Raw genomic sequence first — 142,286 nt, forward strand, 5'->3', positions numbered from 1 at the left:
CTGACTAAGCGAAGGCCTCAACCAATTGAGCTTTAAACGCACTTAGAGACCACAAAGGCTTTTCTGTTCCTTCAAAGCTATTGCTTGTAAACATCAGAGTGCTTATTGATTAAAACTGAGACTGTATCCTTACATAATATGAGGCTAGGAAAGGATCAGGACTGTGGTCTAAAAAGGATTTGAGCCAGAGTCAATCACTTCCCAAATGCCTTTACAAAGACGCCTTGAATTAACCAGCCTGATTAACACTCATCACTGTACCGCGCCGTGCAAGCCAGAGCGCTTGATCATACTCCAGACGCCACGGAGATGAAAGCAAACGCTGTTTTAAGATGGAGAAGGTCAGGACAGAACAAATTAATTCCATCATCATCATCATCATCATCATCTCATTACACTGTGATGATGATTAAGACTAAGGAAATGGATTTCATTGCCTGATTCATCCAACAGAACAAATGAAAAGATACGGCTCCATAATTTGTGGGAACATTTCCATAATCAAACATCAAGTGAGAACGGCTTTGCTTTGCTCAAACTAGGTGTTTGTAATAAAACACCTGAAAACAAAATAAATTTTGAAGCCCTAATTAAAAAAGCACAGAGTAAGACCTTTGCCATGGTGGAAAAATTCTTGTAATAGCAGTTTAAAACCAATCTTTGAATTCACATGGTTTCATGCAGTAAAGCTGAAAATAAAAGAGAAGTGTTCCGCCAAGTCTCATTGGGTGTTATGATACAGCTTCCCACTATTCACAAGATAAACAAATTGTGTGCAGTTTGTGGGCTGTGCAGCAAGAGAGTAACATAAAATCACTTACCGGTGTGCTCAATGTCTCTGCTGGACTGTAACATTTTTAGGGTTAGGGTGATATAGTGAAATTCTAAAACAAAAACTGCGGCAGAAAAAAAAAAGTTTTCTGCTCTAATGAAACTAAACAATTCATTGTTAAAAGCAGATTCCACAAAGCTACCTAGAGATTTTTAACCCTTGTGCAAAGCTCCTGTCGGGCCACCGTACTAATTTTGTTTGCCTCACAGTTCTGAGGTCTCAAATTCTGTTTTTCCCAATGTACTCAGGCTTTCTCCCACATTCCATTTTTTCGGGGGGATAAATAAAAAACATAAATTAAGATACATATTTGATCAGTTTACTTTATAATAACGTAACAAGAACTTTTGTTGTGAAAAAGACTTTTCAAAATACCACTGAATATGTACATGTGTTGTTACGCGTGCGAGCATACGCGCAAGGGGCGGAGTCTGTTTTTTTTTTCTTTTTTTTTTTTTTACATCAAGTATCGACGGACAGCCTGCCTGGAACAAAGGGTCCCCAAGTAGTAGTAGTAGCAGCGGTAGATCGGTACCACCGTGCACGTATGTTAATGCATTAAAAATATTTACAATTAAAATAATTACACATGTATTTATAATTTTTACTAGTTCTCGCTTGGTGGTTAGAGTTTCCTCCCCTGGCTGGCGTCGTATGTGTTGGGGTAGTTCAAGTGCTTTCCCAAGCGACGGAGCTTGGAGCCTTCGCTGTCCAGCTTCTCCGGCTAGCATCGACGCTAGCTGGCTAGGAGCAACCCCGCCTTCCGGTGGCCTTTTCTTTGCAGGTAACCACACCTCAAAGCGCACCCGGCGGCGTTACCCTCACCGTCGACCGTCGATAGTATTTCCGTAAATATGACTGACGGACATTGCGAAGGGATCGCGCTGCTCATGGCGACGTAGTAGCTTAGCAATGGCACGCGTCGTCCGATCATGGATGCGGCCCTGCGGCTCCGTTTACACCGAGCCGCGGTGTGTATGGCTCACTGTTTGTGTGTTTATGCGCGGGCGACTTCTTGTTTATTACACTTTGTGTTATAACAAGCGTCTGGTAGGGCTACTTTTAATGTATTTATAGCGTTGTTTGGAATGTTTAATTTGATTGCGGTCACTTAGAGCATCCGTCTCTTTGGACGGAGCTCCATTGTTTGCAATAGTGGAGGGCGGATCGCTCCAAATATCGATAATAAAGATATCGACGATGGCATTGGAATGGACATTAATACGGATCATTCTCATGAGATTGCTATTTGAAAGTCTGTGTGACTAAGTGGAAAGACTGCATTCAAATGCGTCATGGGAAGAAAACCAACTCTTCTACTTTTGTCAAGTAACCAATTAAAAAGATGCACTTTGAAAATGAAAAATTGCACTGGTCTGATTTCATGTGAATTTGTACTCGGTTTAACAATCAAATTATTCTGATTGTCCATAGAAAATGGTGTATAATTGCTGTCGTACTCTACTCGCAGTGTAGAAGGGAATTAGGACTAACACCAAAAACGATGCTTTGGCTGCCCCGTCAGTGAGAAGATTAAACAAGTAGAGCCCATAGAGGCGGGCAGGCAGACATCCCAGTGTTGGTTTTAATCTGGCACTGCTGCCTTTTAAACGGCAAGGCGACAGTGACACACCGTTTGCACGTGAATTGTGACTTTTTGAATTAATGGCGTCACCTCCAGTGCTGCATGTTGATGCCCCACATAAGAACAAGCATGATCCTACAGTCTGCGGCGCCGCTATAATTAATGTCTAATGAAAGCGTGTGTGGAGAGAGTGGCTGGCTCTAATGAGGCAGACAGGCTCATGTTTCCGAGGAATGCCCCCCCCGCCTCTCCTGTTATCCCACTTTGCCGCTGTCTACTAGAGTTTAAGATATCATTAGTCGGACCACTGCCTGTGTGAGGCCTCACAGAATTCATGTCCGTGCTCCCATGAATGCTTTATCTGGCCACACAAGGGTTAACAACAGACAGGGTTGGTGGGTATTGGGGGGTATGGGTGGAGGAGGCAACAGGGTGTGTGTGTGTGTGGAGGGGGGGGGGGGGGTCTGCACACACAGTGCAGATGGTGATGGGCTCTTATTGAAGGGAGGGATCCCCATGTCAGCGTGGATGCTATAAGAAGCGACCAGCTCGTGTTTGTTTTCCTTGTCCATTTGGCAAATTGAAGATGCATTAGCTAATGAAAGCAGCCAGAAAAGGCTCGGCAGGGTTGGGGTGGGGGGGGTGGGGGGTTTGAGCGTGGGCACGGGAGAATAAAAAAAAAAAAAAAAAAAGACATTACAGACGACGCACTTTTATTGGAGCGAAAGGCACCAAAACAGCCAAGAGTTGGATTACTTGCGGATGATGTTGTGATTTGAACGCAGCTACATCGAAGCAATCTTCTCTAAATCTTTACTCTTCTACCCACACCCACCCCTGCTCTCTCGCTCTCTGTCTCGCTCTGTGTCTCTCGCTCTCTGCGCAGGCTGTTCGTCAAAGTCATTCAAGCTGTACTCTCCCAAGGAACCCCCCAACGGCGGCAGCTTTCCCCCTTTCCACCCAGGCGCTATGCTGGATCGAGATGTGGGGTAAGTCTGCTCGAGCCGCACTGACAACAAGCCCGCCTGAGGGAAAGAAATAATGCTCTCATTACATATTATTTTATTTTGAAACGTCTGCAATGTATCGTCTACCACATTAGCTACTCTTAGTGTTACTTTTTATAAACCGTGACCTAATTCAATTCTAGGGCTCAGAACGAAATATGAATCGGTTGTAACATGCATGAACCTCATAATTACAAAACAGCTTTCACCCCAGAATTGATGCTTGTGATGATTCCAATGTGTGTGTGTGTGTGTCTTCCGTCAGACCCACACCCATGTATCCCCCGTCATACATGGAACCAGGAATGGGGTGAGTTCACAGCCTTCCAAATAAAGTAGGAATTCTTGGTGGTTTGTCACTGTGGACTTAACATTTTTGCAGACAAAGACAAACATTGTAAATCTCTTGCAATCACTTGGCTTACACGTGCGGTACGGTGGTGGGATTTGATCAGTGCAGCTCGAGCTTCATAGTGAGTGTTGAATTTCCCCATTTCCTGCTCCAGGAGACCCACACCGTATGGAAACCAGACAGACTATCGCATGTATGAGCTGAACAAAAGGCTACAGAATTGGACAGAGGTGAGTGATGTCATGTCATTTATTTGGAGATTTAGAAGCTCAACAAGCACATCTGGCTCTTTTAATTTTCCAGGTGATTTTAATAACATTTCTGAGGGGGCTATGTTTATAAAATTTACCTGATGACAAGCGTGCAAAATAAATCCAGAACCCCCTCGACTTTATTTACATTCAGGCAATAAAAGGATTATGCGATCAACCATATTTAGTTAAACATGTGAATTCAAATATCTCCACGTTCAACTTCCATCATCCGGAATGAGATGGCACGCAAGAAGTAAATTCTAAATTATGTTGAAGTATTGAAAGCTGTCTGTGGTTCCTTTTTCAGGATTGTGACAATTTGTGGTGGGATGCCTTCACCACGGAGTTTTTCGAGGACGACGCAATGCTCACCATAACGTTCTGCCTTGAAGATGGACCCAAACGATACAGTAAGATTAAGCCCGCCACACACGGAGCCAAACCAGAATCGAGCAGTGTGTGGGGTTCGCCCACTAGTTTTGGAAATTGAAAGTCTTCTAGTTATGACACACCACAGAGAATGCGTCGAAAATCCTGCCAAATTTGAATGATTGCGAAATATTGCTAGATGTATAAAATGGTGCAAACTATATTTGACCGGTATTGTTATAATAAACATGCTGATGATTAATTTTCTAAAATATGTATACGTCGTATATTACTATGATTATGAAGTATTTTTGCCCACATGCCCATAAAAGGGACACTTGACATTGATGACTTATTTTTCTCTTCAGCTATAGGAAGAACGCTGATTCCCAGATATTTTCGAAGCATCTTCGAGGGGGGCGCAACAGAGCTCCTCTACAACTTGAAGCATCCGAAGGAATCCTTCCACAGTAACTTTGTCTCTCTTGACTGTGATCAGTGCACCATGGTCACCCAGAACGGCAAACCCATGTTCACGCAGGTCTGGCCGGTCTTTCTACATTTTTCCTTTTGTAGACCTTTTCTCCAATAAATATTTTTCTTTGGGGGGTGGTCTCCCGCTCAAGGTTTGCGTGGAGGGCCGTCTATACCTTGAGTTCATGTTTGATGACATGATGAGGATCAAGACGTGGCACTTCAGTATCAGACAACACAGAGAGGTCCTCCCCAGAAGCATTCTGGCCATGCACGTGAGTGCTCAAACTCAAAACCTTGCGCATTCACAGCACTCCGATTTCTTATGTTGCCCATCATGCTCTTGCAGGATCCTCAAATGCTGGATCAGCTGGCTAAAAATATCACCAGATGCGGGCTGTCCAACTCCACACTCAACTACCTCCGTGTAAGGAAATTTGCCCTTAATAATGCGCACCTTAGCTAGAGTAATACAGTGGCACCTCCATAGAACAACAACATACTGTGACTACTTACCTTTTCTCGCTTCCATTTGTAATATTAGTCACAACTCGCAGGCCAGCAAAGTTCACCCGCAAACAAACTCAAACTGAAATAAGTCACTTGTCCCGCCTTCATGATTTTTTTTTTTTTTATCGCCAAAGGGGAATGAGGAATAGCTAAGCATGCAAGTCGACAACAGGCAGAGGGACATTTTTAATTTTTAATTACTTAAGTGAGTCAGTTAAACAAATGTCTGAACCACATTACAGTGGAGACTTAGTAATCAGTCATGGATCGCACATTAGCAAGTCAAGTGTCGGGAGAGAAAATGATGCGACAGCCAAACAGTAAGCACACGCACACGTCTGAAAACTGGAAATGGCCTTCTCATCCAGCATTAGAGTGCGACCTCACAAATACAATCCGGGACAAATGCTCAGAATCTTCCATCAACATGCTTCTAAACATCATGAAAAGCCTTACGAGAGTTGAAGCTGTTAAAAGCTCTTAGAAGAAGACTGGCATCATATTAAGTCCTGTGGATTAAGGATAGGAAGTCGCTGAGTAAATACTTTTGGCGATATCGTCTAAATAAATAAATTTGAACGTCTGCTTAAAAAAAAAAAAAAAAGATGACAGATTGGTGAAAGTGTTGGAAGTCGATCAGTGTCACGGAACGGTTTGTGTTCAACTTCGGAGGTACCACTGTAATGGGCTCAGCTGTACATGTAACAAGCCATCCTTTTCTGTTGTTATTAACCAAGTCCTAAAAATGATACCTTCTTAAGCTATGTGTGATATTGGAGCCCATGCAAGAACTAATGTCAAGACACAAGACTTACAGTTTGAGCCCCCGAGACTGTCTGAAGACTTGCCTCTTCCAAAAGTGGCAGAGGATGGTAGCACCCCCAGGTAAAAAAAAAAAAAAAAAAAAAGGGCAACACTCTTTAGCTTTATTCTAAAGTGTAATAAAACTCAATAGGAGCTCACGGTCTCCTCTTTATGTGCGCTTGTAGCCGAGCCTGCCAGACAAGCACCCAACAAGCGGCGGAAAAGAAAGGTGTCGGGCGGCAGCACGGTGAGCTCCGGCGGGGGCGGCAACAACAACAGCAACAGCAAAAAGAAGAGTCCAGCCAACAACTTCACACTGTCCAACCAGGTACCCATTAGCATGGCATCTACTTCACCTATAGGTGCAGCAGCAAAGGTTCGCTGAAGGTTATGGTGAAGATGGAAGCATAGAGCCCATTTTCAGGTGGGCTTTGTTTTGCGCAGAAGGCTGGGGAGTGTTAGTAATGAGCAGTCACAGCCATTATTATGTTTTTTTTTTTTTTTTTGGGGAGCAGTATTGCTGTGGTTTGATGACTTAAGGTTCACATGAGTCATGCAACATATTCTTTGGTTGGTTGGTTGGTTGGTTGGTTGAGACCCGAGGTGGAATGAACCCTTTATTCAATTACTAACGTTTGTGTTAATACTAAAGAGCATCCAGGAAAAAAAAAACAGTTCGGCATTGAAATTGGTTGAAAAGGAGTTTTAGGTTTCGGGTTATATGGTTGAGAATGTTTGCAGCGCCACGCTAGAGGCGTAGCTAGCCGCGTCATAGTGATCCCGCAGCATGGTGGAAGATTCGAGTCCCGCAGGCAGGCGAGGCTCCTCTTAGGGTCGACGTCGGAGGAAGCGGCATGGTAAACTCCTCGAGATGATTCAGAGAAAGGTCCGCACCACGATTGTCTGACTGACAATTGCTTTCAACACAACAGCATCAAGGGCCATCCTAACTGCTCTGATGCAACCCTCAAAAGGAGAACATTTCCCTTGTTGACTTCATGGTTGGAACATCTAAATCAGTTCTGAGGTTTGGGCTTCAAATTTCAGCTGTGATAGACAAGCGAGAGAACCCATCCATTCAAATAGCCATTCTGACCCCCTCCCCTCCTCGTATAAAGGGGATAATATGTGCCGGCCCTTACTGTCCCCTTTAGGACGTGATGATGGTGGGAGAGCCCACCCTGATGGGAGGGGAGTTTGGTGACAAGGACGAGCGTCTGATCACGCGACTGGAGAACACGCAGTTGGACGGGGCCAACGGCCTGGAGGATGAGGACAGTTTCAGCAACTCGCCAGCTCTGGGGTCACACTCGCCCTGGAACGGCAAGCCCCCCTCCAGTCAGGAGAGCAAGAACGACAACTCCTAGTCGTCCCAGTAGCGACCCCCCCCCCCCAGATTATTAATGGAAGCTTGAGGGTTTAGGGAGGGCAGTTGTTTTTTTAATTCAAAGATAACTATCGTGTGGATCAAGAGCGAGTGAAGTTCCATCATGAAATAGACCAGGGTGGTCAAAATGTGGTCTGTGGGCCCGCCAGCATTTTAATCTGGGCCGCCGAGCGAGATTGTAGACTTGTAAAATGCATTTATTTTTTTATTCATCGACATCACTACATCATTTGCCTTTTTCTGCAAATAATAACAAAATTACTTGTTTAAATTATTTCCTCATCCATTTTCTGTCCTGCATCTTCTATCCTTGAGGGTTGATGGCTCGCCTGAGCCTAGCCCAAGCTCCCAACTGATTTTAAGGCAAAAAGCGGACTACACCCAGGACTGCTTAGCAGTCAGTCACAGGGCACTTAGTACTATAGCCATTCACATGTGTACTGCCGGACATGGAGATTTTTTTTTTTTAATCGCTTCAAATGAAGACATGGAGATTTTTTAAAAACATTTAAAAAAAAAAAAAAAAAATTCTTTATTGCTTCAAATGAAGATCTCTGGTCACCTGTTTACATGTGATGTGGTCAATTCTGATTTGGGGTTTACATGCTCTGCTGCATTAATAAATTCAACAGTGTGTCACTCCAAGATGGATGTAAACGTGGGATTTATCAAGATGGAGTTCATTGGTATATTTAGCACAATACCTGATTGTTCTATACATTTATTAAAGCAATATATTGATTAGAAAACATGTTACAAGTACTCAGAACTACTTTTCTCGTCGCAGAAGAGCTCTGGTAAGACGTTGCCATTTTAAAGGGAATTGAACCCACACTGAGTGCACAAGAGTCAGGAGAAAGTACCATCTCTGTGACTAATAAATCAATTTTTACTTAAAATACAAAAAGTACAACAATTTGAATAAGCTTTTCATGAGTACAATATCATCAGATGACCTTTGTTTCTAAAATCAAATGTAGTCCTTTAGCATCAATTTTGCCCACCTTTGCACTACTGTCACTTGCTCCCTCACATTGCACTTGCTCAGTGGTGCTCAAGGCCAGCCCTCGTCCGCTCAGGTGGATCCGGCCGGCTGTGTGCACGCCCGCAATGGCGTTTGAGCCGCAGATGTCCCGTAGTCCCGAGCGCTGGCCACAGGCCCCCGTGCTCCGTGGGTTCTTGTTCCAACCTCGGGTCTCTCGGACGCGCATTAACCTCGGCGCCTTTGCTTCTGTTGTGCTCATGTCACCGGAAAAAGAAATAATGTCAATTTTTTGTTTTTGTGTTGCAGGCTGCAGAAAGTGTGCCTTCTTTTAGTATCGGAATTCCTCATTCGCTTTATAAAACTCAATTATTTGTTTTTGTAGGACCTGGTTGGAACAAAAACCTGTACAGTGCCGGAGCTTGAGGACCGGAGTTGAGAACCACTACGCAATCTCTAACACCTCCAACAAACACACACACAAAATCTTTGTGTCATACTACATGCAACGTTTGGGTACAGCAGAAATGGTACGCAGCATGTCTGGACAAGATTCGACAGAAGTGTGTTTTCATTTTCATTTCTTATGTAAAAACATAAAAAAAAATACCCCAGAAATATTCTTTGCACTGTTTTCACCATTAAGTCCAATCTATTTTTCTTAACTCTGACCCCCCCCCCCTTCCCTCTTTATTGTAAGAAGTGTAAACCAGCTGAACCTTGCAGTATATTCTTGTATAAATATTTGCTGTTAGACCTTTCTTCTTGTGATGGTAATAATGTGAATCAATATTGAATCCCTCCATCTTGTGTCACACTGTCAGTCAATCAAGGCCAGTGATTTGAATGCTCTGCCAATATGATGGATGGCAGGGATGGGGACTCTTTGGCCAATGGGATGCAATTTAAAAAAAAAAACCAACCTCAGAGGGACGTTACACAATAGCAACACGGGCAAATGCTCATTATGAACATTTTTGATGGTCACGCTCGCATTTATATTTTCTTCATTTCGGTGGGTGTTTTCAGGCCCATCCAACAGGCGAAATCCCTGCAGTATGACAGCAAGGCCTGCCTTGCGTTATATGCATTATGTCATTGTCATCTTCAATTCTACCTAGCGGGTACTCTCTTATAACTGAAAATAGAAAACGTCCCAAATTTGTTACTCAAATATTTTAACACATTTTGACACCATTGTAAAATAAGAAGAGGAAAAAAATCTTTTGTATTAAGTTTCCCAGACTGTTTTTAATCCCGGTTTAAGAAAGCTGTAGACCAAGGAGCTCCATGTAAAGAATCTTTAGATATTACCTACACTGCGCTGTTTGGTTTTAATGAAGAATTATTTTGTTTGCTTTACATGCTTTTGTTTTCATGTTTGTGTCTGTGCCTGTATATTTTTGGGTAGTCTTTTCTGTAAAAGTTATTCTATGTATCTCCCTCCTAGAACTATAAGAATCTCAATTTTATGTAAAGAGATAAAAAGTCTCCTTAAGGTTTTGTTTTGAACTGTGTTTTATTTTTATTATGGTACATCACACATACAATAATTCTGGCCTCATTTTTTGCGAACTATTTATTTTCCTATGTACTGACATGCCGTTTTTAGTCCAACCCACTTGTACAGTGCTCATGCATAACCGGTTTTATTAAGGGCTGCTGGATCAGTAAATGCTGAAAGGTCTTCTCTTTTTTTTTGTCATGCAGCGCCCAAGTAAATACATTCTGATTATTCACACACAAAAATCTTTTATTTGCTGTTGTAGTTTTCCAGTCTATCTGAATCAGAATCATGTATCAGATGACAGAAATAAAATAATCAGTTAGACAAATGACGTCTTTATTTACTCTTCATCTTCTCTAATTTCATATGAACAGTGAGATTGTGTCGCCATAGTGTCTCGAGTAATGTTACAACATAAATGTATTTTAGAAAAACAAGACATTTGCCTCATTGTTTGCTCATCGAGACTTATGACTATTTCAAGACTGTATTTTGTTTTATTTTTTAAGGCGGCTGTGACGTCAATTGACGACAACTCTCATATGTCAAGATGGCGTAACATAAAAGAGATGTCACTCTAATTTCTGCAAACAAATCTGCTAACGAAAATATGTGTGACTTTCAAAGCATTTCACTCATTTTCGTTTCAGTAAAACAACATGATGAAACAAATGGACGAATCAACGGTATAAGACATACGTCATGACGACATTAATTGACTAATGCTGACGAAGTGACGTCACACGCGGAGTCTTGTTCGTTCTTGCTCACATATTGACAAATTAACACAACTTCTTGGTTGTAGTCACTTTACGCTTGCTTGACCAAAACTACCTTCGTTTACAATAGCAGTCGTTAAAGAACACGCTTCTCGAGAGGTACCCCAATAGCTGTGAGTATGATCAACTTTTCGTCAAATACTTAAAAGTCAACCAAAAAAAAAAAAGTCTTTACAAGAATATTTTCTATGCAGACACACTGATGTCATTGCGATATTTACTTGTTTCATGTTATTTCTATTTCTTAAATCATTTTTACAGACATAAATGAATACATTAGCAATGGCTGAGGTAATTTTTCTGTTTTATTTGTATACACAAAATAACCAGATATTAGAGATAAGTGATAAGCTTAAAAACATTAAAAAAATAAATTAAAAAAAAGATCCCCTTTGAAATTGTATTGCCTCCCTACACTTTTAGTGGTCATAATTATAACAATTGCTTGTCACCATGCTGTTGGTGTCTTTTTTTTCTGTCAATAATTCTTGGAGCCTTGTGAATGAACAATAATGATCCAATTGTGTCACATTCTCTTATTGTTATTATACTGTGTCTACATGTGTTGCTGCATGGGTTAGTGGCTATCAGTGGTTAATATATGCTTATAATTCAATTCCCTTTACATTTTACTCATTCAGTCGTGGTCACAACAACAACAAAGCTTTTGTTTCAATTCCTCATCATCATAGCATCATAGGTCTCTCTTTTACCCCCGGATCTGAGGAGGATCTCAGAGCAAGCTGTTTTGGTGCAGTCTCTTTAAATGCAAATGAGATACTTCACTTCTGGCTCTCTCCAGGCCACAAGATATGCATATTTTGCATGATATGTCTAATATTTTGGGGTTCATTTGTATCTGCTCTGCCCTTATCTTTTAGCACAATGCAGTTCAACTCAATTCCAGTTACTTTCTTTACACTCTTCTTGTTACTTGTGGAGCCAGGTATGAACTCCAAAGTTGACATGACACAAAAGTTGAAAAGTAAAAGTATTTAACATCAGGGCTGCACACTTAAGAAAACTAGACGTTCTCCATGGAAGAAAGCTTGACGTAACAGGACAAAACACATAAGGGAAACGGCAACTGCATTATGGAATCAGGCTAATGGCACAGCTTAGAACAAAAGGACAAAGCATAAAGGAGCAGCAACTTTATACCCACTGATACATAGAGATGATTCACCGAGCACTTCTGCTCTTCTTCCGTGACTGACTCACTCACTTTTTTTAGTGCCTCTATTCCCTTCACTCTCCTCCCAGTGGCAGAGCACACATTCAACTTACTTACCAACCAGTGGACTATATCGGCTTGGAGTGGGACCCCTGTCAGAATTGGAACTTTTTTTGTGCCTTAAGATGGGTCTTAATTCCTTTAAATGATCTTGGACGTTTTTTTTATTTTTTTTATCAACATGGTTTTAGGAAATTAAATGCATGTGCTCAATATCCACCAAAGTATTAGGAATCATATGATTCATCCTAAAGGTAGGTGGTACTACATATAATGACGTAAAAAGATCACAACTCAACTAAATTGTCTAATTTGTGGCTATAATGCAACACTACTACCAGAATATCGATAACATAAATGAGTACGTAAAATGTTTATTTCATTTTTTTCATATATACTAATGTGATATGATCATGATATGGTCATGATCTATGTCGATGTAATAATGATCAATGATGTGTGAAGAAATAAAGTGAATCAATGAATCAATCATAATTTACATGTAGCCTATGTAAAGGAAATATACAATCATTGCATCAATGGAATCATTGAACTGCTACAGAGAACACAGCCGGGATAAAATGATCGATTTATTAGCCGTCAACATGAATTAGAATGGTCTATTTCACTGTCACATTTGCAAAATAACAGAAAAATAAAGTTGGCACACCGGGGCTGTAGGTAGACACCACCATCAATTTCACCATCAATCAAGTGTGTAATTGGTTTTAATCCAGTTCACGTAAACTAGCATTCAAATATTTTCAAAAACCTGTATTGGATTTATTTATGCTTTTCGCAGCAGGGGTTGAGAATAGTCTTTACGTACTTTGCAGTGTCTTGCTGGAATCAAACCAGTTTGCTCTAGTATGCTGGTGTTTAGGGTGTGCTCACCATTTCATTGTGTTTACTCAACAAACACAGAAACTCACCTAACATCTTGTAATACTTCCTGTTATTCACCAGTATTGTTAAAAGTCAGCTATTTTTCCTTTATTTGTATAGCAAGTCTGAGTGCCTGTTTAGGTTCCTCACTGTGTGTGTGATTCCTCTATGTGAACTAATTGTGTAATGTTGATTGCAGGTGAGACTGACCCCCAAGTTGACCCATAGTCCCTTTCACCAATCCAAGGAGAAAAAGGCCAGCAAGATGTGGCGCAGTATTGCTGCACTTTTGAGGGGGGCTTTAGGATTCTGGATTGTGGCGTGTTATTCAGCAGAAGAACAAAAGTTAGAATGTAATCTAGAGTCCCTGCCTTTACCTAAGTACCATGACATCTCTGACAAGAGTGGCAGCTTCATGTCGAGGACGGTCAGTGACTTTATCAAAGTTGTCCAGCCCAAAGACTTTCCTGAAGGTTCGTATTGCTTTGCGGATACTTTAAACAGAATCAGAATTTGCTTTATTATCATTGTCAATGAAGACGTTAACAAAGTTGGATTGCGGTAAAATTATGAAACATGGAACATGACATAAGGATAAATAATGAAAATACCTAAAAACGCTAAGACTATAATGCATGCAATAAAATAAACTATGATCAAAAAATATTCACACTAAGATAAAAAATAGGTTTGTCCGAACTGTTTTCTACAGTACTGTTTTCTAAAACAATTTTCAACTGTTTTGAATGGCGACCATTTTTTTATAGCAGGGCAAAGGAGAGCAATTTGGATTTAAATCAGCTCAATAAAAGAAGTTAATTAGTATGCATTGAGAAATTCTAAAAAAAAAAAAAAATCCTTCCCAAGTTAGATTTATTTGCTTTTAGTGGGATGGAGTAGGTTTTCATGTGTGGTCATTTCGTTCATCAGATCACACCATATTTTTCTTTTTTTTCCTCCAAAAGATTGAAAAGAGTTGACAATTTGGGTGTGAAGCATTTATAAAGTAAAAAGTATGTAGAAATGACAATGACAAAGATGCATCTAACAAAGTATATTTATTTACCTTGTCATGGTTTCCTAGCGAGAAGCAAGCAAAAACAAACCCTCACATTTCTGCTGTTAAAATGGCACGGATTTCATTCTTTGGAGCAAAATAAACTTTTACTCATCCCTTTTTGAAATGTTAACATTTTGTTTAGTCTGGTATAATACCTTAAGTGCATTGATCTGTGATTAAAAAAAACGTTTAACCATTTCCCTCTGCTTGAATCCCTCGATCTAGATCTGATCAAGCATATTGCGGCAAATTGGACAAAGCTGAAAATACAAGATCTACAGCATGAGGTGAGTGCTTTCTTAATGGCCATTCAATGCTCAGCAGGCTTTGGTTTTGCATTTCTCTCTATTTACATTTAACAATACATAAATGTACAGGACTGTCTGATAAAATTAGAATATTGTGATAAAGTTCTTTATTCTCTGTGATGCAATTAAAAAAACAAAAATGAAATGAATAAAAGGCTTGCAATATTTCAGCTGATTTGTAATGAATCCAGAATGCATGACCTTTTTTTTTTTTTTTTAAATTGCATTACAGAAAATAAGAAACTTTATCACAATATTCTAATTTTATCAGACAGTCTTGTTAATGACAATGTACACAGCCCACAGTTGATAGTGGATGATGGATGCTAAGTAAGCCCAATTTATTCATGATCAGGTACTGGAGTACGAGAGGGGCTTCGTTGCGTGCACGGTCATCGGTATCCTCTACGTCATCCTGATGCCCACTGTGGGCTCTATGATGGCCTGCTGCCGCTGTGCTGGCTGGTGTGGTGGCGACATGTACCAGAAACAATCGAGCGCCATTTTCATTAGGAGGAGAAACTTATATTGGGGCACTGTCATCGTCACTATCTTTCTCTTGTAAGTCAATTCATTCAAATGACACCACGTTGGCCTCATTGCGTATGATGCATTCCATATTTTGCCCTGTGTGTTTGCAGTGCCGGGAACATGTGCATGTTCGCAAGTTACAGGGAATTCCAAGTGAAACTGAATCTGACCGAAACTAAAATCAACAACACCTTTGATAATTTGAAGGGCTATATCAACAATCTTCCCGAGGTACAAATAGTCACATCCTGTTGTGGCGCTCCTTGGCTCAGGCAGTAGATCCTAGCTCTATCAATCACGTGTCGTCGTGTCTTTGGGCCAGACACTTTACACACCTTGCTTCCAGGTTGCTATTGGAAATGAGAAAGAGTTTTCAATTGACTTCTGTGGTAAAATATTGAATAAACATGGACTGAGCTGGCTGTCCAAATCACCGAACAGCATGAACAAAGTGCTTTTCAGTACTGTATCACTGTCAGACTATGATGTCCAATGTTCTTGACAAGAGCCTCATGTTTAATACTATGTTTAAAGTGGTCTTCCTGTTTACAGCAAATCAACCGTGTGGCGGAACAGAGCAAAGAACTTGTGGACAGGCTTCCAAAAAAGATAAAGGGTAACAAGAGTTAATTCTGTATTGATGTTGAGTTGTCATGTTGAGTGATAACCGCTTCGTAATATGTTTCTTGTCAGAAAGTGACGCTGAGCTTCAGAGCCAGCTTTTTGGAGACAACTCGGCGTTTGAGGCGCATGGAGAGCTGCTGAAAGGTATGAGCAATATTCTGAACTGCTTTAAAAAGTTGGGTCCTATTTTTAGACATACTGCACATCTGGAAGTTTTTGCGTCAATTGGTGGGTAGCTAGGTAAGCAAATAGTTGACTATATTTGGGCAGATAGTTTTTCTATTTAATGTAGATAAGTGGGTAAGGTAGTTTTTGCGGAAGATTGGGACAGTAGCTCTTGAATTTTTGTTTTGATAGGTAGATTGCTTTTGTTTGGAAGGCAGATATTAAGTGAGTAGATGTGTCGGTTTTTTTTACATCGGTAATCAGTCGTTTCATTTTGGGTTTCTGTAGGTACTTTTTGTTTTGATAAGATTAGAAATGACACACATGTAGGCTTGTGTGATTGACAAACATTTAATACATAATGTCTTTACATTAACAGTGAAAGCCAATCTTTGCCCTGATAAAAATGACAACATTTTTTTCTGTAACTCGTTCCACTTTTAGAATAGTTTAACTGATAACTATTTTGTTTAAAATGATGTGAACACCTATGATTAATAGTGTACTTATCTATCCTTTGCATGCATAGTTCTGGATACAGTTATTAGTTTGAAGGAGGAGCTGGATACAGAAACGAAGAATGTGGAAATTAAATTTAATAAGGTCCAAGACCAACTTCCTGATGATCAAAAAGTAACTGGCGTGAGCTTTTCTTCTAACCAAGTAAGTAAAACCATTAGCATACAGGGCTTTTACTGAGGCACTTTGGGGATATGAGACATTTTAAAATATATTTCAATGGTGCTCAAGTGTCTCACTAAAATGTCACACTGAATGCAAAAACACTTGGCTTTGTTCAACAATGCACAGCGGTGTTGACTGTTACGATTGCTGTCAGTCTTCTTTTTAATTATAAAATGGGTATTCACTTAAGACAAAAACAAACTATACAAAAACTGCTAATACAACAATTATTTAATGGCCACATATATTTACAATATAATGTAGATTCTAACTTTTTTATAGTTCAATATTTTTATTACAATTGGTTATAGAGATACAATGACAACATTCAATGAATCAGACAATGATGCCACATGTTTTCAATCTTTAAATTCATTAAAAAAAACAACTTTGCATTTGTTAGAGGGTACTCGGCTAATATATAAAATAATTTACAGTGGTTACATCATTGAAAAAAGGTTCGAAGCCACACCCTTAGAGCATTGAACGACTGAAAGTAATAATTGTACAGTATTGCGTGAAATGAGCCTTTCCCCAACACTGAAAAAGACACAGAAATCTGAGTAATTGCAACCTGCTAAAAGGAAAAAGTTACATTTGCTCATCGACTTACTGCAGCAATTTTCAACACCCCACTTTCTTTTCCTTGTGTTATGGTTAATCTTGAGTACCTGGTGCCAATATGGTACTAGAAAGAGTTGTCGGGTCGTTTCAAACTACCATTTCTACAAAATTATTGCTTGGTCTTGACTATACTATATTGTTACGTTGATGCGTGCACAAAATATTGCAAGATGTGGTACAATTCTACAACATTGTCTTCTGTTTGCTGTTTAAGGGTGCATCTTTAATTACGACACTAAACGACGCTAAACAAAAGTTGAAGGATAATGATCCACAGGCGAAGGTCAGTCAATTCCACAATTTCCTATACTCATTATCATTATTACCCATCCATCCATCCATCCATCCATCCATCCATCCATCCATCCATCCATCCATCCATCCATCCATCCATCCATCCATCCATCCATCATCTGTACTGCTTGTCCCACGGGGGTCGCGGGCATGCTTTAGCCTATCCCAGCAGCCATCGGGCAGTAGGTGGGGGGCACCCTGAACCGGTTGCCAGCCAATCGCAGGGCACACCGAGACAAACAACCATCCGCACTTACACACCTCCGGGTCATTTGGAGCGCTCAATCGGTCTACCATGCATGTTTGTGAGATGTGGGAGGAAACCAGAGTGCCAGGAGAAAACCAACGCAGGCACGGGGAGAACATGCAAATTCCACCCAGGGAGGGCGGGAGGTGGAATCGAACCCGCAACTAAGTGTGCATTACACATTTTTAAGAAGAGTGTTTATGAGCGATAAAAGCTGCTTTTATGTGTGGTAATGCATAAAGATTTATAACAACTTGACTTGTTTTGTAGCTTGACGACTTCAAAGGCACCCTCAAGAACTTGAACTGTGAGTCACCGTGATGCTGTCGTTGCCTTTGTCGAGTATCAATTTCCATATATTTTAGATTTGATATATTCATTTTAACTTGTCCCCTTTTATCTTTAGTCGATCAATTGGATTCTGTCAAAGACCAGATCACAAAGCAGATGAACATGAAAAAGTTTTTTGATGTAGACATGATACTTACCCCTCTGGACAAGGTACGGATGAAGCTCAGTAAGTACATGCCTTGGATGGACTACGTCGACAGCCTCTGGTAAAAAGATCCCCGAGCGCCTGTCATCAATGACCCGAAGGAGAAGGAGATATTTTTTCTTTCTTTCTCGATCTTTTTAGGTGGCGTGTGTGCATATCCCTGTCCTTCGCCGTCCTAGTGGTGGTCCTGTGCAACCTCCTGGGTCTCATCCTGGGACGCTTGGGTCTGGAAGAACCTCAAGAACCCACAAAGCGGTCCTCCATCGCCAATTGTGGTGGAATTTCCTTCATGGTGTGAGTGCTGTACCAGAATTAAAAAAGATAGTAGATACCGCCCGTCCTTGCCCATGCTGCAGGCTTTACACTACGTTTAAGAGACACTAGCCAAATCCCTAAAACAGGTCTTGAACCCGCTGCTCAGGGGCTGTTTGCGGCCTGCAGAATGTATCGTGCCCTGTGACTTGAAGTTTATTGGTAGTGCTTTGCTCAGGGTGTTTTTTGGTGTGTGTTTTTAAATCACTTATGGGCTACCCTATAGCTAAGGCTTGTGGCAGTGTTTTGTTCTGAAGTGACACCAAGTGGAAGAAATGAAATACTACAGTCCCTGTCAATCTCTCTCAAAATCTGCTGTGAAGAGAAGAGGTTGGCAACAGGAACAGTCAATTTCAAGGAAAACAGTGGAGCGAATGTTTGTTTTGGTCTGCACAAGCAACCCCGCACAGAAAACGTTGTGCTGCTCGAAAAATCAGATGTCAGTACACAATTAGACATGCTGAGGAGTGCAGATAGCAGGGAGAGGATTTTTTTTTCAGGGTTAATGTAGCATAAGAGCATGATGGAAAGAGCTCAATAATTGGCAGTAGGTGAAATTTTCTACAAATAGTCAGTAGAAATTCCACAGAAAGTAATAGAAGTAGTTGAATATGTGAAATGTGATTGGCATATGAGTGGTCAATTCATACTGTTCAAATTAGTTTGAACTTGTTTTCAGTGGTGCAAGTTGGAGCTTTCTGTTCTCGTGGCTGCTCATGTTGCCTGTGACGTTGCTCTTATTGGTGGGCGGCAACGTTCATGCACTGGTCTGTCGCCCCTGGAGCAGCGGAGAAATGCTCGAGGTAAAGTGTGTGTAAAATTTCTGAAAAACATGCAGATGAGTGACATTTTTTCTCTTCATGACAGGTTATTCCGAGACTGGTACCTCAGATGGATTTGGCTAAAGTTTTAAAAGTGAATGTCAAACTCAACCCCTCTGATATATACAGGTAGGTAGACATAAACCTCCACATGTTTATTCTCCAATACTACTCAGCATAGATCGTCATGTGCAAATAATTGTCCAATAAGAAACCCTAAACCTGCACATGAGGTGCGAAGGGTGACGGCAGCGCCCGCTAACGGCGATTCATGTGCGCCATGCTTTGATATTTGTGTATGCAGGGACTGTGGGAAAAACATGTCTCTCTGGCACACGCTCCACTTGGAGGATGGTCCAGGAGCTAAGATTAATAAGTACCTCGACATCTCCGAGGTAAATATCCACTCCTCTTTGCATTTGGTAGTGATAAGGTGAATAAATACCTTAAAGTACATCTTCTCTGTGCACAGCACAACAGCAAAATCGATGATGTCATACGCGGCATCAATATCCCCACCATAAGCTTGACTTTTGATTTCGATTCGGCGAGTCTCAATAAAAAGCCTCAAAAGGTTTGCTGAAAATGTGTGTGTGTGTGTGTGTGTTTGTAATTATTCATATTTTTTATGTAGTCCTTGTACTTTTAAAGGGTACCTTTATAATAAAATTTGCTCTTTGATGAGAAAATAATATTTTGGATGTCAAATAGCTTACATTTTTGGAGGGGAGAGGGTTCTCTTTATCACTGTTTTTGACTTCATTAGATTGATACATCTGAACTTGACAAGAAGATTACAGACCTCAATAAATTGGCAAATACTCCTGTGAGTCACTTCACCAACATCAATTGTCTGGTATGATGAATGAACAATAATATACCTGACAATCTTGTCACCCTTCAGCTTAATCCCCAAGCCGAAACCTCACGAAAGGCAGCCAAGGACCTGACTGAAATTAAGAACGATGTGGAAATCAAGATCAGTCCGAAAATAGTATGTGGCATTCTCTTCACCCTCTGCTTAAACTAGCAACACAATATCTAAGTAGTTGGCTAATAAACCTGATTAGACTAACCAATCACCCAAGTCATTTAATAGCCAGTTAAACCAATAGCTGTGTTAACCATCAAACTAGCAAACAAAGCAAATAGCTAGCCGCCCAACTAAAAGTACCAGATTAATGAACAAAAAACAGCTAACCAACATACAATTAACAACCAAATTACTTCCAAATGGAAAAAAAAAAAATGAATTACTCCTTTATGAATGTAACATACTCGGGAAGTAATTATTGCAGTACTGTTTCAGAAACATTCACTTCTGTAATTTTTCTTTCTTTCTGTCAATACAAAGAAGGGCATAGACCAGTACTTCGTTTAACTCAGTATTTATTGAATAACAATGTAAAGTAAGAATGAATAAAGGTTATTCTATTTCTGAACTTCCAGACAATTGTTCACATCGGCCAGATGCACACACTGCTCACATTTCCATTTATTTATGAATAAACTCTGATGAGAGAAAAAAAGTTGATAATATGGAGTGCCTGACAATTTGTTATATATATATATATATATATATATAGTAATATAAACAGTATTGCGTCTAGCTAGCTTTGAAACGTAGACAACAAACATGCTAAACAGTTGTAAAACCATCCAACTAACACGCTAACTAATGAATAACAACTCTCACATAGTAAGCAAACTAACAAACATTATTAGCTAGGTAGTGAACAACACGCACTTCATCCTTGAATGCAAGCGAAGCGATGTACAATGTCACTTGCCTCAACATATGCTCTCTGATTTTCCTCTGCAGGACAAAATCTCTAACTCTATAGAAGTGATAAAAGTGAGCTCCTTTTCCATTCATACATGATGATATGCCTTAAATGCATTAAAATAACTGCCATCCTTCTCCTACAGAAAAAAATTGAGACGATGAAGGGCATGGCAGACCTCCTCAAGGATACTACAAAAATTAAAGATGTGAGTAGAGTCTTCAATGCCTAACTTCTGTCCTCGTCTCTCTCCATTTCGCCCTCACTCTCGCTTTCACTTGGGAACTTATTGTCTCCTTGGAATAGTTGTTTGTATTATACATGTATTTATGCCTTTTTCTTGGTAGTGTAGTTCATATCATATTCTGTTGTTTGTTAACCACTTCAGTTATTTCGTGTTGCAGTTTTATTCATTATAATTTCCCAAGACAATTTCTGTTTGGCTTACATAAATATGTGGTTCTCTGCCATTATTTATAACTTCATTACACTTATCTTAGACTAAATTATTTAGTTATAATTTCTCCAGCTTTATATAAAACATGAAATAGTTCATTATTGTTAATTATTGTAATAGTATTACTTCTAATGGTACTAATACCAATACGAATACTCGCACACTAACAACATTAACACAACTAACACTACTAACACCACTGCCAACAACAACGACGACGACGACGACAACATAATAATAATAATAGTGGTATCATATTATTTCAAAGATTTGTTTAACAAAAAGTCCAAGATTATTATTATTATAATTAATTATAATTAATTATAATTAATTATTATTAATTATAATTAATTATAATTAATTATTATTAATTATAATTAATTATAATTAATTATTATTATAATAATAATAATGATCTGGATGTTTTTGTTTTTTAAAAAGCACAGCTTCATATGCTCGACAGGAACTTTTTTGCAGTTGCATTTTCTTTTCTCGTCGCCCTGAGTTTTGAGTAAAAAAAGGTCATACTGAGCGCATTTACCTAAAATTCCACTTAACTGGCAGAATCCACACATTCTTTGCAATGGCAGGAAAGAAAGAATATTTGAGGAACGATATTCTGGATTTCATAGTATTAGCCTTGTGAATATTCTTTGTTACCCACAGGTGCTTAAAACATTCTTGGTGGACGAGATGACTCACATTTTAGGCTGCATTGGAAACCAGGTAAGGAAGGACTTAAACAATAGATGCATATTTGCTTCACTATTTTACGTGGCAAACAAGATAACAAGTGAATAAAGTCAATAAACTAGCTGTAGCAAACTCATTAAAATTATACAGGCCAGGCAACAAAACGAGTAAAAACCTAGCATCATCCAGTAACCTAGTTAAAAGGAAAGCGCCTCGGTCGCTAACAAATAAACTACAAATCAAATTACATCACTAGCTAGAAAGTAACAAACCTACTGTACAAACCTTTTTGGGGTACTGTTTTTCATCAGGTTAAAGAAGAGTTTGGCCGTTGTGGTCCTTTGTCTGAGGTCCTAGACTCTGCTCAAACCGTTCTGTGTTTGTACCTTGTGTCATCTCTGGTAAGGGAAAACCACAATGCAAGACAGAGGTTGCATTGTCAGATTCAAAGGACTTCTGATAGTGTTTTTGCTTTCTTGTAGAATGCCTTCTGGTTCAGTCTTGGCTGGTGCTTGATCTTCTTTATCCCCAGCATTATATTATCCATGAAACTAGCAAAGTATTACAGGAGAATGAAGCACTCGGAACCCAAAAGGTGAGCACATCCATCCTTAATTCATGTAAACATGTTTCTCTGGGCTTCGAAAATGACTTGAGCCTTCCTGCGTGTGGGTCGCATGATTTTGAAGTCCTCTCACCGCATTAAAAAAAGAGAGATTTAAAAATATTCCGATTTAGCATTTCTGAACCTTTTCTCATTTGAGGTTTGATGTGTCGTGAGGCTTCATAAAAAAAAAAAGTATTATTTTTTTAAATAAAAGACTATTTTCTACTTTTATTCTTTTTAAGGAACCGTCCTCGTCCTGAGGTTCTGGAGTTAAGACCAAGGAAACAAAGCCGGAATGGGAAAAAACAAAAGGTAAAGGTATTGATTTTCCAATCATCCATCCATCCATTATCCGACCCGCTTCAAGAGGGTCAAGGGAGTGCTGGAGCCAATTCCAGGAGACTTCGGGCAGTAGTAGTACACCCTGAACAGGTTGCCAGCTAGTCACGGGTCACACATAGACAAACCACTCATTCTCGCAATCGCACCTAAGGACATATTATAGAGCTCAATTCACCTCCTGTGCATGTTTTTGGATTGTGGATGGAAATCAAGTACCTGGAGGAAACCTACACAGGCACAGGGAGAACATGCAAATCCTGCACAGAAAAATCTGAATCAAACCCAGGACCTCTCCACTCTGAAGTGGATGGGGCAAGCACTTGACCACCATGCCACCTATTCATTTTCCAAAACCAAAAAAAGAGCAGGGATCATACTATATCAATATACATACAAATCAAAAAAACAAAAGTTATCGCCAGCGGACTCTGGGATACCGGATTGGAAAAAAATGGAACTGAAGGAGCAAATTGATAAGACAAAAGGAAACAACTCGACAAGACACAAATGGCTGCGAGAGCTGATTGGTAGATAAGGAACCAGAGATTGAAAACAGACCAAAAATTATAATGAGCAACCCTGGACACAAGTCACTAATCGAGACTAAAACAGAGATCATGACACAATTTAATTTCAACAACTATTTATGTCCAATCTAATTGGGTAATGGGACTGATTAATGTCCATTACATTTTACCGGGTGATGATATTGGGACTGTCCAACCCCCCGGTTTCACATTGTCAACTCTAACCAGCAAGGGGAGTTGGGTTAAAAAGTTACATCCATATTTAATGTCAAGCCAACTGAGCATATCTGACCTGCTGACGTGATTTCCAGCGACACGCGACATAATGTGATGTGATGCAACCCAAATGTTGGAAAACGTGTACAGTATGCAGAAGACTTTACAAAATCAATTGGTTGTAAAGGACCTCAATGTATCTTGTACCTGCACTGAAAAATATGTACCACTAATGCTGCTCCACCTAAGCAATCAGGCTCATCAAATGGGCTGTCATTTTTTTCATTTTTGTTGAAGTACTTTGATATTTCTTATGATATATTAATTTGTATATATTTTCTACATTTATCCCATACCGAGATGTACTAGAACAGAAAAATCCTATTGAGTATGTGATGCATAAAATCACATTACAATAAAATATCAATACACACTGTAAATACATTTGACAAATTCAAGTAAGGTATAGTAAAGCGGAAGTGAACATATATAATACATGTATGAAATAAATGAAATATGAATGATTGTTGTTGTTTATTTGACAAAAAGTGACCGTTTGTGTTTTAAAACCATTATAATGGAAGAACTACGTTTTATAAAATTCATATACAAATAAAGTTGGCTAATTGCGAAATAGCGACATAAATGATACCTTATGCAATGCAAGCGAGTAACTGCAGACTGCAGTATAATGACCAAAGCTGCCCCCAAAATATTTTAATCAAAATAGAAATAAAAACACTACATTTTCTATACCACTTGTCCCCTTAGGGGTCGCAGCCGTCCTGGAACCTATCCCAGCAGTCATCGGGCAGACGAACGACCATCCACACTCATACACCTCGCGCCAATTTGGAGTGCCTACCCACTATGTTTTGGGGCTGTGGGAAGAATCAGGAGAAGAAAAATGGATCCGAATCCTGTGAGGTGGACGTGGTAACCTATTAAAAACTATCAAATGGAAAATTATACTGAAAAATAAATTATACATTTTTTTCGTCTATTTTGGCAGTTTTGGTCCTTTATACGAGCATTGAACATTGACGTGTGAAATTACACTAGTAAAACCTATAAAGTGCCACTAGGTGGCAGTGTCGGGCTGCAAACACCACGTTCAGTCTCCAGTACAGCAGAGAAGCTGTGTACGGATGACAGTGAAAATATTACCGTTAGTTTAGGAAATGAACAAGAATGCCAGTTGTCTAGAACAGGGATTTTTTTCGCGGGCCCCAAGCTTCTTACGGAGACCCATTATGGCACTCGACCCAAATAAATGTATGAGCACCTCATACAGTAAAAGCTACAAAACAAACTGACAAATAACTCGTTTTCAAATCAGACGAGTAAAAACTGGTCAAATATTTAAAAGAAAAGATATTAAAAGTGAAGACAATTTGCAATTCTAGTAATAACACGAATTTGATGTACATTTTGTCTTCGTGGGCCACATAAAATGATGTGGAGGGCCGTATCTGCCCTCCGGGCCTTGGGTTTGACACCACTGGTCGAGAATAAGATTTGACACCTGTGGTCTAGAATAAAGATTCATGAATTATTTTGAAATGAGACAAGGCTATTTTTCTCGACCATGTTAACGACTAATCTACATCAATGGGACGTTTTATTAATTTCTATTCATCATTTCGCCCTTTTTTATTCATCCATTTTGACTAACATAAGCCTCCACAAAACTATTAGGATGACAGTCTGACTCCAACGCGTCACAGTCACACTAGCGCCTCAAGTGGCAGCTGTGCATGCGTTTTTGCTGGAGTGTGTGTGCGCGCGCGCACGTGTATGCCCCTCCTATTGCAGTGCCAGTGTGCGCGCGCGTGTGTGTATAGTCTATGAGGGCTGGACCTGCCCTCCTGGCTTTCGAACCGCTAGTCTTCACTTCCCCCATTTTACACGATTAGCATCAATCTACTGCAACAAGGAAAGACAAGATTCATTTGTAAATCGGTGGTGAGTGTTTTTCGTTTTTTTTTACTGTCATTTGGTTCATTTAACTACGTGCATGTTTATGATTGATATGCGGCTAACGGTATGCTGGGGTCTCGCTTTGTAAAAGGGGGAGTGTTTGTATAATACACCGCAGTTGCGTCTCCTTTAAAGGTCGGCATGAGTTGGCGCATTGAGGGTTGAATTGTGACGTTATATTTAAGAGCGTCTAAATAACTCTTGCTCCTCCTTGCCATGTGAACAGGTGCTCATAACATTGTGAGGCCGAACATGCCTGGCATACTAGATGCGTTTTGAATCACAATGCTGCAGATAAGAGCGGGTGGGTACCAGACAGCATTATTGGGACTTCCTGTCGAGCATTTCACAAAGGTTGAGGCCCTCCCATGACATCACTTTGCACAGAACTGCGTCAATCAGCTATTTGCCAACAACCAGGAATTGGAGGAGTTTATCATTAGCCAGAGTCACAAGAACATTATTGCAGCAGAATTGAAGAGGCTCAGCAGCAGCAGCATGAGGTGGAGCCTGGGGGCTTCACTACTAGGGTCTTTACCCTACTCTACCCAAACATTGAAGTCAGAAAAATGTTTATTTTAGCAAAATTAATGGAAATCCGACATGGTTAGTGGAGTTCGAATCTGGACCTTCCTGTCCAAACACACAAATTGTCTTTCCCCTTTTCCTCCAATCTTCCTTTAAAATAAATTGAAAAGTAGTTGAACAAACAATTGGTTTCTGATTTCAAAACTATTAACCACCAGTTAGTTATACTTAATAATATAATCCAATATATTTTTATTTATACAGCACTTTCACCACAGCTTTGGCTGTACTACCGACACCTAAAGACTTGTGGCCTTTGCAATTATGTGATAATCACAACTAAAATATGAATATCAGTGCAATAGATCATCCCATAAGGACTTTGGTATGTGTGTTATTTAACAACCAATAAATTTTGTGTGGATACGGCAGTGTACATTGAGTTTCCACATTAATGTCACAATAAGAAATTAATTATTGATACATTAATATCAGTATAATAAATTACAGAGACTATAATAAATATATAATAATAAATATAATAGTATAACAAATATATTGGAGGATAAAATCATCATATTTTGCCTTCATTTGAAATTTATTGTTTGGACCTGCCTGCTGCATTTCCTGTCGTAACCATTGCACGTATCACTCCAAAAAACATTTTACATGGATCACTCACTCCTCCGCATTAGCACCATTAGCTCACCACCACTGTATACATACTTTCCCTTGCTCGTTGGGTTTCTGATGAGTGGTTCAGAGCAGCACAAAAGATAATCTAATACGAAAGTACTGATTGGGAACCACATTTGCCAGGAGTAACTAATAGCCAGCTGCTCGGCCTGTTTGCCTTGCAGCGCCATTATGCCCTCCTTGGAGATTTGTGAACCTCTCCAACACCGAGCAGTCAAATGCATTCAAGGATAAATAAATAAATAAACAAAGAAAGCGTTCATTAACTAAAGTGCACTGTGGCTTGGTGAAGGCTGTGCCCGCATTTTCAGCAAGTCAGCGCGGTCCAAATTACACAAAGAAGGAAGGCACTTTGTCTCAAAATCATCAGTGAATGACATTTCTCTTTTTTTCCCTCTTTTTGTGCCGCTCTCCGTCTCAGCCTGTCTGCACATCAGGTATCATGTTACTAACTTCTTTATAAGGACACAGCTTTTGTTTTTCTTGTGTGGTTTGATCCAAGTAATGTTATTTTTGTTACGCATATACCTTTTTCCTATGTGCCCTAACGCTTTGATTTGTTTGCTACATTGGAACCATTAAGGTCGAATAGTAGACTGCATTCCTACACACAGGTCAATCTCTGATTTCTCAGCAGTTGAACCCTTTTGAAATATTGCAAAGAACAATTGGTTGCATAATCAATACAATAGAATCTCAGAATAAAAATGGCTAATGTTACAAGTGTAAAAAGTAGTTGACTTCTGCAAATCGTATTTTATCTCACCACTTGTACAACTGAGGGCTCGTTCGACTTTGGAGGTTCCACTGTAATTTGCAAAAGCAAAAAAAAAAAAAAAAACATTTTGTAATCCAACTTCCTTTTTGACACGCTAAAATGACTCAGCCTTTTTGAGCTGCGCCCTGACCTCTCATATTAATCATATACTTTTCTGGATTGGATAATATGGAGTCCAAGTGAATATAAGGCTTCCCATATATGGTCCGGGTAATATAGCTGGACAGACACCGAATACGAACGACGAAAAGAGCACGTCAGTGCAAGTACTTTGTATGTTTACTCTTCAAACTCTGTGCCATACCCTCTTGACAAGACTGTGTCACTCCTGATACTAATAATAGTTCAGAGCTCCACCACCCATTTCCGTATTTTTATCTCGTGCCAGTATGAATCCTGTTGGAGGGATATCTGCAACCATAAACGCCAACAGGCTGCGAGCAGAAGGCATGGGCTCCTACGAGCAGGCGGTACAATTCTCCAACCAGGACTACGAGTCACTAAAGCAGCAGTGCGTTGAGTCGGGCTGCCTTTTTGAAGACCCCTGTTTCCCTGCTGAGCCCCAATCGCTCGGCTTCAAGGAGCTCGCTCCCTACTCTGCAAAAACCAGAGATGTTGAGTGGATGAGACCTACGGTAAGATCACCCCATGACATGAATTGGACCGTCTGCAATCGTACATTACGCACGAGCTTGCTTATGTATTTTTCCGATGGGACGTGATTGTTTTGTTGAACAATGAAAGTTTCAAACAAATGGAGGGCAGACGTTCCATGCATTTCATACTCCATTGCATTTAAAGGATTCCATATCCACGTAACTTCTACATTGTTGTGATAAAGTTTATCATGGACTGCAGCCATGCTTGTTTGTGGTTATGACTGGAATGTAAACACAGCATATCAGCACATGGTGTCTTTTTACGTCTGAAAATGCAGACATAATCGGGCAAGTTGCGGCAGGGGGTTATTTGACCACTGCAGCTGTCCGCGTTCTCCCCGACATTGAGAACATTTGCTTACATGATTAGCTCCTCGTAGCCTTGATGCAAGAATAGTCTGCGGGCATGATCGTAATCCATCTAGACTGGTGTGATTTCTATTTTTATTAGGATACGGAATTAATCTCAGAATATGTCTATAAAATGGCTTAGATTTTTTTTGTTTATTCCCAATGAGGAACTGGTGAATCAGCCTCAGTTCATTGTTGGTGGTGCCACCAGGACGGACATCTGTCAAGGAGCACTGGGTGAGTACGCTTTGGTCTAATTTCCTGCTCATAGAATTTTAGCCATAACAATCCCAAAGAGTGGATTACATTGAGTCCGGTTCAGGGTGTAACTCAACTGGGATTGGCTCCAGCATACCTAAAATCCTTGTGGGGATAATGATGATAGTAAATATTACACCGTTGTGAGCAAAAGTAATCAAGTTAAATGTCATGTTATAGTGCAGAATATTACTGTGGAACCAATCCATACATCCATTATACACTCATTAGCGTTGCCAGTAAATGGAGCGCTGCTGTTTTCGAAAGAAAGGCTGATACACTCATATGATAATCTTAATATACTCATAAATGTAATGCAAGGGGGGGGGGGGGGGGGTTGAGGCCTTTTTAGTCGAACAAAGCTATTTTTTTGGTGTGTAAATGGCAACAGGGGCATTTAGCTGCTTTGCTTGTCACACACACCCTAACTCCTCACTGGATAAACATTAAAATGATATTTACTTTTTCTGGTTCAGGGGACTGCTGGCTCTTGGCAGCCATTGCTTCTCTCACTTTGAATGAGAAGTTGCTTCATCGTGTTGTCCCACATGGGCAGTCCTTCGAAGATAGCTATGCTGGAATTTTTCACTTTCAGGTACTTTGAAAGACAAGTTCTAATTTGTGCAAGAGCGTCATGCTAGTTTGACTCATTGTGTTTGTGTTTCAGTTCTGGCAGTTTGGCGAATGGGTAGATGTCGTCATTGATGACCGACTTCCTGTCAATGATGGCGAGCTGATGTTTGTGCATTCTGCTGAGGGCAATGAATTCTGGAGTGCACTGCTGGAGAAGGCTTATGCTAAGTAGGTCGTTTAGAAGGCTACTCGGTCTCTGGCTTTAAATTATTTAGCGGAGTGCATGTACTGTAAGAGCAAAGCGTAAATCTCCAACACATTAGGAAGCGCTGCAGTTTTCCCGTTAATATTTTTATTTTTCTCTGCATCGCGTCCAACAGGCTGAATGGCACCTACGAAGCTCTGTCCGGAGGAAGTACCACTGAAGGTTTTGAGGACTTCACAGGTGGCGTTTCGGAGTCTTACGAACTCAGCAAAGCTCCCAGAGATCTGTATAAGATTATCAGCAAAGCGCTGGATAGAGGCTCCCTGCTAGGCTGCTCCATTGATGTAAGTGCTCAACTCACTCGCTTAACTGATATCATAAAATTGGAAAGTTGCACATTTCTCCTGCGACTAGGAAAAGTTAAGAAGAACAAGAATTCAAACTTCTCCAAGATGCAGTAATATATGGTCACACAATTATGCCAGTGTGCAAACTTTTAAAGTCTCCGGAATACCTGCAATTGAACTTAAACTTAAAATTGTAGATTCACGATATATATTATCTCAGCATGAAGTAATTCAGTCAAATATATTTCAAAAATGCTTTGGCTACCAAAAAAATTATTATCATTATTATGAGAAATAGTTGTGCTAGATACAAATAGGTTTACTTGCATTGGGTGTAATTATATGATTGTATAATTACCCTAAGGTTTCATGGTATTCATATAGCTGCAAAGAATTATTATTTGACCAGTCGATTGATTTGTTGATTATTTTGTCTATTAATCGATGAATCTGATTAAAAACATTTTTTAATTTCCATCCCTTTAGTCAACAACAGGAAATACATTTTTCTGCACGAACAATTTTAAATAACTCTGATTGAATGGATGTTGGACAAGAGGACGAAAATGTCGATTATTGTCTTCCAAAGTAAATGCAAATGTTTTATTTTGGATTCAACACAAATGGATGATGACAGAGCAGGAGCACTCCTGTTCAATACTACATCTGAGGTTTCATCCTGAAAAGCAGCGTATCATTTTAATTCCAGATTACCAGCGCCTTCGACATGGAGGCTGTAACATTCAAGAAGCTGGTGAAGGGCCATGCCTATTCAGTCACTGGGCTGAAGCAGGTATGTGTGAATGGGATGCTGCTGGGCAGCCATTGGCATTATATTTATTATTGAACACGTTTGTGTGATGTAGCTGGATTACCGTGGCAGACTGGAGCGTTTAATCCGAATTCGTAATCCTTGGGGCCAAGTGGAGTGGACCGGTGCCTGGAGTGACAAGTGAGTCTTCAAGCATACAAAATGTCAGCCTACGGAAAAACTCTCATGGTCATGGTGTCCCATTCCGTGAATTGATAGACAAATCAAGTAGCATCGATAACACCGCAGCCTTGCTCTTTATAGTTCTTCGGAATGGGACCAAGTTGATCCGTCTGAACGGGATGAAGTGCATCTGCAGATGGAAGATGGAGAGTTCTGGTAAGTGCTGCGATGATTCTGTGGTTGTTAAATTCTGAACGTGGAACAATGAAAACTTCAAGTCTTGTCATCAAACCAAATTAAAAAATTAAATCGAGGGCGTAGGGCCTATTATACCATACTTGGTTGTGTAAATCTAAATGGCTTTAGTATCCATCCATTCAATTTCTGAAATGCTTGTCCTCATTAGGGCTGTGGGGAGCTAATGTATCTTAATTGACTTTTGAAAAGATGCAGGCTACATGCTGGACTGGTCTGGTCATTAGCCAAAGGCAGGGCACAAGCAACCACAATTCAAGAGATTCAATAGGCTCCATTTCTCTCACGAGCTGAATGTGGCTTTCTTTCCATTCAGGATGGCCTTCAGTGAGTTCCTCAGGCAGTTTTCCCGACTTGAAATCTGCAACCTGACCGCCGACGCGTTGAAAGAGGACGCGCTCAGCCACTGGAACACCATCAAGTTTCATGGCACATGGCGGAGGGGCAGCACAGCTGGAGGCTGCAGGAACAATCCCAGTGAGTCCGCTTTTAAGAGAAGACCAATTCAGGAATCAAGTCTTAAACAGAAACGCCTCAATGTCTGTAGACACGTTCTGGATCAACCCTCAGTATAAGATCACATTAATGGAGGAGGATGATGACCCAGACGATGATGAGGTAGCCTGTAGTTTCTTGGTGGCGCTGATGCAGAAGGATCGGCGCAGACATCGCCGGCACGGTCAGGATATGCACACCATCGGCTTTGCGTTGTATGAGGTGAGAGCGAGTTCTGTTCTTGATTGATGAATCTGCTTTTAACTTTACTTATTTCATGGCTGTTATTGTCTTTTGCACATTCTTGCAGATCCCAGAGGAGGTAAGCAGAGTAGGCAGGATTCAAATTGAAAAATCCACTCGTAACAACTACGTACATTGAAAAGATATTTAAATGGCCGATTGTTTTCCTACTGCCCTCAGTTTAAAGGCTGCCAGAATGTTCACCTGAAGAAGAATTTCTTTCTGACCAATCAATCGTGCGCTCGTTCTGAGACTTTCATAAATCTGCGAGAAGTGAGCACACGGCTCCGTCTACCTCCTGGAGAGTACCTCATCGTCCCCTCCACCTTTGAGTCCGGTAAAGAGGCTGACTTTGTCCTTCGCGTCTTCACTGAGAAGCAGTCAGAAACAGAGTATGTCTTTTTTTTTTTTTAATACATGGTATTGTTGAATGGTTTGTTTTTAAAGGTTGTATGTATGTTCAGAAGCCAAGAGTGATGTCATTGTTTATTGCAGAGAACTGGATGATGAAATATCGGCCGATTTAGGAGAAGAGGTATAACATGATAAAATTTTTGGAAGAAATTGGAGCATATCAATTTATCTAATGATCAATAACCTGTAATATAATTCACCTTCCCTTCAGGAAGAATTAACGGAAGATGACATTGATGATTCTTTCAAGTCCATGTTTGCTCAACTAGCAGGAGAGGTAGGTTGTGGAAAACGTTTTCTGAACTATTCAAGGAGGTACATTAAACTTAAGCATCAATTCAAAATGCCATAACGCAATGAAAGAAAATGACATCATTATTTGAAATAGAATGTCTATTCCAACCAATGCCCTGTGATGATGCGTTAAGCTTGAAAATAATGTATCTTAATTGAATTCATATAAAAAGCTTTCCTTCACTTTTTACTCAGGACATGGAGATTTCCATTCGGGAGCTGAAGACCGTTCTGAACAGAGTCGTCTCGCGCCGTGAGTTTTATTTATTTTCAATGATAAATTGCTAGCTGCTGGAATACTGACATGTTAGCGTGCCTCTGTAGTATGTATGGAATTGCAAATGGCCTCCCGTGAGCGTCTGTGTAACTCCACTTATGGTGTTCTCTCAGATCAAGATTTGAAGACGGATGGCTTCAGTTTGGAATCTTGCAGAACCATGGTCAACCTCATGGATGTATCCTCCCGTGTTTCTATACAATTTGACCACACGGTGCTATAATTGTGTCATATTTTGCTTTACCGTGGTTGCTGAGTTAAAACACCATGACACATTTTTAATCAGAAGGATGGAAGTGCTCGTCTCGGTGTGGTGGAGTTCCAGATCCTTTGGAATAAGATCCGAAAGTGGCTGGTGAGTGAGTGAAATGTCTGACGTGCATGACAAGTATATGAACCAAACTTAACACGTCTTCTCTTTGCTTAAAGCTTGTTTTTAGACAGTTTGACCTTGACAAGTCAGGGGCCATGAGTTCCTATGAGATGCGTCTTGCTGTGGAGGCAGCAGGTAGAAAAGCTCAGTTTTGTTTCACTTCAAAACATCGTGATGAGCGTAATCTAGCCTCATGTGCATATTTGTTTTGCTTTTGAAGGTTTTAAACTAAACAACAGACTGAACGAGGTTCTGGTGGCCCGGTATGCGGAGAATGAGATGATTGACTTTGATAACTTTATCTGCTGCTTGGTCAAGCTTGAGTCCATGTTTAGTGAGTAGTATTCTCAAATCTGCGGATGAACCATTACCAGCTAGTAACATGAAAACTGCCTTTTTTTCCACAGGGTCTTTCATGCAGTTTGACAAAGAGTCATCAGGAGTGGCTGAATTGACTCTCATAGAAGTGAGTTTTGTTTCTGTCATGAATTGCAAATAATTGCATCCAACTTAACTCTATTACTCCTCTACTCTTTTTGCTAGTGGCTTTACCTGACCATGTGTGGTTGAAGAGGACCATATCGAGTGAGGGATGGCAGCAGCCTGCAGACTGCCATGATTGTTTTAACGCGTAGCCTTGATAATCCAGTAACGGTTTCCCACCCGAGTGTACCCAAAGTAGCAAAACTGTATACACACACACACGGATAATAAAAGTGCATCCAGGCCAAGTGTCCTGTATTAAAAAGTTGTAAAACTATGCAAACCTCAAGTATGCAGCTATCACTCCTGCATGAGTATGTGTGTAACCACAGAATGTAAAGTTTGTTGCATGGTGATATTTCAATATTTTAGGGTGGCTGCCTTTAATGGTCCTAACTACAGTATTTTGCAACAAAAACACATTTGTTATGTTAGTGCTTTAAAATTGGGTTTTTACTAATCAGATTTACAGTTTGTTTTCCACCTTATTTTTCTTGGTATTTTTAAACTGAAAGTTCGACTTAAATTTTGCATTTAAAAAACATTTATATTGTCTTGCTAGAAATAAAGATCAGATATATGTGGGGTTTCATCCCAAGGTTTTACTTTGCACTAAGATTTTAGTTGTAGGGAACTGCTAGCAAAAATGCCTCACATTGAGAAACACTGTCGCTAACATTTACAGGGATCATGATATTGGACTGCCTTATTCATGTCATTAGCTAAATTAAAATGTGCCAGTTTTGTGTTGTGCCTTAAATAACATAACTATAAATAAATAATGCCATTAACCTCCAATTTAAAGTTTTGTCTTTGTGTTCATCATACCATTAAGATGACCTACTTTTGCTTGTTAAATAGACTGTACCATGCATTTCAGGTAAAGGTTGTATTTATTGTAAGCAAAGAGAGGACTCCTAGCAGAAACTTGAGCCCAGTCAGACAAAAGAACTAGCAATTGCCAGGACCTTCGAGTAGTCCCCCTCCATTCTTTTACGTAAATGAGTGGGTATGGGAACTTTAATCCTAGTTCCTGTTGGGTTTCCATTTTCCTCAATAAGAACGACATTATTGGAATCAAATCGTGGATCCATACGTTGTCCGGGCATTCTGTGACCAACAATTAGTGCTGCTTTCTTCTGTCCTTTAATGGCCAGTAACACTTTGTCGCCAACTTTTCCAACGCCGTTCTTGGTGTACACATGGATCACTCTCGGAGGCCGGTGGTAAGGTGTAGTCCCAAGAGAGCTGTTATCCACCACTCGCACTCTGGTCATTTTTTGAACGGCAGCTGCAGCAGCAGACACACTGGACAGACAAATTGTTATGAAGTCATTTGAACAGGTACGGACGACCTTTTCTTTAAAGAGACTAACTACAGAGCAACTCATTTGTTTCACTATGCATACACAACATGTAAATAACATACAAATAGAGGAAGAAGAATGACTCATCTGCTGCACACAATGTGCAAAATGAATTGTTGCTGGTTCAGCAACTTTTCATCATGATATCAATAAGACAATCATCGTGCTGCGTTCAGATTGCTGGACCGTGTGCTGCCAGATTACTTACCCGAACGTCCTCTGAGGAATTAAGCAGAATCCATCAGCAAAGAGCCCGGTGAAGGATCTTGCAAACAGGTGCATCGCCATAACTACAAGAAAGAATGTTTAGGATCATACAATTAAAGTCTGTGGCTAACGCTAGCGCTCGCCGATATTCGCATAGTAGAGAAAAACAGGACGTAACATTGTGAATTAATCGGAAAATGTTTACACCCATTTAAAACGTTTGCTTTAAACGGTCGACCCAATGATTTAGTTAAAAATGCGAATTCTGTTACCGTTCTGCCTCAGCCCATGCCAATGTCAAATCGTGACGTCATTAGCCAGCGCCGGAAAACATGTCACCCATTTTGTGATAGTTTTAGGGAACGTAAATGTAGGAAATAAATGATATTTTTACGATCATTTGCCATTTGAGTATACAAATAAAATATCACATAAACACTAACGTGGCGTAGATAGAGGACTATTTTTTACAATTTCTAAATAGCGTCATATACATGCGCTTCTGCTCACAGACATATACAACATAGATCCCTCCCAACCGCGAAAGCTCTGTTCAACTGTCTGTTGTGCAGCTGCTTTACATTGCTAGAAGTCATACGTCTAGGGCTGTCATACTTGAAGAATGATCGGCGTCTCCGCCTGCTGGACTGGTCTGTCTTGAGAGTTGTCCAACCGGCTGTCTTGACATGTACGGTAGTCACTGCGTTGACGAGCGCATCTATGTAAACAGGTTAATACCATACTGTTCGCTGAACTTTGATTTCTCTTATAATTTTGTCTTGTGACGCGGCAAGTTAAATTTGAAACTAAATCCATGTAGCTTTGTGAAAGCTAACTATGTTATGGTAGATCGTGCCGCTAATAGCTAGCGTCAACGCTACGGTTAACTGCTAACCCTCATTGACAAAAGTGACAAGTCCATTGACGACACCATTCTTCCAATGCATTCGCAAAGGTAAGTTTGCAAGTGTGGATGAAGTCGATCTTATTCACAGCATTTGTATTTTTAACAGGTGAAAGTGCCCGTTTGGTACTTCTGAATGATGTTGAGCCTTGACAGCACAATAAGTAAACTGAGAAAAGTGATACTCTTAGTGTTAGCACGCTAACCTGTATTCCCATAGCCGATTGTGGTCACTTCAAGTCGCTGTGTCAAAGAACACAATATACTACAATAATAATTCTATTGACTCAAGTGAATTGCGTAGGGATCCCAGCGATTATCTGCGGTCTGTCAGCTGTTGATTACATGTAACTTGGGGCACTGTAAAGATAATGAACTGTCTATTGGGTAATACCGTTGCAGCTAATAGGTTTTGTTTTTCTGAGCGTGTCTGACACAGCAATTCAGCACTGCAACCTTGAGACAAACTCCTGACTTTATTTCCACTAGCTAACCCTAACCACAAGTACGCGTTAGCGAGTGTCTTCCCAAATTGTGACTGGGAGGCGGTTCAGGATGTGCAGCGGTTGTAGATGAAGACACAGTAAGGGTGTGCTGTGTCCTCCTTGGGTTCACATCGGCCCATTTCAACCCTCTGGTCTCTATTGGTTTATTGTTGGGCTCTGGCTGCATCTTGCTGCAGTGATGTCACAAGCATTCCATGGAGCGGATAAACGACTTAGTGTTAGGGCAGATGAGCACTCAGCATTGCGAATGCTGCTAATAGTGAGTGGGTCGAAGGGCAAATATAAAGGAGCGCAACTGTGTAAACACGTGTACCAGCACACTCCGCAAGAACAGTGTTCTTTTTTTTTCTTTTTTTTTTTCCTTCCCCGTGCCCTTATCAAAACATGCAAAATATGCGATTCTCAAACGGTGGTTGGCTGCAAGCAGTCGTGGGAAGTAACTGTCAACTCGTCGCTGTAGATTTTGCAGATATCTGCACGGAAGAGTATGAAAACATTCCACTTTTACTCCCTAAATTTGAACACAGATATCCGCACTTTGTACTCCTTCTCAAAATAGCCCCCCCCCCCCCAATTTCTGCGGATGAGATGACCAAAATAAAAAAAATAGGTCAACTGCATTTCAGATCTCAATTGAGATCTTAGAGTGGAAAAACAGGTGCAGTTGCTTGGACCAGCAAGCATCGATGGACGCAATGATGCCCCGACAGATTCAGAGAAGCACAATATTTCCCATCTATGACCCTATTTAAGATAATATTTTGTTGGTGTTGGCTCCATTGAGCATTCAATGTATCATATAGCCATGTTTTTCCAGTGATAAATTTGTATGTATTTTCCTTCGAAATATTACCAATATACAAATCAGCTATTTTTGTTGTGCCAAGTTATCGGAAAGGGTATTTTATATAATTGACAGAAAACATTTTATTATGACTTTTTAGTTGAGGTACATTTGTCTGTACTTCTCATCAGTGTAAAAGTGAATCTTACATTGCCTTTTCAAGGCCTTTTGATGGCAATAGTTTTTTCCATTGTCTCCAATGGGGTAAAATGTTTCAAAATACATATAAACAAATCAGAGGTTGTTTGTGTTCCGCCCAAAACGTTTCACTGCACAAAATATTTTCACATTTATCAAATGTTACTGTGTTGTCTGCTATGATCTTATTTTTGCTGTGCATCGGCAACTCATACCGAGCGTTATGAACACTTTGGCCTTTTCTTTTGCAGATACTCAGCATGTTGCAGTGAGTGATGCAAAGGCTGCTATTAGGGATGGCCATCTGGGGGGCGCAAGCTTGCTCTGACTCACAGAGCTGTACGACTACATTGCCACCCAATGCCACCTCCAAAGAGTACTGCTACTCGGCCCGCATTCGCAGCACAGTTCTGCAGGGCCTGCCCTTTGGTGGCGTACCAACCGTTCTCGCCCTTGACTTCATGTGCTTTTTGGTGAGTTGTTATGACAAGTACACGTTGTAAACTATGTCCATTTTTTTAGGATTATTTATTATTCTGATATTTCTTGCTAATGTGGCCTTCCAGGGCTTGCTGGTCGTGTTCTCCTTCCTTCGTAAAGTAGCGTGGGACTATGGACGTCTCGCTCTCGTCACCGACGCTGACAGGTACGGTAACCTCCGTAAGGATATAAGTTTGAAGTACACTATTAGCGGTTACTTCAAAAATGCACATCAAAAAGTCACCAGGTAATTTAGCGGCATACTGCTCTTGTGGAAATACACATGACGTTTGCTAGTTTTGGGGAAGCATTTTCTGTAGATCTTAGTATGGCCGGCAGCCACTCAGGCTCTGTTTTTATGCAAAGTCAATGTCATGGATTAGGCTCAAGACGGGAAGTGTGTGTTGAACATATGTTCATCGCACCAAAGGGAACATAATGCCGAGTCAGTGTTTGTCTCAGACAAAACCCAAATCAATTGAATACACGGTACACATACACAGGAAAATTAACGTCTTAGGTTAACTGAAGCCAACCACTCGAGGCTTTCACCCAGACAGGAAGTTGGTGTCAGCAGCACATGATCTGTCTGGTTTAGCCTAATGACATAGGGTATAATTAGACCTGAAGTTGAGGTAAACAGCACTATTATGAAAAGAATTTTCTTCAAATTCCAAAACCCTTTAAAGTCATTGAATAAACCCAACCATCATGGTTGTGAAGAGGCGTACCACTGTCATGACACGCTGCTATATAACCTACATTTGCCAGCTGTGGACATTTGGATTTTACTCCTTCAGTATTTTTGCAGCTGTGTGCAAACTGATAATAGGGTTGTAGCATAGCGGGATGATGATGATGATGGGGGGGAGGGGGGGTCAGCTGCCTGACCGTAGTCCTTTGTCAAATGTTGTTTATTGAAATCAGATTATATTTCAATAGTGAAGCGCAATGTCCGAAACGTGCTACGGTGTGTCGTCATTGCTCGCGTTTTTGTGTTGAGAAGCTAATTAGTATGCTTGTGGCATGAAAAGTTTCTCCAGTGTAGCTCTTGAGCCCATCCGTGCTAGCAAGCAGAGTTACTTCTTATCGGCACAAGTCAATGTTTTGCCTGTCTTTCCACCAGGAGAATGGATCAGCGTTACAGTCGTCTGGATGATCGGGAATAGTATGTTGTTTGTATTCATCACTTGCTCCCGCCCTCTTTGTGTTTTTAACCTAGCTAGCACTTTTAGGTTTCCCCATTCTTGGTGGTTGAGTGTTTCTCCTCCAGGTGTTTCTCAGTGCCAGGGTGCTAAATGATTTTCCCTCCTCTCCTTGCCAATGTCCTTCTTGTGCCGCCGGGTGTCCTTGTCTTTAATTCGATCTGTATGTACTAATCTGTATTAACCTCTTTCTGAATCATGGCCTCCTCCTGTGTGGCCGCACAGCATGATGCACACAGATTAGGTAGAGGTAGTAATGCTACTCCTCTTATTTACCTTGAGTATTGCACACTTGAGACAACCCTCTCCAATTTCATGTTGGAATGAGGGTGACCTCGCTTTTCTTAAGTTTACTTTGAGATACAGCTCATTTCCTCTACATGTGATCAAATCGCTCCTTTGTTTGTATATAGAACAGGGGTCACCAGTATTTTTAAAACTGAAAGCGACTTCTTGGATCCTCATTAATGCAAATTAATACACACTTTTGAAATATTACATTTGGTCAAATTGAAATAAATTATTTGATTATTGATGAATGACGTTTGTCAATATGAAGACTGATCATGCTCACGATTTCTTACAATTATTCTCAACAATGATATAACAATGTAAGAAACAGTTTTCATGTTCATGTGTAACATATTTCTATAAATATCATATCTGCAAGTGTTTAAAATTTCAAATGTTCCCTTCTACAACACTTCTAGGAAATTACAATGTACCATTGCTGGTGACCCCTGAATAGAGACATCGTATTGCTAAAAGATCTGTTTCTTCTTCTTGTGTGGGAATTCTTCTGGGTTGCGTTCTCTTTGCGGCATAACAGAAGTTGTTCAACATCCCAGACTTTCCATGTCTTCTTGTTTTGACAGCAACTGTTGTTGTTGCGCTGACTCTAACAAATAATCTGAAAACGGGATTCCATCTCGCTTGTGCTTGACTGTGTATATTATGCTTTCTCATTCTACTAATATGGCAGTCCCAGTGAGTTGAGACCCAAATACGTTTGTACACCACACTAATACTTTGGGTTGTGTTTTATTCACACAGCGCGGCCGCCGCCTTGACAACAGAGACGCCGGAACGCTATGAGCGCCTCACCTCAATTTCCAGCTCGGTCGACATAGATCAGAGAGACACGGTAAGAATGTTATTGCTGTGACACAATGGAAAATTGGCCATGTTTCCTTCATATTGCGCTCTTCTCTTCTAGGGCTTCTGCTCTTGGCTTACTGCCATCTTCCGCATCAAGTAAGTTCGCACGCTCTTCATTATGGCGAGAAATACTTAAATGAAATTAAACATTCTTTTTGAGATAAATAGCTCACTTGCTTAATTCTTTTTTTTTATCTCTAGGGATGATGAAATAAGGGAGAAGTGTGGCGAGGATGCCGTACATTATTTGTCCTTCCAACGCCACATTATCGGCCTATTGGTCGTGGTGGGTGTGCTATCCGTTGGTATCGTTTTGCCTGTAAACTTCTCAGGAAACCTACTTGGTGAGTTGACTGAGGTTTCTAACCTAAGGATGAACCTGCTTGGAGTGACACAAAATTACAAAAAACCCCGATTTTTCTTTTCTTGCCTACAGAAAACAATGCTTATAATTTTGGAAGAACTACGATAGCAAATCTAGATGCAGAGTGAGTGATTCTTAGGCAATAATCGTCGCACCAGTGTGATTTTACAGTCTGTGTTGCTTAACATTGCTCTCAACTGTTTATCTTCTCTAGTAATGCGCTTTTGTGGCTGCACACCATCTTTGCTTTCCTTTACCTGTTACTGACGGTGTTCAGCATGAGAAGACACACCTCCAAGATGCATTACGCAGAGGATGACCTGGTTGGTTTCACAAAAATTCCCTCCACAACCATATTGTACTTTCCTTTAAACAGCCTTTTTTCCCCAATTTACGACAGGTCAAACGCACATTATTTGTCAACGGAATCTCCAAATATGCCGAAGAAAGAGAAATAAAGCAACATTTTGAGTAAGTGCCTTTAAATATTTTTCTGTGATTTCATATTAAGTCTCTTATGACATCTCTTAAATCGCTTCATGCGAGTATATGAGAGACATGCCTTTTCCTCTTAAAATTGATCTCGTCAACCATGTACCCAGTATGAGACAATGGTTGAAATGTTCGTAATAGAAGCCAGATGAGCAGAATTATGCAGGTCATGTGTCATTTGCTACTAGAAAGGAGGGCTGCTTGGCTCTATGTTGTCTCCACTCTTGTAATACAATTCCCGCTCTCTCTTTTGTTTAATAGGCAGGCGTATGAAAACTGTGCCGTGCTGGAAGCCCGCATCTGTTACAATGTGGCCAGACTGATGTATCTGAACTCCGAAAGGTAGCAGTTTTACTCTGAGAAATACAAGGGTTGGCTCTTCGTACAAAAAAGTTTGACTGACCTGATAACAATTAGTGATGTCATCAGTATGACAAATTTACTGTTTTGCATACAGGAAGAAGGCAGAGCGCAGCAAGAAATTCTTCTTGGATCTGCAGGCCAAAGAGCATGTAAACACCATGATAAACCCAAAGCCATGTGGACACCTTTGCTGTTGTATCATCAAAGGTTGTGAGCAGGTCAGAAGAATATTTCCTATTGATATTGACTGCTCTTATCGAACATCCTCGTCTGAGTCGCATTAATAGTGAAATTTAATTCTTTTAAATCATAAAACTTGCCTGTTGAATAGATGATTGTGAATTTCCATATCCAGTGTATGCTCTTTTCAGAAATCCATTCAAACTAACTACAAATCTCATTCATATTTGCATGTTTTTACCCCTCACAGGAAGAGGCTGTCAGTTATTATACTAAGTTGGAGGCTCAATTAAAAGATGACGCCAGGAAGGAGAGAGAGAAGGTCAACAGGAAACCGTTAGGAATGGCATTTGTCACCTTTCAAAACGAATCCATAACTGCTATGTAAGGAGGCCTTTGCGCACGCACGCACGCACGCACGCACGCACGCACGCACGCACGCACACACACACACAGACACACACACGCACACGTAGTTTAACATTCTATTTGTTTTTTCTCAGAATCTTGAAGGACTTCAATGCTTGCAAATGTCAGGGCTGCCACTGTCTAAGAGAGCCCCAGAGCTCGGCATTCAGTGACAAACTCCAAACGCACAACTGGACTGTGAGCTATGCCCCTGATCCACAAAATGTCTACTGGTGAGTGTGAAATAAAGGCACTCCATGAGCAATATTGGCTGCGCAGGCTCTCTGGCTTTTGATCTAACCGCAGCACCACTTTTTATCCCTTAGGGAGCATCTGTCATTAGGAGGTTTCTCGTGGTGGATCCGCTGCTTGATCATAAACTGTGTCCTCTTCCTTCTCCTATTCTTCCTCACCACACCAGCCATCATTATCTCAACCATGGACAAGTTCAATGTTACCAAACCAGTGGAATACCTGAACGTGAGGCACTTTGTCCAGCGCTTTTGATTGTTTTTCTAAATTTGAAATGGGAGCAAGGAGCGCAGAATCCGTTTGCATGTGCCTCGATCGTGTGGCAAAGCAGGCTGCCAAATTCCTAAACGGGAAAAAAATAATGCTCCGTGCCGAAAATTGCTTCCGAATGTTGAGCTCTGAAACTTAACAGCAGATTTGTATTTGTAAAATTGTTCTTTGACGTCCAATATCTATGGCCTTGGAGAATAATCTATGAACATTTGAAAAAAAAAATGGATTGGAAAACTGCACATACAGCAAAACAAACAAGTACCAACAGCTCTAACATTTGACTTCAGGTGCTGAATTCAGTCCTTCAGTTCTTGTCTCGACATCTCAGTGCGTGTCTGTTTTTTGTTCACAGAATCCAATTATCACTCAGTTTTTCCCCACCCTCCTCCTGTGGTCCTTCTCCGCCTTACTTCCAACCATTGTCTACTACTCTGCCTTTTTTGAAGCCCATTGGACCCGGTAAGGATTTCACTTAAAGCAAGATGTACTGATGAATGTCCCGTTTGCTTTGGTTTTCCCCGACTGATGTGTCCATATCTTTGTACAGGTCTGGCGAGAACAGAACTACTATGCATAAATGCTACACTTTCCTAATCTTCATGGTGCTTCTACTGCCCTCCCTTGGTCTAAGCAGGTAGTGTATATTTTTCTCATGGGTGACAAAAATATGTGCAGTACTCCAGGACAGTACTCTATTTTTGTAATATGTATTAAATTGTCATTTTATTGTTGGTATCAGTTTTAATCTTTGTCTTTTCTGTTTTTAGTTTGGATGTTTTCTTCCGATGGCTGTTTGACAAAAGATTCTTGGCTGATGCTAAAGTGAGATTTGAGTAAGTGGGAATATTGAGTAGTAAGTGGTGCGTAACGCCACTGCTGAGACACTGCTTTTACGTCATTCATATAACTTGCCTATATAAAATGATGATAGCTAGTTTTGTTTCACATAGTAAAAACCATGTAACTGAGGTTAATGAGCAAAAAGTGCAGGGTAAATTTCTTTCCTGAGCCTTAAGTTAGCTGGGCTCCAGTTACTTGTCAACCTAATGAGAGCAAGCAGTGTAGAATGTAAATATCGAAATGTGACGCCCACTGACCTGTCTGTGGTATCCTCATCAGGTGCGTGTTCCTTCCTGACAATGGAGCCTTCTTTGTCAACTATGTCATTGCCTCTGCATTTATTGGAAATGCCATGGACTTGCTCAGGATCCCTGGTCTGCTTATGTACATGATCCGCCTCTGCCTCGCTCGATCCGCAGCTGAGCGCAGAAACGTCAAGAGGGTTAGTTTGCGACTGCCTGATTTACGATATTTGATTTGTTATACCTTTTATGGAGCAAATACATTAGCAATTTAGCACCCACCTTTTACTTCCCCCTCCATTAAACCTGTGTCGCTCATAATGATCTATTTTATATCTGGTTTGAAGGTTAAAACTTTCATGAATGAACTCTATAAAAACGTGTTGTTTTTTCTGTAGCATCAAGCTTACGAGTTCCAATTTGGAGCAGCTTATGCCTGGATGATGTGTGTCTTCACGGTGGTTATGACCTACAGCATCACCTGCCCAATCATTGTCCCCTTTGGTTAGTTCTGCTTTTAAATTTGCAGTGGTCTGCTACTGCTATCTGATGCAATTATGGTGTTCTGTTCTTCATATGATCGCTCATCAGCCAGCCTAATAGGATTTGCTCTTACCTCATACGTCACTTTTCCGCACAGGGCTGATGTACATGCTGCTCAAGCACCTAGCAGACAGGTACAACATGTATTATGCGTACCTGCCTTCAAAATTGGACAAGAAGATCCACTCGGGAGCTGTCAACCAAGTGGTGGCTGCTCCAATTCTTTGTCTATTTTGGCTTCTTTTCTTCTCCACGATGCGCTCTGGTAAGAAAGCACTCCATCTACAAATGTCTGTAATGCACACCACCACCATTATTATTTTGTTTCCGCCCATGACAATTTGAGCAACCCGATTAACTGATGTCCTCCAAATTTTTTTTCCCAGGGTTTTCGGCTGCAATTTCCATGTTCACGTTTATTGTTTTGATCATCACAATCATTGTCTGCCTCTCACACGTCTGCTTTGGACATTTTAAATATTTGAGCGCTCACAACTACAAGGTAACAAATCCTGTCAACTTGTGCAATTTTTAAGTGTCTTTTTTAATTTTATTTTTAATTGAGTTAAGTAAATGTTTTGTGTGTCCCAGATTGACACTCAAGAATCTGATGTGACTGAGAATGGCCATACACAATGCACTACTGACTCCAACAAAGCTGCAGTAAGTAGTCAGGCACGTTTACTGTCGTATTTTTGTCTCCTAGCTGCTGCGAATTAGGTGATTTCCATAAAAATATTGAAAAGAATTAGTCCCGTAGTCCAAATATGTGTCAAGTTGGTGTGAAAAGTCATACGCTGACCAAATTCTTTATTTCTATTGTGTTGAATCGAGTGTCTTTCATCTTTAAATGGAACAAAAATGTCAGGGAAGATTGTACGAAGAGATGGTAATGAAAAAAAATAATGGCCAATTCCAATGTCTTAGCTCAGTGAACAGGAATGATTTTTTCAAATGGGTACTTGTTGACTTTATTGTGGCACGGTGGTGGGGAGGAGGAGCCTGAGTACGAGGGGCGGGGCGGGTTGCGGCCTGACCCTCCTCACCTTTTTCCACTTGCTAAGGCTTTCCAATCTAAGAATAATGACATCAGCGCTTTCTTTTCTTGTGTCGCTAACTACACATAATTACAATGACATAAATGTACGAAAGCAAAGAACACTTACCTTTGCATTGTCATGTTTTGGCCGCTTATCTGTAGTAGCGTTCCTCAGGTTTGTGTCCTGAAGCTCATCCTTCCAAAATCATACAAGTAGTTCCTCATTGAGAGCTCCGAAACATAATTCTCTATGACATCGCCTCGAAAGATTTGCAGATAAAGCTTTTTGTCACGAAGATGACAGCTAAAGATTACATGACATACACGATGTCGTCAGGCAATTGCATAATATAGACTTGTGTTTCCCAACCTGGATTATGCGAGCAGATTGCATGGTGTGCGTGGAAAGGTCTGAATATTTTTCCTGGTGTTTTTGGTCTAATATTGAAATGTTAAATTTTACAACCATTTAGAAATATACATAATTTTGATACTCGTTAATTACAACAGCGAGGCTGCCCTTGTATCACATGAAAAGATTCTGATCATGCACCAAGCACTGATATCAGCTGAAAGCTTTGTGCAAATTTGATAAAGTTGCTTTTGAGAAAGATGTTATTTTTAATATTTTATCCTCTATCTCAACAGCAAATGTACATCGCTGAGGTTCTGCAAGATCCAAACGCAGAGGAGGCTGGATCGGGCAGTGGCGAGTCACAGGACGAGGAAATAATCAATGTGGAAAATGGCCTGAATGAGGACTTCCAGTCGGGAGAAGACAGCCTCATCGATAATGAAGTGCGACACTGAGAACAACAGAAAGTTCAAACTTTGAGAAGCGTGCACTGAATAAACGAACTGGAAGTGAACCAACAAGTTCACCAAAGTATCTCAACTTGATGGAGGGACGTAAAACTAATGGATGTGTGTTGTCTACTAATGAATATGTGGATTCTAGCTCAAGGATTCTCACATAGACTGGGACTACTTGCACAAGCAATGCACAAACAGCAAAGCCCATCAGATCCACCTGCATAGCGCATGGACCCAGAAAATACGCACAGGTAGACATGACCACTATGGCCCCGTCTTGAAGGGTATGATGTTCTCCCCTTGTCCTTAACATCGTTGAGAACTCCAATTGTTTTGGCATGTCTTCAACAAGTGGAGATTTTTTCCATAACCTTCTGCTAGTATCCCAAAATGTCCCCACTTGATGCTTCATATGAATTGCGGCTTTCAAGCGAGGTGCAGAGGTTTCTTCAATGCTCATGCAATCCCATAGAAGCCTTCAAGAAAAGAGCAGGATTTTCTTTTAGCACATAACCTCCTTGGACATTGATTAGAATACTTAGATATTTTTCCTCGACATTTCCCTTCCCACTGTGGAAGACGAGCGGTGTCTTAGCACACTACATTGATTAAAGTGATGCAGCCAGTTGGTCTGCTGACCCTGCTACAAGAAGACTTTGAGTTGAATAGGACGTGTTGATGCGTTAGTCTCTTAATGATACTCAGTTGACAGCCGTTTTCTTTTTTTATCTTTTTTTTTTGCCAATAGGTTTACATATTCACGCACAGATACTGACATTTGCGTTCATTTTACGGTAAAAACTGGATTAAGACTAGTTAGTCTCTGTCTTGTCCTTGTTAAATTTTGTCGAGGCACTTAATTATGTAGCTCCTGTGAGGTGTATTATAAGTTGTTTGCAGTCATGTTACAGCCACCCATAGCTGATTTGTAAATTATTTTAATGAAATTGTATAATGTCTGTGATAAAACGTTAAACAAATCAGAAGAAAACTCAACGGCCACAATTGCGGGTAAGATGCATTCAGCATCTGAATAGTTCAAGCTCAACCAAGTCATATTTGTCAATGTGATATGTAGCACACACACCCAACTGTGGCCTTACTCTGCATCAAACTTCTCATTTTTATAAGCTTATTGAGCAGGTCTGGCTGCAAGATATAATTTATGAACCATTACAGATATCCTAAATACACAAACCACATGCTCAAATTGTATGGTAATCACTTTTTCAGTTGTTGAATTTCCTCCACCCCCCAATTATTATTCCCTTTAGGAAGGAGCCCCCTGAAAGAAAAATGGTTCCTCACAACTGATCATGTTAATTGTTCAGACCCACTCCGTTGCATTCCCATTTTTTTTTTTTAAATAAAACAGCTGCTAAGATCAAAGATAACTCCCATAAGATCTGATCACCGCACCACAAAATTGACCATGACCTGTTAGAATGTGTCAATTATTTTGGTACTAAAAAAGAATTGCAATGTACGAGTGGCATTCTCCTCTGATTGTAAGTGGACTGTTCCATACCTCTACGTGTATACCTCTAATATGTCTTGCGATTTCTCAACAGGTTCCGGAGGGATACTCTAATCACACTATCTCTTTAACCTTGAATGTAGTTTGACACCCGCAATTTTTGATCAGATGCAAATAGTGCTAGCTAATGGTGATCAGCTTTGGTTCACTGGACCACCATACATGTGCTATTTTGTATTATAACTGAACTAGCAAGTGTAGTGTCGCTGCAAGGAAAACATTTACGTGTCAGACTGTTGGCCTTAGTGATGTCTTATAATTTAAACATATTCTGTATGAACTCAGACATTGTGAATCATGTTTTCATTCATCTATGCCTCTGTACACTCACTGGAAATAAAACAATAGTTTTTGTTAACAGAAAAACACTCAGATAGGAGATGTCAACTTGTTCCAATTCTGGAATGTTTAGTAAAATGCTTCATCCCTAAATTGCAAGTTTGTATCTATCGGGAGGTAATTCTTGGTCACACAATCCATTTTCTGTAGTGGTTGATATTCCAGCATCAGTCAAGAAAGAAATATTGTAATGCAGCCTTTACAAATGAACAATAATTAATTTTATTTTATATAATTTTTCAGTTTTCCAAGTTAATAGTTAATAGTAACAAATAGTTTTAAACACGATTATTTATTTTGATTACCTCTGCAGAAAACCGTTTTCAAGGTTTTTTTTTTCTTTCTCCAATAGAATACTATAGAAGGTGATGCACATATGCTTCATATTTTCAAACACAATCACGTAACCAGCAAGAGCACACACAAAAACACAAACAAATTTTGCTTTGTCGTTGGAGGACAAATCGAGTACTATATTTTAGCTGTACCTTAACTAGTGCAAATTGTAACGTTAAATGCATTCCAAGATGCGTTCTCGAAAGGGTTAAAAAAAAAATGTTTTCATCCCGTGCTACTGCAGCCGGCTCAGCAGTAGCAGGGCGGTCACAGACGGAGTCTCGACGTGGAAGATGAAAATAGAAGAAAAACGTGTTTTATAACAAATGATGGACCCGTGAACGCACGTCGTCGTGTCAAATGATGCAAGACAAAAATCTAGGACACTGCTCGTGACAAAAATACCCCTCTTAAAATCAAGTCGACGAAATGGACGGAGGGTTGAGCATTACTTTAATATCAGTTGCAATGTTTGTCGGTTCTTTCTTACTCGGATTCATCCCTCTGTTGTTTCGACTTTCGGAGGTAAGTCACGCTACAAAAAAGACGCATTTTCCCAGTTTTTTTTTGCTAGTACGGCGACAAAACAAACGTGTGTTGACTTGTGTCCTTATATGGACATTCGGGTCAAAATTGTCCCTTTTCGTGGCTTTAAAGTTAAAAATACGCTTGTGTTTTTTTTTTGCAGAGAAGCCTGCACTTTGTCTCCATTCTGGGTGCAGGCTTCTTGTGTGGAACAGCCCTTGCAATCACTATCCCTGAAGGAGTGGGCTTAATGCAACAGTCCTGGACACACCACAATGGTTATTATCATCTAATACGGCCCATGTCTTTTCATGCATATGGCTTTATTTGGTATCTCTATCTTCTGCAGCTTCTGCTCTGAACAAAACCTCCAGAGAAAGCTCCCCCTCACCTCAGCTGTATATAGGATTGTCTTTGACGTTGGGCTTCACCTTCATGTTTGTGGTGGATCAGCTGGCGAGTTACTTTGCCATGTGTGGTAAGTTGACATTTGAATTTGGCAGAATTCAGTGGCGGCAAATATGGGGACGAACCTGACTTGATCCACCTTGCAACTGTAACGTGCATAGTACACGGCTGTTCAGAATCACTAGTGACTTTATGAATGTAATTCACCACTTTGCCTTCATCATACTCAGATTTTAGGTTTTAAATGCAGGTCACTGTGTGACTTGCATGTCATTGGCACAATCACCATATTGAATGTATTTTGTCATTTCAGGACAGACAAATCCCAACAGCGACGCCATCACAGCCACACTGGGGCTGGTTATTCATGCCGCAGGTAAAACAGCAATATTAACATTTGTTTGCCTCTGACACATCTCACATTTCAGTACACGAGGGCAAAGGGCCATCACAAAGTAATGACCTCATGCGAGTCACTACGTGTACTTTTTGTGCTCTCGTAAACCTTTGCGGTGAGTCTCAACTGGTGAGTCGCACGTTAAAAAGCGGTCGTAAAATATTACCGCGTTTCCAACAGCACCGACCGACATGTAATGTTTTGAGGGAATGTGTAGCATGCAATTGAAGTCATTTTGTACTAGAGATCGTCTGTTAAAGGCTATACTTAAGGTAAATATAGACACAAATTATGGACTGGTGGATTCTGTCTTCCATATTGATTTGTATAATGTGGACACCGCTTTTATAGTTTCACAAAGAGACAGATAGAAGTTTCACATGGTTGTTTAATTTCATGCCTCAGGTTTGATATCCAGCACAAACAGAACTAAGTAAATAAACTTAGAATAAATGTTGGCCTTGGCGGTCAGCACCCTCTGAACGTTTGCTGCTTTTTGTGTTTTCCATTACAAATAGCTGATGGATTCGCTTTGGGTGCAGTGGTAGCCACGGGCCAGGTGACAGTGCAAGTCATTGTGTTTTTAGCTGTGATTCTACACAAGGTGAGATTATCACAATGAAAATGTATGCAGCATTCAGGACTGTTGTGGAATTGTACAACAATCCCACTCGTAGCGAGCTCACAAGGTTCAATTCTTAAATCCTCGAGTGACAGTTAAACAACAGCTTTGTTTGAGGAAAGTAGTCAAACCTGATTTTACTTAATGTTTGGTTTGACCTTGTGAACCAAACGTCATGATGAGATTATATATACGAACACAAATATATACTTCTTTGCATAACTTGTAACGAATGCTTCATGGCTGAAGTTATTAAAAATAAGTTGTTAAAAATATATAAAGCCGACATAGTCCTTTGGTGCAACTTTGTGGACTGCCATTGTTCTGTGGTGTCACATAACTGCACCTTCGGGTAGTCAAGGAAGCCCATTTTGCCTCGCGCTTGTTAGAAGTTTCTTGTCAGAGACTTTACAACATCGTGGAATGCAGCCTAACAAAGACTCCATTTTCATGTACATTTCAAGTGACACTCGAAATATGAATGCATGAAATCAGCTTGCATGTGAAAAGCTCCATAAGCGTCGAGTCGACAGAGTGTAGCGAGAACACGCAAGTAAATACGTACATAACAGTGACAGACATAAAACAATATGCAATGTTTAGTGGGTCTGATATTTACTGTTGTTTGTTGGCAATTATTTTGCTAATTTAAAGTTTATGCTATAGTTTAGATTTACTGAGTTAACGCCACCATTGGTACAAACAAAGATCTAAAGTCAGGATCTATCAATTCAACATGACACGCTTACTACTTTCCTATTAGCTAGTACTTTGGTGCTATGTTGTATGATGTTATAGAAAAAGCACAAAATACATTAATAGGTATGTTTTTTTTTGTCTTCTCTTCAATAAATAGCTAACAAAAAATGCCAACATGTGAATAGTGAACTGTGAGCAGACATGGCTGTATTTCAATTACATTGACAGAAAATATTCACCCTTGTCTATTAGGCTCCTGCAGCTTTTGGTTTAGTTGCCTTTCTGATACATGCGGGACTGGAAAAGAAGTCCATCCAAGGACATTTGTTGGCCTTCTCAGCTGCAGCACCAATTGTTGCCATTGCGACATACTTCATACTGCACGCGGTAATAGAGCCCAAACCAGTTCTTCTCCCTCTGACATTCTACAACAGACTGCTACATTGATTGGAAATGTGTTTTGTTGCCAACAGACTTGCTCGTCATCTCAAAACCAGCTCAGTGCAACGGGTGTCGGTATGCTTTTCTCGGGTGGGACCTTCCTCTTTGTGGCCACGGTGCACGTTCTTCCCGACATCATCAGCGGTAACAGTCACAGTCAGCCCAAGCAGCAGAGCCACTTAGGCCTTAAGGAGAGCGTCACTCTTGTTCTCGGAGTTGGCCTTCCTGTGTTGCTGGCTGTGGGGCTTCACGATGACTGAGGAGGAAGGACTCTATAGTCGAACCTGAGCATTTGTATAGTTAGAAATGACTCAGAATGTGAATCTTGACTGAAGCTGTCACCAAACTGACATGCCAGAAATCAAAGACTGCATTTCAGGATATCACATCTATCCTGAGAATGTAAAGGGTAAGAATCTGGATGCTGGTCACATGCATGATTTTTGTCTTGGGGACAAATGGGTTAATGTACCACCAGATGGCGCTAATGACTGACAAAATGTGGATTCATTCTTAAAGTCACTGGCGGAGCTAGTTTTTTTTTTTTTTTTATTGGGTGGGGGCTGTAGCTGGCCCATGGATATCTCAGGTGGTCTGCAAAGCAAATAAAAATAAAAAAACGCTGATAAAGATTCATCATATGTTCCGCACGGGGACGTGGACATGATGAAAAAAAAATCAGAAAAGACCCAAAAGTTGATTATGTGGTGTCTGACTTCTGGGGGTCCAATCATATTTAACAGGGGTCGGGGGGCATTGCCAACCCTGCACCCCTCTAGCTCCGCCATTGCCTAAGGTACATTAATAAAAAAGTCCAAAATTTAAATAGAGCACCCCAGACATTACTGCAAAGAGATTTATGGTTACTTGCTCTGTAGCCCTGCCAATTATTTTCACTACATTATTGTAGGTGCTTTGAGGCACTGCTATGACATCAGGTTTTATCTGTCCATAACCACACTGTCTGTAAGCACAATTTATTTTTAAATTGTCCAATCAAAACCCTTTATGAACAAGTTGCACTTTTTCATCGAGTTTGAAATAACAAAAGATCTGTAGAAAAATATTTTTGATGCTTACCAGCACATTTGTGTAAATGTAACTTCAACATTGCTATCCCACGTGGCACAATGATGTAACAGTTTGTATCCAAGTATGAGTAAAGCATGAGGAAACGTTTACATTTTTGCATTTGATTTATTAAAAAAAAAAAAAAAAAAAGGCCGCATATTAGAATGTAATAATCGTACACACCACATTGCAGGAACTAGCGCGAATGACAGCAAACCAGAAAGATTTGACAATTATAGAAACAGCATTTCCTGTAATTATCCTTTCCTGTAGTAACATAACTGTCACTGACAGAAGATGGATGTGGTTAAAAATACACTACAGTGGAAAACCTAGCAAGTTGGATTTTGCTAGCGTGTGTGAAGATGTCATTTCAGAGGTTCATGCGACTGATGGAGGCGGCCAGCTGAGCTTCCTGAGCCATCTGAGCAAACGAGCGACTTTGTGTCTGCTGCCTCGTTCGCTCCCTCAACTGAAACGACGCCATGGCCTGCTTGTGCGCTTCCTGCCGTGCGTGTTCGCGCTCTCGGAGCAGCCTCTCACTCCTCCTCTCCTTGATGGCGACGCTGCTCTCCCTGACCTTTCTCACCGCTTCCTCCTCTCTCTGCAGGCTCTCTTGTAGTCGTCGGTGACGCAGCCGCCTGAGTTTGTTGTGCTGATGCGTTTGCTGAGCTCTTTTCCTTTGCTGCGCCCACGTGTGCTCAGTGGCTCTCTGCACGCGCTGCTGACTCAGCTGGACCAGGAGATGTTTGTGCGTGTGCTGCTGGATGCTGTGCAGCTTGGCCCTGAGTTGCGTCCTCAGCATCTGCTTCTCCTCCCGGGCAGCCCGTTCCTGCAGCTCCAGCAGCCGAGTCTCCACGTCACGAGCGTGTTTCACACGTAAACGCCGCATCTTCCTATCAAGTGCATCCCTCAGACGTGTCTCCTCATCCTCCATCTGTTTTTCCACTTGCTGTTTTAGGAGGATGTGGTGTCGCAGCTCCTTTCTGTTTTCCTGCTGGAGACGCTTCTTCTCCTTCTTCTCCAGCCGCAATTTTCTCCTCCTTGCTCTCTGCTCCCTCTCCATAGCGGCCTGTCTTTCCTTGTCTCGCTGCCTTTTGTCCACCTTCTCCATTTCTTTCAGCATGTTCTCCTGGCAGAATCTCCTCACCTGTGCATCCTTTTGCGCAGCTTCCATCTGTCCTCTCCGCTGTGCCTCCACCTGCTCCTTCAGCCTCTTCCATCGCTCCTCTTGCAGCATCACCTCCCTTTTGAGCTGTTTTGCTCTCTCTTCTTCCCGACGTGCTCTCAGCCTCCTGCGGGCCTCCAGCTCCTCATGCCAGCATTGCACACTCTGCATCAGCTTCTGCATCCTCCTTTTCTCTGCCTGCGCCTGCCGGACCTCCTCCTGCCTGCGGGCCTCCTCTCGCTCCTCGTCCCTCCACTGCCTATGACTGAGGCGGTCCTCCTCTTCCTGGTGTTTTATCAGCATGAGAGCTGCAATCTTGCGGTCGGTCTGCGATATTGGCACACGCATTTCCCTCCGAATGTCTTCAGTGAGCCTTTGTAGTTTTATTTGGATATCCGGATAGTGTCTGAGGTCACCTAGGCTGCAGATTGTGTTCCTGTCTGGTTCTCCTGCAGCAGAGCAGGATGTCTTACTCACACATTTGTGCCTAATACAGAGATCTGCATATGGAATAGGAGCTGTTGTCTTATCAATAATGATGTCATCCTTTAGCTTGGTGTCATGTCTCGTCTCCCGGCTTGAGATTTTCTTAGTGCTCGGCCACCTGGTAACCTGCCGGATAATCCGCTCCCTCTCATTTCGGCACATTTGCAGAAGCGTCCTTCTCTGCCTGTCATAGGATTCATGCATAACTTTGACTTCTTCTAAAGGCAAGTCACACTGCTCAGACAATAAGTCATTCAGCGATTTCATCAGAAGAGCAACAGGTTTGATGCCAAGTCGTGCACAGGACTCCAAGGAGCGAGGGCTTGTTAAAACATACCTGCTATTTTCTGCATCGACAGTGTCAAAGTTGTTCAGATCCAAGTGAAGTGGGGGTGTAGATGACCTCAGCTCCCCCATGTTGAAACAAAACCTACGCTACCTGACTGCAAAGGTGCACAGAAGAGCCTAAAAGTGTACTACGGCTCAGTCGGTTCTTTAGCGCGGCAGGGTCATGAAGGGATTAGTTAATCCATGTGACCAGTCTATCGCCTATCCTCAGAAATAAAATGAAAGAAATTCCTCTCATCACCTGGAATCAGCATTAGAAGAAAGAAAATATATTCAGTATGCAGCAATAATTTTGGCCTAAATTGTCACATTTGAGGAGAGCAATGTAGGGGTAAATTGCATTGAATGATTGAACACTTTGATACACTGAGTATTTAGAACAAAATTTATTTCAATTCAACTTCTAATATTTAATTTGAATGCCAACAGACTGTATGGACATCATGCACAAGCAATTGAAGCGATTTAAAAATGAATTGGGGGGAAAAAAATGATATCAATCTAGCGGAATTCTTATAATACAGTGATTAGCACAGAAAATACACGTATTAAAATAATATTGTACTTTTTGATATGCCCTTTACAAACAATTTTTAATGTATGAAACAAAATTAGCAAAACAAACAAAAAACTACGCACCTTTTTCAAATGCGAGCATCTGAAAGTGATTTGGGACCCTTGTGGTTGCCATGGCAAGGTAAACGTCATTACAGACGAGCGCATTTGTGGCTCTACAACTTTTATTACAGCGCCACCTACCGTCCATTTAATTTGTGGTTGACTGAGATATTTCCAAGTTTATAATGGGGCGACATGTGGAACACCTCAATGACCTGGAGGGACAGACTTTCAAAACCCTAACACTAGTTTGAATCCCTACTCTAAACTCCCAACCCAAGTTTGAAATACTGTCTGCTGCTTCTTGGAGCATTTAAAGGGACATGCACCCTTTATTCTGCTTACTCTGCCCCCCCCCCCCCCTTTAATTTGCCTCCACAGCCGTGCCACAGTGTGCCTCTCTTCATTTGATGCGAGGATTCGATGCACCCGAGGCTGAAAAGCATCACTTCCCATCTTCCGCTCATGGGAGGATTCCTTATGTAATATCGATTTATTTTTATTTTTATATACAACCATGGCTTGAAATAATGTCACAGATGCACCACAGGCAATGCAACATCGAGTCACTTCGATGCGCACGTTTTCAAAGCTCTTGCTGCCCTGGCAATGCTGAGGAGCGACGAGGATGCAGTTCTGCAGGAAGGTGCTTTGCAAGCCTTGTAGCGCCAGAGTCACTTCACCAGAAGAGGACATGGAATACAGGATGGGGGGCTGCATCGGAATTTCACCAAGACAGGTAAATTGCGGACAAAGCTGCTGTGTCAATATCTGTGAGAGAATAGATGGCAGTCATTTTAAAGTCAAAGAAAGAAGATGGTGAGTGAGGGAGATGGTGCTGCGGAGGACGATTCCATGTTTTTATGGCTTGCTTGGCAAATTGACACTCTTTTGTTAATAAAATAGATGTAATAGATAAATAGATAAAATAGATTGCCACTTTTGTGAAATTGTTCTGCATGTCATTATATGTCGCTGGCAAAGATAGAAGACGCACAGCGTGTTGTAAATAATATTCTTTTGCTGCAATTAGGTGAGATTGGATAATAATTTCCAGTGGTAAACCTTTCACCTCAGCTCCGGTTCTGTCCCCTCCCTCCCCTCGGACCCCATTACTCTCCTCCTTCGGTCCAGCATTCACCTCAGGCCACCCATCAACCCCCTTTAGCGCCTGCTCCCCACCTGCTCACCCCACGTGGGATGCAAAAATAGCATCAGAGAAACTGAGGCTCCACACAGGAGACGACAGAACTTTAGTCAGACTGTAAACAGACTTGGGAAGCTCGTGCAAGCTTGAAGGGGATTCAGGGGACATCATTTCTTCTTAACGACGGTGAGTAGCAAACTGCTGCTCTTTGGTCTCCGTGCTTTACACTTTAGGAAGTATGAGGAAGATATTAAGGTAAAATGTGGACTGATTTATCTCAGTTGTTGTCGATGCAATGGGAATTTAATTTCATTTTATTACTACCATGCATAATGTTTATTATTACGCTTATAAACAATATTGTACTTTGAGAATATTGTTATAAATAGAAGTGTTTAGAGGTACACAAGTGAAGGGCTAACATACAGGACAGTAAATGCCATGTTTGGAGTTCATCTCGAATGGTCAGTTATGACAGCGGCCATCATCCGATATATAACTGTTGTGCTTTTCGTCGTGGAAAAAAAGCTGTGAAATGCAACCACTACTTAAAGTGCGAACACAATTACGTTGCCGTGGCGGCTGAAATTACACCCCTTTTATCCAAATAGCAAGCAGGCTAGAGCGGAGAAGTGTTGCCACGCCACAGAATAAACACACTTTATAACTGTGTAATGTTCCTATTAATAATAATAATATGCACTCACTACCATCTAAAGGCCCAAATACAATATAATAAAATTTAGACAAATGCAGTATCTCAGGGAATTTGGCCAAGGTCAATGAGGCTCCTTTCTGACAGTTAACAAGAAAAATATTCAGTAATATGTCAGTGATTCTATAAAAGGAAATATTGTCGTCACTGCTATAGCATTAGCTCCCATGAGATTGTGCTTTTGTTATACTTCTAATTATGAAGCGTTCACAAAACTGGGAGGAAACAGTCATAAGGCATTGTATCTATTTATAAAATGTAGCATATCCAGGTCAATGCTTTCTAATTGTGCATGCGCACTTTTAAGTACTAGTATCAGCCGTGCGCAAATAAGCCTCCCTGCGGGGCTACAGAGTTGCAATACAGAATACTGACCAAGCCAATATTCTTGCACACATACACATACTCACTTAGTCAAGGCATTTTATTTTTAATGCAGTGCAGAAGAACTCTCCTCAATGTATGTTTTTGTATAATTGCACATGTTCCTCTGGCTTCCAGATTGTACTGAGGGTTGTTAAGGTTGCACTTTGCCCTGAGCTAGTAGTCGGCTCCATCCCAATTTTCTAATCTCTAAAACTACATGTGCATTCATTCACACATTCCATTCTCTGTCTACTGCTCTAATCCTGTGGAAAAGGCGTTCACTGAGGGACCTCAGCTCGTCTGCACGTTTTGTCTCGCTGTGTTGAGCCTGAGAAGGCCCGGAGGGTCCTTGTGTCGCTCGGCCTGATGAGACATGGGGAACGAGAGCAGCACGACTGAGGCTTTGGTAAGACACACGCAAGAGATGCGTTTGCTGTCATGCTTAGCACTACTCCCTCTAATACTACCAATACAAATACTACGAGTCCTACGAGTAATACCAATAATTCTACTACCACTACCCCCACTTCAGAAAACTTTAACTTGAGCCTACTTCTACGACTAATAATAGTAATAATGATGCAAATTCCATTATATCTTCTACTATTAAGTTACTCTTTAATACTCCAACATTAATACTATTGCAAATGAAAGCAAAAGATTTTGTGCCTTTGTGAAGTATCAATTTGTTAAATGTCGGTAGATATTTCAAGACTAAATTTACTGTCGTACTCCTATGTGTTTTGTCACGCTGCTTTGGAAGGATGCATAATTGTAGCTAAAGAAACGTACCCACATGTGACTCAAACCCTGCAATTGGAATTCTGGATTATCCTGATGAGATTAATGCAAACGGGCCTCTTAAACACTCGAGGGCCCCACACAATTGTATTTTACATGGTGTGCTAGGGAAAACAAGAATGCATACTTTTACTAATAAACTTGACTTGACTAATAATGTCAGCAGAGCTTCCTCTCCTCCCAAAAATCTTGAACCACACTAATTTTGTACTTTCAGCCAGAAGAGGGCACTCCTGAACATGTTGTTCTGTTTCCACCCCAAGAAAATCACAGCGAACCCTTGCAGGTACTAAAATAAAAAGCATGGGGGTTTTGTGTTGAGTGAAGATACTTCATCAGCTTTGCTTGCAGAGGTACAAAATAAAAGTTCCCAAAAGTACTCTCTCAAAAATAATGCTGTTTCATGCTTCAGAAATTTCGGCCTGCGTCAAGTAAAATATGTCAAACGTTAAATAATCTGCGATTTGCTCCTTCAGTAATATTTTTTTTTTCATGCTGTCACAATGATAAAAATGATAATAGTTGAATAGTATAAATGTATTTAATTAATTTACCTGAGAATCCCCAATGACGCGTTTTAGTGTATTGATTAGGGAAATGGTGTTGTCGTGATGTCACGTTCAAACAAAGCCAATTAGGACATGAGATAATGGACCTAAATTATCGTGTGTGTGTGAGTGTGTGTACTAAAAGCATCTTGCAGTGCAACTTGATCCTCTCCTGGGGGGGCTGGGGGCGGGCACCACAGGTTTGCCCCTTGGCCTAATTCCCAATATTCACCTGCAGAACCTCTCATAGTTTGTCAGACAGTGCATGACAAACTGCAGCAAGGGAGGATGGGGGGGAGGAGAAACAGAAGTGGGAGAAGGAGGGAGGAGGAAGAGTGCTCAGTTGGAAGGGGGAGGAGAGTTCCCGGCCCTCCCCTGTTGTCAGCCAAGTGATTCAGCAGCAGGGTTGAGGAGGCGCACTGGAAATTTAGAAGGGAGGAGGCGGGCAGAAAATAAGAGAAGGAGGAGCTGGTGTTTTCCAAAAGACCGAGTCAAGGAGAGAAAAAGGAGAGCGGCTGCATGTGTTGCAGTATGTTTGTGTCTTCCAAAACAGAAGCGGCATGAGTACAGTGTGTACATTATAGAGACAGAGCGGAATCCTGCAAATTATTGAGTAAGTACATCATCAAACTTTTCACTTTAATGGGTTCTATTTTCAAGGATCTGTTTGCGTCTAGTGCGCAAATAAAGGCCTGTTTTTACTAAGGTCACATGTGAAACATGACATTTGTTTACACAGTGCCAATGACATATTGCGTTGTTATTTGCTTTCAGTTTGGTTCAAATGAAATGTTTTGTTGTTTGTGTGTTTAGGATTATCTCAACAAGCAATTAAATAGTTTCATCCAGTACTGTAGATGGAATTAAAGGGCTGTTTGTGTTGCAGTCACCTTGTCTGTGCCTTTCATAGTGCTGAGTGGACAGTTACAACTTGTGACATTAGCTGCTCTTCTGTAAGACTGATGAGACTTTAAGTCGCATCAGCAACGCAAACTCACCGGACGTGTTATTGGGTGCCATATTTAGAAATCTACCTTAGCCTCGGTTTTTAATCATGTAGTTTTAGGCTGTTGTGTGCACTGCTGGTTCTCATAAGTAGTAGTTTCTAATCAACTCTGTTGGGTGCAGGAAAACAGTACAAGTAGTCAATAGATGGTTGATGGACGATCATAATTAAAAATGTAAAATTCTGACATGCAGTTTTGTAATCAGACATAACTTGGCACAAACAGAATTAATTATGGTCAGGTGACGCTAGTCGCCTCACCACACCTTAACCGAAATGCATATTTGCATTTGTTGACTTCAACGCCACCTCAGAGATGGCAACGTGATGAAGGTGAGAGACCTTTGTGTACCTGAAACACAGGTTGTTTACATCACACATTACCAAGTGTTGTACTTGTGTCATTTAGATAGCTGCTGGTAGTGTAAATAGTCACTCCAGCAATTTCCTCAAAATAAAAACATTAAAGGTAAAAAAAATCTCGTCAACTCTGGGATTTTCCACTAAATGTGACTTCTACTCTTAAAACAATAAATTTGCCACGATGACAAGTGTTTTTCCACTCGTGGATAAAACAGGGTGCTGTAATTATGTCACTTTTGTTTGATTAAAGTACTCGTTTAAATGTCATGTTGACTTCAATAGAGGTGTGGTGCTTTTCTTTTTTTTTTTTTTAATAAAAGCAAACTGGGAAGGTGTAGTGGACTATCAGTTACTGGTAAATACTAGCTGTACATCTCTGCAGGCGATACACACAAGGCTTTATTGTGTTTCCTAACACATGGGTGGAGTAATTTGCTCATCTTTGTTTGCATTGAAGCTGCTGCAGGTGTTTGTTCTTTTTCTGCAAGATGCAAACACGTTAAAGGGATTTGGCACAGATGTAAACAGGGATGGTCCATTTATAGAGCAGAATAACACTTCTGTCATTATTTAGACTTTAGTGGTCAAAAAGATTGTCAGGACATGATGATGTTGTTTTTGCCTTATCATCAGTTTTAACAGATGAACTTGATCAAATGAAGTTTATTTACATGCGGTGGGTTAAAAAAACACACACACACACACACCCTGCATCTGTAGGGGGAGCCCCAGAACATAGTTTTTCAGGTGTATTGCTTTACACAAAAGGTGACATAATATTTGGTTGCCTTGTTCAAGTGAAACCATACACATGATTTAAAATGAGTATCACTCTTTTATGATGGTGATACTCTCAGCCCTTACATTATTTATTAACGAATTTATTTCTTCAAATGAGAGCAACTTAGCAGTGTCTTAGAACATTTCGGTAAATGCATGAAAAATGCATTTCCACAGTTTTTCTGTGAATAGCTAGAGATAGTCTCCACACAAAAAAATGTCAATAGGTGAATTTGTGAGTATTAAAACAACCAAACCCCGAGGAATGCTGTCTTATACCTGTGTTCGTAGCTCTTCATTAGTCCATTTTTCTCCCTTACAGCCTGAAACGCAGAAGAATGCTGATGTGCTGCCCCAGCCAGTGCTCCTAGATGTTCCGGTCATCGCCGGTTTGGAAGAGAGCGGGGATACGGCAGAAGCCCCGGCGGAGCAAGAGGAACTGGAGTTTCCCCACGACCTGCTGCCCAGTCTAGATTTTAGCAGTGACCTTAACATTTGGGAGTCCTCACTCGGGTGAGTGCAAAATGGAAAATAATGTTTATGCAGGTTACACTTTCATGATCACATTTACACTGTAAAAGTTTATTAGAAAAAAAAAACCCTCTTGTAACATATTTGGGCCTCTTTTCCAAATTTGGATAATTAGGATAAAATTACATCAGCACTCATACACATTCTGTATCATCTAAACAAATGACTCACACCAGCTCTCCTAATTTGCATAACCATACATAAATCCAAGTAACAATCATATAAAATGAAAACTTCCTCCGCTATATAATTTATATGTGGGTGCAGATCTGTACCTCATATCAAGTAAAGGTCACAAGGCCTTTCTTTCTTTTCCCCTCTGTATGAACATGTATGAGCGCATGTCCCGGGCTTGTGTTGACAGGCTTCAGACTAGCAAAGCAGGAACTGCATATGAGCAGGTGAACCCCCTGCTGGCTGGCTTGCAACATCACATGGAAGTCAGTCCTCTGGTAGTTCTAGATAGCAGGTATTGATTGGACTTGGGTGATGAATAATATAATCAGAGTGCATGGAGTGTTGCAAGATAACAATGCAATGTTATGTTTATGCTTGGATATAATGGTCTTTGCTGTATGGCATTTGTTCCGTCAAATGAGTCTCCTTGATGCTTGTGGTGAATTAATATTAATTTGAACGAAAAGAAGTAGCCGTACCATCATAACAACAATCACTGTTAAATTAATTGGTGTCAATAAAGAAAAAGATTATTATAGATATAAGGTCTGAATATTTGATAAAACTATTTTTTTAATTGTGTGAATGTACCTAATGTTGCTTCCAGTGAGTTTATTCATTATGGTCATGATAAAGAGAAAGGTACCTTATCTGTCAAATGGATCTCTGCCAAAATACAGAGATTCAGATGATCCCACAACATTGTGTAGAATGGCTTAACCGGGTTCCGCTGTGGTCTAACTGTTGTATTATTCAGCTTAGTGTTTTGTTTTGCAGTGTCATTGCGTTCATCAGTGATTGATTTGTGCACCCTTAGTCATTTTCACCCTGTAACATTTAAATATAAAAAAATTTCATATCTAGAATGAAGTGCTGTTATTTATTGGCAACCAACTGTTTTGAAACAGCTGGTGGTAGGCACTAATGTTGCATTGTGCGTGCACGTGTGAGTGCAATGCTTGAGACTTGTCGACCACAAACGGAGTTGTGTGGCATCATGGAATGAGCAGCTGCGTGTCTGAAAGTCCACACTCTTAACTATGTCACCCTACCCTCGTTCGTCTCAGGCCTAATGGCGACGACCCACTCCTCGCAGATGCCCCACCGTCACCTGAACCCATTGCCACACCTCACCCAGATGGCCAACACTTGACCCTTCCTTCATGTGCGCTTCTCGACCAGGAGCTTCTGGAAGCCTTTCAGGAATGTGAGGAACAAATGGCCTCACTGAGCGGTTCTCATCTCAAAGAGCCCATCAGCACCAAGCATGAAAAAGTTGAAGAAGGGGATAGGAAAACTGGAGAAGCAACGATTACAATGTGTGCTGAGTCATCATCACTGCCTCAAGTTGCAGACCAGTCTGGACATAGTAACAGCGAGTTTATAAACAGAAATCCACATGGAAACAGTGAGACAGGGAGCAGCCAGATGGATACAGTTATGTTTAGTTTCAGGGACTACATACTTGGAATAGAAAACCCTGAACCAGAAGAGGCAACAAAAGAGTATGATGATTGTAACAGACTCACCGGAGATGTTAACACAAAGGATTTTAATAGCGACATTGTGGAGGAAGACCTAGATAGAAATGAAGAGTGTGTCCAAATAAATACTGCAAAACAGATTCCTACATGTACTTTAAATCCAAGTAACTTGGACAAAAATATATTGGAGGAATTGCAGACAAAGCATGCAAGATCAGACAATCCCAGTCATGGTGATGATGACACACAAATGATTTCTTCAAGCGATGCACTGGATGATCCTGCACACAATAAAAGGATGAAAAAGAAAGACAAAAAGAAGCACAAGAAAAAGAAAAGGACTGAAGTGGAGGATAGGACGCCAGGACAAGCCGGGAAGGGATTAGAGGCGGTTCCACTTATAAATACAGGGAATCACTGTCAATCTGAACCAATTGCATCTTCAGTGCCATCCAGAGAGACTATGATGTTTGGATCACAGCCTCATGATGGCTTTTGTCGCAAGGGAACACCAAGCCCCTCCCAGTCATCTACTCATAGCCAACAGGGTCATTTTATTGACTTGGCCGGTTCTGCATCCAATTCTGTTCTTTCACATGCTAATCAACCTGACAACATAAATGTAATGGATGCGCAGTGTGACAAAATGAACAACACTGGCAATATTCCACAGAGCGCACAACATAAAGTCATTGATAAGCTTGTCCAAGCTAGCGCTGATAAGGCTTCAGAAAATCAATCACGTGAGGATATCGTTTGCACTGAAGCACAGATACAGAAAACGGAGAGCTCATCTTATGTGGGAGAGCGTTGCGTGGAGAGAGCCATTGAAGATGCTTTAGTGGAGGCTGCTGCGTTGCCACTGACAACACCCACGATGCGAGAAGTGATAAAAAGTGAGGGGGAAAGCGTGAGCTGTGATTCATGGGAGGGAGTAGCTACAAAAGCTATCGCAGGCATTGGGAAAGCAGAAGCAGAAAGACACCCGGAGGGAAACGAAGAAATTAAGATACTCTTGGATAATAGTGTTCAGCTTTCATCTGTCTGTTGCTCACTTAGTTTCCCTGCTAGTGAGGAAAGCAGCAGCAGCAGCGAAATGCCACACACTTCGGCTGAGAGTTGCTCAAAAGGACAGATGGAGACAGAGGCAGCGATTTCTCCGGCAGAAGAGGGCGACGGAGAAAAGGAGCCACTCGGGTTAGAAGGCAATTTTATTCATCTTCCCCATGGGATAGTTGCTAGTGCTGATCATCTGAATGATAGCGCTGCAGGACCGGAGGGAGCAGGAGTGGCTGTGTGCAGTTTATTCAGCCTTCCAGAGGGGGCTGCTAGAGAAGCTGAGAAAAAGCCGTGTCCACCCAATGATGTTGCAGTGTCATGTGTGAAGTCACCGAGAAGCGGTGAGACGGACATTACCGGCACAGACAGCCTGTGCACGAAGGAGGAGCTCACTGCAGCATTTTCACCTTTGCCACTTTCTAACCAACAAAGCAAGACACAAAATGGAGCCAGCAGCCAGCACAATTTGAATTCTGAGGAGCCACCTTGTTCAGGAACAACTTGTGAGGCGTCGGCCATCACAGAGACCTCACTCACTTCTACCAGCAACGATCAACAGGTTCAACTTGAAAGAAGCACACCCGAATCCACGCCTACAGAGAAAGAAGTTGAGATTCAAGAGAACCCATCCGGTAGTGTGGGTAAGTCTACTCGTGATAAAATTGGAGGCAGCAACAGAGTTCGCTTTGTGGACAGTGTGAAAGAAGATCGGAGTGTCATGACAGAGGTGACGAACATGGCAACGCCGGCTTTGAAATATGCTTCTTTGCCTCCGTTGACGGTACATGAGAGTTTGTACCATCCAGTTGTTGAGGCCAGCTATATTTATCCAGACTTCCTGAGCTTAGAGAAGCCAGAAACCAGCTGTGATGTCACTTTTACCAAGGATGAAGCCACACCAATGTCCGAGAATGACGTTCTTTTGGATCCACAAGATAGCTCCAAGAATACGGAGAACAAGCCATCAGTTGAAGACAGAAAAAAGCCAACTGAGAGAAATCTTGATTGTGCAGAACATCGTGACTGTCTCGATAAAGCCATACTTCCTGCAGGTGCTGCTTCCGAACCAGCAAAAAGCGCTGAAGTGCCTATAGATCTCACCAAGAATGAAGTTAATAAATCAACAAAGGAGGAGCAAAGAGAAAAGTCAACCAGTGAACAACCAGATGAAAAAACGGATCCGACGTTAACGGCAAAAGATATAAACCCACTTGAGATAAAAAAGGACAGCAAGGAACCAATCAAGTGTGACATCACAGAGGGGATGAAAAATGAAGCCATTGTGGTCGAAGAAAGAGAAAGTTCAAATTCTGTCAATAATGCTGCCTTCAAGCCAACAGGAGATGTCTTCACGGAGTCTCCCGAGCTTTCCATCGATCTTGATAACATTTCTAATACTGAAACTGCAATGTTGACTCGCGCAGTCTCTCTTCAGACAAAATACAGAGACCTCAGTGGTGAGCCTCCTGCTGAGTTTGATCAACCGCCCTCTCACGCACTAGTTAGCACAGAGCCGAACAAATGTAGGAAAGACTCAAAGTCTGTGGCTCCTGCTGACCCAATAAAGGTTGAACCAGTAGTTTCAGAGATGATAGCCACTGGGCAGTCGATTCCTGTTCGCGATCAATGTCCCAGTAATTCCATGTCAATGCTGCAAGGTCTTTTGTCAAGTGACTCGGACGTTGTTGATGAGTTTGAAGTCTCTCCGTCTGAAGGAATTGATAATGCTAACGCTGAATATGACAGTACTAAGACATGTATGTCTTTAGAAGCTGATCAGGAACACGGAGGATCGAAAATGATACAGGAAGATTACAAAATGGCACCTTTGCAAGAGGAAAAACAACCAGAGTGTATAGTGGTAAATGATGACTCAATTAATAGAATTACAAAAGCAACACCTGACCTCATAAATGACATCTGCCCACTCAGCTCTAACAAGACCAGTGGGGAGTGCGAGGACACTGAACCCTGCCAACTCAAGGAGAAAAAGAACATGGATGAAAAAACGTCTGCGTCACTCGATGACAATCGAAAGGAAACAGAAGGCTGTGATGAACTGCAAATAGGAAATGTGACAACACAACAGAATCAAGAGTTGGATAAAGACACTCAAGAAGGAACTGGAGACCTGGAATGTAAATTTCACATCCAAGATACTGAATCAAATATGGTGAACAATTTGGAAGCAGAAATGCAAAATGATCTTTATGATGATTCTGATCAGTATTTGCATCAAACGATAGCAGAAACATTGAAGGCCAACAGGGACACATCAACAGATTTGAGTTCAAATCCTGAACTGAACTGTTTGGCTCAGCGACAGAAGCAACCGCAGCAAGATTTCACCTCCAATTATTCCACAGATGGATTGCCAGAAACATTTGAAGAAGGAGAAAGGACTAACAGCCAACTTAAGCCGATTCCAATGTCAATTTCTGTCGTGGCAGACCTAGCAGGAGGGGACAGTGAATCTTTTGAACCATCAGAAGGTCAGGGCGAGTTACCTAGAGAAGACAGCAGTATCACCAAACAAGTGGCGGGAGAGAAAGTTGAAAAGAAGGAATCACAGATAAATTCAGGAGTTGAAAGAATTGTTCCTCCCTCAGGAACAGATTCAATGCATCGCAATGAATTTCTGAATAGTACAGGTAAGACAGAAAGCGACCAATCAGAATCATTTGGAGAGCGACGAGGGAATCATCTGGCTTTCACTAGCAACGCTGTTTCTGCCGTATCTTTATTAGATGACTCGGGATTATCCGTTGCAGAAAAAGAAAGCCCAGATAGTCACGAACGTGACACAGATGTTAGTCCGAGTGAAAACAAAAATGCCAAGATACAAGGAAAAACATTCAGTCCTGTTGAAAAAGATCACAGTGTTATGAAAAGAAAACAGAGTCAAAGTGAGAAGTCTAATATCCCGGATACAATATGTGAGTCTCTTGAGTCGCAATGCTCCAATCAAAGTTCAGCCATACAAAATGGTTCAGTAACACAAACCCCCATAAAAGGACCTCATGTGGTGGAAGAGACTGCAGGGGAAAACAAGGAGGCTTTAGATGAAGAAAATGCACACTTCCCAGAAAAGGCAACATGTGAGTTTCAAGTTCTAGACAATAAAGCGACTAAGGAGAATGGACTTGTGGTTCCTCAAGATGAAGACCCGTCATCTGCTGAGCTTTTGAGAACAGTGGAAAAAGACAATGACACAAGGAGCAATCCACAAGCCATAGTTGCCACAGACACACCCAGTTTTTCATTACAGAGGGATAAAATCCTCTCTCAGGCAGTGCTCTCCCAAACTGAGGAATTTCCCAGTCACATCTGCCTGCCCACTCCACCGGCTGATGATGTGGTGCACCCTCCTGCCTTTTCACACGCGTGTGCAGACACAGTGGCCTCCCATGTGACAAACAATTCTGTTGGACTCACGACACAGAAACCAGACACAAACTGGATAACAGCTCTCAGAGAAGCTGCTTCCAATCCTCAGACTGAACAAGAGGGCACAGAAATTACAAGGTAAACGAAAGGGCATGCGGAGTTGAAATATGTTTATATTCCGCAAGGGACATGCATTATCTTTTGGCGATAAGTGAACAGAAATTTCTAATTACTATCAAAGATTTTATTTTTTGGTTTTTTTTTTTTTCTTCTCATTACTTAACTTAACCCCCCTGGAAAAAAAATCCAACACAAAATGAAGCACACCTAATGATTTCTGCACAATATAAAACAAATGTCTTCAGAGCTATTTGTTGCTTAAAATGTTTTTTGCAGTCTTGTGTAGCTGCACAACACATTAAACACGTGTGCAGAGTTTTATTGAAGAAAACAGGCTTCCAATGAATATGAATGAGGAGGTAAGTACACAGCTACACTTTGTGTTGACTGGAGCTGAGGTCAGATGTCGGGGCCTAATGGAAGTAAAGCGGCCCTTTATAGTAAAAGGATGACATCAGCTGCGACATCTCCTCGAGTAGAATGGGACTTTTCCTCCTCTTTCGCACAGCATGCACAATTTGACACAATACCACCAGCAAGACAAACAAACAGACAACTCAGACAACATATTTGTCATTTAGTCGTTCCTCATGCATGATGTGTAAAATTAAATTGTTTTCTCCTCATTTTTGTTTTCTTCCCCCAGACCCCTTCCATCTCTGGAGTCTCCTCAACAAGAGTTTCTCACTCCTACTGAAGAGGGAGCTGCTCCTCTGGGGTCAGAGCTAACATCTCAGGAGCAAACAGACATCACAACGCTACATCCTGAAGTGGATCTTGAGGAGCATCTGGACGAGGTCCACGAGCTGAAGCGGGAGGTAGCAGAAATTGTCCAGAAAGAAGAGGAGCGCTTAGAAGAGTACCCGACAAGTAGTAGAGCAATTTCACCACATGAGCTTGCGGAACTCAACGAGAACACGGTGGAGAAGGGATCTTCGGAACAAAGTCAGAAAATAACACCAAACGGTGAACCTCCAGAAGACAACCCTGAAAACCCAGTCGAGGAAAGCACGGAAATAGTCGATCCTGCTTGGGTGCTGCAAAAAATTGGGTAAGTATCAGAGCATCCAAACTTTTACACTCTGAAAATGGATAGAAAGTCACATGTATGTAATTCACGACCAAGAAGCCATTTAAATGATCATCATTGTGATCTTTAGGGCTTGATTTTAGTTTTTTTTTTTTTTGCCAATTGTTATATGCTGCTTTTCATCTATTATCTATTATTCTGTTATTGGGCTGTCTCACGAGTTGACTAATATCTGTTGTCTGAAATGAATGAAGATTGTCATTCACAGTGGTGCCGTATTATGTTGGCTGGCTCCAGCTCAGATTGAATAACGATAATAATCAGGATAACGTGTCCATCAGTCACATGACTGTCTTTTCAGGAGCTTTTATAAGTGACTCTCCCATCAATGCTGCTACAGCAGCCGTCTGACATTCCAGAAGAGCCTTTGTTGCCTGTCAGTCAAAGCACATACCTTGTCCCTGCTGCTGGCCACAAATATTTGGTCTGAGTAATTTGTTTGACAGTTGTCAACAGAATGACATGGGCATTACCGCCATCAGCCGGACTTAAATGGAGAAGCATTGCAGAGGTCCTCGAATCATTTCACAGTTGTTCAATCAGATTTTATAATTGACCCCAAACTGAGGTAGGCTGGCATATTTGGTTTAATGTTTATTTTATTGGCCCACCAGTCCTCATATGTAGTTATTATTATTTTTTTAGACGATAACATTAGTGTTCCAGTAACAGCAATTTTGAAGCTACCAAAAATTCTATTTAATATTGCAGAGAATAGAGCACATAATCCGCGGCTCCTGTGTGAGCGTGTTTTCCCCGCCCCAAGCATGCAGGCACGTCCCCTCCCTCCCTTCCGTTTCTGTCCAGCCCCAGCCTGCCCTCTTGTACTTGGGCCCTCTGAAGTCATTTGCACACAGCAGACAGTTGAACAAAAGCCAGAGTTCAGGACAAACACTTGAGCAGCATGTGCATGCATGAGTGACTCGGCGCTTAGATTGAGCCAGTGACGAGAAGGGACGCTGTCAAGTGGTCTGGAACTGGACAGAAGCTTTTTCCCATCCATTTAATTAGCCTTAATATTCGACTATATCCATGGCAGAAATATGGGTGAGTTGGTTTTAAAGTAACTGGCCTTCTTGTGTGTCTGTGTGTACGTGGTTAAGTAACTCCAGGTGGACATAACATATGGTGGATAGGTAGCTAACTCGGTAGAGGGGTAGATCAAGTAGAAAGATAAGGCGATAAAGAGTTGAAATGACTCACACATTTACACGTTTCACCTTCCTCACGTGATTTCATTTGACACACGATTGAGCTAATGGTGCAATGAACTGTAAATAGATTGGTTGCCATGGTAACTGTAAGTCCATATGGCTCCAATGCCACAAGTGAAGTAGATAATCACGCGCAAGGGATTTATTTCTAAGGTTTTAGGCCTGGTGATAAATTTGTTTATGTTATGACATTAAGTTAAGAAATGTGTTTTCTTTCCCTCATATTTGTTTCCCAGCAATCCACATAACTAAACGTGTTCTGACAGCCAGGCTGTCTCCAGGTGTTAGTAAAAGTTCAACTATGTTTTACACTGAGAAGGAGCACATGTTGCTCTCTTTTGTGACGCTTATTTGGAATTTCATCTGGGTCAAAGTAGAGACGGGCCCGCTGTTTAAGTCACCATGTCAGCGGATATTTATACACTAAAAAGAATCAATGTCCAGTTTAATTTGCATTCTTGTGCCTGACTTTGGAGCCACAAGCAGATTATATGACACCATGTTGTGACTTGGTTTTGTCTATTCCTAGCATGCACAATAGACTTTGGCATTTAAAGGATTTAGACAAATTACATTGAAGAGTTGTAGGATTTTTTTGAATTCATCATTTGACAATGACAATATTTAAAGCTCCAAATGTGTAGGATGAACCAGTATGTCTATTTCTTCAATCCGAAACATTTAAAACCTTGTTCTTGTCAGAGCACACTGTGCGGATTGCAGAAAGTTGCCACTCACTTTGTTGTAGTTAAACACAAATCCAGAACTTCTTAAAAGTTCAATTAAAATTATAATGAATGATTGGGGCTAAATATCGCTGGGATGCTTGCCTGCTCCATTACCCAAAACATGCTTTAGTTCTGCAGACTCCCTGGAATATTTTTAGAGCTAAGCAGCAGGCCTGTCCCAAGTGGTAACAGCTGCACGGTCGTCCATCGCATTGCCCGTCAGATTAGAGCCTGGCAACCCTGATAAGATGAACCTGGACCAGTGCCAAATCCATTCCTCCAGGTGGTCAATTACGACCAAGCGCACACTAACTAACATGTCAGGCGGAGAAGGATCTTCAACTGCATGCAATTGTAATTCAAAGCCATATTTGGGATAGTTTGAGCAAGCTTGGCATTCTTCAAGTCAATACTGAGGTATGGTGAGGTAAGTCTGTATTACTTCTGGTGATGTTCTGTGTTCCACCTCCCACAGATCTCCCCTCACTGAGCACTCAGAGAGGAGCGCTCCCTTCCCCATAAGTTCACCCCGACACCTCCCATCCACTCCCCTTTCTGAGCGCCCCACTCCTCCGCCTGCGTCCCCTTCACCAGAGAAGACGCCACTTGCATCTCCCCTCCAATCTCTTCTTCCTCCAGCTCCTGCCTCCCCTTCTGTGCCATCCAGTCATCGGAGTGATGACCCCTACCCAACCTCTGCACCTTGCCACCTTCTTCTAAGGTATAATTTTTTCCTGAAATTGTTACTTTGCTCCGTATGAGAGTTACAAACTTGTTTGTTTGTGTTGGTAAATGTGGGTTAAGCTGGTTTTTTTTTCTCAAGTGTGCTTTCAGATCAGATGGTAGTCGTACCCAAGTGTGACACTAGTCCTTTTAGCCTGCTTGATGAAAATTAGCCAGCTGATCCGCTGATCAGGAGAAATCAAATCTGCTTTAAAAGTGTTCATTCTTGAAAAGAAAAGAAAAACACCAACAATATTATACATCATAATCAGTAAAAATACAGTTTAAAAAAGATGGTGTTGATTTGCAATAACATAATTTTTTAATGATTTTTTTCTCACTTGATAAGATCCTTGATGGTCTTCATTCCAACAAGCTTATGTACTTATTTCTTGCACAATTAAGATTTTTATCTGATATTATAACTATCACATAGTAGGATCTGATAAAAATGCTAAATATACCATATCCTAAAATATTGTTTGTTGGGTTAGTACTTGCAAACACACATCAACACTCTCACAAATGCACAATTTCAATTTAGGAGCTCAGAGCTTTTAACCTGCAACACAAATAGTGCTCTGTACTCCTTTTAGCTCTCTCGTATCTTCCTGCACGATACAGTGTAGTGTTTTTTTTTTTATCTCCACCAGATGGACTCTCTCCACTCTTGTGACACTCATACTATACCTTACTATACAATGCAATCACGTAACATAGTACATACATATTATTATCAATTTATTAACTTTGGAGTTACACACTAATTTTATGCACATTTTGTCACAAATAGATTAAGTCTATGTGGTTATATTTACTTTATTTAGCCTTAGACCAAATGTAAACGTCTTCGCTATTTGTTTAGAAGCCTTTTCATTACAATCCTATGTGGCAAGGGTCTTTTTAATGCTGCTCGTAGTGACCTTGATTTCACATGTTATAAATTTTTCAGAAGAAGCTGTCACTGCTTTATTTTTTACTTCCAAAGTGCGTTGAATATTTGATGGCTTTCTCTGATTTGTATATGAGGTTAAAGTGAGACTCAGAAAAAAAAGAAGCTCATTCATGAATAGCACATCACACAAGTAAATGCTTTTTTTGTTGCATGCTTTGAACATGAAACTGGCTGTGCCAATCAATACTTTTGCTTTAGCATGTGGGCTGGTGTGAGGGGGTGGCATTTTCTCTTGTTCCCTCTGGCTGTTGAAAATCGACCATTAGGCCCTTTTGAGAGGAGAATCATGTTCATATTCCCTGAACATCCATGGATGGTCTACATGCAAGCCACCCCCCACCTCCCCTCAAGCAAAAAAACAAAACCTTCTGCTATGTTGCATGCTGTGTAGTGGAACTGAAGAGTTTCCATTTTTCAGTCAATATATCATCATTCATATTTTCAAGTGCTGCAGGCAGTTCCTTCACAACTTGTCATGAATGCACAACTGACTCATCCTCCTTAAATTTCAGAGCCCCCTTGTTCTCATTGCTCCTTGGACAATCAATAGGAACTTTCTGAACCTTCTTTCTGCTCCTATTTCATCCCATGTGACTTGTTGTATAGCAGATGTCTTAAAATGGGTTGAAGCACATTACTGGCCTATCATTCAAATTTGGCAAAGGAGTCAAATAAATTAGAGCAGCATACAGGAATATTTAGAAAATTAAATGTAATTAAGCCTCTCATTCACATTTTTTTTGAATTCTGAAACTAAATTCTCTTTGTCTATATGTGCGTTGTGACGGGTTCAGGGTTAGCAAATTGAGTGAAGATAAGTCATGAAAAAATGGATGGATGGATTTTTATCTGAATTCTGAGTGGCCCAACTTGAGGTCTGCTGAAATAATAGATTTGGATTTATGTGCCTACTGGTATAAAATTACTGGCCTGCGGAAGTGGGCTAGACTCTAATCAAATCACTTGCATTGTGTCTGAGCCCTTTTGTTTACTCCAGATATATCAGTAACTGTGTGAAATAGATGCATAAAGTATTTTTTCATACAGATTTTGGATGATACATGAATGTGTGGAAGAAAGGCAAAAAAGCATGAGGCATCATTTCTCAAGGATGCTTCAAAAGGAAGCAACTGTGTCTCTTAGGGATTTCTATTGTTTGATTCCCCCCCCCCCCCCCCCCCTGGATGGCTGTTAGTCGTCTAGAAAAATAGGCTGCTTGTCTTTTTAAAGGCGCAGGCGTCTGCTGCTTCTGTGAGGGGCGTCAAAGGGAAAGGAAGGGGGAGGAGGCAATGTGTGCAGCATCACAGCTCAAATAGAGGTATCGCACATGCATTACAACAAGAAAGCTGGATTGCCATTTGGATTGTCATCGTTTTTGGATTAGTCTATCCTTGTACTTTCATTCTTCAGCATCAGTTTACAAATGAAAAGAATCATGTCCTCATTGTGCGGGAGCTGAGGCTGAGAGACGCTATGCATAAATTGACGAGCATTTAATCATCCGGTGATTTGATGCGAGGACCTGGACGAGGTCATTCTCTGCAGTGCTGGCGCTCACTTCTGCTTGCTGCAAGGATCAGCGCAAACGGAAGAGGGACTTTTCGAGGGAGCAGGTGGATGTGGACAGCGGCTGAAGTGCAGGCGCAGGTGGGGGGAGCGAAGGTAGCTGACAATGGGAGCCAACAAATCCATGGATAAAGGACAAACCTTCTGTCCGACTCAGGAACACATGTGAGTCTCCAGCTTCTTCAAATCCAGGGCTGTTTATTTATTTGACTTCAAACTCACCATCCTCTGCATTGATGTTAGGCTGTGCGTAGCAGCCTTTGTTGTCATTTGGTTTTGTGATGTCGTAAAAATATCAGCGCACATGCGCAGTCTCGTGCACATGTGAATCATTTAGATATATATTTGGGCTCTGGAAGCCAGGTGGAGGCAGGCTGATGCTCCTATTGTCGCAAATGTTGAACTGGAGCACAGTGTGCAGCAATACGGCTGGATGAGAGAGTTAGAGACAGGGCAAGAACGTTCCACTTAGTTTTATTTATAGCTTGGACAGTTCTGCACTTGGGAGCAAGGCTGGAAGATGGGGGAAGATGGTGTCATTTATAATGTAGGGATGAATGATTTATTGCAAGAAAAGCTTTTGCTGACTATGGACTGAAAACATGAATTTGCTTCATATTGCTGGATAGTTGTGTGAGTATTTAATGTGCTCACTGTTATAACCCTGAAGGAAGCATGCAGTCAATGAGGTTATTATGTGTTGTGATGAAGTAAAAATGGGAGTCACTTTGATGGATGTTGGGAATTGTCTTCTGGTACCTTGAATCTGATCTCATTATCGCCCTGGTAATCTTTCTCCTTGCTGCTCATGAGACACGGTGGTTTTTAATGTGCCATCTGTCTGCTCTCAATATGTCAGATTAGGATGGGTGGGATTACCTCATTCTTAGAATGGGAACTCAATTGTTTTGACATGCATTCAGGATTTGGTTGTTTTCTTCCTAGCTGGGAAAATGGTGAATTTTTCTTGCAATTGCAACTGATTCGAGCTTTTGTCTCAATCATTATTAACACCTCCTTATGATGTTCCCCCACCATCAAATGAGACTTAATACCAAACAATTTAAGCGGTTTCTTGAAAACCCAAAATAGCTGCTTCACAGGAAGTACAGTTCCCATGACATCATCATTATTGCCATCTTTATCATCACCATTTTTTTAAGCTCTATTGAAGAGGGTCATAACATACAATAGCTCCCTCTGTTGGTTTGTTGACATTAATTCAGAGTGTAAGTACCATTGAAGGGACATGGGTAAATCAATAAATAAAAATATGAAATTTGAAATGTAGGATACAGATCCTATGACAGATTAAATTTACTGTAGTGCACATGTCTCAATTTTCAGACACCCCCTAATACTTCAGTGGGGAAAGATTTGCGCTCAAGAACCACAAATAATTTGTAAATCGGTCAGAGACCAAGTCATTCATACACTACATGCATTGTCTGTTTTATTGCTGAATATTTGTGTTTTTCTTTTTATTTCTTACAAAGTGCTTCAGATATGTCATAATTTTAATTATATCTATTTTACATAATGCTTATTTTACATATTTGTTTAATATATACATTCAAAATGATGGGAGGAATTGATGAGTACAACACGTAAATTAGGGCACAGGGAAAAAGTGAGCAAATAAAGATTGAAAGAACAGCAGTGAAATGGGATGACGATATTGACCATCAGGACCGACATATTTTTGAGGGATTAGTCGTTGAGTGTGAAGAGCAGCGTTCCTCCTCCATCCTCTTGTCATTGCTTTTTTTCTTGAGGCAGATGAAATATTCATTAGATTCTCAGGTGTAATTCCAAGCACTATGGATTTGGCCGGGAGCTGCAGAGCGTCTTCAGACACAAAGGGTCTGTCTCTAGGCAGGCAGACTGTCTCCGCTCTCAACATCGGCCTCTCAACATCGGCTCGTGCTCTGTTTGTTTAGATTTGTGCCTGATGCAACATTCTCCCACGTGATGCCTTTCCTGTGTGCATATTTTGCACACATATATTGCATCATAACGGTCAATATCAGATGAGTTAAGAGTCACATCATGTAGAATGAAATATAAATTGGACTTGGTTTGATATACTTTATGGGTCCTTGTTAGTTCGCCTGCTCTCCGATGCGTGCACGTGCAGCCAGACAATTTTCCCCTCCACCATCATGAAACATATGGTGGCAACTCCAGTTACCATAGCAACCTTGATTGTGCGGTCGCAGTGAAAATAAGCTGTCTCGAAGGGGACAAATTCAGCATTGAAATAAGGTATCATATGAATGTCAACTCTTCGGAATAAAAGCTTTAACATTGTCTTGCCTCTCTTCACATTTTCATATATTTGACATTGGAACTCCATTTTATGTTTTCAATTACTCTACTCTGGACATGCTGAACAAATTATCAGAACAAACGTTTTTCTCATTTTCTCACGACTGCGTTATATCAAATCTCTTCTCGACTTAAAGTTCCTGCTTTATTTCCCCATCTCAATTTTTATTCTCCATTTGGGACTCATTTCAAAGACAAAGGGTGCATTGTGTCAGTGTCACATTTTAAATGTCATACAAATTCATTCTAGATTTAGTAAAGCGATGGAAGCGAATGACGTGCAGGGAGGGGGGAAAGTCGATGAAGAGCGGAAGGCTGAGAAAAGGGAGAGAGGAGAGCGCAAGCGGTCTGCAGACAAGTCTCATTCAGATGGGAAGAATCCATGGATGATGCTTACTGACTCAGCAACGTGAAAGGGCTGATCAGAAAGAGGAGAGCCGAATGTTGAAAATTACAGCGGAAGAGATCTTGTGCACAATAGAACAGACATTGGGGGTCTACCTGTGTATCGTCTTTTGGACGTTATGGCGGTGAGTGCGTGGCAGGCTCTGTCTCCACTGCAGTGGGCTCGCTGGGGCTGGGACACGCTACTGGGAGGGGCAGTAGCAGACAGTCCAGACTTGGATCCAGCTTTCGGGCTGTTTCGGCGTCTCTCCTGGAGCTCACAGCATGACAGCATGATTAAGACTGCAGGGGCGCTGGTCAGACAGAGGTGAGACAGGATGGAACGCGAGAGACACACGCTGTTGAATAACACAATGATGAGCGTTCGGGTATCAAGCCTAACGTGGTCTTTTGAAATATTTTTGCTGCTGAGGAAAAACACTATTGTCGTCTTTCCTAATTTCTATTGTTTTATTCATCTCTGTGGTTGTCTCCCATACCTGACATTTAATACGTGTCCTCCAAATTGACACAAAAATATTGTCGTTGGTCGGACAGGTTAATCATTGTGACGTGAGAATGATTCATAGCAGCATTGACTCAGTATGCGATTGTCTTTTTGCTGTAGGAGCTCTGATTCCGATGGAGCATTCGAGACTCCTGAGTCGACAACACCAGTGAAGGCTCCTGCAGATCCACAGAACCAATTATTTACCACTGATGACAAAGGTCAGTAAAAGAACAGTATCAAGGCAGTCAAAGCCGTGGCCACAGGATGGCACCAAATACTTTACGATATTAGATGAGAATGACATTTTAAGGACTAAACTCGTCATGACGGTCTTTCCTGCATCTTCCGCAGGAGAAGACCCTTCCGAGAGAGCATCTGACTTGATTTCTGAGCCAGTTGCCATCGTGTTTGATGAGGACAGGCCAATTGCTGCCAGTGGCGCGTACAACATTGAACCTTTTGCTTCGGAGTCATCAAGTCAACCGCTTACTCGCTCCCTCAGCCTCCAGGCTGGAGAACTTGACACTTCTGATTTGGATGGATCTGTAGCACAAGGCTTCCGCCCACATTCGGAATCCTTCAGCGTTAGCACAGAAAGTAATCCAGGGACACTCCGTAGGCCTAAGAAAGTCCGCCCTGGATCTGTGAAGAAGACACCGCTCCTGAGGCAGAACTCCAACCCGGAGAGGCCATGTTCTACTAGTAGCACCCCGGAGATCATTAAGCGTGCAAAGCCTCAAACCGTGACTCCGGACGGAAAGGAAAGTCCGGCAGAAGGTGGAAGTCCTGTAGGAACCCTCAGAAAAACTAGAAAAACCCGTGTGGACACTCCACCCCCACTACCAGAAGAAGCCACGCATATAGAATCAGAGAGGAGTCTCACTGTCCCTGCCTTACCTTTGTGCCAGGAGGAGAGCCATCTTCCATCTAGTCCTCCTATCCAAGAAAACCTCCCAATCCCTCCTAGTGCCTCCTACAGTTGGGATCCAGAGAACTTTGAGAGCATAGACCCATTCAAGACCGGAGGCAGTAAAATTGCCAACTCACCTGTTCTTGATCGGAAAGGTCTTAAATGTGCCCCCATTGCTACTCTGCCAGAAAGTCCCCCCACCGCTGCCTTGAGTCAGCTTTCTCCTCCAGCTTCCACTGAAGCACCAGTAGGCAACCCTGAAGAGCAACCTATTCTACCCAAACGGGAGTCTGTGAGGCTGGAGTTTGATTACTCCGAGGAGAATAGTGAGGCATCACACGGAGCTTCTGCGCCACCTAAGAAACTGGGCAAGAAACCTGGTGCCAAGATGCCCTTGAGGAAACCAAAGTTGGGGTTAAAAAAGGCCCAGCCAGGAAGGGCTGAGCAGCTGGACAATAACATTCCAGCAGAACACAATGGGAACGACGAGGAAAAGCCCATTTCTCGAGGTTCTTACGACTTTGACGCCAATAAGTGGGAAGATCCAAATTTTAATCCGTTTATGACCAAGACAGCCGTGGCCAACTCTCCAAAAGCATCTGAGCCTACTTACGGCTTTGATTTTGACGACTCCATAGTCGACCCTTTTCAATCTTCTAACAAGATGGCAGCCTCTCCTCCAAAGGCTTCGGCCTCTTTCGAGCTGTCGTCAAATGATGACATGGAAAATGACAATATTGGCGAGCTGGAAGATCAAAATCTGAACAAACCAACAAAAAAGAAGAAAATTCCCATCAAATCGTAAGTTGATTTTAGCCACTCTTGTTGGTTATTACAAATGTCGTGTAGGTCAACAATACTGCATTGTTTGCTTGTTTAGATGTGTTTGTGTTGTTTGTGGCACATTGCTCAACAATGTCAGTGGCTTTTGTCTGTCTTTCTCTCTCACCTGGACCAGTAGGTATAAAAAGTCTACACACCCCTCCCTCTTCAGATGCCAGGTTTTTGTGAACCTGTACAAAAAACAGTTAAATATTTTCACCACCCAAATCTAAATTATTGTCTGCTTGCCAATTGATTTGTATAGTTTATATGTGACTTGAGAATTATTATTATTTTTTAAATGGTCTCATATATATCCCTGGCAACTAAACAAGGGTGTGTAGACTTTTTCTATCTACTATGTACTGTATTCTCATGTCACAGGAGGTCCAGAGGTGTGTCCACTCTATGTTGTTTGTTGTAAGTACAGGGAAACCACAACTATCCATTATCGCCAATCACTCCCAATTTCATGTGGATCCCCCTGTAAACCAGCATGTCAGCATTTTTTATTTGGGTCATCAATAAGCATTTAGCTTATTACCAACAACTCATCTTCTTGGCACTAACAATAGACAGAAGCTAAATGATAGGATTTGTGAGTTTCCATTTTCACCAAACAAGCCATGTCACTCAAAAAAAATGAAAAGGAAATGATTATTTTGTCTTGATGAATACTTTATTTTGGATTACACACCTAAAATTGCTTCATGATGACTAAGCGCTGGAGCACTTACTGTATAAGAAGACTATTGAATAATTCATATATTTTCTACACTTTTGTTTTGACTTATCCAAAGTAAAAGGTTCTATTATTCCCTGCAACTGTAGAGAACAGATTTAGTTTGACGCTTTCTTTCTTTGAGTCATTTTTCATCCTGTCGCTTTCTAAATGTTTCCATGAATCTCCTAACTAAGTCCATCCAATAAATAAAATAATAACTAAAAATACATGTTTTGTCTATCAGAGAATTTTGGCTAACAGCAATTACATATTGTAAAGAATTTTAATCTGAATGTGTGAGTCTAGATTAATGATGATCTTTTTTTCTTCAGTAACACTTTTAGGGTAAAGAGGTCACCAAAGAAATCACAGTTCTCCAACAACTCACAGGTATGTTCATTTTTGCGTATATCACATTTGTGGCTTTTTGAGTTTTGTCTAACTCTGTCTGTTTACGTGCTAGGATTCAGATGACCCCGCCTCCCTTCCTCCACAGGACGGCCACGCCACGGATGAGGAGAAGCTGGCCTCCTCCACCAATCACAAGTTAGCAGACTTGCACGACGTTGATTCAGACTTGAACTCAGACCAGCAGGACTTCCCTCACCCATCGGATCTAACGTCATTTGTGAATGAGAGCGGTCTTCGGTCTTCAGGTGAGACACACTACTCTCCAGTAGTAAGACCGACCATTAGATCATCTTTAGACTTTAACTAATACAAATATTTTTTTGACAAAACAAGATGTCCGTCATTCAAACGCTTTATCTGTATCTGCTTTGCCTTTTAGTGCAAGACTATGAGATTGAGTACATGGAGAAAATTGGCTCTTCTTCACCTGTGAGTATTTAATTTAACTTCGACAAAAAACGTATCAGCGTATGCTCCACGGGTCGCTGATTACGCAACAAAATCTAATATATGTTGTTGATTCTTTCACGTTTTTTTTTTAGCCACCGTCTGTGAAGAAGCCGTCGTTATACCTAAACTTGGACTCGTTATCAAACCAAGGAACCAAGGATACAAAAGGATCTGAGCCCAACTCCCCATGCACAGGGTACAACTGGAATAGTGAATTTGACATTTGCTTGTGGACCAAATTTTACAGATTTGGATTTTCTATATGTGCAGGAGTTTTGAAGAAATGGAGGCTCAGATAACAGCCAGCATGAAGACTCCAGTGTTAAGTTCCAGGCCCGGTCCCGAAGGCTCTGTTGGAGATAAGGGCAGGAAAAGAGAGAGCGAAGTACTCAGTCGAACACAAAGCACAGAAAGAGATGAGCAGGTGTGTAAAAAAAAAAAAAAAAAGACTGTTTTTATGAAAGTTGGAAATCAGCGTGCTGTAGAGGCCCTTAAACAGTCTGGGTTAAAAACAACGGTCTAATTTTTAACCCAGCAGTTTTAAGAGTGAAATTCCTTGTGTGTTGGTTAAAAATACACTCGTCATTTCACTGTCATTTAATTTCATTTCTGGTCTGTATACCATGTTTTTTTATTCAAACTAAATACAGCTCCAAGTCCCCTGTACAATCCCTGTTAGTCAGGTTGACAGCAATTCGTATTTGGAAATCCAAACTACTCTCAATAAACTGACCAGTTCCCACTTAGTCGCTGAGCTATTCCTTTGCCATGCTGACCTCACCCCCCTCACCCCCCCTCCCTTTCCGCCCTGTGCCCACCCTCGGGTCACCCACTATAGCTCAGTAGCCAAGAGGTCTCTTCTTCAACCCTGACCATGTCCCTGTTAAAAAGACTGTCTGAGTGTGACCACCCTGAGCAGTACCTGGCGCCCGACCTCGCTGAGACCAACCCTAATGCATTCGCCCAAAAACTCCAGGTGTGTTAACAACCTGATAAAGTACATTCTCCTCTTTTTTTTCCGTGTGTTTTTGTGTAAACATCCCACCCTTGCCTTTTCATTCCCCTCGTGCCGCAAAAGCGAAGTGAGATCGGACCAAGTGTGATGTGTGGTCAACTCAAGTGTTCTATATGCTTTTCCCTTCCACTCTCATCCTTGGGCCGCACGCCCAACATTGGACGATAACCCCCAATTTGTGCGGCCCAGGAGGAGCTGGTTCTTGCTGCCCTACGGATAGAAGCTCTGCAAGTAGCCAAAAACATCTCTCAGTGCCCCTCCCTCTCCACTGTAGCCTTGCAGGTACTGCGTTGATTTTAGCCTGCAGCTGATGTGTGTGTTTTGCCAGGATGCAACTTAATGAATGTACACGATACGGACTTTAGGAACGGTGCATGAATATCCTTCCCTAAGCACACCATTCTGAGTTTGAGCGAACTCATGGCCTTTTCCACATGGCAGCTGCGTCACTGCATTGTCAGCCCCTTCAGTATCAAATTCCCCTCATTGCAAATCTAACATGGCTCAAACCTCACAGCAAGTACTAAAGTACCCTAAAGAGGGTGTCGTATCAGATCTCCGCCTCTTTTTTGCATGTTGCCTGTTCATGCTTAAGAGGCTTGAATGTGACGTGAAATGTGTTATTTATTACTGCAGAAGCAGTCTGGGCAATTACTAGTGATGAGCTCATTTGTTGGGTTCATCATCTTACAAAAAAATGGTCACATTCTGTGTGTTTAGTGTTACTATCGCAACTAACAAACATTTAGAACGGGCTGATGATTGTTTTTTTTCTGGCTGTAAATTAACATGCTTTGTTTTCTCATAGTCTCCAACCGCATAATACTAGTGAACTCTTAGCGTGAGGCCCCAGTTTTACAGTACAGTAACCTACTGCATATTTTAATTTCACTTTTGACCAATTAGTAAGGAAGTTTATTGAAGTGATTTGTATTACCAGGAGAAACTCCAGTAAGTTTAGCCTGGTTTGTTTGTGGAGGTCACAGAGTTTTGTGTTTTCACTGATATCAAACTGGTATGGGATCATAGTTTGTGACCTATTGAGAGTTAAAACTATTATTACAAGCAATTTTTATATTCTTTTTGAATGTGAGGTTTATAATTACAAAGGTTTCGGCCAATTCTTCTCTGTCGTGTTCTGCATTGTACAGGGGTATACCTAAATTCCGTTGTACAGATGCCACATGCTGTGCACGATGGATCATTCAGGTTTTTTCAGTGTTTATTTGTCCCACACATTTTGCAGTCCCGCCTTAAGAAACCCAGCACACGGCGCTGGAACATCAACGGTTCACCCTTATTAAAAGTAAGAGGAACACATAACTTGTTTGTTACCTGCCCTCGTGACACATCTGCTGCTCGGTCCTTCGATATTTTGACAGTAGTACTTTTAACTGGTGTACAGTCAAAGCAACTGTCCAAATACCAAGAGACTGCATTGCATACTAGCTCCCATAGACCCATTTAGTGGAGACCACCCTAATGTAGCCAGCTGTCTTACCTTAATTGGTCTCCAATCCCTGTGCGTGTTACTTTCTCTACTTTGACTAGTTTTAATGTCTCCCGAGAACAAGTACCCTTAGAGCTATTGTGTTCTTAAATATATTCATTTGGCCTCCTCTATTTTTATCATGTCTCTAATGGTGTGTGACATAATCGCTATTTGTCTTGCTGGTGTTTAAAGTGTGGATTTTTACCTTTTCTACCTAGATTGTACTAGCGAGAACATGTTGGTTATGTATATGTGAAGGCGGTGCTCTTTCGGTCATGTTAGACAATGCAATTGCAAACACTGTGAACCACTTTTGACTCTGTACTGTAATAACTACATTTATTTGGAAAGCAATGGAATTGACAGTCACACAACCACTTGGAGCATAAACCCAAAACCAAAAGTTGGGCATTTACTCGGCTTTTGTATTAGTCTCAGTTTCATCCATCTACCTCTCTGTGGTTTTACCCTAATCTGTCTCAATGAATAAATCCCTCTTAATGTATTTGTTTTGGTGAATGAACTCCGAGGCTCTGGAAACATTATCATGACATAGTTCTTTATTTTTTCTTTATTTTTTGGTCGCCTTGTCACTCTAAGATCTTGGTCAGGGTCTGTTTTCATAATCAGCCAGCACTTAGTGGTTAAAGTGCTTTAACATGACACCAGCAGTGTGCTATCCCGTCGTTCGTCTCTTGTATATGATGAAGTTTTCTACCCCGCCCCTCCTTGCCTGTACCAATCACAAACAACCTACGCTCTCTAACAAGCCAATCGCTTGGCTATGAAGACTGTTCCATCAATTCATTCTGCAGCTGACCAAGTCTTCAGGAACATTGCAAGCCTGCCTCATTTACATATTGATTTTGCTGAGTGGTACCTTTTGATGCTGCCTGTTAGTTGAGGTTCAGGTACAATCAGGCCAGCCAGCGCATGGCACTGCGTTTTGATTTGTCTGGGATCTAACTGGTTATGTTTCCTTTTCTTTCGCTCTTCTCATTTGGATCCTGGAAGCAGCACAGAGATGTTTCTTTCCCGTCCGAGAGTTCAGTATCCAAGAACTCACTGTATGCCCCGACCGCTACCGGCTACATTGATGGAGAGAGTCCACATCTTCCTAAAGACCTGGACCACTCGCTGGGAATCGCAAAAGAGGAGGTGCCCAAACATTTTATGCATACACTCATCAATAACGTAAAGAAATGATGGATAGTTTTTCTATTTGTATATATAATTTCTACAAATTGTTTATTATTCTTTATTTCTGGTTTCTTGCTAAACTTCCTTATGAAGAAATTCCAAACTAAATACCTCAATCCAGCCATAAATGGAGTAAGTAATTCCTTTAAGTTTTAAAGGAAAACCATGACTTCTAAATAAATTACTATATTACTTCTAGAATTCACATCCCTCTAAATTCCACACTATATTTATTTGACTATATAGTGTGCTTGTTTTTTTTTAATGTTTTTTTTCGAAGGTATTTTTCCCCCTCTATTATGATCAGCTCTCATGATGATGCAATTTTATTCCACCATAAATGACAACCTCAATATACTGGGTTAATGAAATCATCATCATCATAATTATCTAAGTTTTGTCCAGTATTCAAATAGTGTTTTTTTTTTTTCTACACATCTGTGTTTCACACCTAATTCAGTGAGATTTTTTTGCTTTAGATTGTAACAAAAGAGAGGGAGGTGCTGGAGTGGCAGAGAAAATACGAAGACAGCCGTCAAGAGGTGCAGGAGATGAGGTATAATGCTCTGTTTTGAATTGTCACTAATTAGTGGATGACGGTGTAAGCGCATGGTTACGTTGCCCTTATTGTTAAAGTTAACCTTTTAGCTGCGATAATAAAAAATCTTATGGATCAAATATTTATCGTCATACATGTACATATTTGGAAAATGGGTAAAGCATATGTTACAGGTTCTATAACACTCTTTAAAGGAACTTAAAATAAAAGGAAGATAGAAAATCTGACATTGGTCAGAAGGTGGTAGGTTGGGGTCCAGTCAAGCCTTGACTAGACTTGGCTTACTTAATTTAGATGATTGAAATCAGGATAAGGAGGAAAAAGGGGAGGGGAGGGGGCAAGGCTAATCATTCGTCTTACATGTGTTAACCAGCTTTCCCCCCCAAATAAGCAAAGAAAAGCCAAAGAGAAGCAATGATAACATTAAACTGTGAGAAAGGGGATATTTTTTAACCCTGTATTTTATTTTAGTCAACATATGTCATGCTTATTTTATTATTTTCTGGTTCGACTGAAAATACATCAACTCAAATCTTTATAATAACATTCAGATTCTTATCTATAGGAGGATTGTTTCTGAATATGAGAAGACGATCGCACAGATGATTGGTGAGTTTGTGATTTCATATAATCACATCGGTATAACTGCAAGCTACTTTAAAATTGTTTTGAGTCACAATTCCTGACACCACCTTTTGCCGCACTGCAAATTGGACTACACGCATATGCACATGGTGCCAATCCATTGCCAATGATTTGTAAGGCGCTTCAGCTCAAAGCCAGCTTGACTGCCTGCCGGTGCCCTTTTACACAGAACCTTTTGAAAACACTAATCGGAGATTCACATTCTCCAAATGCTCGGCTCTCACGTGCCTTTGGCTCCCAGCTTGACTTAACACAGTCCCTTTTGTTTCTGTTCTGCTCCTTTGTTTGCGCCTTACTATTTGATAATCGTGACAGGCATGCCAGGTGAGTACTGCAGACTTGTGCTTCAACTTGTGTGTGCCCGCTCACATCTCCATCGGTTTGTCACTGAGGGAGCCAACGCACCTCACGTCCACTGACACGTGCTTGTCCATTTTCATTTCATTTTCATGTGTGTACAAATCGGAGTATTTTCTTTCTGTTGTGCTTTGTGCCAGCATTTATATTCCTGACATGCATGCCACACTCTTTAGTTGATATTTTCAATATTGACTGGTTTACTTTGGTTTTTGGAAAAGCTTTGAGTCAGAACTGTACCAAATTCAAGTCTCGTCACCAGATGTACTGTTATGTATGTGTGCGTGACAGAAGATGACCAGAAAGAGAAGTCTCTGTCCCACCACACCATTCAACAGCTGATCATAGAAAAGGACCAGGCCTTAGCCGACCTCAACTCTGTGGAAAAATCTCTGGCTGACCTCTTCCGACGCTACGAGAAAATGAAAGATGTGCTTGAGGGCTTCCGCAAGGTAAATTTTTGGAGGACAAAAATATCATGACGGCCCTTGTCAGTGGCAAAATAACTTTGAAAACCGCGATGAATACAAGGAAATGATAGAATGTCATTTTGTGTAGAATGAGGAAGTTTTGAAGAAGTGCGCACAAGAGTATCTCTCCAGAGTCCGTAAAGAGGAGCAACGGTATCAAGCTCTGAAGATTCACGCAGAGGAAAAGCTTGACAGGTAAAACGTTTTGTTATTTTGGATGATGATTAATGAGTATACTTTCCTCAAAGTCGCAAAACAATATCCATTGTACTTCCCTCTGATATCTTATGGAGGTTCTACAAAGATGCCTTATGTGTTTCCAGGGCCAATTCAGACATTGCTCAGGTAAGGGCTAAGTCCAAGCAGGAGCAGGCTGCCCACCAAGCCAGTCTGAGGAAGGAGCAGATGAAAGTGGAGTCTCTGGAGCGCACATTGGAACAAAAGGTCAGTTGGGTCATGTTTATTGCAATTACAACCCTCAGATGTAGATACTTTCTAAATATGTAACATAGATGCACAAACTATGACCACTGCAAATAAGAAGCACACAAGAATTAGGATGCATCTCAAGTATAGGGGTTTAAAATATCAAAAATCATTTAAAGGTTTAATTCCAACTTCAGAATTTGTCTGTCAAAACTGTTTTCCAGAACAAAGAGATTGAGGAGCTGACGAAGATTTGCGATGAGCTAATAGCCAAGATGGGCAAGTGTTAGCACACTTGAGTGGGAGGAAAATTACTCGGAAGAACTTTCCAAGCCACACTGAGCTTAAACTTCCTACTGACCTTGTGTTTACAGGATACACACAGATAGCTTCCTTTTGATCACGCTGTATATTTTTGATGTGTCATTGTTTTGTGATGTATCAGGGGTCTCGTTGAAAGTTTTAGAAACTACAACATGTCATTAATTTCTATATCCGTGTGTGTGTGTTTGAATTGATGTATGCTCGTGCGTGTGTGCCTGCGTGCTTGAAGGAGCATATGTTGATGAGGATTCCCTGTGGGTTTTACTGTTGTTGAATATGTTGCCATGACAGCCACTGAGGGAGACGACTGTTTACCCACTTCTCTGGACGCCTCCTCCCCCTAAAAAAGAAGCAGCAACCTGTTTTGTAGAATGATTCATTGCTAAGAAAATACAAATATTCACTGTAGCTTATTGCATGCACGAAAAAAAAAACGTGTCCGTTTTGTATACAATGTAGAAAATGCTATTATGGGGAAAAAAACTTTTTATGTGCCCGCTATGTAAAACACAGATGATTAATAATTTGTCAGAATTTTTATTCATAGGTACTGTGCTTTCCTCATGTAACCTTGTAGATATTTGTCATAGCTGTCTTGATGAGACCATGGGAATTTATTTTTTTTATTTTATTTTGATATGAACCAAAGTATTTGTGACTGTATTCAGATGTGCCCCAGTCTTGTTTGGGTTGTTGTGTCACACTGATGAGTAACATGTCTGCACAACTGCTGTACAGCATTTGCTTACAAAGTGCAATAAAAGATGGCAATATAAGCCGATGGTTATTTACTTGTGTCGTACAAGTCACACATCTACCTATCAAATTAGGAATTTAACTATTGATTATAAATAAAGGAGACTTTGACTTTGGAATAATAAACATGGGCATTATTTTATCCTCAATGTAAATGTTTTTTTTTTAACAAAGATACGTTTATTTTTTTTTACTTCACCTAGGAATGACCTGGCACTTCACCGTTTTTCTTTTTTTTTGGGGTTATCTACTTACGTTTATATTTATTTTATGTTGCACTGACGTAAATAACCACTGAGCGGCGCTGCAGTCACAAACTCAGAACACTTCATTTCCGGTTCCGGTTCATTTTTGTTATGTTCTGATGTTGTCGCGCATAACTGTTTTGAGTCTATTTTGAACCGATATGGATCAAACACCGACCAGACCAAAGTGGAACGAAAGATTTCCCTCCCCACCTTCAGGTTGGACTCGGACACCCTACAGAGGCGCTGGACACCGTGGTGCGTCTCCACAGGGCTACTATGCACACACACCCAATTCTCCGACGTATTCCCCTGGTTTCAACCGTGGACATTGGAGAGATTCGCCAGGTAGTGGCGGAGCACGGGGCTTTGGAGGGTCTCCTATGTTCGGCAGCGGTGGCCGTCATTTCTCAGGGAAGCAACGAAGGGGAAACAATTTCGGGAGGCCAACACATTCCAACTCTTCGGTAAGCTGCTAAACTGTTGAATGGCGTCTGTCAGATGACCCAATCAAAGCACTAAATGTACGATTATTTAACATCAAATTATTTGGCGCTGCCCACAAGCAAGATTAAGTTTTGAGAAGATGAATGGCAATCTACTTCTGTTTTTCCCAGCATGATTTTCCCGGCCCGATCGAGACGTACTTCAGTCCGTCCATGTTGGAGGATCCCTGGGCAGCACTGCAGCCAAAGCACACAGAGACGCCGACCAGTAACGATCCATAAATAGGACCAATACTTAGGTATTGTTTTTTTAATGTAGTTACAATTTTCTGCAAGACTAGATTCGTTGGATGTTTGTGCACCTTTGTGATGTAATGGCACATAAAGAACACGTTTTATAAACTATTTTTGAACACCCTTTTTTCCCCCCAATGGATGAATATTATTAAATAGATAAATCCAAACAATTGTTTTTGTTTTTCTGTGTGTAATTTACATAATTTACATCATCTTTGCATATCATATGAGAATTATTTTCCATACACTAACAGATGTCTGTCAACAAATTTAGTACAGGGCTTTAGAAACCATGAGTTCAGAGGTCCACTCTTTAGTGGTCAGCCACAGTTAGTTCAGATAGGGTTGAAGTAGTGACCACTCACATAAGGATGGGTGTGGCTATAGAGGAAAGATGCGCGGAACTCCACGATTGTATACCTCCTCCATTTGAGGAGATGCATTGGTAAGTCAGAACAGAAAGGGCCATATTGAGGGTCTGATGATCTTGTCTGCGTGGGGTGAGGGGGACAACCTGCTTTTCATCTTGAGATCAAGACAAGGATATTGACAGCCTGGGAAGCACCATGCGAGCTGTGCTGTCTTGTTTATTGATCATGATTTTCATGGTCCTGCTCACATCAAATGGTAAGAAGTATTTCTTTAAATCTGTCTTTTTTTTTCCACTCAAGAGTGTTGTTCTGCCGTCACATTGACTTAGTTGTATCATTTTTAGACACTTGTCGCCATCTGGTATAAACATAAATGAATCCAAGCTATGCTACACTGTATACAACTTAAGTTTGAGACAGGATAATAGAAGGAGTTAATAATGACACAAAAGAAAGACTATAAATATTAAAAGCACAGTTAGATTTGCTATTTTGACTCTGTTTAGTTGTTGTCTATTAACTGGCATGCAATTCTTGCATCTAATCCTTTAATAGGACTGCAGGCTAATGCTTTCATCGTGTGTGTTGAGCATTTAGGCTTAAGGGATTGATTGGAGTCAGCATGGGGCATAACACCCGCACTACACGAGTGACTCATCGTCACGCTTAAACAGTTCCAGGGGGCAAGATGCGCTCCTTCTAAAAACACACAGAACTTTGGTTGCCCACTCTTTGGTTCTCCTGTGTTTTCCTCAGGTACTGCTCTCCAATGTTACACATGTATGGCCTCCAATAATGAAGACTGCAACCGACAAGGCTCCAGAACATGTCCCAGCTACTCAGATGCCTGTGCTGTGGTGGCGGGTCATAACAGTGAGTCCAACACTTAAACTACCATTTTATTGTACATCAAACTTGGTACTATAAAATGTCTGCACACCTCTATTCATATGAGTCCAAGATAAATTGTTTCAAATCCTGTCCCACCAATAATGTGACCTATTACCTATACAATTTGATGGAAATATTTTTTTTGGGGGGGGGGGATCTCGGAACTTTAAGATCTTCATCAATGTGTGTACCCCACTTTAGTTACAAAAACATATAAGCTCTTAAAAAAATAGTTACTGACTTACCGATGCCACTCTGAGCTATTTAACACAAACTCACATTTTTCATAATCAAATAAGACGGAAGCTAAATGAGCGTGACCGGATTGTTTGTTGTCAGGTGGGGTGATGAAGTCCTGCTCCTACAAGTCTTTCTGCAGCCAGGTTAACAGTCAGAGCTACCGAGTTCACTGCTGCTATAGCAACGACTGCAATATCACAAGCGCTGCCGGCAAGATGCACACACCTGGCTATTTGTTGTTGATTTTAAATTTGTTGTACCACTGTTTTCCCTGGTAGACTATGAGAACGACTTGCAACCTTATCTCAACTATGATTGCAGTTCAAATGTACTCTCCAACTTAAATGTCGTTTGTTAAACATGTTAATGACATGTTCTTGGGAAGTTAGCGTGCATAGAATTGTTTGAGGTGCGCCTGGCTGGCTTATGCACACCACATAAGATTAAAACCATTAAGAAGATCTCACGTGGCTCTGGCTTATCGTGTATTTATCTAAACCAATAAGATGAGGAAAACTAGAAGGGCTGATATAACATCTAATTATTGTATACTATTATTGTCATGTATTTGTACCTGAAATGAAGGGAAAACACAATTGACAAGTGTTCATCATGGTTTGCTCACAGGCTTTAAAGATCAGTCGGCGTGCCATTGCATCATCGGCCCAGAGTCGTTGATGAACTATTTTGGAATGTGGTGATAGTCATTTGCACATACTGCAAATCCACATGAGCCTTTAACCACGAACCAGGCATGTTGCACGGATGAGGGTTTTACACTTGGTGAGAGTGATACTGGACATATATGCATCAAGCATTGCCTTCATTACTATTATTTATTAAATCACTAGATCGAGAATTGTTTAAGAAATGTAAAAATACATGTACTGTAAATATTATACTTTAAGCACTACTGTTTAATGTTAGGGAACAAAGCTTCTCTGTCTACTCTACCTGTACAGAATTTACAGTATGTATACCGCGCCATCATTCACTCTAACAGTGGATCACTGCTGGAATATTATTTGGATGTCCATAATTGAATTTACAGTAAAATGATTTTTTTTTGCAACTGCAGCTATGTTTATGTTTTCAATATTCATCAATAAACAAAATAGTTAGTTACGGAATTATTAACTTTGTCCTTATTTCTTAATTTTGTGCTCTTTGACGGAAATGTAAGTATGCTTATTGTGTTTTAGTCATCTACAAGTAAACAATAGTTGAACTTAATTTCTATAGAAATATACCAAACCTAAATTGGTGAACGTCTTGAAAAAAAAAGAAAAAATATTTTCCCTTAAAATCTTAAATAGTTGAAGCTGAACTGTTTGGTTAAAGGCATTACAAATCCACAAATCCTGACTTCAATTAAACTTTTCAATCTCGCATGTTCACATAACTACCACTGGGAGTCACTCTAACCACGTTTAACTTCATACAATGCTCCCAAACTATCTAAAAATTCTGAGTACGACTGACCATTGTGTCTTCAGGTTACTGTTGAGGATTTCAGTTACTAACAGTGTTGGGAAAGTCATTTCTCTAGACAAACTAGTTCAAAGTTCAATTGACAAATGTTAAAATGAACTTGCTCAGTTCAGAATTTAATCAATCAATCAAGCTGATTGATTGCTGATTGATTGATTTAAATGTTATGAACTAAGTTCATCGTTCTAAAAATGGAAAGTTCATAGTTCTCCCACCTAGTCAAAAAACTACCCTCTGGCAAATTGGCATTTTCTCATTGTTTTTATTGTTTTCTCCCATTCCATTCACACTAATATCCAGGTGCTGCTATCACCTATCAACCTAGAATCTTAAATTGTATTGTAATTGTAAATCATAAAAAAAAGGAGCCCCATGTAGAGTGTTTGCCTTTTGATTGCATGCTTTATTTATACTCTCAGTTCACTTCTGAGACTTGCTGGTTCTATGACCTCTAGGACGAGTTGGGCTCATCTGTTGATGACGGTGATGAGGTGGAGGTGTTACTTTGGAAACAATGTTACACTTTTGGATGGTTGAATTGTTGTAGCATTACACAATTTGAATTGAATTAACACCTGTACTTGGACATATAGTGTAACTTTCCTAGCTGGAAAAAAACACAATCTACAATATTTAACGTATTCTATATTATTATATATTCTGTTTTTTATTTTGCCCTTTGTCTATAGTTATCTAATAGGCTCCAGGTCTCTGTATAAGTGGTATTTTTTAAAAAAAAGAGAAAGATTCTATTTTTGTCTTTTGTCCATTTAAAGGCAGATCTTAAATGCAATAATGGCCAAAGCACATGGATGAATGAATGAATCAGGCGCGTGGTTATAATGTCAGTCAGTTACACCCCATCTACTGGATGTCTTCTTAGCAAAGGTCATCACCATAGCACTTGAGCTGTTTCCATTGGAATGGTGTTTATCACCAAATCTTAGGCACCCGAACACATTATCACCGCAAATCCCACCACCTGCCCTTTAAGGAAGGAATTGGAAAAATAAAAGGCAAAAGAAAACCAATGCATTTTATTTTTCTGCACATATAAAGCACCCATTTATTGACTTGGAACGCGCGGTCAGGTTGTGATAACAACTGATGTCAAACAGTAACTATAATGGCAATAAATAAATATAAACTACACTTATTATTTTAAGAATGACATTTATTGCTGGTTGCTCTTTACTTACTGCACACGAAGAAATTAACTTCCATTAAAAAAAATTCAATTTTCTGTTGACAAGCCTGACTGTCTCTGCAAGATGCACTGCACTCCCTTCAAAAACTACTTAATGAGTTATATGTTGGCCATGTACCTTTAAATCATTAAGCGACCTTTCTGTGCAAAGTGACGGCCAACAAGACCGGATTTTGTGACAAGTGGTAGCAAACACTCAAATTCTGATGCCTTTGGAGGCCACAGGAGGGGAGGGGCGGAGACCCCACCATGCTTTGGGGGGCAATAAGAGCGTGTGAGATGATGGCTGTGTTTACAAGCGTCCGGGACCTGGCCGGTCGGCCCGAGTTCATCCAACGGTCACTGGTTCTGAGGTCCCCGGGTCTTGGGTCTTTTTGAAAAAGATCTGTGAAGCAGAATTAAAGTGATCTACCTCCGGACGAAGGAGTAAAAAGACTTTTTAGTCTGTGAAACGAAGAAAGGGAGAAATACAGTGAGAAAGGGAAGAGAGGAAAAAGGGGGGTGGGCCATAATGAAGAGAGGAGAGGAAGAATTGCTTTTAATGAGTGTGATCCCCTGCTTGAGCTACTTTGAAACATAACTAACTGGCCCACCTACTGTGAGGCCAGCCGGCTCGAGGTCAGAGAAAAAGAAGCTGCTTTCACTCTACAAAGTGGAAGTTCCCAAATGACATCCTTGTTTTTGCAATACAATCAAAAACTTTTTTTAGTTTCCAAATTACCGTTAGGGTTTCAAACTCGCGGTTAGGGTCTCAAACTTGTGTTAGAGTCTTAAAGGAAGGTTGCAAATGAGGGTAGGGTTTCAAAGTAGGGTCAGGGTTTTGTGTTGTGTGGTTACGGTTTGAAAGTGGCAAAAATGCCAAAGCTGAAATAAATAAATAAAGAAATAATTCTGCATTTCTGCTCTCAGTGGGCTCACTTTTTGTGCCCTCTAGCTTTTGTCTAGCATAAAACATGGAGTAATTGTGCTCAGTTAGACACAGTTAGAGATGGGCGTTTGCAACTTTGCACCGTTGTGGGTGTAAACACAGTCAACTTGATTTCTAGCGAATCAAAGCGACTTCCCTCATTATATTACCTTCAAATTCAGTGCAGGTTCTTTCTAAATGAGGCATACCATATTGAACTGAATCATAATCCCACTGAGTAAAACCTAATAAACATTTTTTTACTTTAACATTAAACCGTCCTCGATTCACTATATAACCGTGTTGATGTATATATATGTTTTGCATACTATTTGTCTCTTTTTTAATCTTTGTAAGTTCCGGTCAGTGGGTTGTTTTTCATATGCATGTATAGCTGTGAATGCTTTCATGCGGGTATTCCAGACACATCCAAATTAAGAGACAGTTTATAATAGAATCAGATATGTCAGAGGCTCATGGAGTTGTGGCAGCAGCACAGAATATTAACCAAATCAAAAATTGCTGCCGTGACTCATCCTGATAAAGGAAAGTGTATTTTTGATGAGACATACCGTTATACTCGGAATTCATTTCCACAGCAATTAATCTTGATGCGTTCTGTCGACTACTCATTGGAAGAGGTCGATGAAAAGAAAAACTTTTTTTTTTATTGTCAATATAATGGAAGTCTTTTTTTTTTCATTACAGAGGACCAAGTGGCTGGTGACATTCATGTAAGCTTTCAGATATTAAATACATATCCCTTTATTGTGCTTTGGAAAGGTGAGGCTTACGGATTGTGTTCTCTTGTGACAAAAGTGTTTATATATACGTACGTGTATAGATATAGAGCTCCTTTCTTCAGTCACTAATCCCAAAGCCCCTTGAGCCTACTACAGACGAGCATTTCTTAATTAAACCTTTATTTATATATATGATCGGTCTATGAGGGGCTAAAGTCTGCGATGTGCCGATCTCATCTATGGACTAGAGAGGTTTAAACCCATGGGGAATATGTAGGTGTCTGTAATGTGAACATCAGGAGCAGTGAGGGCTGCAGATTTTGTCTGTCTAAGCTGGAGGCTTAACAAGGAAGAGGTGAGCCAGTTGTCACGTGAATAGATGGAAACTAATGAGATGGCGTGTTTAACAGAAGGGGGTAAAACAGTATGGAGGAGGTGTGATTCTATCAAAAGAAGTCATACGTGAATTTGATGAATTGATGCATTGAGGGAACACACCTTTGAGCCTGACATGACAATTCAATGGACAAATCCTTATTAACGCAGACGTTTGGTTTCAGCCGCTGTGCAGAAAGCAATTACTGTAACAGCAGTCCCAGCAAATCTTTCAAAGGTGAACGCTGGCGTTTAACTGTCCCAAACTACGGAGCGATGCATTTTCCCTCCCATTGAGTTACTCATTTGTTTATTCACCACTGGACTATTTCATTGCTGAGCTTTATTTGTTGTTATTATTTTTTAAACTCAAGCATCCAGTCTAATCCTATTTATTGCAATTTGTCTAAAAAAAAATAATCTTTTCAGCGAACCTGACACTAAAAGAAGCATGAACTGAATTAATGTTAATTTCTTAATACAGTGGTGCTTTGAGTTGTCAAAAAAAAAAGATCTTTTGAGCAAACCTGACACACAAAAGGAAGCATGAACTGAATTAATGTTAATTTCTTAATACTTTGAGATACGTGTGATCCGATGAGGTATGAGCACTGATGGCGTTTTTAACTTTACTCGGATCACTTCACACCAAACTGCGGTTTTGCAGAATGAACAAAAACAAAGAGAACTTATGCATTATGAATTTAAAACAACCCCAAACTGCGTGTATCATAATACTTAGTCATAGTCGTTTTCCTCAGACTAAAAATAGTTGCAACTGAATGAACAGCATCGCTCCTCGTTATAACAAAAAATTGCACTCAATTAAAGATACATTAATGTAAGACAAGAATCCTCAATTATTTCACCAACTTAAATTACTGACACAACATTTCTGGTAAAATAAGACAACGTAGGTTTGTGTAAAACACCTGTTAATCAATTTTAAATGGAGTTTCCTTAATATTCAACCTGAATATTTCATCTTTTCCCCTTTCCTCCTTCTCCTCGTCACCCCCCACAAGGAATAGCTTAGGTCATTACAGTCTGCTGTCAAAACCTGACTGCTTTGTGTCGGAGAACAGGATTAAAGGCTGTGAAAACAAGAACAAGCAGGGGAGTGAGGTGAAAACTGACAGAAGGAGCAAGGCCTTAAATATTTTCTTTTTTCTCTCCTTGACTGCCACAGTTGCATGCATGCTGATTCCGGCAGCTACTTTGCGGGAAGCTGAGCTAATGTGAAGGACGCAAAATCTCACGAAAAACACGGGCACGTAGGCTGGTGACGCAAATGTGCTTTTTCAGAGAGGTGATTACTACTTTATACTTTTTTTCAAGTGAAATCCAAATGATAAAGTACAGCACTGTGACACCATCAGTGACGCCGAATGAAAGTATTTTCGGAATATAATTCTCAATGGGTGCTGACAGCTGGCTGTCAATCAATCAAACAGTGGAGCCAATGAGTCATACATCGTGAATTGATAATGTGCGCTATCTTCGCCTGAATTGGGGACAATTTTTGGACAAACCTGAATGGCATCTGCCTGGGCTTGAACCACCTCGCTTATGGATAGTACTCCATTTTGATGGCTTTCATTTTATGTATAACCCTACTAAAACGAATAAATAGAATTACAAAGGTAAAAATGAAAAAAATAAAATAAAAATAGCCTCTCAATTTTTTGTATTGTTTCACTTGCTTTCAGTATTTTGTCCCCGAGCGGCTGTACACGAGCGCAGATTCTGTTCGGCAGACCCATCAGGGTCACGAGCAGGCCCGTGTTATGGCTCCGGTCCCCCACACCCTTGTCCCGTATTCAGCTCCTCCCGAATGGTCCCCCTGATTATCTCATAGTTTTGCTGGATACTCTCTTGTCTCAGCTTTAAAAAAAGGTCTACATTACTTCCAGCTCGCCAAACTTGTCAAAACCAATTAGCTGTCCTATTATTCTCCCAACTGATTTCACCCCACCCCCCCTTACAGCCCCTCACCTCACAAATCCTTGACCCTGCGCTTTCCTCAATCGAAACTTCCAACACGACCTGTACAACCCCTCAACTCCCTCCATCCCCGTCATGCAGTGACTTATTTTTTTCCACCCTCTTTCCTAAGTCTTTTCATGTGAGGGTAAATGATGGTGAAGCAGCTTCTCACACACACATTAACCGGCCTTTGAGTGTATGAAAGCAGACAGTGAGTCACTGGCATACCTAAATAAAACCTGCCCAATAGAAGGCAACCAAGCTGAAAAATGTGTGCACTTCCGTCATCATATCCTGCAGAGGCCCAACCCACACTGCGCTTTGTCCGATCAATGTCCCATCAATTAGCACCTCACCAATGACAACACAGAGGATCTTCATTAGTGGAGAATGCCCAATTATATCAGTTGATATTGCGCTCCAAAATTAATTATACCACTTGCATGGTACGGATGATTGAGCCGGCCGGCCCTCACTCCGGGCTGGAGCAGTTACTGATGCGATTTGCTTTTGGCTCCAAAGTCCACTTTCCCCTCTTCTGTCTATGTAATCCCCCTTTTCCTCGCCATTCGTTCTGCACACTCAATGCCATTGATCACCGAGCATAGCAAACCCCGTTTACATTCTCGCCCTTTTATTTGTTCACTGAAATTCCGAACACGGTGAAAGAAATAAGTGGAGAAGAGGTAATTCTACAAAAAGCTCATCAAGAGAGCTCTTTCTCTGTATAATCCTGATCCTATAGGGAATCACGAAAATAGACAGGCTTTATTTCAGCGATAACTAAAAGAGAAGTGTCTTCTCCTGAGAGCAAATGTGAAGGAGGTGGAAACCACAGAGACCCTAAGGTGAAGTGCTGGTACCTCAAAACAATGTTTACTTTTGCACTCTATACCCAAATGAGTTGCTTTGTTATCTTTTTTTTTTGAGCATGCAAAATCACCTGTAATAGGCTCGTAAGTCATTTCTCTGACTTCTTTGGGGGAAATAAAATCCAGCTTTGGGAGCAAAAATTCTAAATTTACTACCTTGAAGATCAAACACATGACCTTGTTTTCATTTTTTTCAAAAATAAATTTTCCACTTGGATGTAATAAAAGTCTGCTCAAACTTAGGCCGTCATACAGTAAACTAAAAAATCAGAACGTAAAACATTGAAAAAAAGACACCTCATTCCAGTAAATTGGTTTTGATGAATCGTTGATTTATGCCGATGTAAATACTAATAAATAAATACGATTTTCTATCATTTCAAAATTGATCACTGCAGACTGAATAGCTGAAAAGTAGCCTATTTCTTTCTTAAGGCTTGCAGCTCTGATTTTTGTTCTGCTTTTTCAGCCCTTTTTCTAAACCTAGTCACGATAAGTCAGCTGTAAGTAGTTATTTCAGGGCAATTTAGTAAAATGGGAAATACTTTGTTTAAAAGCTGGTTTGACCACAGGAACTCACAGTATGATGCACATACAAGGATTCAGATTAACTGTGAAGCAGGAGCGCTGCCAGGGATTTGGGGCACTATATAAAAAAAAAAACTTTACCAGGCCCAGATACAGTTTTTTTACACAAAACTATGCATTTTGATGATTTTTTTCTTTTCTGATGTTTGTTAAACTAATAAAACTATTCTGAAATAATGGTTAAAACATAGTCACGTCAGTCAAAATAATTCTGAAATAATGGTCAGGGATAAGCTTTTATTTCAGATTGATTGTTTATTCTTGAATGATTATCTCCGTCATGATCTTTATCTCCATCACAGCTGCTCACTTCCTTCTTCAGTGGGAACTTCTCCAACTTCCATCTTGGAGAAATAACTTTTCTGTCACTATTTTGAAAGGCAGGAACACAATGGTGGAGAAGCAGCGTTTTTGTAGTTAGGTAAGCGAGAACACGCTACTGTTTGCTAAGCGGAACAAAAGAAATCATGAAAACATGATCACAATCAGCAATATTTGTCCTTCCAAAGATAGATCCACTGCAATACATTTGTTTTGAGTACATAGTGTCATGTCAACTGACAGAGGCAGAGATCACCCAAGAAAAGATCTACGAGTTCTCCTCCAGACCTGCAGGGAGCAGAGAAAAAACAGCTCCATCACAATTAAACTTCCTGTCAGATGCCAGAGATGGCCATACTGCCTGCAAACCAGTATCAAAGCTGGGGAACAAAAAAGGAAAAGCTTCTTAGTGGCAGAAAGAAAACTTAAACAGAGAAAGCAAAGAAAAGAAACCCAAAGAGACTCCTCAGATCCTGGTCACATGCAACTGGTAGGAAATGGACTTGAATGCTTAGTTTGAAATGTTTGGTTTGTTTGAATTGTTTGGTTTGGGTTACAGAATGTTTGAGTGGCTCTCAATCAATTTGTGGTTACTTGTGCTTCATGTTTTCCTCATGTATGTATGCAATTACTGAACATAGTTGAATTTGAAATACTGCAAAGTTTTTTTTGTTGAAGGTTATCAACCTGACTAATCACTAATTGTGCAATAAACTGCAAAAAGAAAAAGAACTGGGGAAAATCAAGACAACTTGACTGTTCCTCTTTGCTTTTTCCTTTTTCCAGTTTATTGAACAACTACAATTAATTGATAACGAACTTGACACCGAGCTTTAATCATAATTCCAAACAGGGATAAACTGACAGAGTAAAACAATAGGCAAGAGACAGAAGTAGACAGAACATTATGAGGATGACACAGACTGAATATAAAACAGCACCCAAAGCAATTAAATAGCTGCTTGTGCCTACAGCTCACATTTAGCAACAATGCAACACTGTTTGTTTTGTCTTTCTGCACCAAATTACATTAAAAGGCAGCAATGGCAGTCATGGGCCCAATAGTTTCCCAACATAACCATTTCATATTCAAATCAACAAATGCAATAATTGGGAGAACTTTTTCAACTTGTAATGGAAAAAACAAATTATATTTGGTGTTCATTTGTTTGTGGAGATTGCAATATTGTCTAAATTGTCTCATGGAATAACTCGAGTTAAAAAAACAACTGTCACGGATATAATTTGAGATACAAACACGGTGAAACAGTTTTTTTTTTTTTTTGGTTAGTCAGTTTGTACTTTATAGCAGTGCAAATAACCAACTAACGCAATCACTTGAAACAGCTCAGTGTGAACACAGTAAACTTTGGCTATTCTCAAGATATACATATATACTACGTATATGTATACCTAGCAATTGTCTGACCACTTTCTCAGTTCCCGACTCCTTGACTTTTCCAGTTGTGGACATTGTGAATGCAATCAAAAGAACCAGCACTTTCTGTCACCATCTGTGACCATGGCAAAGATCTCACGAGAGCTTGATTTAACCATGGTCTGCCATTATGCTGTACTTTGCACAAATTGAAGCACTTTGCCCCGTTGTGCTCAGTAATTATGCTCGGTGGCAGTGATGTGATTCTTTTTCTACTCATGCTAAAATGAACCCCAAGTGAGATTCACTTTTGTATATATTCTGTGAAGGTCAACTGAGTTGAGACATGCATCTTGAAAATAGTTTGCTTCTCAACTTGCGTATGCATCCAAGGTGAGAGTAACTTTCCCTTGCGTGATCACACATCTATCTGGTGTTGAGGATTACTCATTTGGAAGCTGAAGGAATGGCCCCCTATAGGGTAGACCTCGATGTAACAACACAGACCAAGTGAAATGTCGAAGGCATGCTTGCAAATGAAGTCACACTTTGCGTGCAACCAGCATCTTGTTCGCTCTTCTCACTTAGATATGTGCGCATTAAAGTCTCTGTTGAGTTCCACTTCACTTGGTTGGTGCTAATTTCTAAATCCCTTCCAAATGTTTTGCTGAGGTACTTAAACATCTGACTTCATTATTTAGGGGTCTGGCTGACTGGGTTGACCACTTGAAAGAATAAGGTTAATGATAGGAGGTGATCTAGGAGGTTTGTCCCTCAAAATGCTTAGGTATGAATGATGACTTGGGGATCACCAGAAACATCAAATCCAGGTCCAGAAAGTTCGACACCCTGCCAGAGTTTGGCATTAGCCACAGATTTCCACCTGTAGTGGACACTGACTAGCCACAACTTTAGCACTACTTGCACATTATAATGACTCCAATACAAGGACTTTGTTCAATATTTAATGATGTCACTGTATTGTTAGCATTAGGAAATTCAAACCCATTCAAAACAGTTCTCATTATGATATGCAATTTGGTGCTGATCTGATGGAAGCCAGCGTGGTGATTTGTGTGGTCAAGTCGAAGGTTGGAGGAGGTGTAGGAATCGAATTAGGATTGTTCGGCCTTGGTGAAGGTCTATGCTTTCATGAGCGTCACTTCTGGTTTATAGATTTGAAAAGCGGAGCAAGTAAGGAAATGGCCCGGTCGGCCTTTGCCTGAGGAAATCGCCGAGCTCCATTTGTAACGGAGCCATCTCTCGACCCGGAGTCCCCAGCACCGGCCCTCCTGGGGGCCCTGGGGTCCTGGTGACCCACCTCCTTCCTCTGTTCCTCCATCTCTGTCCACAACGTCAGTGTATAAAGCAAACTCCAGCTTCAGGCCACATCTGACTTTCTTTGCAGTTTTCCAGAGTGTAACACACGGTGCAGACAAGTGCCCTCATCCGCTCTACAGAGAGGAGGCTGTTGCTAGGGTTGACCGATTTAACAGCTGCCGGGTAATACACAGAGTCATTTTTTAAAATCTAATTGATCGCTCCATTTCCACCTCTCCACTCGGTGAATGTTCTATCTTTTGTGTATGCATGGCTGAATAACAGATGTCGCCTGTCCTAAAAGGCAAGAAGAGAAGTAGAACAAGTGTGACTTCATTGCTTGCAATCTAGTTAATCAGACAGCTTACCGCAAATGACTTGGAACAGTCATCCATGTTAAAATCTCTTTTAATGAAGGCTGTTTTATAGCACAATGCACACTTTTATGTTTACTTCATCATTTTTATTCACAAGTCCATAATGTACAGTACAGCGGAACCAGTAATGTTGAAGTGGTTAACTTTGTCTGGATTTTGTAACAATGGTGAGTTTTTTTAGACTAAAAATGGCGCATAATTGACTTTTTGGTGTGGATTCTGTTCTTTTTCTTTTTCAGCCATATTACAAAAGAGCCATAGGTACAGCTTTGTGTCATCATCATATTGTTATTCAAGAGTTCTATTCGCCATGTTTGAGCGTGCCAAACAAGTTATGATTACCTACCTACCTCCCGATCCTAGCATCAGAAGGTTAACCTAAGCCCGGCTGACCGTGCCAATTTGCTTGCCTCAGAGCCACTTAACACACAATCATTTCACATCCAAGCAATCAGCCAACAGCCACAGGCCCAATTCTCACCCAGTGAGCTGTGAGACGGAAAGCGCTATCAACACATGATGGTGACGCCGCCTCCCCCTCCTTCTCTCCTCACTTCAGCTTATAACTGTGAAATCAAGTCAACACATAACACCGTACATCTACGATTAACATCAGTAGTAGCTTGCATATGCTACATATCTGCCAAGTGATATAAATCTGAAGAAAGAGAGAGAGAGTGACTCCTGGCACATTAGAGACAGAGAGCAAGTGGCTAATTATAAAACCACTCTGGGTGCCCGTTAGTGTGGAGCCATGGCTGCAAAGCTGCTCCATGCAGAGTTGGGAAAATGAGCCTGTCAGTCCAGTCCCAAGTTGCTATGATGAGGGCAAATGAGGTACGGCCCTGGAAGCCTCTTGCGGGCCATATGAGAGAGGAGGTGGCAAAGAAGGGTGTGAAAACACACACTCGCGTGCACATATATACTGTACATAACCTGATTGCTTCTTTGTGTGAGTCGTCAAGAAAAGTGGGTCTATGTGACAGACACGTGGGGCTTTCAAATCCTCATGTTTCCCAGCTCAGTGACCATAGCGCCAGTGGGCTCAAGGCACTTATTAAACATTACATTTGCAAACTTTTTCTTGCCATTTTGGAACCGGTGATATTAACTTCATATTGTTTTCCCTTTGTTGTGATTGTGGATTAATTGCCTCCACTTCCCTGTGTTTTACTTTTTTGCTGATTAGAATTACTCAAGGGGAAATTGAACTCATACTTTGCGGTAATTTTCTCCTGCACACCACTCAAAAGAGCAGACTGCAAGCAAGGCAGAAGCGAGCAAAGTTAATGTTTACTCAAGCATACTTAGCAACTCTCCAATTAGGTTCCATTTTACATTTTTCCACAGAGGGACTGGAACTGTGACGCTCCGTTTCAACGCCGAGCAAATTTCGGTCATGGTTCCACCAACTGCAGTTTGGTTAGAGACTGTAAAAACTGCAGCGAATGCAGACAGAAAGCAACAAAATACATCTAAAAGTCATCCCTGTCATTAGCTACGGCATATTCACGTTTTAGAAGGGTGAGTTTTACATTCATGATGGTATCAGTAATCATTATGCAAATATTCGAGATGAAAGAATGGGGATGGAAATCATACATTTCTTTTTTCGCCTGTATGTTCACATTTGTCACAAACGTGCGTGCAGACGGTTGACTTTGATTGCAAGCCACTTAAATATATCCTTCACTACATCTCTTTTCCATCTGCTGAGGCAAGTCATTATTAATGGCCATGCATCCCCCCCACTCCCCCTAATTTTGTCAGTGACTGACAGACAAGTTGATTCTCTCCTTTCATTTGCATACGATGCCTTTTTCTCTATACTTGCCTCTGGTGATTCCCACACTGCCATTCCCAAATTAGTATGTTCCAGCCTGGGACTCGGGGTTGCTAATCAGAAGCTGTGGTGAGAGGAGAAGGATATCTTCAAATGACATCCTTTCAGTCAATGGGAGGTGCATATGAAAGCGCGACATCCCGTCGTTTTCCTCAGAGCTGGGCGAGTTTGCAGATTGACAGTGACAGCATCCCGCTTATGTCTGAGTCACCCACAAGAGCATCTCCAATTAAAAGCTTCCTGTGATTTCCTCTATTAATAATAAATGTCTCTGCGCTCAGGGGAGATGCGATTGGCATGTGTCTGAGAATTTTTCGTACAAGGAACAGCTATAGATTTCCTGGATTCGGTCATGGAAAGCTTCAGTGTATGTGTCACATTTTCCTTGGGAGCATTCTTTGCTGCAGCTTGTCATGTAGCGCTACTGAACTGTTGACTTCACACACCCACAAAGCCATAACACACCACTCTCTGGAAACTGAAGATGCCACATTGGATTTCAGCAGGAAATTTGAAGAGGTGCTGATGAAGATGCCAGGAAGGCAGACACACCTTTTCCTGGAAAAAAAATATTGCAGCAAGCATCTCCTCTGTGTGAGGAAGGAAATAATAAATCCAAAAGCACCTGGAGTGCCACCGCTCTTTATTTGAGGGTCAACTGCCCTTATCATGTGTCATAAACACGAGAATTTAAAGGTCATCATGGAGTAAACAGAAGGGAAAACCCACACATTACAAGATCAATTACAATTTTACTGTAGTATAATAACTGCAAAATTGCCTGTGTGGTTATTTTAGACTGGCTTGCTGCCATCAAATTGTCATTCCGCTGGTACTATCAGCAACACACCCTCGCTGCGGCGGAACAACCAGCATGGTGCAAACTGGTATGTGAAATTGGCAAACAAGCGCAGCAAGTCTTGCGTCTGTACAAAAGTCAAGATTATACCAGCACTTCTTCAAAAATAAAGCCCATAGCGTTTCTTATAAATGCAATTTGAACAAAAAGTGACTCCCCAGACCTCAATTGTGAGCGGAGGTGGAAATAAGCAACAAAGGGAAGAAAGTGCTGATCAGCGTCTTGCAGTTTGTGTTTACCAGCAAACTGTAAAGACCTTGGAGAGACTTCATCGCGAGCGTCATTGTTGATTTGTCCTTACAGAAAAGAAACTTCACAGCATGATTTCACAGTCATCTTTTTCCTGTATTGGCCATGATGTTGATGGCAGCGAGGGCAGTGTTTGATCTTCTCATGTACTGAAAAGTCACGCGGGCCCTATCTGTGACTCAGCTTGAGTTAATATGCATTTTGATGAAAACAATGATTTGTATCTCATATTGACAACTGCAAATTCGTGCAGACTGGATGATTAGGAATGCTGAGCGATGCTGTCGTTAACAGAACGTTTGCCTATGTATGATGCAAATATGTTGCAGAAATCCATATTTCAGAAACATGAAGAGTGTGAGTTGAACATGAATTCTGGTATTATCATTCATCATCAAGATAAGCAGAAGAATAGTAACTAGAAATTGCAGTCTCAGGAAAAGAATGAGAATTATGAGAGACAATGCCTGAGTTAAACTACATAAATGCATATATACATTTTCCACTGATTGGGCAATGGATGGCCTTTTGACTAAATTATCTGTATGGGACAATTAAATATCAATTAATTATTATTTTGATGCATTTTTTAAATAGTTGCATACCCCGCCGCTTGTTCCAAGTCGGCCGCGCTAGGCTTTAGTTACGTGCAACCCTAGAGAGGGCAGTTGCAATAGAAAATGGATGGACGGACTATTTTCAATGGGATAGAGAATGCTCTGATCATCAGTTACAATCTCAGCGTTGTAGTGAGGAGAAAATAATGTCCATACTGAATCAAAAGCCCCTACGTTGGTTGCAGCCAAGTAGTGGACTCCAGTTTCCCTCTAGTGCTTCAAGATAAATTATAAATCAACAATCAATTCCACACAATATCTTGAACGGTAGGGAGAGGACATTAGCGCAATTTGCTGTGATATAATATTGATCCCATTTATTGGAAAATGTATACCACCCCCTGTTTTTTAACCTATATATGTATTAAAAAAAAAAAAAGGCCTGAATCAAACCTTTCTCAACGATACCAATAAAGGAGACATTTCATAAAAAGCCACCCGGTGAGTAAGCTTGCTTCAAACTGGAAATGGCATTTTTGTGTTAATAAATTAGTGGGCGTTTTTATTTGATGAAATCTTCTGGCAGAGCCCTTTGTCATCTTTTATGTCTACAAGAGAGTAGCCTGCTATGACCTTTGGTGACTGTCAGGCTAGAGGAGCGGACAAGACTTATAAGAAATGGCAGATCTGCAGGTGACCTTTCTAAAGCCCTCATATTGCATTAAGACCACTTGATGTCTTGGATTATTCACAGCTGTCTGGAAGCCCACTATTGACCAGGCCCTAGCCAAGATGTTCACGTAAAAAAAAAAAAATCACGTTTTAAAATAAAATAATACAACTTATCTCACAAGTTGACAAATTTCCTATACTACAACTCTACGTGAGTGGGAGCATGCTTGACCTCCATTAATTGTATCATTTTTTTTTCATTAAAAACAAGCGTGTATTAAGTGGTAGACAGAACATAATTAATTGAAAAGGTGCAATGATGTGAAAGTAATTATGGGGGTCGCTTACTAGAGTTCTAGTTTGGATCAGGTGCTCTATCTCCATCTCATTGGAGACTATTAGCTCTGCTCAAGCTATCACAAGCAGCACACAGCAACAAATCAGTCAGTCTGGTGTTCATAAGGATTGCCTTTAGGGGCTTTTTTTTTTTTTTAGTTTGGGTGGGGGTGAGGGCCTTTGAGACATTCTCCTCTCGCCCAACTCCGCTGTTCTTTCATAGCCAAATCACTATTGCACCATATGGACGAAGTAATTGACTCACTCGTTTCAAAGCGACCTGACCACATCTGTGTGTTTCAGTGATAAAACATAAAAGCTTGCTCTGGTAATCTATTCCTGGACCGTATCCATCTTTGCTGTATACATCCGGTGACCCATTAGCAATCGTAGATTGGAATTTTCTGAAAATCTTTAGCATCTGCCTCAGTTGCCATGTAATGAAGGGTTCTCTTCAATTGGACAGGGACCAAATGTAAATTAGCTACTTCACCTTATGTGGTATTTTTTTCCCCACATTAATAAGTGGTAAAAGTTTGAGATGATATTCATTTTGCATTCTCAGAAATATTATTTTCTGTGGCAATTGTTTGGGCTGTGGCTAAGCTGAAGATGTTCCCAGCCAACTTTTGGACTTACTTTAAGGAGAAGGCAGGTATGATAGCATAATTATTCTCTGATACCGAGTTCCGATACTTTATGATTACGGCTTGCAGGTTTTATTTCAACCAAATATTATTCAAAAAAGCAAACGGTGACACTTACATACTCAAGCATAACACTTTTTATACACTCAATGAAATGTTTTTACTTTCGTGTTCAGCTAGCAGACTTTTGTGACTCAAAACTAATGGCTATTTGATCATTTTGGTGTTTAGTTATTTGTTTCATGTTCTACTTAAACTGGGAAAGGTAATTAATATAGCAAATTGAAATTTGGTTAACTACACGGGCAATAAAGAGAACAGATGCTAAAAAGTACATTTGAATAAGGTCAAATTTATTTATTTGAATGCTTAAATGCATGCAGGATTTCAACAAGTTCTCTCCATAATTATTATTTGGGCCTCGACCGTACTCACCCATGCTAAAATGGGGTTCACGATAAGAATGGTTCATACAAAGTCAGATTTTTTTTTTATATTCCATTGAAATGAATTAATATTCGAGCCAACCTGTTTACTATTAGGATGCAGTTATATACACAGGAAAACGCTGACAAAAAATAACTTCATTTCAATGATAACATTTTGATTGAAATGTCGTCTTTCACTCGCTGATGTCCCATTTGAATACAAATTCATTCTTCAACACATGAGTGCCTGTGATTAGAGAGTCACTGGCTGTCTTTGTTACTGCAGTAAGTCAGAGGCTTCCCTTTTTAATTGGAGCTTTTGGAAGTAGTCTTCGCTGACGGCAAAATTTGACCTGCAGTAAAATGACAACCATTCAAAAGCAATGAATTTCAATCAGCTGTTCTTGTCTGCCACCAGATTGGTTCTTCATCAAACTGTCATTTTGCTCACTCGTTCTGACATTTCACAAGATTTGGGCGGTGACTCCAGTCATGTGCACTTGATTAATCAATCTTCAAATGCAGGTGAAATAAGATGTGAGGGAGATCAATTACACTGGGGAAAATATTCTGTGTGAATGAGGGAGAGAATAGTGTGTCCACCAATAGACTTATGTTATGTTATATTCAATTTCTCAGCATGTGTATAAGGGCACCATAATGTGCTCAGATTGAAGATGTCAAGATGTTTTGTTGTTCTGGTCCTTGTGTGATTGCAGCATGTCCTTCTCCAGATAAATCGAAACGACCAGCATATAGCTCTCTGACTGAGAGGTTCTTCCAGATCAATGAGCATCATAGTTAATACACATTCTTTTTTTCTTGAGCTGTGGAATGTTTGCTGCTTCCTGACTCACTGTTAAGGCCGCTATTTTTTTTTTTCATAGCCAGATCAAACCCATCCTTCGCCTGAAGACGTCTTGTCGATCCAAGGCTGTTCAAAGCCATCACAGTCATTGTCCAACAGAATCAATAGACTTCTGCTCCTGCAGCCCCTGTCTTACTCGCTCATTGCTTCCTTCAATAGTGGACAAAGTTTTTCAGTACATCTTAATGGAAAGAACATCAGTCCGATCAATAGTTCAAATAATCAATGAGCACTGGGGAACAAGCAGAATAGAGTCCCTAGAAGGATCAACCGAGGAACAGGTCAGATTTGGTGACTAATAACTAGTAGCTCCATCCTGATTTCATGATAGAAGAAAATCTATCGTCAAGGTGTCTGAAGTATTTTGGCAGGAGCGCTGCAAAAAAGAAAAAACACACAGGTACAGGTTTTCCCCCGCTAAATATTTTCCTGCTGTATTTTAAGAGCATTCCACATCACTGGCAAGATGCTCATTGGACATCTAAATTTGATCACGTCTTTTTTTTTTTTTTTGTTGCTTTGTTGTGACAGGGTTAATAAAGATGTCATTTTTGGTTATTGAGCCAGGGAATATATTTTATATTAGGGATTTTTTTTTTTTTGACACCACACTGATGTTGATTGCCATCAAGTGGAGACTGATTTAATCCACATCTGGCATGATGATGAACAAAGATACAATAATTATTGTGTACAAATACATTTGTCTATCCAAATTTCAAGAAACATGACAATTATATATTGCAAATAGGAGGCAAGGTCTCCTCGGCGAGCTTCTTTACATTATTAGCAGGAGTAAAGCATGTTGTGCGCTAAAAGGCTTAATTGCAGTGGTCAATCCAGAGCCATTTCTTTTGCAGAACATACAGTTTTCCTGAGCTCAATCTTCATGTCTCCTTGTCATAGTTTCCATAGTTTCGCCTTGTCATGTGATCATCTTGTGTGTTCATGCAAACCATATTACATATAATTATATCCCAAATATTTGATACTTACTCTCTGATGTTGGAAGCACGCTTGAGGGCTGAGGGTATGGCACTATTCAGCAATACAATATATTTTGTGCTCCTTTTGAAAAAATGCTGGAGTAAAAGGAAAATGACAAAAAATAGCAGCAAGCAGTACCTTCAATGTACTGCTACTTCTACTCTGTAGTACTTAAAAATAGTGAAGGGGAAGTGAGAGTGAACCGCAATCTTCCAGCCACTCCACCTCCAAGCATCTCGGGCTAATTTAGTCCATTAGTGTGTCTATTATTAAAAATGCCCATGATAGAACCTCCAGTTGACAAACACATCAGCTCTAATTTTCTAAATGGCTCTTGCAAGATTAAACAAAATAACAGAGATTAAGAAGTCAGCAGGGAAGCTTTGGAAAGTGTTATCCTGAAGAATAAAATGGTTGCTGGCCATTTGCCCAACTAGGAAGAAAATGTAATCAGTGATTTAAATGGACGTAAGAGTGAAACAATTTCTGTTGTGTGAACATTGCGCAGAATTTAAAATCTCATCAACCCCTTCTATTGTAATGGCTGTCCAGGCTGCTCAGTACAAAAATATCAATTATTCAAGTGAAACTCAACATACTTACTGTCAACAGGGAGACGCACAGCAATAGCAGTGATTTGATTTTTGGTTGAAATATTGTGGAATATGCATGTACCTGGGATTGTTTTGGTTTATTCCAAAAACATACTTGCTGGAGTTCAGCTCCCACCGTTGCTGAGTCACCTTGAATAATTATTTTAATCTTGTAAAACCGTTTGTAACCTGAGATGTTAAAAAAAAAACAAGGTAATATTTTCCATTGAAATTCATAGATATGCAATTATTCCATTCCAGAACCTTTTTTTTTTTTTAAAAATCCCATAAACACTTGTTTTAGTTGAATTCATATTTTTGGGCATATCTAAATTCATAAATATTTTAGGTCGTACTTCACACTCTGATTAAATAAACATAAAGTCAGAACACCTCCATTTAATTTGTGTTATTTTTCATGGTTCTTTTTTTTAAATTGAATATGTATTTGAGAATCATTTGGAAAATTAGGTTTCAATTGAGTCATGAATCCTAAGTAACAGTATTCCAATGTGTGTAAAAATGTTTGGCTTCTCTAACCACCTCGAGAAATAAACGTCTCTTGGAAGAGTGCCACATTTCCTTGCTCAATTCCGTGACAACATTTAGGATGTCTCAACCAAAGTGGAAAGGATTTCCAGAATCAAAATTCCATCTATTTGCTTGATGTTCTGGGTGTGAAAAGCAGCATGGCTAATGTTCATTCACGCATCATACCTTTCCTCTACGCTTTTCAAAAAAAATCATCACACTAAAGCAGCTTAGTGGAATTAAATCACCATATTATATCACTATGTGTCCTGACAGCTCAACAGATTTGACTCTCTGCTTGGATACACAAGACATAATTGGTTGTTTGTGTGGAACATAAAAATCAAAATCTACCATCATGAGGATTATTTCTGCCAATTTTTACAGCATCTTCTACTTATTCGCTTGGCACTCCTGCCGTGATAACAGACGCATCAAAAACGAACGTCAAGTAATTACGGAATGCACTCAAATCTCTTGTGTGCCATGTTTCGGTTCATATGTCGTCTTTCTTATGCGTGTGGTCAGTCAAGCTCCCTTAGTGACATTCTCAGTGTCAGCGCTGTAGTCATTGTGGCTGCAGGCATCCTGTCGCTGCGGTGGATTTACCGGCAACATGACCCCACCCCCACTCCTCCCTCCTCGGTCCGCTCTTTAATTACCCTGGACTATTGATCCTCGCAGGGACACGGCACTCTGGAGCTGAGACTGGGCCTGCACCAGTTAATGACTGATTATTCTTCTGTGGGTCTCATGGGAGTAGACAACCACTGCCGGGACAGAAGGAGCCAAGCACCACTGGGAATGCTTAGTCGTGCAGCAACATTAGCACTTTTTACCAGCTTAGCAGTGGAAAGCAGACATTGTGTCTTCCAGCTCACAGATTTCAAGATTCAAGAGTTTTTTTTAAATCAGTTGACCCATTTAGTTTAGAAGAGAAATTGGGAATTGCTCTGTATATGTTCAAAAAGTACAAGGTCTAATATTTCTGATGTCATAGTTATTTTGTTTATCCTAAATTTTTGAATTTGTTGAACTGAAGGGGCACCGGATCATAAACTATAGTACGTCACATTAAACGAAAATAAACCAGTAAAGCAAATAAGTCAAACTTTATTCAACTTCAACTCACAAATTTAATTTTTGGGAAAATGAAAAGATTTTAAGTACCCCTTATAGTCCGAGAAAATATGGTACGCATAGACCTTACGGCATATGGAACCACAAATTTGACTAAAACAATAAAGGGTGTATGCAGAACCCAAATGCACACCAGAACATAGGAGGAAAAAAACAAATGAGTAATTAGAGTTCAAACCAAAATTCAGATTATGAGTCTGTAGATTTTGGAGGGGTGCAGGGGCCTATGCGGGTAAGAGTCCTGCTGCTCAAGTACTCGCATTGCAATATTGTCATAGTAGAACTGCAAACAGCAACGGGGCGACACAAAACAAAAAACAACAATGCATAACTCGTGATGGAACAAAGGGCCGAGGTAGTCATCAGGAGAACAACCAGATAGGAAAATCAGAGAAACCAGGATTGGCGAGACCAATCCAATGAGGAGTGCTGGGATGTCTTGCATGAGCGTTGTTTGTGGATTTGGAGCTGAGTGACTAATGAGGTGGGCGTGGCTGACTGGTAAAGCGGAGCAGTGTTGATAAGAGTGGGAAAAATACCCAGGCTGCATTCAGCTGGCCAAAACAAAAACCGGATTTTTAGCCCATCAGGGTTAAAATTGGATGGCTCTTGAGTAGTCTGAAGTATCAAAACTGTTTTCCGTGATGGGTTGAAACCAAATTTGGGAGGTTTGCAGATTCATATCCAATTTGGACAGGACGCATCCCCATTTCATATGCGCAATGATTTTCTTTGCCTCCTTTCCCAAGTGATATTGCCAACTATTGGCTCAGCATGCACATTAAACCTCTTTAGCTGATTTCAGTTTATCCCTGAAAAGAAAATGTATTTTTATACAGCAGGTGTTCGGCTACTGACTTTCATCAGTACATGCATGAGACTATAATTATGCAAAACAAAATGCTCAAGCAGAGACCTGAAGTATATACAACACATTTTCTTGCTTTTCTTTCCTCCTTGGATGTTTCTTGCCTATTATTTAAGTTTGACGGCATGCTCAATGCCTCTTTGCACGTTTTGCCTCAGTGAGGGCAGTTATTGGTTGAAGCTGACGTTTTAGCTAGGAGCCGTTTGGAAAAGATGCCATGACTGACACTTGACTGACACTGAAAGATAAAGTCCTTCCTTTCTGCTCACTTGCAATCGGTCGTCGCCTCCTCTTTTCTATTCCTCTGTGGCAACCTTCTGTCCCACTCTACCTTTGCATGGGGGGTGGGGCGCGGGGGGCTCTTTACCCATTCACTTCTTGGCTCATCAGTCAAAGAGAAGACGGACGTGTCAAGACAGTCATGGGGTCTGCTCAGGAGCTTACCTTTCCTCGATATCCCACTTACTATTCATTCTGATAATCCAGATTTAATGGAAAAAAAATACCGGAAAAACTAATTAAAATTGTGCCATTTTGGCTGCACATTGTGCAAACAAACAAAGTGTCGCAAAGTTTTTAAAAACAGAGGCTTTATTGTCCCCGAGTGAGTGCTCCTGGTAATGAACTTGAAAACGTACCTGCTTCTATTATTTTTTATTAGCCGTTCAAGGATCAATTTCTTATGTGACTTGCAGGTAAATGGAGTCATTATCAAGTCTTCCTTTAACTGAAGAGGCACGTTTTTGTGAGAGGCAAAACAAGAAGACTGTGAGATAGATGTGCCTGATTTATTATCATTTAGCATATAATTAAAAATGTTGTGTTCTTAAACTATTAATAGAGATGGTTTTAGGATTAAAAAAAACAAAAAACATCCAACTTAATGGCCGTCTGACATTGCGATTGCTCGTCCACCGCTTCAAAATGTGTCGTCTCTCATTTTGACAGCCAATTTACAGTCTGGTCCACACGCCCATTTTAGATGTGAGGATCATGAGGTATCATCGATGTATTGATCATGTGTCCAACTTGCCGCCTGCCTCCATGCTGTTATGTCTCGTATGTGAGGCTTCAGAAAGGTGCTAGACTAGAAGAAAATCTTTTGAAAGTTGTCCTAGTTAGCTCTAATAAAAGGTGAAGGGTTTTTCATTTGGGGGTTTTTATCGCAGGGTTTTCACTGCACATTCTAATGAGATGAAGCCCTCAAAATTGAACAATAATTGAGGGGCACAAATCAAATAGGCAAGACTGATTCCTTTACTGTACATATGATTGATCGGCTTCCTCCATTATGTTTTTTTTTTTAAATTATATCATATAGAATACATTGAGTGTAATTAGCTTTAATAATCAATCCCACTAAAAATATTCACATTTCATAATTTGATGGCATAAATATTTTTCAAGTGCGTTCTGTTCATCAACAGGCAAAGCTTGTTGCAAATGAAATGACTCGCAATATGAATTATGTGATAAGGCAACATTTGCTGGCAACGCTTTTAACTGTTGATGAAAAGCTGTATATTGCTGTTTGTCTTTTCCCATGTCTATGCTTTGTAATTATTATGTTCCTTTCTTAATCATTATTAGTCTTCAACAAAAGCAGGCATCGCTTATTTGACTGTCTGCATAATTAGTCGTCCTTGTGCACTTTTCCGCTGCCTCTTCATACGCTTTATTCTTGATTTTGTTGTGACAATACGAAAAATATTCAGGGGGACAAAGTATTGCTTCTATATTTATTCATACATCCTCAATATGTAGTAATGACTTAAGTGACTTCAGAGGATGAGGGAATAAAATAGTGATTGACTTAAATCAAAAGTGACTCCATACAAAAAAAAAAAATACACGTTTTCATTTGACCTTCATTTGACATTATGTACAGATAGAGGAAATAACACATCTATGTGGACTGGCAAATTGACGAGACAGATGGCAGGAAGTGTGACGACCAATACCATAGTAACAAAACAAAAAAAAAATCTAGGAAAATGTTCTATTTTTAGTACTGCGGGAAAGACTCATCCATCATAACCAGTAATACCAAAAATATGTAACATTTATATTGTTTTTTTTTCTCTTTTCCATTCTTACACTTACTCTCTCACTCGCTCTTTCTCTCTCCCTCCCTGGATGATTCACAATGACCGGAGGGGGACTCAACACAGTGTGTACAGGTCGATGGACTTTTAAGGATGTTGTGTGTGTTGGCAATGCAAGCAGTGATGTGATGTTCAGCTTTACCGTGCGGATTGACAATGTTACCGAAGCTAACGGGACCACAATACCTAAAGGCCCAAACTCAGAATTGCCACTATAGAATGTGCTACTGATGCTGTCCGCCTACATTTCATTTCCTTGAATTGCAATTAGAACACTAATTACACTTTTCAACATATTTAAACACAGTGACGAAGATAGATGATGTTATGACTCACCGCTCTGGATGGAGCAACAAGTAGTGAAGTCGGAATTAATAAATAACTTCAGGCATTTGGGTGAGCTGTAGCCTACCCGTGGTCATTTTGAGCAAGACCGTGCAATGATAGACCCTGGACTGGTCGCCAGCCAATCACGGGACACATAGATAAACAATACTTGCAATTGCATCGATAGGAAATTTACAGTCTTCAATTAACTTTTTTTTTTTTTAGGTGGGCTAAAGATGCACTACCTGCATAAAAAAAAAACAAGCATGCAGATTCTAACTTGGATCTCTCGACTGTGAGTTAGACCACCGTGCTAACTTTTCGAAAACGCTTACCAAAACAGATACAGAGATGCATTGTGTTACAAAGTCAAAGAACAAATACAGAACTGTGACAAGAATTCTTTAAATATAAATTCATAACGCAACAAAAAATATAACAGTAGAGGCAGACATAAGTGGAAAGAACATCAATTCAATTACTGTCGATTACTGTCCTCAGAAGGTATAATTTATATTCTTCTAAAAGGAACATTCTTTGCCCGTATTGTATGGCAAAGGCACACTATAAGGAGTCATGTCAGCTTAAAAAAAAAAAACAGCCTTTCTTTGCCTTTATAGTCATTCTTTTAGCCAGCCTGAATAGGTGCCTGTCGATTCCTGGTAGATCATTTATATAATGACAAACCTCTAAAATGTGCAGTGTCGCGCTATAATTACCTGTATTTGTCACTTTAAAGTTCCATCACCCAAAGCTGTAACTCTCAGCTGACGTTAGCGGGGGTGAGCGAGGTAGCTGAGGTCAGATGAAAATAGATAAATGATTTTTTCTGATGCTCAGCCAGGGAATGAAGCAGGAAATGTATGGGTTGCTTCATAGATCAAACGCCTGTCAAAAATATAACCGTTTCGATCCTGGTTGAGAACAGCAAGTTACTGATCAGGGAACATGTGCTTTTAAAAAATGTAGAGATGGTCAAAGTAACTTCACCTACAAGGTGCCTTTTAGTTTTATTCTGAAATTACGTTTCATTTTGGAGTTTCAAGCAATAGATGACATCTCATAAGAGACCATCAAAAATATATTTCTTAAAATGGTCATTTAGGTGTGAGCTCTGCAGGAGTGCAGTTCATTTGCCTGGTTGCTCTGTTGTTGTTTTCTCCCCCAACTCTATTGACGACCGACCCATTGTGCTGTGATTGCTACAAGACACTGTGGTGAGCTTGCCAAGGTCCAGGATACAGCGTGCGTGGGTGCAGTGAGGTGATGGAGGAGTGTGAAGTGGGGGCATAATTATGCTTTTGGGAGCCATGGTGATAATGGCCATGCTCCGAGCAAAGGAGCATAGGGAAAGCACTTTAATTGAGATATAAAAGACATGGTTCCAAGGGCACTTTGCAAGAGCAGAGATAGCAGCTCATGTGCTCCAGATGCTTGCCCAATGTAAATACTAGATCCCAATTCAAAAGCTCAAGTCTCTATTTTGCTTTACTCAAATTGAGTTCTGACAAATTCGTGTTATCAAATACTTCCAAAGGATTCATGAGTCACTCTTTGCAAAAACCTCATTTGCCAGCCTTCTTCATCACTTAAAAAAAGGCAAACAAATTAAAGGAACACTGTGTCTCCTGCTAATTGTGTATATTGAGCTATAGCAGATGGACTAACCCGACAACAGTGGGCGGGACACGGCACAGAGAGACATGTTTACTCTTCTTCACCCAGGTTGCCAGCTGCAGTTAAAATAAAGTTGGTGTCAACCAAGAGTGTGGAATACAGTTCTCTTTCAGAAGATTGGAGTGAATTTGTAAATGAATGATTCTGTCAATGAATCATGGCTCCACTCATGCAGCCTCAAATAAGGGCACTGCCGTCAGCATGTTCTGGAACACATACATAACACCCCAGGATCTCATTCAGTTTGAAAGCCACCAACTACAAAGACATTCATCATGATCTTATCATAGCAGAGTATTGAGAGGTCCATTCAACGTTCTCATTTTCAGCATGGAACCTGGCAGATGCTAATGGGATTTTGGAGAGGCTTCCTTCATGGAGGACACCCACGCCTGTCATTCTTTAGTCAAATTTGGCTTCTCAAGCTGACTAGATGCAATTTGCTTGGGGATTTTTATCTGAAGACATTGAGATGTTTGTATTCAAGAACCACCTTCCATACGTTTGCCATTGTAGAGCAACTTTTGCTTTTGAATGATTTTTTTCAAAATACGTAAATCTGCTTGATAATTGACCATACTTGACAATGGTTGAATTCTTGCCAATTACCATTGTGTAGTCTAAAATGTATCATTGATCTGAGGCTTTCATTGGGGTGTACTGTACTCATATTTGTAACTTTCATCCATCCATCCATCCAAAAATATTTCTTTGTACTATATTCACATTTACAAATCGGATTTGCATAGAGGACACAATTGTCTTTTTTTTTTTTTTTTATCTGTATTGTTTTTCTTATCAAACGCAATTGTATGATAAGTGATTGGGATTCCCACAACAATTTTCTTCCCACTATGTTACAATGCAGTGATCAGTTTGCCACAGTACGAGTCGAATCATTAAACATAAAAAAGGCTCGTGCTTCCACTATGTAGGCGGAGTGAAGGTAGTTATATCAGCTTAACTAACTAGTGAAATAAACATTATAATAATAAATAATAATAATATAATAATAAACATATATAATATAATAAACAACTATTGGCTTGTTCATTTTTTTGACCACTAAGCTATTGACATTTGTTCTTTCTCACATGAAAAACACACTCTCACTCTTAACAATAACACACTTTATAATTATCGTCACATACAGTACTTCCCTACTTTGTTGTACCATTCATTGAACCAGCGCAATCTGTGTATAAGTGGAGTCATGGAGCATGAACAACAAAAGATTTCCCGCTAACATGTTTTTTTTTTTCTGTGTGCTCACTGTAATATTTTCAGCTTTTTGGCTTTGTCACTACACTAATGCGGCGCCACCAAGGCACGTCACAGAGTCACGGGAGAAATGTTTCCATGGCAGCCAAGCTCAAGGTCACCTGGCCAACCAAATAAAATTGGCCCACCTGGGACTGAACCTCCTTTGACAACTACGAGTCCCATTTTTGCCACTGGTGGTCTTTCATATCTGTGACAAAGCACACACACAGATACAATGGATTTCATCCTAGTTTTGCGCTGGGATCCGACTGAGCAGGACTTGGCACCTGCGGGGAGCGAATCAAAAGCTTGAAGGAGAGCGCCGGCTGCAAGGGTCTCTCAGGTTTGGTCTAATGGTTGCTTGGCCCAAACGGCTGCCGGTGGTCAGATAGACTCCACAAAGCCAGGGGCAAATTTTCCCTCCGCCCATCTTTTGTCAAAGGCACTCAATGACTTTTGAAAAGTAGGCAAGTGGGAATTCATCCTTGGGACCCCCGGAGTGCAGAGGAGAGAAAAGGGTGGAACAAGAGAGAGTCTTAAGTGCAGAAATGCAGGCGAGCAGCATATGTTGTTTTATTGCCATCACTTCGGGCCCTTCTTTCTCCCCAACATGCCATCATAAGGGCCCATCAGTTTACAACAGGCTCCAAAATGACTCCTGCTCTGGAGTGGGCGGCCGAAGGGAGCACTTACCTTGCACATTTTCAGCAGCAGCAGCAGTGACCGGTGTTGTATGCAAGAATGCTGCCCGAAACAAAAGCACGGGAGCTGCGAGGTTCCCTAAGCCAGCCACATGACCATCTTTCCCAAATGTTATTCTGAGCTGCCAAATGTGAATAATCTTGGTCATCTGTCATATATTTGCCCTGTAGGCACTGTTTATCTTAATGTGGCAGACTGGTGTTCAAGATGAAGGTATTAGCCGCTTGACAAGCAATGTGGGGCTTCCTACTGCTCAGCCTCAGGAACCTCTGTCCCCCCCATCAGTCCCACATCCCAGGAGCACAAGACTAATCATTGTTAGAATTCCCAGAAGGCAATGTTGGTGGTTTAATCTAGTGTGGCTGTAATCCTTGTGCTCTATCTGCGAGCGAACGGCCTTTACCACACCTGCAGTTCCCTGTAGCTTCTGCAGAAAACCACAGGAGGGGAGAAGGCTTTCAACTATATGAAACCACTTTGTACGCACATGTCTGTCTGAGAGCATCAACTGGTCAGATTTAGTCACGGGAGGAGAAAATGAGGTGTTCTGCAGAGGTGATAAAAAAAACTTTAAAAAACATTGGCTTCAGGGAATAAGAGATTGGCTGTGACCTTTGTTAACGCCACATTTCAGTTTGTCTGAAACCAAGGAGCCAAAGGAACTGCCTTAAGGCTGGACAAATATGTTGCTCCCTCAGTTCCCGTGAATAAAATAATTAATTAGTTTTTTGAAAAGATGCCCTTTCCCCTAATCAGTGCATAACATTCTTCAGATTCAGTTTGCAATGTCACGGTGGCCAAACTGTGTAAACATTTACAATTTGATTTTTGTTAAACGAATTAAACTCAATTCTTTTCCATACATTTCAAGTAAGAAGTTACAAAAAGTGAGTCTTGTGTCAATCAAACACCTCCAAAATCCAAAGTTAGCAGCAATGCAATTAGATCCAGCTTAATTGCTTTAACACCATTACAAGTACTGTTGCCTGTTAGCTTTGGTGTTATATTTATCACCTGGCTAGCTGATTTGTGCAATTTTCTGAGACACAGGAACCATTTAGTTAAAAATATTACCAGGCTGTGCTCTGCGTTCCATTCCAAATGAGTAGCCTTTATTTACCGATCAAATTACGACTGTTGCCAGTTGACTGACTGAGATTAATATTGTATTGTCCAGACTATCAAAACAAAAACAAAGCTAAAAACATCAGGGTAATCATGTACACTCCTAAATTCATATGTATTTATATATGGATTTTTTTATTTATACTATGTATTCTCAGGTGCTACCAGGCTGCATTAATGCATTGACTCGACACATTTGCAGTCTGGCTTGAGCGAGTTCTAGAAACATCTAATGACCAAATGTGAGTAAGTAGTGATTTTCTATATACTTTTGAACTGAATGCACCTCTTGTCTCGCGTGCTGTGATGAAATCAGAGAAGCTTTATATGTGAAATCTGTACCTCCATCACAATGTCGTCTTCCTTCAGATGCAACATTTGCTGCCAAAGAGCCAAGAATGGCTTCACACCACTTCTATAAAGCTTGTACTTTTTATCACAAGATACATTTCATTGGCCATGGTATTATTGGCAATAATATTCCATGTGTTACAGCTATTTCTTTTTTTCTTGCTGACCCACAGAGATGCTGCACCATCATTGTGTCACCGAGTCTGCCATTTGGACCCATTCCTGGATCCTGTTTTGCTAATGAGGGATATCAGCACTTTGGCAGGTATTTTGCTGGCAGTATGTTTTAAAAAATGATGGCAAAACAGGTGTAGCGCCACAGAGTTGTCCCACGGCATTTTAAGTTTCATTCAATTCTGCCAATACCACATTTGGATTTTGTGGATAATGAGACTAATTGTATTTATATTTTCCGATTCTGGATATTCTATAGACAACTCTACAACTTCACCAGTCACACCATCCCAATATATATATATTTTTCTTTTTGCAAAGGCATCAACACACTTAAAATAAAGGCGCCTCTGTGAATGATGCCAGCAGCACGGCAGCACTACACAAGACACCTTTGGGGGACGTTTTCAGGGGTGCTGCAGACTCATTATCTTGTCATGTATCATAAAAAGACAGCAAAGGCCGGCATCATGGGGCCTTGGCGGTGTGTTCCCATGCTCCCCGCGCTTGTCTGCTGCAACTTTTCATGAGGAAAAAAAAAGCTACAACGTATTGATTGTCTCCCTCGGATGTGAGGTCTCATTCTGTCCGTCACACTCCCACACAGGTGAATCTAACACACACAAAAAACACACACACACACAAACTTGCATTAACATGTTTTGACATTTCACCCACTGGATGCTCAATTAAAGAGTAAATGTGTGCCGTTTAACCATTAGCCAGTAGATGATGTCGGGGAGAAATCACTTTGCTCTACGTGTCCTGCATGACTTTGCCACGTTCTAGTTTTCCTCTCCGGTGCCCAATCTTTGTCAACATTGAGCAAGGCGGTCATAAAACATCACCCTTTTACTGGTCTCCGCCACTCAGAGCACCCGCAAAATATCCCTGTTAAACATGAAAGAATGAAGATGATGAAAAGTTTACCACCCATTTCTCGCCTTTTCAGCTCTGCGGTCTGCTTTGTCTTTGTTGATCTCAAATGATCACAATTGACTCACTGGGAACTTTGAATGTTTCCCCCCTGCTAAATTCTTATTTGACTCTAAATTCTAGTCATTGGCTTTATTAGTCAACAATGTAACCCTCTTAAAAGGAGCCCCTTGACAGCTTGATAATTTCAAAATGTGCAGCCAAGTCATGCATGCTCCCTGATATTACCATCCTTTTGTGTAATTAGCCTTTCTTTAATGTGTGTTGACTATTCGTGCAAACGGAAGAAATTAACACGTTTTGTAAATTACTAAATAACAGCATATTAATATACACATGCAGATCCAGACACATGTGCAGGAAAAAGTGTTAATTGATCATCCGGTCAGGGAATTATTGTCTGTTGACCTCATAACCAAAATGTGTTTCTCATTATCATGCTTCAGTTGTCAAGGAAGCAATGTTTTAAACTGTTTAGACAGCACCTTCGACAATCCACGGGGGGCTGTTCTCAGTCAGGCAAAAATGTAATCTAAAATATAAACTAATGGAAAAAAGAGAGAAAGTCACTTATGGATTATAATTTGGAAAGACTGAATTTCATTACAGAATTTTTATTAGACGGATTCATGAAATGAAAGAAGGATCGAAACTACTTGCAGTCTGGGGACCTCTCCAGAATTGAATATATTGTAACTCTGATTATATTTAAAAATTCAGGCATAAAAAAAAATACAAGAACGTATTACTCTGAAATCAAATATGGAAACTTGGTCCCATAAAGTCAATGTTAGAAGGAGCAAAAAGACTTCTACTGAAGCATTCTGTGTTTCACAATAACTTCAGATGAATATCTTCTCTTCTTACACTCTCCACATCTTCCCTTAACATTGTACAATTGTGTCTGTTTTGCTCATTCCTTTTATTTAAGGCATTTCTTTCCACCCCAAAAGTTTGGTCATACTCCAAATTCTATAAGCTTTACTGCGCTGCAAATTTCATGTTCTACAATGCATTTATGCGTATCAGTTACGCATCCCATCCCTAATGACCAGACTCAAATTAACATGAGCTTTGTGAGCTGAAAGTAGTTCTAGAGGCAGTTTCAGAGTGTTTGTCCCAGAGATTATTATCCACACACTCTCTAGAGATAAACACAGGCCTGACAGCATTCTAATAATGTTCCACTTTTATCAGGATGCACAAATGTTGAACTTTTGTGTGTGTTTCCTGAAGCGCAAGTTACAGCCCAAACGAGGGCAAACATCAAGTAGTGCCGTAAATTGGAAATTCTTCCCCCCCATATCTAAATCTTTTGAATTCTCTAGGTCCCCAACGTAATTAGAGTCTCAGGCGAGAGGGGCTCATAGGGGCGCCTGGAGTCACTCTACTCAAATAGAGGGAATGCCCTATGTAAGGTGGTGTCCTGCACCCTCTCCATCATTTACCTCCCTACAATTCAAATGATGTATGTATGTGTGTTTTATATATATATATTTATATATATATATTTTTTACAATAATAATAATAACATTCTTTTTTTAGGGGGTTGGTCTGTCCAAATGGGGAACACATAAATTATAGTCTGCAGGATGCTTGTTATCTCCCTGCTAGTACTGTCTGTGGTGTTTAACACGCTCTTTAGCTAGCCTCGGGCACAGCATCAAACTCCTCGTCAAATAAGATGAAGTAAACACGGGCAGTTCGGCCCGGGTTAATAGCACTAAAAGTAAGGGTCAGAGCTTCCATTATCGACCAGTGCCTTATCAAACTAGAAGCAGCCATCTGTCAATCACATGACTTACCTGTTACCCATGTGTGGAATCTTCAATTAAAAAAAATGAGAAGCGTTAAAAGAGGGTCTCTATCGGTTAAAACCAGATTGTTTGTGTCTAATTTTTTCCCAGCACGCAATAGAAACAATCATAGACGAATGATTCAAAAGCTGTATAATTTTAATTTCAACTTTTTATTTCTTGGAGGGTTGAGGGATTTCCCAAGAAAATGGATTTGGTTCAATTCTCATGTGGGTAGAAGGCATGCAATATAATTCCTCTTTCCATCCCCTTCCGCAGTATTTTATAATGGATGAACCTTTGCCCAAGCTTGCTTTGAAAAAAATATATAAGGGTAAAAAAATGGTGAAAGTGAAACCTTTTGTAACATACGATCTTGGATCTTTCAAAATTCTTACTTCTATTATTATCTCCTGCTGTTTTTCTGGCCATAAGAAAATGCTGAGTGCAGCTTCAAGTGGACCCCAGTGATATTAAATTTCACTTCTTTCATCCCTACTCATATCTGTAAACCCACCATTCTCCTTTACTTCTTTGTTCTTATTTTCCATTCTTCCTTGGCCCTGTCGCTCTCTTCCAATTTTCCTGTCAATGGTCTGATTCCTTTTATCCAGGAGCATAGCAGATTAACAGATATTGTATCATGGCCAAGACAGGCAAAGCCCCTCTCTGTCCCTGACATCTAATTAATGGTAATCCTCTAATCTGCTGCTTGTAGTGCAGACCCCTTGGTCGCTGTCCCATTGCAGCAACACAAGCGAGCCTGATGAAGGGACAAAATGGGGAGAGAGCAATTTTACTCACTCTGCAGGTCATAACACAGGTTGCTGTGTTTGAGAAGACAGAATATAATAAGAAACCATGAGTCATTCGAGGGATTATTCGTATTTCATTTACACTTTACTGCCGTCCATCTCAATTCTGTAAGCAAAAAATGTGAGCGACTCACCGCAGGCCTGCTGGCATTGGTGACAGACGTTTAAATCTGTCACTACATGTGCATATAACATCCTTATTATGAAAAATATGTTTGTCTGGTGAGAAATGACATTTGGATTTACAGCGGTGATCCTGTGCTGTAGACGCAGATTTAATTAATAACAGGGGTGAGGGATGCTAATCCTCCTATTTTAATTAACTCAATTAACAGAAATAAATAATCACCTTCAGTCTCTCTCTGCTTGTTAAGCAATAAAACTGGGTATTAAAACCTCATCTTGGTTGTGTCATGAGCAACGTGAAGTCACATCACAGATGGTGTTTGGATCAGCTGGCACGGCTGTCGCAGACTTTGAACCACCGTGTAACTCTGTTAACTAACAAATAAACCAAGATGACAATCAGAACAATACCATAAGTAACACAAGTATTGTGTCATGAAATCAATCATAAGTGACCCGCTGAAGACTATGAATCAAAAAGACTATGGATCATTATTTTGTGATTATGAAGTCATTTGTTGAAATAAAAAAGATAAAATGGAGAATGATTTGATTTGTATTAAAAATCTGACATGATGCATTAATGGTGCGCCTTATAGTCCGGTGCGCCTTATATAAGGACAAAGTTTTAAAATGGGCCATTCATTGAAGGTGCGCCTTATAGTCCTTTGCGCCTTATAGTCTGGAAAATACGGTACTTAGTTTCGATTCTTTGTGGCTGCTCCACTATTACTTGGGTAGTTTAATGACCCATACGAGGGCACCTTTTTTACCCTCTGCCATGCACAAACTCATCATTTTATTTATTAGCACGGTCACAAAGATGCTGGAGCTTTTACAAGGGCAAAAACTAAGAGGACAATATAAACCTACCTGCTCATTTCCCTCGCAAATGCGTGCGGTCCAGCAGATGCAATACAGACGGTTTGTGCCTCTCCTTGCGCAAACACCCACCCACAGCACTGAGTGTATTTGAAGACTTGTAAACAGCGATGGTGATGAATGAATCAGGCACGGGTGCCATGACATAGTAGGTGTCTGTGTCTTAATCATTCTTCTACCGTGTTTCATTAACCGCTGATAGCTTCCGATGAATGGCCTTGCCCCGGGTGTCCCGGCCCCCGACAGACAAACCTAATCGATCCCGTCCGCCATAGTTACCCCGCTGCCCCTCGCTTTTCTTGACTGGCAGGTGTGTATACGTCAGGTTGTTTAAAATGCAATGCTCACCAACGCAGCCTGCTTCTGAATTCATTAACCTACATTTGAAGGATAATTCAGTCACCAGTCGTCCGCCATATGCGCTTTGATTGCTGGATTCTTTCCACTGCTGGGATTTAGTGCAAAGCAATGGGCGCTTTAATAGCACGTGCAGATGGCCTCTGACACTTTTTCATTCTTACTACGCTCTTTTCCTTATCTCGTGTGGGAATGCTGAACTTGTGTTGCACTCTTAAGATGCTACACTTATAAATATAAATCTCCACAAGTATGGTGGCAGTTACCATAATGAAGTTGTGGTTCCAATTAGATAGCATGGCTCAGATTCCCCACACAGTTCCAGACCATTATGTTGTTATATAACAGGAATAACACGCAATTTCTAATCTGCTTTACTTGCATAATGCGGAAAGATAACGTTTGGAGAGGAGGAAACTTTACCTAAGCGTGCTATCTCCTTTTAGAATATCACCTCACTTGCTTTGTTTGATTGTAAACATGGCACCTGAGGGCGATGGAGGTTGTGTCAGCTAAAATTTAAAATGGGGCAGAGCGGTAGTCAGCAGCAGAGTTGTGCAGGATGCTAAGCCAAAATTAATGAAAAAATGTTCAAGAGGAACTAGATTATACTACAATTACCAGACAATGCTACAGACTGAGGCGGAGAATACTTTCTTATGTTTGGCCTTAGCACTGGCATGCGGGTATTCAGTGTGAAGTCGAGAATTGAGCTTCCAAAATAGGACAAAAAGAAAAGCTGCCAACAAGAGTCAGTCAGCACTTATGAATCACAAAAGCTGTACTCTAAAAGTTGTTTTGAGAAAGCCGTAAGTGTTCATTTATAACCCAGGACAGGCATAAAACATGAAAAATTGCTTGGCAACAGTTTACTGAAGACATGTACACTTTGTTTCCCGGCATGCTCATGAGCAAGGCACCCCAAACCTGAATTGATCAGATTTCTCTTCAGAATATCAGGAGAAATTCCCTATGGATATTTTTAAGGTCTATCTACTAATTTTCTTTGTTGGACAAATTTGACCAAATATAAGAAATTGTGTTTTGATGGCCAACCAAATGGACACGAAGCATCACATCACAAATTTGCAACCACTTTATCTGATGTTAAAAATGATGAACAGTGACACAGGTTGCAAGCTTGTGAAAACTTTATTTCTGTGATCTGTTGTTCCCACACTGCACTTTTGACCTATTTTACAAGGTGGATGACGATTTTAGATGAATTCCACAAAATCGTTATGATTTTCTTCAAACGTGAATTAAAAAGGCGTCACTTATCTTAGTGAGGTGCAAAGATAAAATAGATGCAGTAAAAATAGAGTAAGACAAAATAAAAGCATGTGGGAAAAAAAACTTGAATCCTCATCGCTGCTATTTTGTCACCTCCTGTTGCACTTTGTTTTTTTTCCCTCCGAATCACTCCTCCCTCTTCTTCTTGTGCTTCTCCTTGTGTTCACTCCTGATCGAACACTACCACGGGGTCATTGATGGTGTGCTGAACATTTACGGTAACTTGTGTGAGTCTATTAGTCTGCAAGGCAAGGTTGTGCACTGTGTATGATGCTCTATGAGCTCTCCCTGGGACCCTTTTATATTTTCAAAGATAAGTGGTTACCTTGTTTTTGAGAAAACTGTCTTCAAGGTCTTCTTCCTATACTCGTGAGGGGGCTCGACCCACACGTTCGGATGACCTTCCTGCTCTCTACCCGAAGCCTAAGCTGTGTGGAAGCTATTGACTGACCTGTGAAACAAACAAAACCTAAAAAAAAAATCTACTGTGGAGGATATTGTAGGTGTTATTATAACAAATGCACTATTTTAATCGGTTGTCCTGTTTTGACAGTGTCCATTCTGTGATATGCGCGAACGTTTTTATTTTAATCGGTTGTCCTGTTTTGACAGTGTCCATTCTGTGATATGCGCGAACGTTCTTTTCAACGATTTCGGTGAGTGTGGGAGACCAAATGTTTTCTTTCGCTTTCTTAGCTATGTTTGTAATCTTTTTGGAGCATCTTTCTCTGACCGTGTTGAATTGTTTGGTCAAATCCATGAAGTAATACAAATTTGTTCTTATTTTTTCCTGTCATGGAAGCCAAGATGGCTATTTATATCAGTCCAAAAGACAAATTGAACTCAGGCGCATACCTAAAAGTGACGTCAGAACCGCAGCTGAGTTTATACATGACCACACAGATTTAGAATATATTGGGGAGGATTTTATGTATGCAGTCAGTCCCAACAAAAATAATTTATACAGAAAAAAAATCTATATATATGTGTGTATAAAACACACATACACACACACACACACACACACACACACACACACACACGCACACACGTGTGTATGTATATATATATATATATATATTTCTGTTTTGCTCTACTCCAAGTAGCAATAACTAAGAGTAATTGCACGATTGTCACTGTCCCAAAAGGCGAACAAAGGAGCAGCTCAAATAACTCTCGATTAGATAGGAGGGCGTTACTTTCAAGACTCTGTTGCCCCTACTAAGAAACATTATTACGCATTATTGATTTACAAAACGTGAGTAGTCTTTACTATTAATAAGTCATGAATCAGTTTCTTACTTGTTCGGTGAAAACAATTAATCAGTAATCAGTCATTGTAATGGTTGCTCAAATATACTGTACCCTGCAATGCTAATTATACAATTGGCTAAGTGAATTAATGGTGACTTCAATCCTCACAGATAAAAACTCCATGTGTGGAGTTGCTGACATTCTGGTGACATTTGGTTTTTCAGTGGCATTTCGTAAGACATATGAGCAGGTAACTCAGTTTGGATCATCTCTAGCGTGAAATACCTCTGAAGCATGTACACAGCCCCAACATGACCCTTTTTTTCCTCACTCAATGCATATTTTTCTTGCAACAAAATGAGCTTCATTACTCTTGTTTTCATCAGACTTCTTTTAAACTCAAGAAGCGGTTTATAGTGAGTGAAAACCACAGGAAACACCAAGCTTGTCTTGCGGATTCTCCTCTCGTGCCTCCCCGTACATCCATCAGGAAGTGCTCCAGTGGAGCGCGCTCGGCCTTACAATTGTCCTCATAAATTGTGTGTGTGTGTCGGGGTGCAGAAGGGCTAAGTGAGCAGTAAATAACAAGAGGCCCGGCTGCCATCCTCCCCACCGTAGCTGCCTTTCCTGATGCTGTTTGGCCACGCAAGATTACCCAGAATTCCCCAGGTGGGGTGTCTTCTTCCTGTGTGTGATGAATGGACAAGGGGGAGGGTGAACGTGCATCTCCTGCCCTACATCTGACACCGTTCAGGTGAGGTCCTAGAACCTTGACATTTGAAATTGATGAGTGTCTTTATTCTGCAAAAAACAAAACTACAGTCTGTATCCACCCTCGTGTAATAACAGATCACTCTTTCAGATAGCTCTAACTGCCTCCATTCTTCATTGTCACTCCTTTTTGTCCTGATCCCACTCACTTTGTTTTGCTTCGCAATTTGCCCTTTTTCGATTTTTCCTTGCCTTGTCTCAGTATTGACTCTGCATTCATAACTGCCTCCAATTCTTCCCAGCGCAATTTCATTTGCCGTCCCACATGGGATGTTGCTCCCGCTCTCATAGCCCAAAAGACTAATACAAAATATTAAGCCTGCGACTGCCTCTCACTATAATTAGATCACAAATAGTAACTTGTAATTGTGCTACATCAATAATGCCAGATAACCATTTTCTGGTTGCTCATTCTTAAAGCGTTCCCCTTGCCTTGCATTTTCCTCCGTGCTTGTGTGGATTTTACCTTGTTTATCAATAGCATTGGATTCCTACAACTCGGTGAAACCTTCTGTTCTGCATAATCTGCTCAACAGCAAAGTGTATTTCTGCAAATAATGGCCTCCGCTCGGAATCAGTTTCTCGGATAATCTTTGGCTGCGTTATTTCAACAAATGCGCATTTCTGCCAAAATAGGCAAGTCCCTTTTCGGCTTAAGAACAATAAAATATCGAGTGACAACAATGTTGTAATTGTAATAACTGGAATTTGTAGACTCTGTTTAAATGTTTTGATGGCTAAAACAATGTAAGCAGAATAACCAAATGCTCTTCCGCTAGATGAGTAAGAAAAAGAAAATCAGCATATCGTGCATTCTATTGTTTTTTTTTTTTAATTCATAAGAATTGGCTTGATGTGTGATGTGGCGCAACTGCCCCATTTTAATTCAGTCAGTGGCACACATGCAGAAGTTTGTTTTCGAATTTCGAGTTTTTCCATGCTATGCAATTGTTTTTCTCATCGTGCTGGAGGGGCTTCTTTGCCTTCCAAATGTTGACAGCTGAACGACAAAAGATGAATGGGTTCAAACTGGGATGTGCCGCCTGTTTGTGGAAAGATTCTAAACATAGCTTATGTAAAATGGGCTGATTTGGAATATTCCCACATCCCTTGCATCATTGTGCTTATGAATGGAAGAGAACATTGCGTCAAACGACATGTTAGAAACGTCAAATTTTGGCACCGTGTTTGGCAATTGTCTCGTAAGAGAAAGAGGTGGCAAGCTGAAATACTAAATAAGAGTCATCTTAAACCTACTTTACTGTATGATACTCGATGAAATCGTCTCATAAAAGCTGACTTTACTGCTTTAGCGCAGGGATATAATGTAGATATCTTTATAGGCACTACATATCACACATAGATCAATGGGGTATTTAATAGTTTGACGTGTTACCTTTTTAAGAATATCGATTTCCACTGTGTTCTGCATGAGGGCTCAATTTGGAGTGTATTGACTGTGGTATTGTTATGATATGGCAAAAGGGGAGGGGATGAGCGGTGACATTTCAGGCTCCAGGCAGACGCTCTCAATGCCACAGTAATTGACCTTTTTGACCTTCTTGCTATAATATTGTACTATATGTCAATTTCTTCCGTGTTAGTAAAACCAAACCATTTGCACTTGACCTAGAGCCAATGTAAATCATGTCCAATCATGCCCTCTTCGATACTATTCAAGTGAACGGACATTGAAAAACACACTGCAAAGACGACAATAAGTTTTCATTATTTTACAGTAATTAGCAGCAATAGTCACAGTAATGCCACTTGACTCTGTTTGGACTGGTCTCGTCTCTTCCACACTGGGACAATCAATCGGCTGTTCGTGTATGTCCGAAAAAGTAACTATTATGAGTTGCCATCCATCTCTCTCCGTCTGTCAAGTTTTATGGTGTCCCTCTGCTGACTTGGGCATCCGTACAGCTTCCCTTGGTCACAATGACATCGTAGATGTCATCCTACACCCTGTGCGGGTGTCCTGGCATGGCGCTTAAATGAAGGACTGATCTCTCTTTCACACCCGCCATCATTGCCAGCGCCCACTGCTGGATGAATTAGATTGCAGGCTTTTTAATAGGGCTTTTAATGGTTTATAAATTGCATGTAATGATTCCTCCTTCCCTCCCCCCTCTTGCGGTGCTTTTTTACAGCCGCTCTGCTTTCCAAGGGTGTGGGTGGGTTTTAATATCTGGTGGAAGAGGCAGAATGAGGAGGAGATGCTAGACCTGCATAACTTCCTGCCTGTGCTTTTAACGTCTCCCCTGGCTACAGAGAAGGGAGTCATGGAAATAAAGCTGGACACTGATACTATCTGGCTGCTAGCACATTACGGTTGGCACATGACAGCGCTGCATAACAAAGGAGGACACAAGAGTAGCGCAAATAATATGAAAAGATAGGATGGAAAGGCTGCATCTTTGGGAGAGACTAAAATGCACAAAGCAATGACAACCCCCCCCGTCCTTTTTAATGGCATATCGTCATGACTTTTACATGTTTATATTTTATTCAGAAAACCTAACATTAAATCATTAACCAGATACAGGACAGTCTTTCCCTACTGTGGGACCCGCTGACTTTAATTTGCGCCCACGTTTTATTTCTGTTTCCATGCTTCATATTGTATTCATATTGACTATAGAGAAACAAAGATAAGCTTGGGGGCAAACTTGAAATATCCTCAGTTGCCTGCTGTGGGTAGCGTTTAATTTTGCCCAACGAATAAACATATGCCTCCCACAATAGTTCAATTAAATCCCCCACTTTGATTCAGTGTTTACATTGCACTTGCTCAACTTTTTTCAAGACCGGTAATTAGAGCAGTGTGGAAGGTTTCCAATTGCTAATGCAGCACAGTTGGAACAGCAACCAGCATAAACTATATGCCCTACTTGATGAGCAATGAAGTGAAGAAAATCCAAGTAAATGACCCAAATGTTGGCATCTGAGAGCGGGATTTGAATACTTGAATAAATGTGCAGCGGTAACATCTGATTTCATCCATCCATCCATCCATCCATCCATCCATCCATCCATCCATTTTCGGAACCGCTTAGTCCCCACAGGGGTCGCGGGAGCGCTGGAGCCTATCCCAGCCGTCATCGGGCAGTAGGCGGGGGACACCCTGAACCGGTTGCCAGCCAATCGCAGGGCACACAGAGACAAACAACCATTTGCACTCGCACTCACACCTAGGGACAACTTGGAGTCTTCAATCGGCCTACCAAGCATGTTTTTGGGATGTTTATTTGAAGACTTAATTTGGTTTTGCTTTTGTTGTCAATGTCACAAAACACTTACATGGGTGATACCATCACTTGAGTCAAGATTACGATGATACCGAATATTGAATGGCATCTTTATTATTTTATTTCAGTTCTATAATTTTGGCATATAGTAAAAAAGAAAAAATAACTCATTGTTGGATACATAAACCAAACTGTAGATAAACAAAAATAAAAGTGGACAAAGGATATTCTAACCCAGAATTTCCTTTGTCCACTTTTGCGAGATCTGCAAATGAAAAATCCATCGGGTTAAGATCTTATCTGTCCTGTGGCAAAGAGGGCAGCGGTGGTCATGTCTCTTGTATCACAAATAATACCAGGCGCAGGCATCTCAAGTAGGCTTGGCTGCATGCAGTGGATCAGTTGGACATAGGCCAAAACAGTTGAACTAATAAAGTGTCTTCCAACAGCTTTTAGCAAAGAATGTTTTGTAATGATAATAAAAATAATATTAATACAATGGATTTATATAGAGTTGTTCTGGACACTCAAACGTTTTATAATTTCATGCGCTCACATATTCACACTGTGGTGGTGGTAGTGTGAGTGTTTTGCCCAAGGACACAACAACACATGACTTGGACAGAGCAAGATTCAAACCACCAACTCTCCATTTACTGTCCCACTCAACCGCCTGAGGCACGGCTGCCCGCCACGAACTCACATTTCAAATTAATTTTGGATTTTTTTTTTTTTTTAATGATGAAAACATGCATTTTCAGACGTGCTTGCATGACCTTGAAAAGCATTTGACTCTATTTTAGCAGCCTGTCCCACTTAAGAAAACACGGTCAGTTGGTCTTCCTGAAATGGAAAGATAAAGAAGCAGGGGTCCTGCTGCCTGCTATCGGTCGTTCCAACTGAACTCTTTTCCTTACATCCGATGGAGGAGGGGAGGGGGTTATCAGTTTAAGGGAGGGGAAGGAGGAGTTTTTTTTTCTCTATTACCACCTTCAGTACACACATAATCACTAATCTGTACCTCTGATATGCTAATCTTCCAACCTCCCTCTTTCTCACTTTTCTGACAGCAGCCACACCCGAAATTCAGAGCGGTAACAAGCGACGGGAAGTCATCAAAGTGTGGCCTGCAGGAGCCTGGCCAGTATGAGACACGACAGTCCTTTGGGTGTGTACGCACAAGGGCGAGAATAGGGGAACATCTTCTATTGCTCATCCCCGCTGGGTGATTCGGGAAAGCATGAGACACGCAGAGTGCAAAGCGTAACCATATTTCCGCGCCTGTGGTGGTAGTTGTATTTGTAAGCGTGTGCATATCGGATTTGGAGGATTAACAATGACAGTCGTCACTTTGCTTAGACCAGCTCATTTTGTCACAATGTGTCAGTAAGCAAAGATGCTCAGCATTGCGCCTGTCATCATAGGTTACCTGCTTTTCCAATGATTTTTACTGATAATAGTTTTGCCGATCCACCCCAGCACAGTTTGTGTGCGCATTCACATTTCGAGTTTACTAACAGCACCTAATAGGCTGTATTGCTAAAAGCATTGCTCTGTTTTGATTGACAGTCAGAGAAGCTATTTTTTATTATCTCGGTTGGCAGTGTTGTGGATTGCTGCATAATACTGAGAACTGTGTAGCCAAAATATTAGAACTGACTTCAATACGTTGCAGAGGAATTCTGTGATTATTTGAGAGAGACTGAATCTACTGAACATATTAATTATAAAACAGCTCATGTATTCTGTATTACAAGGAGACAGGAACAAAATAAAGGGGAAAATAGAGCGAAACAGTTTTCTGCCTCAACCACTTTTAACTGATCATATATGTCTTCCATCAAAAGCTATGAGCTGTTTAATAGTTTGAATATAACCTCTTCATTTGTCACAGGCAATAATTACATTGTAGCCAAGCTTTAATAGCTATGTGCAAAATCATAATGTGAAATCTTACTCATTACTGGGTGCATGTGTGCGTGCATGCGTGGGTGAATTTCTGTGACGCCAGCATCCCTGCACGGCCCTTATCAAATCTATGAGAACACCGAATCATGTTTTAAATCTATCGTACCTCCTGACTTCATTGATTCATGTTTTTTTGTTGTTGTTGTTGTTGTTGTTGTTGTTGTTGTTGTTGTCGTGCGTGAGTGTGTATTATTATCATTTTTTGCTGTCTCCATAATGGAGATAACTCTGAGAGGTTTGAAGCTGCAGTATTGAAGACAAAGGCAAAATCAATGTTCAGACTAAAGCGATGTAATACATTCTAATGAGCTAACGGGAGACTGGCGTAGCATTTATATGCCTCCTGCAGTCACATCCGGAGTTCATAACAGAATTTCTTGGATATAAAATCTACAATCAACTTGGGACAAAACACTCATAAATAGTGCTTTTTTTTTTAAAGAAAGATGAATAAAAATACAATCTCGATAAATGTTTTATAAGGATGAAAGTTTTCCCCCTGGATTAATTTATTCATTCATTCATTCATTCATTCATTCATTTATCTATTTATAATCTCATTATTTGCCATCAAAACAATCGATTTGAATTCTGAAGCGATCCTGGGTTCGATCCTGGAGGTTCTGCTTTATTTGAGGACAAAGCGAGCCAAGAAGTAGCAACTGACAGCGAGCAGTGTTCCCTGAAACATTGAAAAACTGCATCTAACAAAGGTTAAACAGCAGTGTGGCTCAAGCCTGCGGCAGCACTTCACCTCAGAGTCCGGAGACAGAATTAGCCAGCAGCCGGGCTGCTTGCAGGATCAGGCGGACAAGGGGAGATGACGGGAAGAGTTAATGAGGAGAAGAGACGGTGCAGGTCCCCCAAGAGCCTCTGGGCACCTGCAATGGAAATTTTGTACCACCCAACCAGTTGTGATAATTATCAACATGGATTTAGCCCAGAGACAATCAAAGTGATTGGAATGTTTGATGAGTTTCTCTTTAGTCTCTTGCTGATTCTCCTTCTTCTTGTGCTCTCTGTCTTCACTCCATTCCCAGTGTGGGAATTCAGAGCTGCAGGTAACCAGTTACTTTACACAGAGGCAACTGGGATTCTATTATCGCCCTGTGGACTTTTAACCACCAGAATAAATTATTTTTAACTGCGGATCCTTCGCAGAGTCCAGCCTAATGCGTTCCTCAAATGCTAACAAAGGGTTGAAAGGTCATGATAATCTTGGGTCAACAAAACTCCAGAAATTGATGTTGTTTGGTATTACCACTGCACCTCCGGGGGAGTCATTAAATAAATAAACTTTGCTTGTTTGTAGAAACCCCTATATAAAGTATAGTGTGTAGCTATAAAATTGAATATACAAGATGTCTGAAAAACAATGTAGAGAACAAAGTGTGGAAACATTTCCATGTTTCGCTGAAAGAAAGAAAATATCAAATATATAATGTAGAACTAATTTAGTTACACCATAACTGCTAAGGAATTTCTCTTCATGGTCATCAATGCTAAAACACTGAAAGCTAATATCGTCACACAAATGATATTTTAGTGTTGTCTTGCCCAATGTTTGTCCTCATGCTGTGAGTATTCAATAGCCTGACGACGTGGGAGTGCATATAAAAAGCTTTTCTTCTCGTCCTAATCCGCCTGCAGGCCAAAGGAAACGCATGAGACAGCTTGCCATGGAACAGAACAACAGAAGAAGAAGCACACACACGCAAAAACTGAAACTAAACCGCACATTGCTTGTGAATTATGCAAGCAGGTATCGTCTCCTTACTTTTTTCCATCAGAAAAGAAATCCATTCTCTTCTCCGGGAGCCGATACAAAAGGTGATGGAGTTGAATAATACAGTGGGGTGGAAACATTTTGCCTGTACAACTTCAGGGCTTAACTGGGAAGTTGGAATTCTCAGTCCCAACCTACACCATCGAAGTGAACAAAACAAGGACGAGACAGAAAAATTTTAATCTGTAATGATGGTCCACTGCTTGGATGGTGCTCCAGGGATTCCCAAAAGGGGTTGGGGTGGTGGGCGGTGGGATTAGTAGCAGTCTATCTCTTAGTGCTGGGAATTAATTAAGTAATTATGAAAAGCAGACGGGGGATGAAATATGCATGAGCCTCGATTGGGACGTTTGTGATTGTGTAATTTAATTTCTCTTGGTACAATGACCCTGTCAGACAGGTACGACACACAAAGCTGATAGAATGAATTTTAGGTGCATTACGTTAATTGAAATGAGGTATTAGAGGCTTAATCAAAGTAATGATGATTCAACAGAAGATTACTGCTTTCCTCTTTGTTTGTGGGATTTTGTAAAAAAAAACGACATAATCACTTTGTTTGAAACTTTGTGATTGGGGATTTGGTGAGGATACAAATACAGGAGGTGATGAGAAGAATTTTGTTTTGCAGTTACTAGGGTGGGAGGGTCTGTGGAATGTAGCAATTGAAATTGTCCAGTCCTATAGCTCAAGCACTAGCATAGGGTCAGTGTCTTTTGTTTTTTATTTTATTTTATTTTATTTTATTTTATTTTATTTTATTTTATTTTATTTTATTTTATTTTATTTTATTTTATTTTATTTTATTTTATTTTATTTTATTTTATTTTATTTTATTTAACGAGTGTTAAAGTGACAAATTGAATATATCTGGGAAAAAGATGCCGCTTCTGGAATTGAACTTGCTGACGATTCAAAGCGAACTTTTTGTATGTGTGCTGTTCACTTAAGCCCTCTCTCTTTTCTTGGTCTTGGAGCCTTTTTTTGAAAAATACTGGAAGAGAAGAAAAGTCGATAGCAGGCCAGAGGTCAGCAGCGACAAGATACACCGCAAGAACAAGACATCCTTTCTTCGTACACAAGTATGGTCAATACAGGGTTGAAGCACGACCACAAATGTGCACAAAATGCAAATACACACACACAAGGCTCCTATTTGCTCTCAATCACCTGCACGTATCGACCTTGCTGCATTCTCTTTGCTTTCATTTATTTGGCTTCTCTTTTTTTCTCCCTGTGTATTGATTTATACATTTGGAAAGCTGCATCGCACCATGCTGCTATATCATATTCTAGCTTTGGCCATTTGTGTCCTTCTGCATCCATCCTCCGCTGGTCCTTAATAGCCTGGACTTTAAAGTTAACGATCAGTGTAACAACACAGTTCTCAATATGCTTTAATTAAAAGAAAAGGGATCATTCACATAAATGCAATGCCACCACGTACACAGTGGAAATGTTGGCGTAGGCCTCGGCTCTTTGTTTCTCGATAGGATCTACTTCACCGGAGCGCTGCAGCGGGAATCTCCAGTATTTATACTGGTCCCCAGTGTTTGAGTCGTGATCTCAAGGCAGACATAAAGCAGAGAAATGAGAAGACGCGTACACAGATGAAATAGTGCAACATGGGCTCCAAAGGGAATGCGACAGCTCTGGAGCATGTTAACACAGACTTAGTTGTGTGCTTGTTCTTTTGTGTCATCACCCTTTAGTTGTGACTTTAAAGATACTGCTTGGAAGGTTGTGAAGTTTTCATCATCAGATTCGTCACTTTTCAAAGGATTGCTCATCATTGAAAGTACCGATTGAATGACAAAAGCAGGTTGAAATAACATGGAGGTAGCAATTGGGGCAGATGTGTCTCTAGGATCAGATGGTCACCTTTTGGACCTCGAAGAGGGTCTTCGTCATGCTCCTTCAGTCAAGATCAGCCTCTTATTAGTGTGCCACAGGTTCACTATTTGTCTGTTGCTAAAAAATAAAAATCAAGGATCAGCTGGACATGTCAGACAGCTAACAAGGTAGATTGTTTCTTGGATCCTTTAATGTTGGATGTATTGGAGTTAAATCATTTTTGTACAGCGTGGCTTCTACCTAGCAAGCATCACGGCTTGTGACATGCCTTTGGCAATACTCACTAATATTCATTTGAAACAACAACATACCAATGAGAATATAAGCGCAGCAAAGTTGTCATGGGGAAACTTGCAAAATACTAATGCTAACATACAGTGGAGCCAAAGCAATAACTATGATGTTTTTAAAGCATAATCATTCAGCCTGTTCCAACTGTTACTGTCTGCATCAGTCATTGCCTAAAAAGAAATTATTACTAGGTTTCACAACCCTGTTATGCTACTGGAATGAAAATAAAGTGATCAAGCATGCATGGAATTCTTTGGTAATGGACTTTGGATGTGTTCTCTGTCATTAGTTTATATATACAGTACCCGTTAAAAGTTTAGACACAGAATCTTTGTCTTGCATAAGAAAGTGGCTCCAAAGTTTGGACTGTCAATTATGATGACAATATATAGTTCGTTTTTCCGCGTCTGGATTCCTGGGAGAAATCAGATTTCTATTTTGGTCTAGTGCTGAAACCCTGTTTTGGAAAGACAAACAAGGCACTGCCCACCCTTCAGTATCATGTTTGATATAATTGCAATGATTCGGTACTGTAAGATCCAAACTTAACATTTTATTAACTACATGTTACCGCATTATTTTCTTAAAATGTGATTTGTACAAAGATATTTGACATATTCCATGTTGTGTATAAAGTTTCAGTTCTTTCTTACTCCTGAACTTATTCAGTGTTGAATCATTGCCTGAACCTAATTTGTGGTTTTAGTCTCAGCTGACTGCATCATTTGCATGGATTCGTTTTGTAACCGTAACGATGATTTGCATCCAATGAAAAGTAAAAGCACTTCAACGGCAGAACATAAAGACCTCTGATTGTGCTTGTGATTACGATTCAATTTCACTGACATTGAAGTGTATCATTTATGATATAAAAAAAAAACAGTCAACATGACTAATACTGGTAAAAGCTCAAATTTTCTTCTACCAACTCAGCCATCCGTTCACCTCGTCCTCACTCATGTTTTTCTCCTTCTTTCTCCCCTAGCTTGCACGCCCTGAAATGAGGTGATAATGCGATGATGGGAGACCATGTGAAGGCAAACAAAACGCGCCCCCACACCTGAGCTCTTTTCCGAGCTAATAAGGTGACCGCTGACTGGCTGCACTGTGAGGTCAGCCACTGTTCTTCATGCCCAACCTGCAGACATCCAACCATATTATTACCATTCTAATTGGCTATTGGCGGCTAATCAAACTTGACTCGTGATAACAGATCAGAAAATGTAGATAAATACGTTCATCCATTACACTTCTTAATAATAAGCAGTAAACTTGTTAATTCACAATACAGACAACATCTTTAGTATTGTGATATTGTTTGGTTGTTTTTTGCCACTTTTTGTAAAGCACGGTTTTTATTTGTTTGTGTCTGCTGTAGCTGCTGAGAAAGTACTTTGTGTTTTATTACATCGACAAATATACTGCCGCTTTATGGCTTTGGATGCAATTATCATACACTTTCCCAGGGTGAACTCTCCTGTGCCAAATTGAACATGTATTAAATAGTGACACAAGAGTGTAACAACTCCTCCAAATAGGAAATACTTACATTGCATAACCATATACAGTATGCCGATATTGTCTCCTCGCTTATCTTTTGCAGGTTTTTTTTTTTTTTGGGAAGCCGATCTCTGCCAATTGAGGCTGGTTACATCCTGCAAAGACAGACTCTCAATTGCTTAGCGGATACCTCAGAAGAGACAACCATTTATTCTCACATTCAACTGGGAGGTAACCATTACCTTTATGAATTTCTTTTACACGGGAGCAACCACAAAAAAACATGTGCTGCTTTGTTTTGATAAATATAGCCAACTGTATTCTGACCGTAAAATGAAATCAATCACAAATAACAAACACCAAAACAATTCAATGCACAATTCAGCATTAAACACGATTAGTTTCTTTTTTAATTTGTTGCCATTGAGAAAACTTGTGGTTCCATATGAAAGACATAAAGAATCAGCTCAAGAGATTATTTTTTAATTATTAAAATAGAATGCCGAATTGTGAATTGTTCAGCTTGGAGGTTCTATTGTTTCTAAGGATGTGTTTTGTCTCCCTTGAAGGCTGAAGTGCAATTGTGGCAACGCTAGAGTATTATTTCTGTTCAGTGTTGTCGGTGTTCCCTCTAGATCAAGACTGTGATTAATAAAACTGGCCTCCTGGTCCCCCTCTAGCCGATCCTCACTCTATCCTTTTACAACTTTATACTGCCTTTGGAGCATGTGCTTGCGTCAGTGTGCCTCTGTCTACTATCCTCATTCTTACTCGAGTTGTCTTTCAAACCTCTCGTAGGAGAGAAACAATTCTACCCCCTTTCCTCCCATGCGTCCTCTCTACAGCTAATAGCAAAACATGTACCGTAATTTTCGGACTATAAGTCGCACCGGAGTATAAGTCGCACCAGCCATAAAATGCCCAAAAAAGAAAAAAAAAACATATATATGTATATAAGTCGCAAAAGAAACCGCGACTTATAGTCCGAAAATTACGGTATGTGGACTCACAGCCATCAAGTAATCATAAAGGAGGAGTTACAGGAAAACAGGAGAGATGGGTGATAAAGAGAAGTGAATCAGAGGATATATATGGATATTAAACACGCAAAATCTGGAAACGTACTTGATAGCACATGTAATGCCTTTCATCGTAAATCACACATGTAGAGAAATGAAACCATAATGTTGCTCTCACAGACGAAGCACTGACTATCCTTAAGCCCACCACAACCATAAAAAAGACTGGACAAGCAGAGCAAATGTGCTGAGCAGCCGATATTATGAAGTGTACATAATGCTTCCCTTGTGAAATATTATCACTCATCAATGCTCCTATGCCCCTCATAATAAACAAAATGTAGGTTTATAGTTCAGACCAGGGCTAATAGACGGAGACATTACCTGACACAGGTCCTCGGAGGGTGACATATACTCCCACAAGCAAATCATATTGGAAACCTGAGTATTTTTTTCTTCCTTTGCAATCAAAGTCAGCAAAGGTTCGATTCTTGCACGTCTTATCCTGGATCCAATTGTCTGGGGTGTTTTGAATTTGTTGTTTTCCCGCCCTTGGAAAACAGTCGGGGTCAATGATCGGAAATGATAAAGCTGTTCAATATTTTACAATACCAAGCCACAAATGTAGATCGTGGCCTAAAACAGAAAAATATCAGAAAAGTCAATCAGGAACCACCAAAAACTAAGAGAAGCAATGGTTTTTTTTGGGGCACTTTTAATCACTCACTGGATTTCAATGACATTCACAGGCCTCGGGAGAACTCCCTGCTCTATGATTTACAGCCAGCCTGCGAATTTAAAAAATGTCTTTAGTATTTGCCCACTCTTTCTCAACTTATGCGAAGTGCCATGTCAGAAGTCTGGATGAAAGAATACGTATAGATGAATGGTGTGCTTTAGGCGCATAGAAAAATGACTTATGCACAAACAGGAGCTCAAAAAAAAGTTAGCACAGTGATCCGATGAAACATCAGCATCCTTAAAGAAATACTGGAGGCGTTGCAACTAGAAGTGAAGTACCTGAAAGTCACTTTCTTCCAGTCAAATAACAAAACAATTATTTCTGTTCTGTAATCCATATAAAACACAAAAAAATGAATAGAAGTATATAAGAAATATATACATTGGCTGCAAAACCAATAAAGGTAAATAAGTAGAAGGAAACAATTAAGGGAAAAGTTTTACCAAAATATAAGTCTTGAGTGCGCTTCTGAAAAAAAATAACATACACCAATTGAAAAAGCCCATTATTTTGCTTATTTTTCATCTGAGCAGACAGACATGTAAAATGTTTTTAAACTCAGAACTCTGTGAGATTTTTAGTATCCAATTTTCATGTTTTACCATTTGAGCCTGCATGAATAATTTTGTATAACAACGCCTTCCAACAGAGCGTCAAAGCCTTTCTTCTTGGAAAAAATAGCCCGATTCAATTTGATAATACTTAACGACTGATGTAGTTCACTAGTTCTTACCCAATTAACTTGCATCAGTGACAATAATGATGCTTTTCTAGGGGCCCCGTGATGTTGTTTACTAACGACATCTGTGTGAGTCCATGGGGACAGCTCATTCTCAGTATTGTCATTAGAGTATAATGATGAATATTAGACTTCCTGTTTGTCGGTATTGGTGATAATGCGCAGCAATCAGCGGCTGCTGTTTGCAGCTCACAATTTACGTAAACAAGGTCTTACTTTAAAAATCCTTTTCTTATTTCATTATTGTACAAGAAAAGAAAACCTTGTGAGACGTCTATCACAGCACGTGCCTGTGCCTGCGAGGCAGGGAGTTAGCAGAGTTTCTAGGGCAACAATCAGAGTAATTGTCCTAAGTGTGACACATGCAATCTGCTAAAAGCCCTGAAGCCAATGGGCCCAGGTGTATCCAGGGATTACACGGGTGGAGGACAGGTGAAGTAATGAAAAGTGACAGGAGCAAACACGGACACGCACAACCAAACAATCAGTTATCTA

General features: G+C 40.6%; 10 protein-coding genes across 17 annotated transcripts; 8 read left to right on the top strand and 2 right to left on the bottom strand.

Annotated features, from left to right (window-relative positions):
* Positions 1-1,289: 1,289 nt before the first annotated feature.
* ldb1a (LIM domain binding 1a) lies at positions 1,290-10,391 on the top strand. Of its 2 annotated transcripts, none has more exons than XM_061284586.1 (11): positions 1,290-1,616; positions 3,304-3,406; positions 3,690-3,734; positions 3,931-4,006; positions 4,338-4,440; positions 4,768-4,940; positions 5,026-5,148; positions 5,223-5,300; positions 6,145-6,268; positions 6,373-6,515; positions 7,342-7,848. In XM_061284586.1, the coding sequence occupies exons 1-11, from the start codon at positions 1,487-1,489 to the stop codon at positions 7,552-7,554; spliced, it is 1,311 nt and encodes a 436-aa protein (XP_061140570.1). In that variant the 5' UTR covers positions 1,290-1,486; the 3' UTR covers positions 7,555-7,848. The 2 variants fall into 2 exon arrangements, with proteins under 2 accessions (XP_061140570.1, XP_061140571.1); XM_061284587.1 differs by lacking the exon at positions 7,342-7,848 and adding an exon at positions 8,942-10,391 and having other exon boundaries at positions 1,293-1,616.
* Positions 10,392-12,010: 1,619 nt separating this feature from the next.
* On the top strand, positions 12,011-24,754 carry prom2 (prominin 2). 2 transcript variants are annotated; one of them, XM_061284578.1, is made up of 25 exons: positions 12,012-12,330; positions 13,161-13,434; positions 14,247-14,308; positions 14,685-14,890; positions 14,971-15,091; positions 15,413-15,476; positions 15,554-15,628; positions 16,179-16,312; positions 17,172-17,240; positions 17,769-17,805; positions 17,905-18,055; positions 18,136-18,288; positions 18,986-19,109; positions 19,174-19,256; positions 19,432-19,522; positions 19,600-19,701; positions 19,894-19,953; positions 20,032-20,121; positions 20,950-20,982; positions 21,057-21,119; positions 22,035-22,094; positions 22,373-22,462; positions 22,544-22,656; positions 22,911-22,980; positions 24,525-24,754. In XM_061284578.1, exons 2-25 carry the CDS (start codon positions 13,227-13,229, stop codon positions 24,699-24,701), a joined length of 2,436 nt encoding a protein of 811 aa, XP_061140562.1. In that variant the 5' UTR covers positions 12,012-12,330; positions 13,161-13,226; the 3' UTR covers positions 24,702-24,754. The 2 variants fall into 2 exon arrangements, with proteins under 2 accessions (XP_061140563.1, XP_061140562.1); XM_061284579.1 differs by lacking the exon at positions 20,950-20,982 and having other exon boundaries at positions 12,011-12,330.
* Positions 24,755-25,559: 805 nt separating this feature from the next.
* On the top strand, positions 25,560-34,694 carry capn1a (calpain 1, (mu/I) large subunit a). Its single transcript, XM_061284580.1, has 22 exons — positions 25,560-25,718; positions 28,124-28,370; positions 28,913-28,982; positions 29,480-29,598; positions 29,671-29,804; positions 29,957-30,125; positions 30,838-30,921; positions 30,995-31,080; positions 31,204-31,278; positions 31,634-31,794; positions 31,865-32,034; positions 32,123-32,134; positions 32,236-32,447; positions 32,551-32,590; positions 32,681-32,746; positions 32,959-33,016; positions 33,154-33,218; positions 33,327-33,395; positions 33,470-33,548; positions 33,634-33,747; positions 33,821-33,879; positions 33,957-34,694. Exons 2-22 carry the CDS (start codon positions 28,125-28,127, stop codon positions 33,981-33,983), a joined length of 2,115 nt encoding a protein of 704 aa, XP_061140564.1. The 5' UTR covers positions 25,560-25,718; position 28,124; the 3' UTR covers positions 33,984-34,694.
* Positions 34,695-34,770: 76 nt separating this feature from the next.
* On the bottom strand, positions 34,771-35,890 carry mrpl14 (mitochondrial ribosomal protein L14). Its single transcript, XM_061284590.1, has 3 exons — positions 35,743-35,890; positions 35,472-35,553; positions 34,771-35,204 (listed from the first exon to the last, which is right to left on the bottom strand). Exons 2-3 carry the CDS (start codon positions 35,549-35,551, stop codon positions 34,835-34,837), a joined length of 450 nt encoding a protein of 149 aa, XP_061140574.1. The 5' UTR covers positions 35,552-35,553; positions 35,743-35,890; the 3' UTR covers positions 34,771-34,834.
* Positions 35,891-36,043: 153 nt separating this feature from the next.
* LOC133157914 (CSC1-like protein 2) lies at positions 36,044-48,483 on the top strand. Of its 2 annotated transcripts, XM_061284575.1 has the most exons (24): positions 36,048-36,425; positions 38,114-38,335; positions 38,429-38,508; positions 39,469-39,510; positions 40,601-40,691; positions 40,764-40,801; positions 40,907-41,049; positions 41,142-41,193; positions 41,284-41,392; positions 41,470-41,540; positions 41,823-41,903; positions 42,019-42,142; positions 42,355-42,488; positions 42,608-42,745; positions 42,839-42,992; positions 43,390-43,496; positions 43,585-43,671; positions 43,805-43,870; positions 44,157-44,319; positions 44,518-44,623; positions 44,760-44,927; positions 45,049-45,164; positions 45,254-45,325; positions 46,350-48,483. In XM_061284575.1, exons 2-24 carry the CDS (start codon positions 38,138-38,140, stop codon positions 46,509-46,511), a joined length of 2,502 nt encoding a protein of 833 aa, XP_061140559.1. In that variant the 5' UTR covers positions 36,048-36,425; positions 38,114-38,137; the 3' UTR covers positions 46,512-48,483. The 2 variants fall into 2 exon arrangements, with proteins under 2 accessions (XP_061140561.1, XP_061140559.1); XM_061284577.1 differs by lacking the exon at positions 39,469-39,510 and having other exon boundaries at positions 36,044-36,425.
* A 456-nt stretch (positions 48,484-48,939) lies between these two features.
* Positions 48,940-52,999, top strand: LOC133157920 (zinc transporter ZIP9). The gene is made up of 7 exons (XM_061284588.1): positions 48,940-49,251; positions 49,415-49,529; positions 49,601-49,729; positions 49,973-50,035; positions 50,575-50,660; positions 51,630-51,764; positions 51,851-52,999. The coding sequence occupies exons 1-7, from the start codon at positions 49,156-49,158 to the stop codon at positions 52,076-52,078; spliced, it is 852 nt and encodes a 283-aa protein (XP_061140572.1). The 5' UTR covers positions 48,940-49,155; the 3' UTR covers positions 52,079-52,999.
* Positions 53,000-53,262: 263 nt separating this feature from the next.
* Positions 53,263-54,960, bottom strand: LOC133157917 (coiled-coil domain-containing protein 177). Its single transcript, XM_061284581.1, has one exon. The coding sequence runs from the start codon at positions 54,958-54,960 to the stop codon at positions 53,263-53,265; it is 1,698 nt and encodes a 565-aa protein (XP_061140565.1).
* Positions 54,961-56,752: 1,792 nt separating this feature from the next.
* tacc2 (transforming, acidic coiled-coil containing protein 2) lies at positions 56,753-88,073 on the top strand. 5 transcript variants are annotated; one of them, XM_061284569.1, is made up of 24 exons: positions 56,753-56,842; positions 58,012-58,143; positions 58,756-58,824; positions 61,558-61,748; positions 62,131-62,235; positions 63,011-68,011; positions 68,640-69,044; positions 71,501-71,746; positions 77,610-77,710; positions 77,844-79,203; positions 80,281-80,338; positions 80,412-80,604; positions 80,739-80,788; positions 80,902-81,005; positions 81,080-81,233; positions 81,648-81,785; positions 82,014-82,106; positions 84,334-84,474; positions 84,996-85,072; positions 85,641-85,684; positions 86,369-86,529; positions 86,636-86,742; positions 86,871-86,991; positions 87,198-88,073. In XM_061284569.1, the coding sequence occupies exons 2-24, from the start codon at positions 58,111-58,113 to the stop codon at positions 87,261-87,263; spliced, it is 9,018 nt and encodes a 3,005-aa protein (XP_061140553.1). In that variant the 5' UTR covers positions 56,753-56,842; positions 58,012-58,110; the 3' UTR covers positions 87,264-88,073. The 5 variants fall into 5 exon arrangements, with proteins under 5 accessions (XP_061140553.1, XP_061140554.1, XP_061140555.1 ...); XM_061284570.1 differs by lacking the exon at positions 82,014-82,106; XM_061284571.1 differs by lacking the exon at positions 62,131-62,235.
* A 303-nt stretch (positions 88,074-88,376) lies between these two features.
* On the top strand, positions 88,377-89,211 carry mplkip (M-phase specific PLK1 interacting protein). The gene is made up of 2 exons (XM_061284591.1): positions 88,377-88,765; positions 88,916-89,211. Exons 1-2 carry the CDS (start codon positions 88,460-88,462, stop codon positions 89,024-89,026), a joined length of 417 nt encoding a protein of 138 aa, XP_061140575.1. The 5' UTR covers positions 88,377-88,459; the 3' UTR covers positions 89,027-89,211.
* A 143-nt stretch (positions 89,212-89,354) lies between these two features.
* On the top strand, positions 89,355-91,673 carry ly6pge (lymphocyte antigen 6 family member pge). The gene is made up of 3 exons (XM_061285637.1): positions 89,355-89,726; positions 90,065-90,285; positions 90,643-91,673. The coding sequence occupies exons 1-3, from the start codon at positions 89,608-89,610 to the stop codon at positions 90,819-90,821; spliced, it is 519 nt and encodes a 172-aa protein (XP_061141621.1). The 5' UTR covers positions 89,355-89,607; the 3' UTR covers positions 90,822-91,673.
* Positions 91,674-142,286: the final 50,613 nt, after the last annotated feature.

Source organism: Syngnathus typhle, linkage group LG8 (assembly GCF_033458585.1).
Source record: "Syngnathus typhle isolate RoL2023-S1 ecotype Sweden linkage group LG8, RoL_Styp_1.0, whole genome shotgun sequence".
Lineage (NCBI taxonomy): Eukaryota > Metazoa > Chordata > Actinopteri > Syngnathiformes > Syngnathidae > Syngnathus > Syngnathus typhle.

Excerpts from the sequence above, each read along its gene's own strand:
- tacc2 (XM_061284569.1), top strand. The coding sequence starts at position 58,111 with ATGGGGAACGAGAGCAGCACGACTGAGGCTTTG. Across the intron at positions 71,747-77,609 it reads CCTTGCCACCTTCTTCTAAG|GAGCTCTGATTCCGATGGAG; the intron begins GTATAATTTTTT and ends TTTTTGCTGTAG. Across the intron at positions 85,073-85,640 it reads CAAGAGGTGCAGGAGATGAG|GAGGATTGTTTCTGAATATG; the intron begins GTATAATGCTCT and ends TCTTATCTATAG.
- prom2 (XM_061284578.1), top strand. The coding sequence starts at position 13,227 with ATGTGGCGCAGTATTGCTGCACTTTTGAGGGGGGCTTTAGGATTCTGG. Across the intron at positions 13,435-14,246 it reads GCCCAAAGACTTTCCTGAAG|ATCTGATCAAGCATATTGCG; the intron begins GTTCGTATTGCT and ends CCCTCGATCTAG. Across the intron at positions 17,806-17,904 it reads CACCCTCAAGAACTTGAACT|TCGATCAATTGGATTCTGTC; the intron begins GTGAGTCACCGT and ends TTTTATCTTTAG.
- mplkip (XM_061284591.1), top strand. The coding sequence starts at position 88,460 with ATGGATCAAACACCGACCAGACCAAAGTGGAACGAAAGATTTCCCTCC. Across the intron at positions 88,766-88,915 it reads CAACACATTCCAACTCTTCG|CATGATTTTCCCGGCCCGAT; the intron begins GTAAGCTGCTAA and ends TGTTTTTCCCAG.
- ldb1a (XM_061284586.1), top strand. The coding sequence starts at position 1,487 with ATGTGTTGGGGTAGTTCAAGTGCTTTCCCAAGCGACGGAGCTTGGAGC. Across the intron at positions 1,617-3,303 it reads CGGTGGCCTTTTCTTTGCAG|GCTGTTCGTCAAAGTCATTC; the intron begins GTAACCACACCT and ends CTCTCTGCGCAG. Across the intron at positions 4,941-5,025 it reads GCAAACCCATGTTCACGCAG|GTTTGCGTGGAGGGCCGTCT; the intron begins GTCTGGCCGGTC and ends CTCCCGCTCAAG.
- ly6pge (XM_061285637.1), top strand. The coding sequence starts at position 89,608 with ATGCGAGCTGTGCTGTCTTGTTTATTGATCATGATTTTCATGGTCCTG. Across the intron at positions 89,727-90,064 it reads CTCAAGAGTGTTGTTCTGCC|ACTCATCGTCACGCTTAAAC; the intron begins GTCACATTGACT and ends ACTACACGAGTG. Across the intron at positions 90,286-90,642 it reads TGTGGTGGCGGGTCATAACA|GTGGGGTGATGAAGTCCTGC; the intron begins GTGAGTCCAACA and ends GTTTGTTGTCAG.
- LOC133157920 (XM_061284588.1), top strand. The coding sequence starts at position 49,156 with ATGGACGGAGGGTTGAGCATTACTTTAATATCAGTTGCAATGTTTGTC. Across the intron at positions 50,036-50,574 it reads GCTGGTTATTCATGCCGCAG|CTGATGGATTCGCTTTGGGT; the intron begins GTAAAACAGCAA and ends CATTACAAATAG. Across the intron at positions 50,661-51,629 it reads TAGCTGTGATTCTACACAAG|GCTCCTGCAGCTTTTGGTTT; the intron begins GTGAGATTATCA and ends CTTGTCTATTAG.
- LOC133157917 (XM_061284581.1), bottom strand. The coding sequence starts at position 54,960 with ATGGGGGAGCTGAGGTCATCTACACCCCCACTTCACTTGGATCTGAAC.
- LOC133157914 (XM_061284575.1), top strand. The coding sequence starts at position 38,138 with ATGCAAAGGCTGCTATTAGGGATGGCCATCTGGGGGGCGCAAGCTTGC. Across the intron at positions 40,692-40,763 it reads ACATAGATCAGAGAGACACG|GGCTTCTGCTCTTGGCTTAC; the intron begins GTAAGAATGTTA and ends CTTCTCTTCTAG. Across the intron at positions 42,746-42,838 it reads GATCCACAAAATGTCTACTG|GGAGCATCTGTCATTAGGAG; the intron begins GTGAGTGTGAAA and ends TTTATCCCTTAG.
- mrpl14 (XM_061284590.1), bottom strand. The coding sequence starts at position 35,551 with ATGGCGATGCACCTGTTTGCAAGATCCTTCACCGGGCTCTTTGCTGAT. Across the intron at positions 35,205-35,471 it reads ATTCCTCAGAGGACGTTCGG|TGTGTCTGCTGCTGCAGCTG; the intron begins GTAAGTAATCTG and ends TTGTCTGTCCAG.
- capn1a (XM_061284580.1), top strand. The coding sequence starts at position 28,125 with ATGAATCCTGTTGGAGGGATATCTGCAACCATAAACGCCAACAGGCTG. Across the intron at positions 32,591-32,680 it reads CGGCCGATTTAGGAGAAGAG|GAAGAATTAACGGAAGATGA; the intron begins GTATAACATGAT and ends CCTTCCCTTCAG. Across the intron at positions 33,549-33,633 it reads TCTTGCTGTGGAGGCAGCAG|GTTTTAAACTAAACAACAGA; the intron begins GTAGAAAAGCTC and ends TTGCTTTTGAAG.